Raw genomic sequence first — 121,896 nt, 5'->3', positions numbered from 1 at the left:
ATGATCAAAGAACGAGCTCATCTTTGCAACTCTGAATGCTAGACAGTTCCTGTTGTCTTCTCTTTCATCCAATACACAGAAATAAATATATCACTAACTGATAGAATGCTGCTGAGAATATAAATTGCAACAAACACAATGAAAATAACTGTTTATGCTGTGAAATTGCAAGTTGCCCATCTGCAATGTCTACCATATGCTTCATTTTACACTTGCAGGTGCAACAGCTTCCCAGATCCTCTCAGTTTTTTCCACTTATTTCTGTGAAGGATGTTTGTGAGTCATTTGGGAGATTTAGCTACTTTTAGGTGAAGAAAGAATCTGAAGGAATTAATATTTTAAGGAATGGGACCCACAAGCCTGAAAGCAGCTTATAGATATTTTGCCTTTTTTATTTTTCACAAAAACAACAGCAGCAGTAGCAAGAAAAACACAAGATTATATTCAAGCAAGACAAGAATATCAATAGTGATAATGCCTTCTCATGTATAAGCATGCCATTCCAGCCTCTGTGTAGACCAAAACCAGCATCTAAATCCCAGCATAGCAATGGTGTCTTACTGTTCCCATGTGCAACTTTTATGACTGCAGCCTTAAGTATTTTTTCATCAGAGCATTTATTCAAGTTTCTGTTTCCATGCACCTGGGGGAAAAGTGGCTGCTTAGGAATTAAATTTGTCAAAAATAGAGGAAAGAAAGAAGGGGAGAAAAAGAGCCTCGCTGAGTTTCTCTGCCATAAGTGCTAGTCCATCTTTTTAAGGTAGCTTTCATCTACTGATGTTGTCCTGTGCTCTGAAAGGGTTTGAAAGGTGAGGCACTCTCATCTGAACACCTCTGGCTTTCCAATTCAATGCTTACAAAGAATATCATAGTCAGAATCTTGTTACCTCCACAGCTGTGTCAGTACTATTGTTGGAGGCGGTGTAAACTGAAGCGACATGATACAAAATAAAAATATCTTTTTTTCTTTCCATGTTGTTTTTAGCCTGCTTCATTTCACTGATCTTAGTCTATTACATGATCCCAAAACAGGTGAGACAGCATAACAGAATTAGTGGTGAGTGAGGGTGGGAGAAGAAAAAGACAAATGATTGGCTGGGGCAGATAATCCTTAAACTATGTATATATAGGAAAAAAAAATACATGGGAGAGCACCTTTGGACAGGTGCATTAATATCATTACAGCAAGTTTGACAATCTCCTTCCTAAGTCAAAATAGTGTTGCTCTGTGTATCTGTAATATACAACATATGCAAATATGCGGAGTGCTCAGGAAGAGAAAGTCAATGTTTGTTAGCACAGTTTTTCTCCTTGCCTCCTCCTCGCTCTCATGGTGCTTTTGCCTCCTAGTGGCAGACTAGGAGCAGCAGCAGAAAAGACATATTTCTCCATCGATAATCTCTTTGTACGTACTTGTACTGAGAGAGCTACAGTCTACCTGGTTTCATGCTGCTCCTGGGGGATAACATTTCAAGTATGTGAACCTTGTCAGAGGGCAAGGCAAAGAGCTAGCAGTCCTGCTTAGCGATGCTGTGCCACTCCCCAGAGTCAGAAGTTCCGGGGAAAACTGCCACCCTGCCGCGGCAGCGATCCTGTTAACAGCATCACTTTGATAAGTACCTGATTTTCAGTGAAAACTTGATATTCCTGAACACTGGCAGGAGCTTCTGCCTGCAATTGCTACAGCATACTATGAGAACGAATGTTTCTTTTAGCGTCAGTCTACGTTATCTTTGTGTCTGCAGACAGGGCTAGACTTCCTGAAGAACATGCTGTTGCATTTCCATTGGGTTGCCATTTGAAGGTGGTTTTAGTATTTCTGACAGAAGTTTGATGTGATCATGAGTGAATTAGCAGCATTCTCTGGTGTCTACATGCACTGTCATGCTTACGGGAACAACTGGGCTTTCCAGACACTGTTGGTGGACAGCTGACATGCAGGATTCCCTGAAAGCTCCTCAAGTCAATGCTGTGGCTCTTTTAAATTGCCATAATTCAATCCCTATAATCTTATAACCGTCGACTATTATTACTATATTTTTGTCTGAACAAGGAGTGCAGAAATCTGTTTCCACTATTTATATTTTTCTATACTAGAGAAAGGTGGAATTGGCAAAATCAAGGAAGAAGTCAGACGACGCTGGCAGAGTCACCGTACCCCGACTATGCTTTGTGAAGGACATATTTCTGTCACAAAGGAAAACCCAGTGTACTCCAGAGTATCACAGTCAGGTGCATGTTAAGCTCCTGGTTTTCTGCTTGGATGTACACCCTGTAATAAATCACTGCTTCCAGAGCACAGTCCTTCCTGTGGGCATCTAAAGCTGATGCAAAGCACCTGCTGTACAAAACAATCTTACATGCAAAAAGCCAAAAGTCTTTCTTTTTCATGACTTGACCTTAGAAGTGCTCTGTTGGCTCAAATCTTAAGCAATTCTTTGAATACAAAGCTTGTATTCAGGTATTAACTGTCACGTTCCACCAACTTGCTCATCTTCACTGCCCTGCACTCCTCCCTCTATGCTCTGCCCCAGGCTGTCCCTCAGTGCCCCCTGCCATGCCACAGGCTCTTCCCTGCCCCCTTTGCTGCAAAGCTCACTCACTCAGGGGGCTCAGATTAAGCAGCTTTTGAATTATGCTTTTTTGCCCTGCAAGCTCTGCAGTCTTTGCCAGTGTCAGCGCTCTTGTGTTCTGTCTGCCTGGGTTCAGCAGCAGGAGTTCAAGGGGAATTGAAAGCAGCACAGCAGCAGAAAATGCTCCAGACAGACCAAATGGGAACACCAGGCCTTCGCTAAACCCTCCACAGGCACCAGAAAACCCTCTTGAAAGCACAGAGTTCACCATGGTGGTCAAGAGCCCTGATGCATACAGACACAGCCCCATGAAGCATGGGCTGGGAGGACTCACAGAGCTTGCCACAGCACCATTGCCCCTCACATCCCACAGCTCGTGCCTCATTGAGGGCCACAGCATCACCAGCGGTAGCTTGATTAGATGATTTAATGATGAGATAAATTGCAGGTGATGTGCATGTAGCTGTGATAGCGGAGTTTGCAGCAACTAGCTCCTGGCCTGAGGCAAGAGGGATGTGGAGAGGACCTGGTGGCTGCCTTGGTAAGGCAGGCAAGCAAGCAAGCGGTCTGGCTGGCTGGGAAGTTGCTAGAAGCTGTGTATGAGGGGAAATCAGTAGAGACTGGGGTGAGAGTGAGGATGGAGGAGCATGGCATGGCTAACAGGAGCTGGGCACGAGCAGTTTGTGTGAGGAAAAGAGCTCTGGCAGCTGAGGAAGGTGGGCAGCCTTTTGCCTGCCCTCATGATGTTGTGTTCCCTCAGCAGTGGCCATGCCTGTGCTCTGCCTTCTGCCACCATCAGCTCATGGGGCTCTGACTAGCTCTGTGTCTCCCTGCTGGGGCTCAGCCTGTTATGGAGGGACCCAGGGCTCGCTGGAGCCAGTGCAAGCCTGAGAGCATGGGGGTGGCCATCTTAGCAGCTGCTGTCAGCAGTGTCCTGGCACCCAGGGAGAGGGAGAAGAGAGGGAGCTTGCACTGGGGGAAGGGGAGACTGGGTGGGAAGAGAGGGAGGAAACAACTTTCTCAAGGAAGAAGTTGCTTCAGTTTCCTCCCCATATATCCTTGTGTAAATGGTTGGGCAGGGGATTATCCACTGGCTTGGCTTCCCCCTTGGCATCCCCCCAGCTGCTGATACCACGAGGAAGTGGAAAAGCAAGAGGAACAGACAGCTTTAGCAAAACACCCCTGACTTCCCTTTCTCCTCAACACATCCTTCCCTACCTCTGCCTGGGAGGTAAAAAAAATGTGCAAGAATATGCAAATAGCTCGCCAGGAGTTGCGCAAACCCTGTGGGAGGGAGAGAGGGATCTCTCTGGACACTCCATGCTTTCGCACTCAAACTTAACAACCTCCTTTCCTGCCCTCTTGTATGTTAAACCCCCACCAGCTCTTCAAGTCTCATCTGCTTTTAGTGCACAGAAGCAAAACAGAAACCCATGTTTCCTAAAAAGCATCCCAGCTCCAGGCAAGATCCTGCTCTCACTGTTTGCCCTTCTGCACTAGCTTATGGGGGCACAGAGGACTCACAGCTGATATCTGTGCCTCTTCAGGTATCACCTAGCTCAGTTATCATGAGCTTTCTCTGGGAAGTGGGTAGCAAAAGGCCTTTACCCTTCAAAATCTCCTCCTTAAACCTCTGAAGAAAAGGTTTCAGATGAGAGCAATTTAGGCTCTGTTAATATCATATGATTTCTTATCAACAGCTCTTCAGTCTTTTCTTTTTAAAAAGTGGAAGATCAGACCTACATTTGGTAGCTATTGCCCAAATCACACCAGAGGTGGTCAGGCTGCTTTTGCTTTAAAAACATGTTTGCTTAAAAAAAAGAAAAAAAATATTCAAAACCAGATTTTCACGGTCAATTTTGATAAGTCAAGCAATCCCTGGTCAAGTTAAGACAAAAATGAGTTTTAATGAAATGCAATTCACATCTTTCTGTACTTTATGTGCTTTCAAGAAAGTAGGGCCAAATTGGAAAACATCTAAAACAGAGAAAATGAAGGCTCAAGTTAAATTCTCAGTTGCCATGAATCTTTCACCATTTTGCCTCTGCACCCTTTCATGGTGCTTCTGTGATAATTAGTATTATTTAGTGTAACTGCAGCTAATAATTTTAGAGTCTCTTCTCATGGTCTCGAATTTTAACTTTTTAGTTACCATATATGCTGTATTACAAGTATTTTTATATTCTAAAACACGAAGGGGGAAAGGCCAAGTTAAAAAAAAAAAAGTGTTTTATAGTTTAACCTGATTTATATGGTAGAAATTTTATCTATGTTGCAATGAAACCTTCTTGGTTTATTTTGTCAAGTCAGTTTTCCAAGGCTGTCATACAGCTAAAGGGTGTATATTTTTGTCTGTGTATCATTAACACGTTTCAGGAAATAGATGATTACTTTCTTATACAAGTCCTGGTGACTCACTGCAGAGCTGGATAAGGAAGGAAAACTCTCTTCTTTCCAGGCTGGAGCTCCTTTCCTTCTGCTTTTGTCCCGCGAATAACACAAGAAGTGTCCAACAAGGAGCTACACTGTAGAGCTCACCAAATGCCATGTTCACCTGGGTGAGACACCATGTAACACTGATCTCTGATATCATTCTGTAATGTCTCTTTTTTTGTAACTTATGTGGTACTTTGCACTGGGGAATATTTACAAAAAATCTCTATTACATCCTTAATCTTTTAATGGCAAACTTCTCAACAGATGAGAAATGCACAAAACAGGAACTGATTTTAGCAAGGCTTCACAGTTTCAAGTACAGTTAATCCAGCATCAGATATTTTTGTCTATCTGTTATGAATTTTTTTTCGTTTCTTGTCCTTTGCATTGAGAAATTTCTTGAAAAATACTGTTGATTCCAGTAGATCCAGCTGATTTGCAAAGGCCAAAAAGGGAAAGGTACTAAGCACTTCGATAGATTTTGTCCTTCAGTAGCATTTAATGACCTCTCTATATATTCTCTGCTCTCAGAGTTCATAAGCAGTGCAAACCCATACACAGCAGTTGATGAAAAGTGATGTGTACTATTGGCAGTTTGTGAACTACTTCAAAATGAGACATAGCACTAAGCGTTGGACCAGGTGATCTTTCGAGGTCCCTTCCAACCTGGGCTGTTCTATGATTCTGTGATAGCAGTGACTCTCAGTTTGGCTTGCAGTTGGTTCTGTTGAAACGCCACCTCCTCCACACCTGAACTGCAGGATAAAGTGCCTCCATGCAAGTAATCATTGTGCTTATCACATGGCTGAGGAGAGCCTTCACACAGGCAGTTACTACCCATCAGCTGATCAGCTATAACTTGCTGAACTCTGCAGCTGGACCACCAGCTCCCTGTTTCCCAGTCTGTTCCATGAGTTCAGTCAGTGCAGAGACTCTGGGCAGTGGCTGAGAGAGCAGGATCAAGGACAAAGCAGAGTGAAACAGGACTCTGTGACAGGATGCAGTTAGGGTTCTTTTTTGTAGAGCTAAAGCTGTGTTGTAAGCAGGCAGGGAACAGACTGGGATCCCAGTTTGTGTGCAGTATCAGGCAGGAGGATGAGGATGTAGAATAAGGGCCCGGATTGTGGAAGGGAAGATATATGATAGAAGAGTGGGAAAAGGAAGACAAGAACACATTTCATGTCCAGTTACTGCCACTGTGCAGAGTTTAGGAATCCCCTGTGTAGGCCTGGCATGCATTCTTTCTTGCTGCAGACCCATTCTACTTAATTTATAAATAATTGTTCATCTGTTTGCCACACATCCTATGCACCGTTTCTGCAACTCCTCCTGTAAGTCAACAGTTTAACCACATCAGTGGAAAATTCACAAAAGAAAAAATGAGCCTATGCTGTGACGGTGTTCAGTCACCTCGACTAGTCCTACCTTCTGAGGAAGTAATATGTTCTCAGTGTTGATGTGGGGCATGGGAGACATAACTATTACACTTTTAAACTGTTTCCCCAAAAGGCTAGAAGCCTGTGTAATGACCTCTACTATTTTTCACTGCAGTCTGTAAAGGTGCCCCACCCACCTCCACTCAGGTTTGCCTCTATGGAAGTTGAAGACTGTTCTATATCATGCGTCACTGAAAAAATACCGATTAAAAATATTCAAGGAAAGGGAAAAAAACGAAAGAAACGGAAAGGGACTGGGTCATGGGAGGAGACATGCTTTTCAATCCAGATTATTTCACTGGTTGAGGTTACAGGACACAGCATTTGTACCAGCAATACAAAGAAACACAGGATTAGAGTAACTGCATGAGAGGGGTGCTTGGGTGAGGAGTCCCTAAACTACTGTTGCAGTGGAGGAGAAAGAAGGTAGGAACACACCCTTTGAACATAGCTTCAGGACAGCTTGGTTAAACAGGAACAAGCAAAATACAAACATAGCATAATTTCAGTTATACACATGGGCAGAGTCCTTGTTCCCATCTCCCAGCCAGTGCCGTACTGCAAGGTCTCCCATGTGAGCCTTTTGTTCTTAAGAAAAGCATAAAAGCTTTTCTTCCTGGACTATCTGACCAGTTGCAGAACTGGTCAAACCTCAGAATTGCTTTCAGGTAAGCAATCTCACACTCTCTAGTGTGAATTTTCTTGTGTGAGCAACACATTTTCAAGGATTGTCAGACATGCAATCAGGCATCTGGAAAAATATTCAATCCAGAATGTTAAAGTTTAATTAAAAATCAATGCAACCCTTTATATGATTTCTTAGTTTAGTACCATTCCTGACATCAGTAACAAAGACAATGATGTGGCCTAAATAACAACAACAAAGAGCATGCTCCCACAGCATAAACAGTTCAAAACACAACTTCAGAAATGTTCCCATGGGAGTTTTAATCAAAGACAATAAAGTTTAAAAATGAAAATCCAGTTTAATCCAAACATCTTTAAAAAGAATGTTTCAATAAAAATTTTCCTAAGCTCTTCTGCCTAGGATTTGCATAATGCCTAACATCCTTTCTATGGCCTGATCTTTTGGGCTTTTTTAAAAGTTTGTTTTGACTATCAATGAATTGTGATCCCTGATCCTTAACAGGTGATAGCAGGTTGGTCACAAAGCCTTCTGCCTTTAAAGTGACTGGTTAACCTGTGATATAAAGCCATAAACAAAAGAAATGGAAAGTTAGTTTAAATAAGAATGCATTCATCTGTGCCTCTGACAATCACAGCAGAAAACCAGGATCAGTTTTCCTCTGCTGAGAGTCCTTTTGGTAAAGTCAACTTAGGCAGAGAGTGTACACAAACGCCATATTCTGAAGGCTTGCTGGTACATTCAGAGTTTCTTCTTTGAAAAATAATACTTCTTCCGTCCTGTCCTACTCTCCTGTCTTTTTCCAAGACTCCCTTCTCTTCTGCTAACCTCACTTTTCCCCTTTTTATCCCATACTTGGAGTGTGCTACCTGGGAAACAAGAGATAAGTGGGCCATGTATCCTCTCTTCCATCATGCACCCGCCCTGCAGCCAGATGGATCTGACCTTTCAGCTACTGAGTGGAAGGGAACCCTAATTCATGCAGCACTTTCTCTGTACAATTACTGTGTGCATATTTTTTCTGTGGTGTCATTCTCAGGTGCTTGCAAAATAGTGACCTCTAATGGAGGAGCCACTCCCATTACAAATCATAGCCTCACAGCATAATTTAGGTAGAGAGGCACCTCTTGGAAGTCATCTTGTCCAACTGCCTGCTCAGAGCAGGGCCAATGTCCCCGTATTGCTCAGAGCATTCTTCAGTTGGGTTTTGACTACATGCAAGGATGGAGAATCTGCAGCCCCTATAGGCTGTTCCAGTATTTGATTTCCCTCACTGTTAAAAAAAAAAAAAAGAAAAGAAAAAAAAGAAACTAATTGGGATTTTCCTTTTTTGCATCTTGTTTCCAATGCTTCTTGTTTCCATTGCCTCTCATTCTGTCCCTGTGCATCTCTGAGATGAGTCTGACACCCTCCCATTAGATATTTGAAGACAGCAATAAAGTCTCTGCTTTGCCTTCTTATCTCCAGGCGGAACAGTCCCAGTTCTCTCAGCTTCTTGTCTGTCTTGTGTCCTAGTTCCCTGATCACCTACTGTGAGCACACTGAATTGGGTTGTTGCTGTTATGTGTGCTCAGTGCCTGCCTGCTGCCTTGCCTCAGAGGCAGAGAAGTTATGGCTGCTTTCTTAACTTTAATCATGCAAATTTAGTTGCTTACCAAGCCTACTACTTCCAGGCACTTGAATCTGCTGTTTACAGGGTATGAGAGAATGAGAAAGGGAAATTCAGCAGGGTCTCTTTCAGTTTTGCTGTTTCCTCACAGAGGCTACAGGTCATGACAGATAAGGAGGCAGCATGTACCAGCCTTTCTGCTCCGAGGGCTAAAGTGTACGGGGAAAATGATTTTTTCCATTTTGTTGTTGTGCAGGATCACACTGCCAAATTTGTTGCTGAGCACTGGCTAGATTGAAAGGTAAGGCCTGTCTGCTGGGCATCCATTAAAGGATAGGCCACTGGGTAGATCATCAATTGCACAGGATACTTTTATTGTGGAGGATACAACAGCTATTGACTGTGGTGGGGAGAAGAGCAGCAGAAAGGCATCAGTGGCCAGCTAAGGGAGGTCCATATGTTGACTGTTCATTCTTGTGGGCTAGTGTATAAATTTGAGCCCTAGCAACTGCTCTTAGAGGCTAATGAAAAGAGATTTGATGGAAAACTCATGTCATGTAAGGAAAACATTCCGATCAATGGAAAACTAGTGGTGGAATAATGAATGAATTAGACTGAGGTCCAAAAAAGGATAAGGTGGGACTAGTCGTAGAGACAGGACCATTGGGGGATAAACTGCAGGGCCTTTAAGAGATAAAAGGGATTGTCAAAAGGATTTGGAAAATAGTTAAAAAAATTACTAAGAGATGGAGCAGATCAATGGTTGTGGCTATATTGTTGTTTTGAGAGGCTTTGTACAGGAGAAGTAAGTGAGAGCCTGGGGACATGATTTCCGAACATTTTTCTTCCCCAAGGAGAATAAGAAAACCAATATCCCTATGACTCGTCTTCAGAATCAAAACACAGATGCCCTCAGAGGTTTAGAGAAGGGTCATGGTATTGTAGAGGTGGTGACACTTCTCCAAATCTTTGTTACACAAGTGACTAATGGGAAGAAAAGCTGTTAGAGATGTGTCAGCAGAAGTGAAGGGAACACCCAGCCATAGCTGTAAATCCAAGTTGCACAAGATCCTCTGATCCTCATTTCATTCTGTGAAAATGTAAGCCCCTCAAAATGGTTACAAAAATATTTTGCCAATATTTATGGATTGAATTTGGCAAATTCCTTATGTGCCCCATTTTTAAGCATGTGTAATAAATTGTTCTCATGAATTTTCCACACCTTTCAGTCATGACATTACAAGTTGGGGGGCATTGTTCTCAACTTCAGTGCAAGAACATGGGTGAGGCTTTCTTTTTGTACATTTCTGTAATTTTTCTATTCTTAATTTTTTACGTACTCCAACTTTTGCATTGAGGGGTGCTGCTGAAGGCAGCTGCTATTTTTGTTCATTTCAGAGTTTTCCTGTTAAGAGTCCTGAACCCTGTTGGAGTATTACTTTTATTCTTTTCTAGTTTGTTGGATTCTCTTAATTAGAATACAAAACAGTATGAATTTTCTCTTTGTAAGAAAAAATAGCTAAAAAAGATGAATTTTTATTGAAATGAACCCACAAATCCCGTGAGGTTCTTAATCCCAGACTGTTGATTCAAGTATAGATGACTTACTGATAAATATTAAAACTTTGCACTTACAACAAAAAATAAGAAGGTGCACCTTTAGATATCCTTGTTTTATCTGTCTTAAACTATCAGAAGACATTCACAATATACTTACATGAGACAGGTCTGGAATAAATGACTACAAAAAGGTCTCATATCAATATGAATATTCAAATGAGAGTCTGTTATCAAAAGAAAAAGGATATTAGGGCAAATGTTGCTAATTCCCACCTTTGAGTGTGACTGTAGAGAAAGGCAGTAGCTTTAATAAACGGTGACCAAATACAGTTTCAAGGAAAGGAATCAAGGTGTGGAAGCTTCTTCTTGAAAGCAAGGTGTTGTGGGGCTTTTTTTCCAATTTCTTCAAACATCTTTGGTGCTTTTAAAAAAGCCGATAGCTTGGCAGCACTGGAGAAAGGGAGCTGGGAACCCTGCATTAACTTGTGTAACTTAACTCTTTGTTAGAGTAGGAGAAGCTGACACACAAAATCCAACATTTTTGATGTTATAGTTCAGGTGGCAAAGAGAAAGATTGGCGTAATTTTGTATCTTAGAGTGAAATAAATAAACGTGGTATTTTCTGTATCAGCTTCACATTTACATTTGTTTATGAATGTGATTTATCTTTGTCTAATTTACATACCTAACACATTTTACTATCTTAGCCTTTTTTTTTCGCCCCTCAGGAATAAGAAAAACTCTAAGGGATGAAGTTCATATGAAGGTTCAGCAAACGTGGTGGTGGTCTGAATTTTAGCAGTCTCTGCAAGAATGTGTTTTGTCCAAGTTGCAAAGTACAGGGGTGGGGAAGGTTGGAGTTCATTCCACTCCTCTCAAATAGGCCAAGACATTGCCTGATTTCAGTGTGAATGGGCTGAGCACAGACATGGCTTGATGTAGCAAGTCCTGGCTTGCCAATAGTTTTCCTTAATAATGTCATGGGGCTCTCATTAACGCATTGCAATAATATCACGGGGCTCTCAGGTTGGCAGCAAGACACTGTAGGATAACTAGGATGCCAGAGTTTGGGATGTTCTGAGTGTAGTTTGGCCCTCTGTGCCAATCCAGAAGCATCACTGGGCATTATGTATGCACAGAGCATAGCTGTCATTGAGTACTGTAGACAATCCACTACTGTTCCACTGCTTGACTAGCTTTACCATTACAATATTTTCCCTGGTGTTGTATACAGTGAGCAGAAAAGCATTTTTGGATTTCATTGGCACAGACATTCATTTATAATGTTTTTGAAAGTAGCTTAAAGATCAGGAAAAAATTTTCTCTGTGTCAGTGTTTCTCTACTTCTTATGCTGCACTTGGGCTTGACAGACAGAAAATTGTGCCTGGCTCACAAAGACAATAGTATCCTAAACATTTTATTACTCTTAGCCCTGCAAGTTGTGTTTTGCACAAATCAATTTCAAAATCTGCTGTGTTCCCAGTTATGCAAGACACCTGGACCTGCTGGTCTTCTGTGGCTATCTGAAGTCCAGTGACCTCAGTGATCTTTGCAGGACGGTAGAGGTCCATTCATACAGGGTTCCTTGTGAGACTGGTCATTGTCCTTCTGACTGTGGTTAGACCTTCAGCCTGTCATATAATCAACTAACATGTGTTCCTGTGCAGAATCAGTAGGACTCCATTGAGACACAAAAGTTGGCTATAAAATATTGTACTGAAAGACAAGGAGGTTTTTTTTTTTTGTCTGGTGAAACTAATCTTAAAATGTATTGTGATGATCCCTCATATCCCTGTTTTTGTCCATGCCAGAGTAGAATTGGAGGCTTCCCTGTGCTTGGAGGAATGGAGTCCTTTCTTTTTAAAAATGGTCAGCTGCTCATTATTTTCATTTACTTGTACGTAGTTTTCAGAAAACACAGCCCAAGGTGTGTGAAACCCCCAGCTCTCCTGAGAGTTCCCTAAACACCAGACCAAAGGTGATTAATGGTTGGTGGTAGAACTTTTCATCTCTGTTTTGGTGGTGATTTGCTTTGCATGAAAGATGTGAGGACTCTTCAGTTCAGAGAAGGGTAAAGCATCTCTCTAGCCTCGTAATTACAGCACTCACTTAGAAGTGGGTAGACCTAGTTTCAATGCACTGCTCCAAACACTGCTTAGGTTTTTTTATGACGTGACCAGAGGTACCTCTTTCCAACATGTCTGCTTTGGTCACTGAACCATTGAACCATTGGTATGAAGGTGATGCAGCAGTCCTTTCCAAATGGGCCTGCTAAATCTGATGAGACAGAGAAGATTACCTCATTTGTGAACCTGATGGAATGAGGCAGAAGCCCTCTTAAATGGGGAATGTGGGGGGAAGCATCCCTGGAATGCTACAATTTTAAAATCTAATTAGGATCATTACAGAACACAGGCTGCACTAGACACTGCATTCTTGAACACACAAAGCTTTATGCTGCTCCTCATGGAGGTATCCAAACTCTTGGCTGTCTATCTTATAACAGATTTTTTTTCAGTCCAGGCCTTCCTTACAATACAAGGGGAAAGACAAAGCAAGATTCTTAGAAACCAGCATCTCAGCTGGGCCACCTAACTGAGGCAAGTGAGTTAGCACTGGGAAAGTTTATAAGAAAAAGCAAGTTCAACTGACTGAAGTCTGATATGCGCTTCCACACTGTGCTAGATGTAGAAACCTCTCCTCTTTAGAGGAATTTCTCCATTCCTCATGTTTCATGAAGATCTTGACCCAAGTCCTGGTCAATGTTATATCTCTGGTTTATGGAGATTTTGATCTCGTATAACTCCTTGGGTACCTCTGAAGAGTTTTGCATTGTGCAGTATGGACATTCCCTTAAGGCATGCAGAGTTAGGTGGCAGATGAATATCAACTTTGAAAATTCTTCCTAAATGGTGGACCTAGGTGCCTAAATGATGGGCATACATACTGAAGGAGGCACCTTTCAGCATTAGATTAACAGACTTGGTTGACAAGGGAAACATTCAAAATGCTAATAGTTAAATTGTACACAAAAATGTCACAGTAGACAATCTTAGCAAGCATATCAAGAAACAAACTTCTCTAGGTCTGAGATAACCTTTAATATATTTCCCACTCCTCTCTGTCACTTTATATGCCTGAATCCTGTCTAAGGATAAGTGCCTTATTCCACTTTTGGCTGTGCATACTTAGGCCCTCTCTTTCAAAAGAATAACCCAAGGAAGCACTTCCTTCATTAAAGAACAGATGGAGAGGGGTGTGAGGTCCTTCCTAACAGTTAGGAGTATGGGTTTCAGTGTCAGCTCCTAGAGTTGCTATATAATGTACAATATAACCATTTGTGAATAGGAAGAAGCTTTTTCTGACCATCCATTAAAGTAGACCACTTCACTAAATGGCCATATTTTTTGTGTGACAAAAATTTGGTCCCAAAGGATTAATGTATTTTGACTATCCTGGAAGAAGACAAACCCCTTTCCAAGATGAATGCTACAGAACTACAGCACTGAGGCCTGACTGAGTTATTTCAGGGCAAGTTATGGTACAATAGCTGTTCTCCAGGAATTGCCTGTGTGGAGACTTTTTGTCTATAGTCATGTAAGGTGAATGACAGAGTCTACCACAACTTAAATGCGAAGTTAGTAACACTGATGAGGCAATGTGAATTCCTTCCAAACTGAGATACCTGGAAAATGTGCCACACCTCACTTTCTAACTGCTGTTCTAGCTCCATCTGGATGTTATGACTAAATAGATCCCAGCAGTCCTCTCTGCTTTTCTGGATTTTCTTGAAGTTCTTTTCTTTTTTCCTCCCCCCCCCCCTTTTTTTTTTAAAAACAAATGGTAGTTCCAAGTAGATCAACCAAATGTCTTGATTGGCCGTATCTGCATCAGAACGTATATCTGAATTCTCATGTCTCAAAAGTTCTCTTGCTTCTTATAGTATATCTGAGAATTACCAGTATCACTGCAAGAAGACAGGCATGTTAAGGGCTATTTCTCTAGCTTAGAAATCAACACAGCTTGTCTTGGCTTGAAGTCAAAGGAAAATGCAACATTTTTCCTTTTTGTTCATCAGCTTCAATCTCAGATGAAGCTACACCTGCCAGCAGTTATTACTGTAGTTCTAGTATTTTTTCATCTGATATTATGTCTAAGTGTTTTGGTTTAAACTTGGCTCCGTTATGATGGTCAGAAATGAAATAGTGAATTCTATGTTTTGGTCCTCATTTGGATCTCAGGATTCTGCAGACCTAGCTCTGCTCCTTCCATCTCTTCCTGTATGCACTAAAAACAGAGCCAGCCTCAGCCAGATTATGCCCAATCCCATGTTCAAAAGGTTCATTGGCTTTTTTTTGCAGGAATAAGTTTGTCTTCCCAACCACTCTGACCTCTGTCTACTGTAAAACTGCCAGAAAACAAACTTTCCTACATTACTCCTCACTCCACCTTCTTCAGTTACTTGTTTTGCTCTCCTCTAAATTTTTTTCCTGTCTTCTCATATTGCTGTAATATTAATTTCCACTCGTGCAGCATCAAAGCAAAGAGCAAAGAATGTGATTTGCTTCCTTGGTGAGGCTTCTGGGTTGCCTGTGATGCAAAGATGAAAACACTTCTTTCCCCATAGTGCTATATAACACTGTCAAGGATATATAGTAAGTGTATGAATTAATGGTTTGCATTACTTTGAATTGTCATTCATATTTGGATTCAGAGAAAACAAGCTGGAGCTTTGAAAAGATTTAAACAAACAACTGAAACTGTTAATTGTTGCTTAATTTCAAACTGCATTTGGCAACAGCAGAAGTCCTGTGTTCAACATATTTGCATATTTACATACTGTTTCTAAACAAACCCTTTTGTGAAAGCAGTTAGATGTTTGAATCATGCCAGAAGAGTAACTGTGTGTTTGCCTTGCAAATGTTAATGTAGGTTTTTGCAAATACAAAGGCTCCACATATATTTGGGCTCCTGAATGACCAGTTCAAGTTAAAGAATCTCTGCAGCAACCAGAAATCAGCAGGCAACAGCACAGCGAGATGCTATTTTGGTAGAACCGTTGGCCTTATTCAGATCCCATTTATTGATACGTAAATCCAGAGTAAGTCAAGTGACTTGAATTATTGGTGTAAAAAAACGTAGTATTTTGCCCTTCAGTACTTGATTCTACACAGTGGGATTCATTACAACAGAAATAAATAGAATAAGAAATACCTGTTTTGTATTTCAAATATAAAAAATATTACTTATGTAAACACTTTGAGGCCATTGCTTCAGATTCAGGAAGAATTCGATCATTGTGTAAAACATAGACCAAAAACTCAACCAAAACATTTGTTGAAGCATTGTTAAATGTGAACTGTATTCTGCATTCAATCCTATTTCACATTGCTATTTTTCAAGTGCTGCTTGCAATGGGATAGTTAGACCTTTTTCCCCATGAAGGTACTGAATTCTATAGCTTGGGTTCCTCTCTGAGTTTCATGAGATACCTTTTTTTTTTTCTCTTGAAACAAGATTGACAGCTTAAAATAAAGAATACCTCTTTAGTAATACTACCTTCAGGGAAAGATTGCTTTATTTGGGCATATGTACCATGATAAAATTATACAAACTACTCCAGGAGTTCTAAACTATTTCCCAGAGCAAAGATGGCCTGAAAAGCTGTTCAGATTTCACACTTCTCAACATCTATCTCTAAAATCACTTCTCTTGAAATTATTGATTTGGTTCATTAATAAAATACTTATAAAAACAGATGCATATATAAAGTTTGGCATTTTAAAGGAACTGTCTTTTTAAGGAAACAAATTCTATAGATTAGTTTAAAAAAAACCCAACTATACTGAAGATTTACACATAAATGCATAAATATTGAGTGGGATTTTTTCCCTTTTTTTTTTAGTTACAAAGTACTTCTGAATCAAAATAAGATAGTGCAATTGCTTTATGAAAATCTAATTAAAAGGCTTGATCCATTCCCATTTCTTGCTTGGTGTAACATTGACACTTGACTGCGGAATTCCTCTAGGTGCACAAACTAATTTGTTGGCTTAGCCGTGAAAGAAGCTGTTTTCTCTTCCTTAATCTTGAATGCCAGAATCAGTAAGGCACATATAAACCAGTTCACATGATGAAGGAGCTGAAGAAAACAAAAAGTTTCTTCATTCCCTCAAAAGCAGGAAGTCAGCTGCAAGGAACTGAATTGAAAACTATTAGAACTACGTTTAAAGTTTTACAGTCACATCCACTGCAGTTTTAGTACTAAATCTTATGCATCCATGTAATAAAAAGTAAATGAATAGAGCTCTGTACTTACCATAGTTTCGGGCACTCTGTCTCCACAAGTTGCTAAAGAGTATGTACTGTACTAGCGAGAGTCAAAAATGTTCTTTGTCCTTCACTGTGCACTTCCTTTTTTGAAAGTGTATGTGGTCTATCCAGCCTTCACAGGAAAACATATCAGCAAAATCCTTGTTTTGCATATTATCAGAGACCTAACAGAATTTTTAACAGCATTTGTTTGGGATACACTGCACCACTGTGAAGGACGAATGACAGTGAATGAGCATTCATTCCTTTTATGACCTCCAAGATTACAATGAAAAACAGGTCTATGCTGATAAGAAAGTTATATAGTTAAGTTTTCACTAATCTTTGACTGAATTAAAATGGCAAATGCATTTTATTTTTGTCTTTCATACTCGGGGTTCCTGAATTTTCACGTATTCAAGCTTCACTACCAACCCCATGCACGTCTCCTTCTGGCTCAGATTTTCATGGATGTTTAAACTCTGAAGTAATTTTCTTCCTCTAATAAGCTGAACTATATTTCTGTCAATTAACCTTTGACTATTCAGCTCTTCATAGCTGATATTATCAGAAAAATAGGGTTGTCCTGGTCCGACAGGATATTAAAGTTCTGCATTGCTGCAGACTTCCTATGCACAAAAATTGAAGGAAGAAAGGGCATATGGCCATAAACCTCACTGAGCTGGATCTAGCAAAAAAAGCTAAAACAGAGAGCTTAATGAAAAGAGATGAAGGAAGAAGAGGAGTGAATGATATATTTTGTGTGATGTCCAACTACTAAATAAAAAATCAGTTGAGTTTTCAATAAGCAAGCTTCTCTGTATGAAGTAGTGAGGGACAAATAAAAGTGATAGTAAAGTAACAGAAAATACCATATCTGTGTCACAAGCAAGATTTAAACTGCGTTCTGTGATGACGTCAGGATTTCCCCATAATCTCAGTACTAGAGCACTGAAAGGATTGCTGCATTGCTGTAAGTCCCAAACCACTGGTTTTCCATTAAACTTTCAATGCAATATATGAATATTATCTATTATATAGATAATAGCAAATACCACTGCAGATACCTATAGCGGCAATTAGCAAACATATTACCTATTTTCTACAAAGCAGAAAATTACTAGGGCAGCTACAGGCTTATTTGCTTGAGCACAACATTATGTAACTCTAAGAACAGATTTGAAAAAACAATTTGAAAAAGAAAATATTAGGTATATGTGGCTACATTTAAGGTAGGTTTCATTAAAGATAGATTATGTCTGAATAACTTAATATCTGTTTTACAAACTTTAACTGGCATTTTAGGAAAAGGTAATACAATTAACTTGATCTATCTAGATTTAAGCCGAGTATTTCATATAATGTCTTTTGTTGAATTTTAAGTGATGAGAATTCGGAGAGGATGTGACCTGTCAGAAAGACTGCAAGGTAGATAAGGAGCTGGCTAAAGCAACATCAGTTTAGAAGTGGAAGGGGAGTTTCTGAGTTTAACTGGGATTACTAGCAGTGTTCTGCAGGCATAGATTATGGGACTGATCCTGCTCATTACTTGGGGCAGGAGTCTGGTTCAAGAGCTAGGCCTATACCAATGTTATCTGAAGATATACTAAACTGAGTGGTTCTACTAATACTGGGGAGAATCAGGTCATTACACAGGAAGAATGAGAAGACTTTGTGTATTGGAGTGATAGAAGTCAACCAAAGTGTAATAATAAAGTCATATACTTACGGCTAAGAACGAAAATTTTTGCTTTGAGCCAGGGAGACAATAAGTATGAGTCACTAACATGACATGCACATGTGAAAAGTGCATGTGATTTGAGTGGACAGTAGGCAAATGATTTTTAGGAGATACAGGAAAAGAATTTGTGCAGAGCACTGACGAGAGCTCATTTAGAGTATTGTGTGCAGTTCTACTCAACTATGTTGAGTGACCATGAATTTAAACTGACAGAGGTACAGGTGAAGTCTTCTAGTGTGAGTAGAAGGACTTCCTGGCTTCTGAAAGGACACTAAAAGAGCTTGCCTTGTCTAACTTAAGAAACTGGTGATGAAAGAGGCTATGACAAGGTCTGTAAGTATCAAGTAAGAATGATTATTTATACTAAAAAATATAGGATTGAAAGCAAATGGGTATAAATAGGTTCTGAGTACATTTAAAGGGGGAATTAGACAAAATTTTATATTCATTTATATTCATTCATATTCATTCATATTCAATAGTGATCTTCCAAAGAGGATTGAAGAATGAGGAGATCAGTAAGGCTTCCATATGCTACATAAGCAATTTATGAAAGAGACTTGATGACAGGACAGGGAGGATTCTGATGTTAGGAAAAAAATCTCTGTGTCAGATGGAGAATACTAACTGTACTGGAAAGATGCTTGGTCAGCATGTCTGGTCAGACTGAGGGTTAAATCCCAGACTATGATAGGTTTCCCTAGGCCTATCCTCTTTGTATTTTTTTTTAACCAGGAATGTTTGCATGTGCAGCTCCTGAGGAATTGCTCTGTCTGCTAGGGATTTCCTGATATCTGATAGCTCTGCTCTTGATGAAGATTCCTGCTGTTCCCGCAGTGAGGCAGTAACATCAAATCTTCCACCAAGAGCAGCTTTATTCCAGGTGCACAGTGCAGAAAAGTACATAAGTGTTAGGTTTGAGGCTTTCTGAAATGTCTGAGGAAGACTGCAGGGATGCTAGGTGCATGTGTGCTCTGTCCTTTGAGAAAATCCTGTGTTTGCACTTGGGCATATTAATTAGTGGAAGCCTATTAATTAGTGGAAGCCTTCTTCCACTTCTACGGTGTGAAAGGAACTGTTCATGGTGGCAGGAACCAGTGAAAGGCCTTTTTTGGTCTGCCTTTGTAGCACAGGGTGTGATTCACTTTCTTTGGTCACCAGTACACTTTCACTTTTTGAACGCTCTCCTACCATAGGGGCCTGGGAACCAGTTCTCTCTCCTCCTTTCTTTTGTGATGTTTGGTCTTTGGTACTCAGTCTTCAGGGTCACTTGTGGTGGGCAGGAGGCAGATAAAGAAGGTTCCAGGGGACTCTTCCAGACCTGGACTGCAAGTATGCAAGGGACTGATCTCATTGATCAGATGGCTTTTACCATTCCTGTGCTTCCAAAACACTCAGCCCTCATATACCTTTGTTCTTAACTTTTTAAAAGAAATCTGTTTTCTTGTATCTTGCTTCCATGTAGATCTTCTGGTGTCTAGTAGAATAGCTGAGTTAACATTAATACTTTTTCCTCAACAGGGACACTAATTTCTTCTTGTTTTCTCAATTTAGCTGCCTTTTTTTCATGAAACTTCTTTGAGAACTATCCTTCCTCCCCACCCCAAACAAATTTTCCACTAATTGTCTGCTAGGTTCAAAAGTCACTGAGGAAGACTGACAGGTAGGTACAATGACAGTACAATTGCCTCAGCCTTGTTTCCTTTGGAAGTTTTGCTAAAAATATGGATGGTAATATAACAATTCTTCTATCCCTTTGTAACGTGCCTCTGATTTCATATAAAAATCTTTAACATATTGACATAGACAAGATACAATGTCAAGCTCTTCAGCAAATGTTGGGAGGAGCAAGAGTAATAACTCTAGTAAAGCCGCATGTCTTCATAAACATACTGGTGATTCAGGGCATGAATTAGATGTAAGATGTGGGGCTGGAAATAAATCCACAAGGGCATATTGCTGAAGATATGACTGTCTCAGGTTCTTTACTAACAATATACCATCAATCAGCTGATGTTATATATATTATTCTGATACTCATGCTGGATTTGAATTCTTGAAAATCAGTTTGAAAATATACCACAAAGAATTATGAAAAAAACATTGACAAGGGGACACCATTATGCCATTGACTAACAAAGATAGATAATTCTTGCTCTAATGATGGCCACAGACAAATAAAAGGTGGACCACACCCACTGCATTAGCTCATCTCTGTTAAGATGTTTATTGGTGTATCACTTTGTTTTGATCAGCAATCATTTAAGCTGCAGGTGCTTTTAAATCATGGCATTCCATTGCTCTTGGGTAGCTAGCTGCCAGCAGAATCTGTGATTTGTAGAATTGGTTTGGAATCCATTATTGTTTTCTAAACAAGGAGAAAAAATAGTGAAGAAGTGATAGAAGATAGTAGCTACGACATATATATTGGTCAAAATTTAAGTGAAATAGTACTTTCATGACTCACCAAGAACATGATTTCACTGTGTCTCAAATATGACTGTAATGTAAAATAATTCTAATGAAAAATGAATCAAAACATAACCTGTGATTTTCAGAAGACTTAAGTATCTGACTTCTGCTGGAAGAGTGAGTACTCAACATGTCTGATATATAAGGAGCCAAAGTTAAGTTAATTTTTTAAAAAGAGCTTTTACTATGCCATACCAGAGGAAACATACCTGAATATGTATGTATCATGAATAATCATCATGGTATTTGCTGTCATGGCTGAATAGAAACGTGTCAATGATACAGTGCAGGAATAAATTTTAAGCTGCTTATGAGATTTTTTTTAACATAAGGCCAACTTCACTGGATCAAGCAAAGGCTAACTTGATACCTGGTTTTTAACAAGAGGGCAATAGCACCGACATAGGGAATGTCCAAGAGTAGACAAACACATAGAAATACTTCCCCAGAATACTTTCCCATCCTGCCAAAATTGATGTTTCAGAGTCTTCCTGAGCGAGCATGATTATCTACATGTTTGAGAACCTTCCATTAGTTTGTGTTGAGGTTTTTAAAATGCATATTTACTTTTGGTATGCCCACTGTGTGAAGGACCAGTCTTCAGTCTGTTTTGAATCTGCTGCTTGCTAGTTATATTTAACTTCCCTATTTCTTAACTTGTCTCCCTCATATTACTCTCGATTTTCCAGTTCTGTATCATATTCTTCTCTCAATTTTCTCTCTTCCACCTGTGGAATAACTTGTGGAATAACTTATGGAATAAGTAGCTTTGATAGCCTGGAGATGCGGTGTGGTAGGAAGCAGTTTGTAATTCCCTGATGTAGGGCCAGATGGCCCATGAGTGCTGTCATGTCTTGCTGGCCATGGTTTTTTCAGGGTGCTTCACAAGTAGAATATTAGATGTAGCCGAATGCTACGGAAGCTGAGAGAGAGCAGGCATAGAAGAAACCATCTGATACATATTTTTGGTGCAGGTAGAGGTCATGTTGCAAGACTTACCATCAGGGTGTTTCAGTGGGAAAACATTCAAAATCCTTTCCCTATCTTGCCACCTCTTTTCTTCTTGGGGCCTCCCAGAAGAGAAGGAACTTATGGTAACATGTTAAGCATAAAACCCAAACACTTCCTCCTGGGCCTGAAAACTCTTACTGTCACATCCAAGTGGCATGCAAGCTTCTTGTTCTCAGCAGGTGAAGAAAGTTGAGACCACTGTGCCGTTTTATGGACCAGAGCATCCCTCCTTGAAGTCCTGCTTTTTTTTTTGTTTTGCTTTGCAGTATTATATTAAAAATAAATAAACCTGACAAAACCATGTAGCTAGACATTTTCTTGAACTATTTTTTTCCAAGCTAAATGTTTCAAGACTGCTATAACAGTAGCTTTGTTGGATTTAAGCATTCTATTTATCAAGTAAGTGAATTCAGACTCCCAAACTGTCTTTATATTTTGTTTCTGGAAAACATGTCTCTTTCCCTCTCCCTAAGACATAAGTTTTTTGATGGAGAGTCTGGTGATGAAATCTGGATTTTAAGAGCTGGATTTTTAGTCTGTTCGTATCCAGCATTCCATTTTAGTCTTGAGTTCGGTGATATAACATTACTTGTCAAGTCACTCAAATTCAAATCTAACCATTCACGAATTCGAGCTACTAGGTGGCTGTTTTTAAAAGCTGTATCAAGTCACAGATTTAAATGAAACATGTAAGTGGACTTAGCCATCACTTCTTCAGCTGTGTCACTGAAATGCCCCAAATATTGGCTGACCATTTATTCTGAACAGTAATAACACATTAGTACTTAGAGAGGCTGCTTACCTGTTTTTGAGCAGCATAACTATTTGGCATCTCCACAGGGCCGTTTTTCAATGCTTTCTCCCTGGCATGGTCTGCCATCAGGTTCTGGTGTAGGATTATTACACTGGCGAGTTCGAGTGCTTTCTCCATTGATGCAGGTGGACCAGGCACTCCAACAGCTCCAGCCTCCATCAGTGATGACTGGTATTAAGACACCATACTAGGATTAGTCCAGAATCTCTCTGTCTTCTGTGCAGTGACAGAAAGATTAATTAGAGCTTTTTACTTGGCACTTTTGAGGGTGGACAAGGTAGACCATGATTCAATTCTTACGTTTTCAGTTAGGGTGACTCTGCAGATCATTGCAGCCTCCGGCATACAACCCACCACACAGATTTGGCTTTTCAAAATGTCCTGGTCAGTGGCACTGCTTAAGAGCCTAGGGGTTTCAACATTTTCGTCACCCTAGTAAGCTGCCTGAATATCAAATTCTAAGGCACCTATGCTTTAAAAACTTGGCCACAGAGAATGAATTTACTGCACAATAAATTTTTTACATCATCAGTTGCGGAACTGCATTCATCTCCCTCTTACCCTTTGTGGACCAGTCTAATATTAAGCTAGCATGATAATTATGAAATGTGATCATGTGTTAGCAAACACAGTGCTTTTGCAGGAAACTGAAGACAAAATAGCTTGTTACGTGGTGAGATTGCTTTTGCTTGAAATCAGTTTACCATTAATGCACTATGCTTCAATAATACACCTGTTTACTTAAATGAACGTGGAGTATCATTCCAAGACACACCAATGTATGTGGGACAATGAACTCTAATTTAGAATGCCCTCTTTATAGAAAGAACCCAGTAAGTTACACTAACTTCCACATCATATACCCATGAGATTTGACAGCAGTAGGTATAAGGGAGTACTAGGACATCCCTCTGTCCTTATAAAGGCTCATTTTGTCAGGATATTGTTCACTATAACAAATATGGTCATTTTAGTATGTCTGGAGTATTTACTAACCTTTAATTAATGTAGATTTGGGAATCTGACAAGCAATTCCCTTAAAGTAGCTTGAGCACATGCAGGTACAGGCCCCATCTACCAGCACAAGGGTGCCTCCATTTTTGCAGGGCTCACATTTGCACACACTGTATTCGGTAATGTAGTCTTCAATTGCTCTTTCCAAATTTTGTTTCTTTAAATATGCGTTTCTTATCTTAACTGGAACAAGTGTATGTATTGGAGAAGGCTGTAGAAGAAAAAAGCCCATGCATAACAGACTTTTCTGAAGTTCTGAATCCTTTTGATATACCCATCATTAGAGTAAGCATCTGAAGAAACTGTCAAGATTGTGGCAGTGTGCTCCGCCCACCCCGTATGGTTAAGCCATAACCACCAGTGGCGGTTGTGATGCCTGCATCCAGTTTACTCTGGACTTCGGGGGACGGATGGCAACATGGTAGCCAAGGGCTGTCTGGAATGGTGACCCAGACGTCTTGCTGGTATGCAAATATGACTGTAAGTCAATCATCTTTATAAATAGTGGACAGCCCAGGGCCTGTGGAGCTCTCCTGCATGGCAGCGGGCTGCACGCCAGGATCTCTCCTTCAGTAGGGATGCCTCTCAGGGTTACTTCTCGAGGCTGAGAGATTCCTTGCCACAACAGATTCTTGGTAAGTGATTAATAGCATGATAAACTTTGAAATCTTAGCTAAGTGATATAACGGATTGATTGCACATATGTAATCCTTTAGACGTAAACCATTCACCAAGTCTGGGACTAGGAGTGGATCCAGCCACACCTAGATGCCCCTCTGAGAATGAGTTTAGAAAGCAAGGGGGTCCTTTCTGAACCTCATGACTCAACGGGAGGGTCTCCCTGCCAGTTTTGTCTGACCCTGTCCTCTATGCAGTAAATAATGAAGTGTACCTTGCCATGGAATCTTGTTAAACCACTGTTGCATTTGCCATTGAGCTTTGTTAACTCACTGTTTTATATCAATAAAGTACATTTTTGCTTCTCTCTTATGAGTGAAGTGCATGACTCCATCCGCGACAAAGATGAAGAAAATACCTGATAGTTCATGATAAACTTGAAGTCTTGCCTCCATCTTAGAACAAAAGCTTTCGAACTGTGAGAGCCACAGCTTTGAAGAAGTTGTACTTACCCGTTGCTGTATCACTACTGGAGCATCAACCAAAGACTTAGCCCACTGTATGTAATCCTCTACATCAACCATTTTGGATCCTCGCAGTAACATTTCTTTTATTTTAACTGAAAAGTCAATCTTTCCTCCATCAACTAAGGAAATTACATCATCAATGACAGCATCATCCTTAAGTTCTGCTGCAGAAAGAAAGAAGAGAGGATGAAGAAGAAACTTTAATGCCCAAAGAAAGTTTAATGCCCATGCATCTTGAAAAACAGTTGTCCTTTTAGTGCAACCAGTCCATCTCTATAAAATAACCATAGAGAGAACTCTTCTCTCACTGGTTGTGGTGGAATTCAATCTTTCTTTGCTTATACCTCTTATGTGGGAGGAAATCTTCTATTTCGTAATTAAATTAGAAAACCCTATATCTGAAAGGAAAAGAAGGGCTAGGGCAAAATGAGAAACATGATGGAGATCATCATAGCCATTTGATAACAAGCCAAAGATAATATGAGTAATGCTACTGTGTCACCTGAGCTGAACCAGAAAAGGGCAGAAATTAGAATAGTAGGAGCTTTTGCTTCATAACTAAAACACAGGAACAGAGCACTGAAAATAATTGCCTCTTCTGTGCTCAGTAGTAAATCTCCTTGCCTTTCACAATTTTTAGGTCATGTGATAAAAGACTCATGTCCAGACACACAAAGGAGCAGAGAGGAACAATGACAGGCAGGGGTACACAAGTAGCCTAATCAGAGAAAGGGAGCCCCTGCCTTGACTCCTTCCAGGCCTGTCCCAGCAGAGCCATTAGCCCTGTGGGATGGGGCTGAGGATGAGTAAACAGCAAGGTGAGTCAATGGAAAGGGTCTCTGGATGCAAAGAAGGGCATTTTGGGATTGCACAAACTTAAATAGTTAGAGTATATTTAGGGGAGTGCCACTGAAGAGATAAGGGGGGATCAACGTGGCTTTGGGAGGAACAAGCATGGAAAAATACAGGGATAAAGGCAAAAAAGGGGACTGATTGCATATAGAAAGGTGACTGATCAGTGAACTTGTCTGCCGTGCACTGTCCTTGATCTTTGCAGTCTGTCCTGGCTTACCATTAAATTCCATTTCTGTTCTCCTGGATGAGGGGACTCTGTTGTGCGTGCATGCATGTGTATGGAGATCTGTGTGCCAGCAACTAGAGTTGGACAATGGCTGATAGGGACCAGGTGTTTGTGGTGCCAATAACTGGAGCGAGTGAGGATATGTGTGTCAGTGTGTGTTGACTAGCAAATATCATGCCAGACTAGCAGGTGAATAGGGTAAGTGGCTTGGGAGCCAAGTATCAAAGTGGCTGTTAGTCTGGCCTAGATATGTGCATGTCTCTAGAGTGAGACAACTGGAGGAACTGGCTACTGGAGTGACCAGGGGTTCTAGGCCAAATACTGGAGAGACCCTAAGGTCCTGGGGTTGACTGAGACCTGTTTGCATGTGAGTATGTGTGTGTGTAAGGAAACTGGAGATAAGAGGATCCAAGGGCCAATTGCTGGGTAGACTGAACACCTAAGGCCAGTTACTGGAGACATCCATAGTGTGTCTGGGGGTGTGTGTGTTGGTGTGCATCAGGTGGTCTGTACTAGCCATGGGAGTGGAGCTGTGGGCCTTGGGGTGTTGTATTTCCATGTGCCAGTAACAGAGGAGACTAAGGATCCAGTTGTTGGTTCAGTTGAATGTCTAAGGTCAGCCAGTGGAGGGATTTGTATTGACTATATATGTATATTGAGGAGGGGCTGAAATACCTGAGGGTTGCTGCCTGGGGAGAACACCTGCTCTAGATGACCGTGCTTGAGCAGGGGAGTTGGACAAGATGGCCTCCAGAGGACCCTTCCAACCTCAACCATTCTGTGATATTTCCCACTAACAGACTTTCATCCTGATCAGATGGAGAGGACAACAGGATGAAGCCATTGGTGCTGTTTCTGTTTGCCCGAGTGCTGTGCTTTTGTCTATATTGATTTGTGTGGCCAGCAGTGTGTGTATGTACGTATGTGTTATTGTATCGGGTTTGCATGGCAAGGTTTTGGTAGCGGGGGGGCCACAGGGGTGGCTTCTGTGAGAAGCTGCTAGAAGCTTCCCCTATGTCTGATAAAGTCAGTGCCAGCCGGCTCCAAGTCGGACCCACTGCTGGCCAAGGCTGAGCCCATCAGTGACAGTGGTAGCACCTCTGGGATAACATATTTAAGAAAGGGAAAAGAAGTTGCGGGAGCAGCAATTGCAGCTGGAGAGAGGAGTGAGAATATGTGAGAGAGAGAACTCTGCAGACACCAAGGTCAGTTAAAAAGGAGGGGGAGGGGGAGGAGGTGCTCCAGGCGCCGGAGCAGAGATTCCCCTGCAGCCCATGGAGGTCCACGGTGGAGCAGATATCCACCTGCAGCCCACAGAGGACCCCACACCAGAGCAGGTGGATGCCTGAAGGAGGCTGTGACCCTGTGGGAAGCCCGTGCTGGAGCAGGCTCCTGGCAGGACCTGTGGAGAAAGGAGCCCATGCTGGAGCAGGTTTTCTGGCAGGGCTTGTGACCCCGCGGGGGACCCACACTGGAGCAGTCTGTTCCTGAAGGACTGCACCCCGTGGAAGGAACCCACACTGGAGCAGTTCATGAAGAACTGTAGCCCGTGGGAAGGACTCACATTGGAGAAGCTCATGGAGGGCTGACCCCTGTGGAAGGGACCCCACACTGGAGCAGGGGAAGGGTGTGAGGAGTCCTCCCCCTGAGGAGGAAGGAGCGGCAGAAACAACGTGTGATGAACTGACCCAAACCCCCATTCCCCATCCCCCTGCACCGCTGGGGGGGAGGAAGTAGAAAATTCGGGAGTAAAGTTAAGCCCAGGAAGAAGGGAGGGGTGGGGGGGAAGATGTTTTTTAAGATTTGGTTTTATTTCTCATTATCTTACTCTGATTCGACTAGTAATAAATTGATTTTTTCCCCAAGTCGAGTCTCTTTTGCCCGTGAGGGTAATTGCTGAGTGATCTCCCTGTCCTTATCTCGACCCATGAGCCTTTTGTTATATTTTCTCTCCCCTGTCCAGCTGAGGAGGGGAGTGATAGAGCAGCTTTGGTGGGCACCTGGCATCCAGCCGGGGTCAACCCACCACAGTTATATAAGTGTGTTTGTGTGTGTGCCTACTGGGAACACATGCTCAGCCTGGGTTGACCTGGGAGCATGGAAGTATGGCAGCCTCACCTTTACTGGTCTACTGGATTTGTCCTTTCCCTAACAGCAGTAACTATATTTATTATAAAAGGGGAAGCAATTGGTATAATCTTTCCTTAAGCAAAAGATATAATGTAAAATAAGGATATACTTACAGTTGTCCTTCACATTAATCTTTTCACATTTACCACCATCAATATTAACATTGGCATGTAAGTCTTTATATGCAATATTGGCATCTAGGTGGTAGCCGAGGCATCTTTTCACATCTTCTACAGTGATACCTGGAAGTGGAAATAATTAGGTGATTAGAGGGATTGAATGACCATAAATAATATGGTATTATTATTCTTGGAGAATAAATTTCAGGGCTACTGGAAATGTTTATGGCTTTCTTCTTCCCATTTATCTTCTGCTTTTTCCTCTTCCATGAAATGAATGCGAGGATTATTGTATTTGAAGTGCCTGCTGAGAGGCAGGTGAGATCTACAGTAATTAGAAAAATACCAAAACCCTCCAAAAACTGATTTCTGTTTTCCTTGATCTAGCTGAAAGCAGATGCCCTCTAGGGACCACTCTTTCCATATGCTCTATTGGAATTTTGTCTTTCTCAGCTGCTTATAATTTGTTCTTTTTATGTGCTAAATTATTCAATCCTCCCAGTCTCTCTCTCCCAACCTCAAACATGTTTCTCCACTCCTTTTCCCCATAAAGTTAATTAAGGCCACTAATCCCTTACAAGTACTCTATTGCTGTAAGTTCTAATCCTCCTTTATCCGCTACTGCCTCCAACACCTCCTTTCTATTTATTAAACTCAAACATATTGTCTGGAACTTCACTTTTTTGTTCAGAAAGAATTTTGCTTAAGATTGGTACTTAAAAAAAAATCCAGCACCACAATGTCCAGGTGCTGAACAGAGTAATAGTGGGATATGTGAGTGACATCTTTGCCCCATGTCCCTTTGCATAGTCTGAACATCTGATAGTAATATTGTTGGTGGTGCTGCATGCAGCAGGTACTTATTTTCTAATCTCCCAAATCAGCATGAGAATTGCCTTTTCTAACTTCATTCCAGAGCGATCACTTTAATCCATCACAAAACCACATATATCTGAACTGCACATGAGGGAGGATTAAACTGGTACTTTCCTATCTTAACCAAGGCAAGGAAAATTCCAGTGTGAATGTTAAAGTCTATAAAACCAGTTTCAACACACTCAAGTGCACCATGTGATTTCTAGGAAGTTCTTCAATTTATTTATTTTTTGCCACCACCATACTCTTAAGAGTGATTGTACCACAAGAAGGTACTAACTAGCAAGTTGGATTTAAGGTTTAGGCAGATTTTCTAGGCATTGGGGATCTCTTGTGAATCATGTCACACCAATTAGTATTGCTAATGTTTTGAAGAGGTTTGTTTAAGATTTTTTTTTCCTCAGTTACAGACTTAAAATACAGACTTCAAATAATTCTGGAAGTTACAAAGACTGACTCTCATCTCTGTTGAACTCATGTAATTCTGTAATGTCACTGATGTGCCACAAGCAGCACACACTGAACTGTGCTGTTCTCAGTAGTGCTCCATATACACATATCTATCCTCATACATCTTTCTGCATGACTGGAGACTTGGTGATAATCTGCATACCATAGCAAGGCCAACAGAATGCATACCTATTCGAGACATAGCATAATTATCCAGCACATACACAAGTTCATATTTTCCTCCTACAGTTCCAGAGACCGCATAGTGTGTTCCATAATCTTCTAGGAATTTGAAATATTCCCCCTTATCATATTCAGCAGGCAGAAAGTTTAGATCATCAAGGAAACTATCTGTGAGACGGACATCACGACTCCTCATTTGGAATCTTCCCAGCTGAATCTTTCCTTTTACATGCAGAAAGGTTTGGTTCTGAATGCAGGGAGAAGAAAGCAGATGAGAGTGCCATTCTGGTATGCAACACAGCACGAAAATCTGTTGTATTTTACTTACAAAGAAACTGCAGCACTTCTAAACATGGCATTCAATCTAGCGTTTTGGAACAGGGACAAACTTGTTTAATTCAAATTAAAAGTTCTCCAATTTAAACTGAGGAAGCAGCGAGAGATTTAGATCATTTCAGTTCTTCCAGTTTTGCAGAACTCTTCCCTTACTAATTTCAGTAAGCCCTTTGTGATCTATTTGACAAGGTCTTCTCTTTAAGTACAGTATCTACCGAAAGTGCCTTTCTGACTTTCATAACAATGAAAAGTAATTCCATGTGGCTTGCTAGATAACAGAAGCTGCCCACTGAGGGCAGCTGGAGTTTTGTCTTTGTTTATAGTCAGAGCAGAACCAAGTTCCCTCTTTTTTTGGATCACTTCTCTGTTATTCTCAGACTGTCAGAAGGAAAGGCACAGCTCCAATTAAAAACAAAAAACCAAAATAACATCATAAAAAGAAAATTAATCAGGAAAAAATCCCTTTGAGGCATTTGACCCATACATACATTCCAACGCTAGGTTTAGTGAGCGATATTTTCATAAATTACACTGCAGATGGTTTTATATCATAATCTAAAGTGGGAGCTAGCTGCTGCCTGTAACACATGACATCTTGTGAAATAGTTGCACTTAAGACTCTAAGCAAACACATGCCTTCCAAACCCCGTTATTATGTGCAGTACTTATGTGATTCCCTTAACAGTAGTGCCTAATAGGAGGTACGTAAAAGGGATTTAGCAACTGACCATCACATTACCTGGCACCATTTAAAGGATCTTAAACTGCAGACTCAGATGCTGCTTAGGACTAGCAGAAATCTTCAGGCATCTAAATCTCTGTGAGGAAATTTTTGTAGGTGCAAATATTCCTGCCGTCCAGCATGCACAAAATCCCTTACTCTTTTGGTGTCCCCGGGCTGCTCCTGGCTTTAACTTGCAGGTGAGCCCTGGAGGATTCTCGACCAGGAACTGTCACTCCACATGAGTTTACGGTGATAGACCTCTGCTGGTGACAGATCATGACTCATTTTCTGAACTGATCGCTGAGCAAGAATTTGAGGCCAGAACTCCAATCACAAGCCACTAGACTATGAGCAGCCTGTAATATACCCTAAGTTACAGAACTTGATCTTTTGCTTCTGTGGCAATGAATGCTTTGAGATTTAAACAGTCCGTTTCCATCCCAAGAAAACTCATACCAATACAAAGTCAGTGCTGTATGTCAGCTTCTCTTTATGGTACAGACCTTTCTCTTCAGCATTATTTTAATTAATCAGTTATAAAAGTTGTCTTAGTTTTCCCTTATATCCATTTGATCTCCAGAGCTCTGAAGGGGTCGTAGACAACAAGGCTGACAAGAAACTTGAAAGATTGAATTAGTTGAGGCAGATCTATTCTTCCTTGCATGTGGTGCATTCCAGCACTATGGAGTTGATATACCTTGTACATGATGGGATGTTGCGATCACAGATTTTGGTGTATGTGGTGGGAAAGGGTATATGACCTGGTCAGTTAATTCCACGAGCACCCAGCTGCTGGATTAGGCCACAGTGTCTAGCACGTCTAGTATCACTTTTTATGCTCTCTCTCTCTTTGATCTCACTAGATGCTAAGGCTACTTCTTTACTAGTAAATAAAATGGGATAGGGCCTTTCCTCTGTCTCAAAAGGCAGGTAGATATATCTATCTAATCCCAAAATAGGCTTGCTTTCTCCAGACTGCCTACTGGGAACATTCCCTTCAAACATGCTGCAGGGGACCACAGGATGGGCATTGCTTATGAGAGCATGAGCTTTGGTCTGGTACAGACCAAAATCATGGCAGTGTGCTAGTAAAACTACAGATTATCGTGTGACAGTGCTAATGCCTGTGCCTCTTAGCCCAGGCTAGTTTATTAGTACACACATACCTGAATGGCTGAGATCTGACCTTTCAGTTATTATTCTACATGTCTATTTTGTGTTTACCTAGTGTAGGCCTACTCAGTGGCAACTTTTATCCCAGGACTTGACCTAATTTGCCCACACTGCACTAGATCAGAGCTGCTCTCTAATCAAGAGGAGATCAGAGATCTTTGGTCCTTTCTAACATCAAGCCCCTGTTGAAGGTGAGGGTGGTTGCTAGTCAAGGGTAAACGGTGGGAAAATGAGGCTACGTTTGGTTACCCTTTGGCCACGTCTGAAATCTTAACCCTAGTATTGCCAGTATTTCATTTTTGTGAATAAATGACAGAAAAGCAGCAGACAAGTAGAATACTTGGAAAGATTAATATTGCATTATTCTAACACTGTTTAGATTTTACTGTTTGTTAAAATAGTTACATTAAACCCTTTAGCTTGATTAAACTTACCCTTTCTGTGGAGCTTTTCAGGATAGAACTTAAACTTGAATTCTTGCTATAGTGATACTTGTAATTTCCTTCTGAACCATTTTTGTTACTTCCTTCAGTAGGTGTGTATTTCAGAGACAGGTCAATATTAAAGTGTTTTTGTTTTTCTATGTAAACCTCTCGTAACATTTTTACACGATCATGGTAGAACACAGATGTGAAGGTTTTGTCTGCTTTTGTCTTAGAAAAGATAATGAAAAGGTTGTATGAGAAAACAAAACAGGCAGTAATAGAAAAATGTACTTAGCACTTTAAAGTTGTATGTTTTACGTAGCTTAGCAATACATTTTCTTACAGCTCTTTTTTCTTTTAAAAGAAAACAAATGGAAATACCACCCACTCCCCAAACCACCTCATCTGGATCAGCTCAGTGGTTCAAAACTAAAGAGAAAACTGCAGTGACAATATTTCAGCAAGTGTTAAATCTCAGCATGTAACACTGTCAAAGTAATTTATGTGTCAATGGTTCCTTTACATGTAAGGAGTAGTACTCTCCAGCTCCTAGAATGCAGACAAGATTTGCTAATAGGTCCTGACATCTGAAATGAATAAAAATTATGATTTTGCTTTCTGTTCTTATAGCAGACAAGAGCTAATTCAGAATACCTATTTCAGTGTTGTTTATTTTTGTATACCTTAGCAGAACATAGAGTTTTAGTAACTGAAAATGCTTATGCATCAAAATCAAATATGAGCAATGATCTCTGGGTCAGATTTACTCATTTTGGGCAGGATCTGGTTTAAATTGTCATTGTTCTACGAAGTTCCTACTTACAGTGATAGGCCAAGCATTTGGTAAGCAAAATACTGCTTTGATTTCCGAAATGCATCTGACTTGATGTTTCTAAGATCATCAACATTTTTGGTGTTCAAACCTCACTGGAAGTCATTGTCTGAATCTCAAAAGCCTATTAGATTTTTTTTCAGTGGGACAGAGAAAGTCATCACTGATTAGAAAACCCAAGCAGGACCAGAGTATCATAATATTATTCCTGCCTTTTTGTCAGTGTCTTTTGTGTGTCCTTGAACAAGTAGCTTGATTGCTGCTCTACCCAGTGAAAGTTAGGTATCATATTCCTTTCTGTACATCTCCTGTTCATCTCATCCGCTCATACTGTAAATATTCCAGAAAGATAATTTCATTTACGAGGCACAGGTTCAGCAATGAATATATGGAAATTTATCTGGTGCAACTGAGCTTAACTGCTAAAGCAAATGATAACATAACCTGTTTCCTTCTGGACTTTATCAAAAGCTTGATGCTAAAAAGCTGCTGCTGCCTGACTCAAGAGATATGCCGAGTCTTCCAAGAAGATGTCAGGATTCATCATTCAGTTAAACACATCCTAATTTGCCCAAAAGGACTTAGACTTACATCATAAGTGAGAACACCCACGTTCCATGGCTTGCGGTAGTATGTCCGCGTGTTTCCATCACGCACTCTTTCACAAAGACCATTGAAAAAGTCATTGTCAAATGGGCTGGCCATTGGCTGCATCCCTAAAACATTGATTCTACAAGGGAAATACAGGAGAGGTTACACTTCAGAAAAGGAGGTGTCAGTACCTATAGCCTGTAGACGATGGTATTATGACTGGAAAAATCAGATTCTGTAAGAGGTGGACACTATAGCTGTGGAACTGAATCTTGCTTCATCCACAGCAGCTTGCCTCATCTCTTGTGGTCCTCTCATCTGTGTAATGGAGATAATGATACATCTTTTGTAAAGCACTTTAAGGGCCATGTATGAGAAATAGACAAATAAAAGATAGATATTAAACATCAAACACAGTGAGAACCTTAGGAATAAAAGGAGGTAAAAAACATTTCTTCTTGACCAATGTATTTGTGAGGAAGCATTCCTTATAGGTTTGAAAGGGACATCTCAACAGCTACTTTTAACCTGTTTTTTTCATAACTTATATTAGTTTGTTTGCTGGTAGGAACTTTGGTATCAAGTGTGTACAAAGTCCATCAAATCTGTAGAAGGAATATACAGCTACTCCTAGCATTGTCTTTTCTCCCAGGGTGTGACCTGGTGGAGTAATAGAATTTGCTGGAGCGGAGGAGAGGAAATCTGAACCACTACAAATCCAGAGAAGCGGGCCTATCGGCTGTATAGCTCTATGCATCTACGAACCAATGCACAAGAGATACTTCCAAAAATAACTGCTCCTTGGAGGATTCTATATTGTTTTTTTGCCTTTCTATGTCTGTTTCATAGATTTGAATCTTTTCAGTATTTCCAGTATTTATGTGTGATACATGTCCATCTAACTATCTGAGTGTAGAAAGTGGTTATCAATTCATGAAAGTCACCAGCATCACTACTGCACATCTATACAACGTTTTCTCATGGAAGATATTAGTAATGGATTATAATAGGAATCACAAAGAAGCTACTTCTAAAAATGCCTACGTACCTGGCTTACTTCCCCATGCTACAGGGGCAGCATTTTTGCTCTTGTGCAGTAATACTATTACCAAAATTAAATGAAAAGGATGCATGCTTTTCATTTAAACACAAGGTGGTGCTGTAGTATACTTTTATTTTCATTTGTTTCAGTTTGGATAGCTACCTTCTAACTCGATTTGTAGATAAACAATGTCACACTTTCTTTTTGTTTGAAAAGAAAGAAATCCAGTAGAGTATGAGAATAAAAAGACTAATTTTCAACTTAGATTAATGAGGAAAACTCCTGTAAACAATGAAGATCTAGGAAGTGGAGAATGCAATACTGGAAAAAAGCTGCAGGCAGAGTGTTGTTGCAGTAAGTCATCCCATTGTATAAATAATCAAGATACATTTTCTCCTTTTTAGACATGCATGTTAATAAAGTAATTGGGAATGACTGATTCGTTACGAAATATCACTTGAAACATCTATATATCTATAAGCTTTACATTTAAATAGTAGGTATCGTAGGTATATTCATATAACTTCTATTACATGTGTATAACAATGATTGATTTTCACTGTCTGTATAAATATTTTATCCTCCTCAAGTATAGAAAATAAAACAGTAGTTAGGTGTTCTTCCAAAAGCTACGTAGCATTTCTGAATACAAATACGAAAACGATTCAGATTCCACTTTTGGGAATGTCACTGTGCCCCAGGGTTTTCAGCTGGCTTTGGAGACAGTCCTAGACTCTTCACGAGGCCCAATACTACTTTTTCTTTCATTACATACCCTTGCCCTGCGGTCCTGCCAACTTCAGACACATCAATATCATGGTTACGGCACGGTGATCGTGGGTCGGATTCACAGTTATCTTCATCAGAAAAGTCTCCACAGTCATTATCTACATTACACACAAGTCGTCGCTTTATACATCGACCTAATCAAAGAATAAAACGTTGAATGAATGCTTTTTTTCCCTCCAAGATGGACTTTAAATGACACCCCCAGCTACACTTTATTGAGATCTTCCTGTTTGTATATTTCTATTATTGTCATGAGGAATTCAAGTCCCACACCCTGCCTCCTTCAAATGAAAAAAAACCCCATACTACTATATTTACTTATGAGTTTACTAAGACAGCTAAGAAAAGTAAGTGACAGGAGAACTGCTGTCATTTGCAGAAAGTTGTTACTTCCTGTGATTGTTTCTATATTAATCTTTGATTATTAGTGTTGGGTTTTTTTTAACATTTGTATTAAGAGAATAGAGGAAAATATTGATTCAAGATAAACAAAGAATTATTTCTAAGTTGTTTAAACTGTTGCTATTTGGACTATATTATTTGGACACTATAGTGTCCAAAACTATAGTGATTTGTGTTCTAAAGCAACAGTGAAATAGTAACTCTCCTGAGGTTGCATATCACAGGTTCTACAAAGACTGATTTTTTTCTACAGGATTTAAAGATTTGGGGTAAATTTAGCCCTAGCATAATAAAACAACACTTGTTGATATCAACTGCCTCATCTGTAAGTGCCACACAATAGCTGTGAACTAGTAGTTAAACACATACTTTCTAATTTTTCTTTCTCTATGTGCACTTCACAGTATTTGAGATAAAGACAATACTGACAATGGCTTGGGACTCAAAATGCACTTACCATCTTTCCTTTTCTGTTTTAACTAGTTTTATTACCATTAAATTTTCCTATTTTATTTTGATTTATGATGAATCTTGAACATTACATTTATTCATATGCCATGCATGTATCACTTTACAAATTTACATCTTACTTTGGATCTAGAGGCATTCTGGTCTCCAGCTAGCATCTATCATACCACTTCAGTCAGTAAACCTCCCTATCCATTTTGTTAAAATTCCTTCAGTCCTAGTTTTTCCCAGTGATTTTTTTGTAAAACATAGTGATTCTGTAGCAGGTGGAGCAGTTATGCTAGAAGAAAGGACACTTATAGTATGGTCAGCTTTTAACCATGGAGTAGAAATTACAGGAGAAGAATTTAAACTAGATGTAAATTATAATGGGAGATGAGAGGAACATACCCCCTTCTCAAGCATTGTTCATGCTGTGGTTGTGGCTTTGTGGCTTTGCAACCCACCTGTCTACACACTGGGGACTCTCTTTAAACCCTAGCAATAAGGCACTGTTTCTGGAAATCATCCCCAACTAGAAAAGCACTGAAGCATATCTCTCTTTTTGTGTATGTATTTTGTCTTCGATGGAAACTGATTTGACTTCTTCACAGAACTAAGTAAACATTGTTTCCTGAGTTATTGCGTAACTCACTATGGCACGAAAACAAAACCTACCAGAATTGCATTGAAAGTCAGTACCACAGTCTGGTTCTGGTTCTTCAGGACAGACTTGGCTGGTTTTACAGCTTTGTGTGTCTCCTAAGGTCTCCAGGCATGGTGTTCCACCAAACTGTCCAAATCTTTCAATACGTCTAGAGCGAAACTTGAAGGATAAATAACACTATTAACATTGCTTAGAGAGAAAGAGAACTACCAGAACTGAAGGATTTCCAGCTGAACTTAGAACTTTTCAAAATGAAGCATCATTGGTGAAATTTTTGGTTGAAAATCCATATGCACAGCTCATGGTGTAAAAAAAGTGTACAGGAACATTGAATTAATAATAATGTCTTAGCAAGTACATAGAGATGCTTATTTTTCACTATTTAGTGTATTTCACTGTTTTCGTTATTTTTAATCCAGGGGGAAATACATCATATATATTTTGTATGCTTTCAAGTCTTTCATTTTTTTTGAAGTCTCGTAAGAAGAACTCCCCTAAGAAAATAAAAATCTGCTTTTGAAAAAACTTGCTTTTTATTTAAAAAGGGAAACTGTATTGAAATGTAATGTTCTTAATAGAAACATCTACATGGCCAAAATAGATTATTTCTATCCATAAAACATTTTGAATGAGAATGCTTGACCAATTTTGTACATCTGGATGTAGTCCTTCTCTTACTCTTATGGCTTCAGATCTGAAATTATTATGGGTGTCATCAAATTGTAAACATACAATATTAAGAGTTGCAATCTGATATTTTCCCATAACCAAAAGGCAGACAGATAATGTCCCTTTGGTTGTGGTTTTGGAACAAAGACTTCCAACTATAGCTTACCCTTTGATACGTGCATGGGTCGCAGGGCCCCCAGGTGCTCCAGCTGCTCAGCTTACAATCTATTGGAGATGGAGCATTCAGTTCTCTTGTGCCCCTGTGGAAAGCTTTTTCTGAAGAGCTGTCAAACAAAACATTCCAGTACAGTCCTGGGCAGTACACTAAAATCACACGCAAGTTTGTATTTAAGCCATAGACCAATATTTTGGAAGCACCTTCAAGCTGTTTTCTACTTCAATTCCATAGCAGTACTTGGTACTTAGATGTATAAACAGCTGCCTAATCTTAAATTCTTTGGTGGTTTAAAATTACATTAAAAAAAAACTTTGTAGACTTAATAAGCCAGCTCTTTCTCCCTTTTTTAGATCTTCATGTGTACTCATGCTCTTCTGGTGGGTCATGTTATTGAAGAGAATCAAACAATAATACACAGAGAACATCTGCAGTTCCCCTATTCAAGCAGTGGCTGTGTTCCCCATACTTAAAAGCTGAAGACAAAGGCATAGCAGCACATCTGAAATAGACGTAGCACTTCAGTATGTCTTTGTGATTTTTTAGCTTATTAACTTTAATGGGGTTGCCCTTAAGCCTAGATAAAAGTTTAAATGCTTTCCTGAGTTGAAAGAAGGCTCATAAATAAAGGGATTATTTGCTAATAGTCTAATATATAGTTGGAAAAAACAGGCAAGTGTTTAGCTATCTAAGTATTCTTCACCTTGCCAAGTTGAATACTTTGCCAGTTACATCTGTGTTTTCTAGAGTGACTCTTCATTTTGGTGCCCAGTTTTAAATACGATGAAACTCCTGGCTCTCAGAAAGTGATAGGCCATCACTTTACAGAAACCAAGTTTCTTTAAAGCACCCACAGTTAGACATTAAAAACTGGTGCACTGTAGGATGAGTTGTTAATTTTAAAACCCAATGCCAATAGTTTACTGGTGACCTTATCTTCGCAGGTAACAATTCTGGAAAACACAGGAATGGAGGAGCATTGAAGTCTAACTTGCCTGGTTTGCTCTCTGTAATTTATTCCACTTTGGCCTTACATGCTGCGTATTCATCCACTGCAGAACAATTTTCTCTCTACACCTCTCCAGGTTAATGCTATAGCCTCTGCTTTACAATGGGACCTTCTTTGCTGAGCCCAGCTGGTTGGCAGATCTGCAGCTCCTGTAGTGTAATGTATGGGCTTTCATTGCAGGCAGGGCCTTGCCCTCCACTCTTTGACCCCCTTCCCTTGTACAAATATGTCAGGAGTCCAAACAAATGTAACCTGATTCCACAAGATTGAGAAATCTGCAGTTTGGGCAAGGAAGATATACCAGTTGGTTCAGCTTTCTGGCGCCATTTATTTTATGTTCAGGTTACATCCGTGGTAGGTTGTTATTGAGACGCTAAATCGACCTGTGTCTCTTTCCAGCTATTGAATCTTAAACAGCTCAGGGATCACAGCGTTGTTGTGCAACCTTTTATACACTCAGCTGACCCTGACTGGCTCTGATGCCTCAGACTTTCCGCTGTCACACACCAGCAGTAAACACGCACCACAGCTGCTGCTGGAAGTATCGGTATCATGCACTCCCACTGTCTTGCCTGCTGCTCCTAAACAACTCTCTTCCCAGAATTCTCCTGACCTCAAGCTAGGGCCTGCGCTAAATGGATCCTTGGCTGAGGATTTTGCTTTTAACAGGTGGGATTCTGAAAAAAAGGAAACAGCAAAAAGCACAAATATGCCCAATATCTATGGGCAGCAGAAATGAGATAAAGAATTAAGAATTCTCTCCATACAACAGGAACCTCCCAAACTCTTAGCTGGTAGGGAAGTGTGAAGCTTTGCTGTGTGCCTGGCACCAGGAATTGGGGTACCTGATAGAGGATGCATATCCAACCTTTTGAAGAGTCCATTTTACACAGAGTTCCCTTTCACTAATTCTCTGGCGGACTCTGAGCACCTAAATTAATAACCAACTGGTTGGCAGCTGAAAGTGCTGGGAACTTGGGAGATGGCACTGAATACCTGCCTTGTTCTTACACTTCTCCCTAAGCATCCTTTAACGATCACTATCATCAGGAACAGGGTAATGGATCAGCTCTCTCTTTGCTCTGACCCAGAAAGACTGTGATTAGATTCATCATGGTACTTTTAATCTAAGCCTTTTCTTCTACTTTCATATGCCCACTTAGGGGCCAGCTTTCTTTCTCCAGTGCTGTTAAGGTTTAGAGACTCCAAAACATTCTGCAAGGTGTGTGTATTTCAAAAATTGACTAAGCATGCATGCTTACATACATCACAATGATACTTCAGCCTGGGAACTGATACAGAGTTTTGAAATTATAATTCCACTTGAAGTTGTGCTGCAGTCACACTTCCTCTGTGTTATATCAAGGTTTATAACTCAAAAATAAGAAAGAAAAAGAAAGTATACAGCATCTCTTAGAAACTTCTACAGAAAAGGCTAAGTCCTAGAAGGTAGCTATATGGAAGATGGAGGCACCGTGCAGAAGTTGCTTCAGGGGAAATATCATCTGAATATAAAAAAACCCCTTTACTATGAGAACAATTAAACATTTGAATAGGTTACCCAGGGAAATGGTAGAATGTCCCTCACTGGGAATATTCAAGACTGTTTGACAGGACCCCTGGATAACCTAATCTAAGGCCCTGCTTTGAATAGAACATTGTACAAGATCGCCAGAGGTCCCTAGACCTAGACTTTTCATTGTATTCAAGTGATAATAGCAGCAGCCACCCTCAGGCCTAGACACCTGTGCAAGAGGCAATACTTGATTCTTCAGATAGTATTCACATCATCACAAAATGCTTAACAGACTGCAATTTAAGTCTTAAATCAGATGGATCCCGATTTGTTCTTAACGTACATATATCTACTATGAGACTCACATTCTTTCACCACTTAGCACTCACCATTCTCATAAATGACATAGACTAGGCAGCTCTATTTCTGGTAGTGTAGCTCTTCAGTTTTCACATGATATTTTTGTAGGGACTAAGCCTTTAGTTCTCCTTCTAGTGATACTTACAGTGAAAAAACAAAGGCTATGTTTCTAAAGAATTAGAAATAGGCAGTCTAGGAGACTTTAAAAAGGAATAGTAGTACTGTCAGCATAAAATTGTGCTTCTTCAGAAAGAAACAGATTGAGATTTGATTATATTTTCACACTTAGCATGCAACAGAAAACAGTTGCCTGCAAGGACATGGCTTCAACTGCTATCAGCCACCTTTATTGTGCCACATACATCCAAAATAAATGAATAAACCATTTCTATTTGACTCCTTGAAATACAGCAAGAAGTAGTTTCCTTTTTCATTGGATATCTGAGCAAGCTACCATTAGAAATGTCTGCATTGGAGGTTTATGCTCTGTGTTTCAGAAACAAAACCGTATAGACATCTGCAGAAAACCAGGGACACTTACCTTCTGCTTTCCCCCCAAAGTGAGGCAGCCACCTCTAAATTGCATAGTATGGATACAAACTGCAGGACATGCATGCTTCTCATTTTGTAGCTGAATAGACAAGAATTGCCATGACTGAATTTATAATTTCTTTATTTGTTCCTTTTGTTATTTATTACCAAAAGAACAAACAAAAAGCAGTGCTTACTGAAGAATGCCACTTACTGGCCAAAACTGCCTTACGGTAAGTGCTCTAAAGTCCACTTTTCAGAAAATTCCACTTTTTCCTGCATGGAGACTGGGAAATAGCGTAAATAGTTTCAAGATTAAAAACAAGCCATTTTTGTTTACTAGTACCTTTTAAATATGAGAAAGGCATTTTCTATTTAATTAGAGAACAGTTAACTGCCTAGTAAAAAGCTGTCATAGCAGCGACTCATGTAAGGAATAAGCAGTTCCTAAAGCAGAGCTATTTACAAGAGCAAGTTCAGCATCTAACATCTTTGGAATCCTTATTTGAAGTATTGGAGGAATAAAGTCCCAAGATTCCTTTTTTTCTCCCAGCCAATATAAAAAGAACACCACACAATTTTTTGTTGTTTTGAAGGAGCCTAAAACGCTTCTAGCTTTCACTCTGTCACCAAAACCCACACCACAAGCTAGCTCTTTAGAAGGGCATTCCTATTCAGTAGTTTGCTGTAATCCAGATTTAAGGCATCATGTGTTGGACACAGTCACAAGACAGAAGTACTCATAAGTAACCTGCTGTTTAGTAGTTAAGAATTAAATATCTGGATGCAAGCTTAAAATAATCATCTAGTATAAGGATATTCCAAATTACCATGGGTAAGTAAAAAAATTTGATTTTTTCTGTCCCCCCCCTTTTTGTGGCAGGGAGAGAGGAGAGTGTGGAATAGGGCAGGTAATTTTTTTCCCTATTAAATCCTTAATTTGGGGTAATTTCATTTAAAGGAACTTAAACCTGATGCAGCCTCAGTCCAGCTTGATAAGTCCAGTTGTTTAGGTCCTGCTAACCAGCTCTTAATGATCATCCTGACAGCTATTTCAAAAGTCCAGCATAGTAGGACTGTTAATTTTAGCTTGACCAGCAAATGGTCATTTAGATGCTTAACTCAAATGCTGGTAAACATATTCCTTCACTCAAGCACCAAGACAGTCAATTGGGTTTTTTTGTTCTAATGCTGTCTTTAAGTACTATATTACATGTTGCCATGCAGCCAAAAAAAGTAAAAAACCCCAAACAAACAGTGATTCTCTGTGAAGCACCCTAAGACCTATATTGCAAGGTGGATACCAACTCCCTTTCAATGAGTTGTTTTCAATCCCTTGACCATACGAATCAAACGGTATTAAAAGTAAGCAAGCAAGCACCCATTCTATTTATCCAGTGATAAATAAGCCTGACAGTTACAGGTCTGTCTCCATTACTAAAGGCTAGTCTAAACCAGTAACTTTCTAATGGATTTATTCTTTTTAGCCATCTGCATTAAAGGAGTTGTAAAATTTGTTCTGAACATGAGCTAAATGTCCTAATTTAGTTTTCCCAGCATCAGTTTAGACCTCCTACAAAGTTGGAAAGTTGAATTAATGAAACTTCTGAATGCAATGCAATTTAAGTACCCAGCTTCCATGGTCCTGTAGAAGGGAGCAGGAAAGCATCTTTAGTGGCAGCAAACTCAGGCTGAGCAGCTAATGGGTCAAGCTTCTAGCGACAGTTTACTAAGTCAGCTGGGGATTTTATTTTTTACTGTGGGACAGCATTTGTTGAACAGGCCTGATGCAAGAAGCTACAGAAAGACTTAAGACCTTGCTATCAGACAGCTATAGTAAGAACCTGTGAGAAACAATTCTTAGCAGGCTCTGAACTCTTAGTGTCAACTAGATCACAAGATTGAGTTATGGAAGACAGAATCAACAGCCACACTGATGTTCATTTGCTATGAAGAATTGCTTCTCTTTAATGTCATTAAGTAACATCACTTGAGATACTACAGTTTTATATAACAGTGTAACATCCGTGAGTTTCTACATTTCCAGTTTGAGACAAATACTTAAATTCTTGGCTTTTTTTGCATTATAGAAAGTGCAGGAAAGGTTTATATACAATACTAATTTCATGACTGGCTGAATTGGGTACTAAGGCTGTATTCAAGTTGACTTTCTTAGCTCTCCAGTTCAGCAACTGCTTAGGCATTTGATTTAACAACACGATTTCAAGTTTATACTTAGTATTAACAGAAAAAACCTCTGCCACATCAGCCATCACCATTGGCCAAGAATTTAGCTGTTACAGTCAGTTATAACCAACTGATTTAAAGATCTGTTAGTAAAGAGGTTCTTCAGAAAAGGCACAGTTTTCAAGAGATTGAGGACTACCTCACATTAATGGCACAGAGGTGGTGCATCTGTTCACAAGGAATCTAGGCATGGAGTGAAGCCATGATTGTCTTTTTGCTTTCTAACATACTGGAAACATTGCACACTACACCATGTGACAACTCAAACTGAGCAACATCAGGGACATTCACTGAGATATACGCAAGAAGCCCATCTGCTTGTTCCATTTGTCTGCCAAATCACCTTAATAGAAAAGTAATCCTAGTAGATTTCCCTCCCTGAAAAAAGCCATATTAGCACCAAGACAACAGTTAGTGTCCATGACTACCTCAGTGTTCTGCCAGAAGAGTTTCAGCTTATCTGACCCTACAGTGTAGACCTCTAGTGCTTGGGACTCTAGCAGTTCTGTTACACACCCCACAGTTAGTCTTTATTATACATTTGTGGCAGAATGATACTTTTACCATTAGTTATAGACAAGTGTTGGATTTTCCCCCCACCCCGCTACCATACAGTTTACATCTTTGTGGCTCAGAGACCAAGTCATATGTCCAGTCACCAATTAGAACTGAGTAGTGTCCACTTTACAACTGGCTGCTGTTGTTATAACAGGCAACTGACCTAGTTGTTTAAGGGGTGGAGTTTTAGCTACTAATTCAGCTCCCTTATATGAAGGCAACACTTCTTCCCCAGGTACATTCAGTTCCTATATTTTAGGACAGTAAGTGCTACAGAAAGAGGAATTGTGGTGACCATGTTTACAAGACACATGACTTAGTGTTTCTAAGCTCTTCTGTGGAAGATTGCAAAGAACTAAAGTAAAGTAACATCCACCAATTTGAATTTGGGTCTCCAGCATGAGTCCAACTCTCCATTTGCTTTGCCCTGAATTATCATCTTCACAGCATGTTCTTTGAGGGTTCATGTTTCAATCCACCTGGACATGTTTTAGATTACAGACATCATGGAACGGCAGCAAGAGTGGCAGACAGCAAAGTGAAACATGTAGAAAAATCATGTTGAGAAGAGGTCCAGTTATTCCATTTGTCCTTTTCTGGTTATGCCTAGTATGATGAAAAGGACTTAGGGTTAGGATGGCTATAAGTTATAGTTTTGTTGCTTAAACTAGCTTAGAGCCACTGAGAGCAAAACTAAAGCAATAAATAGCAACACTTGTCTTCTGTTAGAAGCCAGACAGTATTTCAGGGAAAGACTTAGAGGTGTGGCAGAGGAATAGAATTGCTAGTTTGACAGTTCATGTTCTCTAGTCAATGGTATGAAAGTTTGAGTTACATTAGTTTCTAGCAACAAAAGCTCTCTTAACAGCCCTTACTCTGTTTTTACTCCAATTCACCCAGAGTACAAACCCACAATTATTTAGGGGATTAAACTTCAGAAAGCTGTATGGAGCACTGTGTGCTAACACTCTCCTAAAGAGATATCCAAAGGAATTTAGTCATCCCCTGAGTTTTGCAGCACATATTTACTCATTAACTTTCCTCAAGGAAAGGAAATCTAGATCCATTGTGGCCTTGAGACTTAAGTCCATGGAAGAATAAAATCTTTATTTCTAAGAAAGTGAAGCTGGCTAGGCTTAGCCAGAACGCAGCTATGTACAAGTCTGAGTAGAGGTACTGTAGCAGAAGTGTTCTTCTAGGGACTGTTTGCCATGCTTCAGAGGAGCTAAGCTAGTGTAGTTTTTAGCCAGCTCTTTACCAAAGGTTTTCTGAATCAATTTCAGAGAATGAAGTAGGTAGTCTTATTAGTGGAAGACTTACCTGATCTATGCAAATGGGTTGCCAAAAGGATCACCAAAAGGACCAGAAGGTGGTTTCTGAGATTCCTTCTAAGGAAAGAGAGATCATAGACTGTTAGTGGATTTCCAGGTTTCATCAGGTTTACTCTGCATGGCTGTATCAGCTAGTTCCTGTTCCAAACACCTCCTGGAAAGAATACTTCAGAGTCCCTGCTAAATACACATTAACTGTACTGCTTTAACAAGAGAAGAGGGCTCTGAAGCAGTGTTAGCAGTTATCCTAGTCTGAGGCAAGGTATCTTTCAGAAGAGCCATGTGTGCTTACTGAACACTCTTTGGAGCTAAGCCAGTGTAGTCACGATGAGATCTGTTTTAGCCAAATGCTGGATGTCTTAAGTCAGCATTCTGGAATTGATCCAGAGTTTCCACCAAGGGCTTCAAGTGCTGTGTCCCAAATGGAGTGATGTGGTTAAGTCACTTCCTCCCCTGGGGGTACTGAACATGGGAGCCTCTCATTTGTTCAGCAAGAGAGCTGGACAGTCCACACTGCTTGTCTGCTCCAGAGAAACATAAGTATATTCGAAGTGGAAGACTTCTGCAGCTACGTTATTTTAGTGTCTTTTGTAGAAGCTCCCAATACCAAAGAACTTCCTGCTAGGGCTTGCAGCTTGGGGAACTCATTACGGACCCAAGCCAAATGGAATCATACTGTTAGCCTTCTTGCAACAAATGCCCTCTGTTAGATTAAATATTAGCCTCAGACATGCAAGAAATTTTGTTCCATGGCCTCTAAAGCCAGAGCTCAAACACAGCCACCCCTGTTGTTAAGGAGAAAGAAAGGTTGGGGTTGGTTTTTTTTGTTTGTTTGTTTTTTTTTTTACTACTTACAGTTGAGGCACTGAAGAGGTCTGTTTTAGCTTGACTCTCAAACAGGCTATCAGCTGGCAGCACACTTTGTCGGGGAACAGGCTTTGGTGGTTCTAAGGAAGAGAGACATACAGCTATAATCACGTAACAGCTTTAACAAGTACTCAGCTCTGCCTGTATAGCAACACCAAAGCTCATCTAATTAGATACACAAAAACCACATGGAAGTTACTTTGAGTGACCTCACAATTTTATCTCCGGCTTGTCCCTCACTACACCAATGCTAGATGGGACTTCTAACACTGTACAGACCTAGTTTACCTCATTCTAGTCAAGTAGTTTAGGCACTAGGTGTCAGTGTTTGGCCACTGACATTGATCAATTCTGTAACATTATTAGGGGAGACAGCCCTTCAACCCTCTGAACCATTAAATCAAATTTTTAGTGCTATTAGAAAAGACTAGTGATCAGCCATCCCAATCCCTGCACAGCTGTCCAAGCAGAAGGAAAAAAAAAAAAAAGATTTTACCAGTCATTTTGGCAGACAGCTTGTTAGCTTCCATGTCATCATAATCTGTGTTATCTTGAGGAATGCCTACTTTACTACTAAAATAATTGCTGAAAGCTCCAGAAGCACCTGAAAGGCTTTGCTGCTCTCCTCTCCTTGCTGGTACTGCAGGTGGCTTTGTCAGCTGGAAGTCTTTGAACATTTCCTTGACATCCTTCATCTCTTTATCACCAAGGGGATCCAGAGCAATAAAAGCATCACTCTCTTTCTTGGATAGCTCCTTCTGAGGTGCAGTTCTAGGTGGTGGCTGAGGTGGGCTAGTTGTTGTTGACGACATAGAGGGCAGTACAGATGGCGTCTGAGCAGGTAGTGTTGAAGATGGGAACACACTACTCTGGAAGGGATTTACAGCACTGGATGGCTGCGGCCATGAATTAGATGGAACTTGTGCTGGCTGTGCCCAGAGACCAGAGGACTGAGGGGCTGCTGGACCAAAAGATGAAGGCTGGTTCCAGCTTGGCACTGCTTGAGTGCCAAAAGCAAGTGGTTGAGTAAATCCTGTAGGCTGAGCAGGCACCATCGACCCAGGAAAGACTGATGCAGCCTGAGTGAAGGCAGGTGTCTGTGCACTCCATGGTGATGAAGTTACTGGCAAGCCACCTGGGGGGAGATTGTTGTTACACAGCACTTCAGTGATCTGAAGACCTCAAGCAGGAGTGTATCAATTCCACTGAGGGTACCAGCAAAACATTTTTCATGTACTGTTTGCAAAAATCTGTGATTTACACTTAAAAATCAAGTCATTGGGGGGGAGGGGAGAAGGGGGTTAGCATTTTTTTTTTTTTTTTTTTACTTTGCTCCATTTCAATCCTGGAAGAACAGAATTGAGGTTGATATAACAGGAGGAACATACTTAGTCCTAGCACAGAAGTGACAGATGCATTTGCCATACAGTTACTTCTGTGTAAGTGATTATTAGGACTCTGCAGCAGTGTTACCCTAGCCTCCCAAGCTGTGCTTTGCTCACTTGAACCTTGTGTACCTGAAGCAGCAATCTGCTGCCAAAATTTAAGCAAAAAACCCTGTTCCAGTTAAGGATGCAGAGTTTAGGCCTCTATTCACAGAACTTAATAGTTTAGGGCAGACAGCATGTGGATTAAAGGGCATGGCACTACACATGAAGTAAAGGAAAACTAGAACCCCTGTTTTGGTATTAGCAGATATCTTAGACTGGAGCAAGACCTTCACTTTGTGAACTAACCTAGACCAGCCAATGGAGGTGCTGTGGTAGGACTTGTTTTGAAGATGTCCAGTGGACTCATTGGCACAGGTCCTGTTTGTGCCACTGAGGTCAAGCTAAGGCTCTCTGTAGTCGGCACAAAGAAGTCTGAGCTAAATAAGTCATTCGATGCAGTCTAGAAAGAAAAAAGCTTTGTGAGACGGCATGGCAGAACACATGCTAGCATGATCAAGACTCCCTAGTCCAGAGCTACAGCCTTTTATTTCAGCTACAGCAGAGCAGAGAGCTTTGATGTATCCTTTAGAGACCAAGAGTTTCAAGCTTCACCATTTTGTTCATGCCTACTGAGATGTATAGCATTAAGTATGTATAATATATAGTAGTCACAAGTCAACAGCAAAAGAATAAGACTTAAAGTGACCAAATTATTTGCTATCATCATGAGCTTCCCTCTGCCCCCCCACCCCTCTAAACATTCCTGCTCAGTCTGCAGTGACTCCTGCAGTTATGGCAAGGTCAGCAACAGAGTTTTGCATCATTTGAGTGCAAGACAAATGCAGCTGACCCACAGCCACCCTGGGTCTAGTCAGGCAAGTCATTGAGATTGCCCTCAGTACACAGGTACTGAGAAACTACATAGGTTTCTGTAAGCTATTACTAGTACCTCGTTGTTATGAAACCACAGGTTGATAGGCATACAGCTATCATAACAGGTTCTGACATTATATCAAGTGTCAATATACATAGCAGCATACTTACCAGACCTTTACAGAAGTATGGCAGCATTAAGGAAGAGAGTATATAATTTAGTGACCATAGCTACTATGAAGCATTCATGAATGTTAGAATGTACCATGGCTGCAGAGAGGTTAGAGTAAGCATGGCAGGTAGAAGAGAAGTAGATGTATTGTGAAGCTATTTAGCCAGTTACACAGTATGAAGAGAAAAGCTTCCTTCACCCAGCTTCTCTAAGTAAGAGCATGCATATCACCGTTAATTACTTGAACATTGTTCACCTTGACAGACCTCCTTCCTCTTCCTGGCTTGGTACTTTGTGGTGGTGGGCTAATTGTTATAGACTCATGTGACATAAGCTGGATATTGCTTTCAGAATCCAGCTTTACTCCATTCTGCAGAGATACTCCTTTGGAAGGACCTTCCACAAACAGGTTTGATGGGGCTTTAAGAAAGCCATTCTGTTCTCTGTCTGGTACCCCATTTGGAGTTCTTGCTGCAGGCGACTTACTCTCAAGTGGCCACTGGTTTGTTAGTGCTTCTTGTTTGCCAGTTCTATTAGAAATCTGGTCAAACTGTTTACCAAAGTAGTCAATATCACCATTTGAAGCACCATTACCCACCGATGTCAAGGTACTCAGACTTTCCTTCTTCTGATCAGCAGATTTTAGAGAATCAAATGAAGGCGGTGCAGATTGGTCTGGCTGTGCAAAAGGATCATCACTGAAAGGGTCTGGATTAGGTGTGGGAAAGAAGCTGAGATTGGTAGAGAAAGAACTCTCAGGCAAGAGGGGTGGCTTTGGCTTTGGTTGTGGAAGAGAGGTGGTGATGCCATTCAAGAAGAGATCCTCTTTTGTAAAAGTCTGTTTGGTCTCAATTTCAGAATTTAGATCCACTAACAGAATCTCTTTAGCTTCCTATTTGTTCAGAAAGAAAAATAAAAGTTAGTTTTATGTAGGACTTGCTGCACAGTACACAAGCTCAAGGAAACAGCTGCAAAAGGAGAGATCCTAGTATCCAATACATTATGCTAATAAGCATTCAATGTCACAGTGAAGTTGCACTAAAGCTTCATCTTCTAAGTCATTAAGGCAAGCACTGCTGGCTGTGGTCAAATCACAACTACTGAGTTCTAGTCCTTTGTTTTGACCAGTTGTGAAATCACACTGCCTTAGCGTGACTTCAAGTTGCAGTCCCAGCTTCAGAGTAAGACTGGAGAGCTATTTGGCGGTAGAAGATGTTAACATGCCATCTATCCACCAAGCAGGTAGTAGAAGGGTAAGACTTGGTCACTAGCTGGATTGACAGCACCAATTGTATCATGGCTGATGGCGGCTTACAGTGCCAGAATAAACCAGTAGGATTTTTGGGGTCACTGAGCTATGACAAGGTTTATGCACACTTTTGTGGAGTTAGGCCACGTCTTGAACTAGGGCTACTCATCTAGAATGGCCACAAGTCCACTCTGAGGGACTGACTTAAGGACTCAGTTGTCCATAAAATGAGCTTCAGCTTTAACGGTTTTTAGCAGAGTTTCTATAATAGCTGTCATAGCAGCAGAGGCATGTACTGCTAGTACATATTTTTAAGACATCTGATTAGAGAGGTGGGCCTGTGCAAACCTCCTGAAGTTCAACAAGGCCAAGTACAAGGTCCTGCACCTGAGTCAAGGCCATCCCAAACATGGATACAGGCTGGGCAATGAGTGGATTGAGAGCAGCCCTGTGGATAAGCACTTGGGGGTATTGGTGGATGCAAAACTGAATGTGAGCCGGCAATGTGTGCTCACAACCCAGAAAAGCCAATCGCATCCTGGGCTGCATCAAAAGAAGTGGGGCCAGCAGGTCGAGGGAGGTTATTCTCCTCTTCTACTCCACTCTGGTGAGACCCTACCTGGAGTACTGTGTCCAGCTCTGGGGCCCCCAGCATATATAAAAAAAAAAAAAAAAAAAAAAGGACATAGACCTGCTTGAGCAGGTCCAGGAGGGCCATGAAGATGATCAGGGGGCTGGAGCACCTCCCCTATGAGGACAGAGAGTTGGGGGTTGTTTAGCTTAAGAGAAGGCTCCAGGGAGACCTTATAGCAGCCTTCCAGTACTTAAAGGGGGCCTACAGGAAAGATGGGAGGAGACTCATTATCAAGGAATGTAGTGATAGGACAAGAGGTAATAGTTTTAAACTGAAAGATGGTAGATTTAGTTTAGATATTAGGAAGAAACTCTTTCCTGTGAGGGTGGTGAGACACTGGAACAGGTTGCCCAGAGAAGTTGTGGATGCCCCATCCCTGGAAGCATTCAAGGCCAGGCTGGATGAGGCTTTGAGGCAACCTGATCTAGTGGAAAGTATCCCTGCCCATGGCAGGGGGGTTGGAACTACATGATCTTTTAGGTTTCCAACCCAAACCCATTCTACGATTCTGTGACTAACAGTACAGGATTATCTCTGTCACACAGTCTCAAGTGAACTCTGCTGGATAAGAATGACATTAGCTACTCTAGTAAGTAAGCAGATACTATTATAGCCCTAAGACACTAGTACACTGATGATAGCTAGACAGATGTTTCAGTGAAACCAGGACTAACAAAGTGAAAACCGATCTTATTACTATGCAAAGCAATAGCCAAGACAGCTAAGCTAGATTCTACTTACTGTGGGACTGCTCATATCAGGAGGTGTTGACATATCCCCGAACAAGTCCATCTGGTCAACTCCCTTGAAGGCAGAAATATTGAAAGAATTGGTATCTGTTAGAGTTCTTGGAAGAGCAAGAATCAAGCATTATGCAGGTCTACTGTAAACACATCTATAAATATTGCATTTCCCACACAATGTGGGGACAATCAGTTATGAACTCCTTAATGGCATCAGCATAAAGTTCTAGAATTTAACCTACCAGTTTCATTTTGTCAGCTTGATCAGCAGGTAGTGCTTCGCTTCCATTCTGTAATAGATGGATAACAGTGTCAGCAATAATTGGAATATCAAAGCTTGACTTAAACAAGGGACTTGCAGGCTTCAGAGCAAGTGATGGAAAGAGAAGTATGAGGGAGATCACTACTCTCTATTAGTTCTGTAGGCCCCTTTTACTCCCATTTCAGTGTAATTGGGCATCTGACATTGCCTCCATAATGCTGACAGTGTAAAGAATGTCAAAGCTCATTATGTTGCAGCAGCATACCTAATCAAGTGAGGCTGAGTTGGAGTGACTTACCTCAGTCTGTCTTGTTTTTTCGCTCTAAAGAAGAAGAGAAGGCTTTTAGTACCTAGACATCATGTAGAATATCCAAAGCCTCTGTCTCGGGAGAGCTTACGAGATCTAGGAGGTAATTAAACTGCTGGTACAACTACCTACCCATAGCTTCAAGTGATCCTGGATTTAGACAGACCTCAGTGTCAAGTCTTACAAGAGCCCAAAAGCCAAGCCAAAGCTGAAGCAAGCTTTATTTCTGTGCAGACTAACACAGTTTCTATTATTTTACTCACCTTTTTCTTGTAATCTTCTTCCTTCTTCTTCATATTATATATTAGTTGGAAGAGGTCCTTAAGATCAACAACTAGAGGCTCAACCTGAAAAAGAATGTAGCTTTTAGGCCATGTACTACTTCTCCCTCGACTTCTACCGAAGCAAGCTGTGCAGCAAGCCAAACTTTCCTTAGTGGTGCAACAGTAAGGTTGAGAGAACAGGAAAAGCAAGAATTTAAAAGGACTGTTTAGTCTCCATAAAGAGAGCTTATGCAGAATCCAAGGGTGATGGGGCACAACCAGCTTAGAACTGTGTTAACTCCACAGGGAAAGTGGCTGTATTTGTGCTAAGCCTGCTATATTTTTGCTAAAAAGCTTGTAGCGCAAGATTCTGTAAGTGCATGGCAAGTCCTAGTCATATTTCCTCAAAAGTGCAAAGTTTATCCAAGCTCTCTGGTAGTCTCATGAGAGGAAAAACATTTTGCATCCATCTGTTTTCTACCGACTCTAACACTGAACCTGGAGAAAGCTTCTATAGCTAATACTATATTTATTTTAAACAGGATGCAAAGAGTAAATCAGCAAGGCAAGCATAAGGTAAGATTATCATCACCTCAAATGCACAAAGCAGACACCAGCTTTAAGTGGTATCTGCATCAGGATGAAAATTTAGCGTGAATTAGAGGCACTGCATTCCCTGCACACCCATTAACAGGAATGTTTTGAGTGGTTGCTGAGATGGTGGCAGGTTCAGCTATATTGATTTGGAACTTTAGCTTGAGGCGTATAGCAGCTGTATCAGTGTCTAGAGTAGGACAAGTCCCCCCTGTTCAGCCACTACCTTTGGCTCAAGCGGAGAATCTGTTGAACAGATCTCACTGTATACATCTGAGCATCATCCTCTCCTAATCAAGGGTTTTAGACCTGCAACTGCAGGAAAAGCCATTTCAAGAGTGATCAACTTTGACAAACAGTACAGCTGCAGCAGTCTAGAGCTGCAGAAGTCCTTACTTCTCAGCTAGACAAGTTTGTGTTAAAAACAACTAGCAGCAAGTCAAGAGCTGTCTACAGCTTGTCTAAGCTTATAGGCTGGCAAGCAGCACCCCATGGTGAAAAGCTCTGAGAGAACAGACACCACCCCAGAGCACACAGAAGGCTTTTGTACTTAATCTACAATTCCAGTGAAGCCAATACAACACACAGCTCTGATAAACTAATAAAACAGGCTTAGGAGAGGGTGTTACAGCTGTTACTAAAGTAGTAACATTTTCCAACAAGGAGCGCCTCAGTCCCACCTGTAGTGGGTCTGAAGCTGCCAACAGCTTCTCCAGGAGGGCAGGTAGGGATGCGTATGAAGAAATTACTAGCTTTGAAGTCTTGGCTCATCAAGTTGTTATAGTGTCTATTATAAAGACATTATAATGACAAGCTAACAAATGATAAATATCTAACTTAAGTTCAGGTCATTTAGGAGGCTGCATAATACTCAGCAGTAATTCCAAGTAGCTTGTTTCCAATACTGCTTATGTACAGATTCTCTTCAGAGAGACAAAGCCTGCGTACAGGATTTCTGTGTGTGGGAAACCTATCACAGAAGGATCAGAATCCCTCCCAGAAGTAACTTTAGGAGGACTAGACCTACCATTCACTGGCCTTAGAAACACTATTGCAATTGAGTAAGTCTGTTTTCACTGCTGTATAAGACAAAGCATCATGAGACATAGACTAGTAGAGTTCTAATGTCATTCCTGTTAATTCTGAGTGAAGCTCTGGCTATTTGACTCAAGAATTAGCATTCTTACTGACAGTGAAGACACCACTGTACAGGAAAGCCCATGATAATGGCTCTGTTAATCTCACTAATGACTGCCATGGTGCATGGACATGTTAAGCAAGGTTAATCAGAGTAAGCAAGGCTACTTGAGTGTTTTTATTCTGGACTACAGAGAAGCTGAACAAGATAAAAGCCATTGGTGATACAGTCAATTCCTACTGCCCTCCTCTAGAAGAGTCTATCCATCTGTGCTGGTATTCCCCTATACCTCATAGGGCTACCAGCAAAACACAACACCCTTATCACATGTTAAGCGTTTACACAATAGCATTACTCATAGCAAGGGAAAAAGGTGTCTGATCCATACCTGTTGTGCTGTTTTTATGGCAAAAAATTGGTGCTGGCCTTCTCCTCCACATATATAACCAAAGGCACGATTGTCTGTTACATCCCGAGCAATAAAGGAGATTTTGTTTACTGGATGCTCATGCTCTATGACCTAGAATTGGGAAAAAAAAATAACTATTGGTTTAAATTGCTGGAGACATAATATCTGCTATTCTCTGTAGTTAGAATGAGTGAGACTGTTAGAAGGCTTCAGTTCAAGACTCAGATTTATCAGCCTTTGACTAACCACAATAGGATGTATCTATCTTTCTGGCAGGAGGCTTCAGCATTACAACCCATTTCACAAGCCAATTTTTATATGTGGAAGGGGGGCATGATGCCATTAAGGAATCTAGTTCAGATTGGTCTAAACTTCCAAGCGCCTCTCTTGCTTTAAGACTCACATTAAGAGAATAAGTCATATCTTACCCCAGTTTTCTCATCTATTATCTTGATACCAGAGAGGGAGATGTTCACCCAGATCTTCTGTTTGTGTTGACCCTGGGAACGGGCTGCCACTGCCATTCCCTAAAGAGGATGAATATCAAAGTATTGATGAGACTTCTGTTAGATGGAGCTTTAACTTGTTTCCTTACATTCCTCATGAGCCCATGGCTGTGACAGTACTAGTGCTAATCTAGTTATTCCTATACAACTGTACCATTAGAGCAGCATCTCTCTTGCAACATATGCCTGACTAGGTTTGAAGTGGTACCTCAGAACTAGATTGTGTTTTCTCTGTAAATGTTTTGGAGCTTTAAAACTTGTCTTAGTTCACAAAACTGCTGCAGGAGCAGCATCTTTACCAGCTTTCCTGGCCTGATTGAAGCTATGTGAGTGTTCTGCACTGCAGAATTGATCATCTTTGTTGCTGCAGGGTCTCATTTATTCTTTGGCTTATCTGTATCTCTTGGTGCCACTATTGCTACAGGATGCCAGCTTGTGCTTTGAGGTCAGCGTTAAATTGCACAGAGTTCCCCCCTCCTCATCCAAAACCCACGCTCGCTATTTGTGATCAAGTTCATACTATTAGCATCCATACTGGATGCCTACAAGAGGCTCAAAGGAGCATTCCCAAGCTATTAGAGAAACATTGTCCTTTGAGCAAGGGGTTACAGCTTTAGAAGTAACATCCATCTAGGATGATGCTGTTATTACTCTGTTACTATTGACCTGTATTTGAAGTTGTGCCAAAGTGACCATTTGATCTGCTTTCTGCAGGCTACCCAGAAGTCGCTCCTTAAATGCCAACTCAAGCCCTTACCTTCAGCTTCATCATTGAATCCTGACTCATTTTGTCTCCTCTTGCCTCTGGGACATCATCAATGCCAATCAGTTTAGCTTTGTATCTTACACCATCACCTTTGAATCTAGCCAAGAGAGATTCATCTGTCTTTTCTGGCCCTGGAGACAGAGAAAAGGGTTGGTTGGGGTTTTTTTTGCGTTGGGTTTTTTTTTTGAGAGAGAGCAAGAAATGCCTATGTTGTGGTTTTGAGATTTAAAAAAAACAAAAAAACATGTAAGTACATACTAAAACTGTCTCGAGTGTAGCTGACTAACAACCCTTAGTCCTTCCAGTACTGTGTGCACTGCAAGATAGTTACTCCTTTAAGGTCACAGTGCTCTTGCAGAATCTGGCCTCAGTTCGAAGAGTAGAGCCCAGTGCTTAATATTTGGGGACTTCAGAATGATTGTTTGCCACATAAAAGACAAAAATATTTGTAGGCAACAGCCAAATAGATATAAGTGCTAAGCAAAAACCCCAATCAGAAGTGGTACTTCCCATGGCCATACAGGATGTTCAATGAGCCTTTCAGATGTTAGCCCCTAGTTCTGGTGTAGTGAGATCTCTTCTTGGTGTGCAAGAATCTCCTAGTTCCTGTGCTAGAACTTTTTATCAGCACCATCATTTCTACAACAAGTCCTGGTATCCCCATCCCTGTAATCACTTGGGATTTTAGCTAATTTACTATTTCTGCTGTTCCCACTGCTTCTCAGAACTGCTTGTTTTTCTTCTCTGCATGCTCAACATACTCCAAGTATGTACCTAGATATGTATTTCTGTATGAGGTAATTATAGTTACATGACCTAATCTATCAAAAAAATCTATTATCTGATCTACAATAATTCTCATGAGTTTTCTAGCTTCTCTGGACTAGAATCTGTATCTGTGCCCAGCACATCACTCCCTCTCTGGAGGGACGGGAGGAAGTGAGTTCAGGTTCAGACTGACAGCTACCTGGATGGTACTCTGTCTGGTCACCTCCTCAGGAGGCTTTTGCTTCTCTGGGCTTTTGGTGACTTGTCAGGCTCAGCAAATGAGTCATTTAACAAGTGGAACTGAGAGTTTTAGAACTTAAAGCTAGAAAAAAACCTTTCAAGCTAAAAGCCTACCTTCTGGTTAGATTTATTTTACTAGTTTATTTACTCACTCTTCCAGTCAGCCTGAAATCTCGTAGTTATTTTAACTATGCCGTGAGAGTGATCTTAGTTTTAGGCAAGTGCAAAAGATTGAGGACACTGACTCTAAGAGGTGTTCAAGAGGTAAGCATTTCTTACCTTTCTTTTTTTCCTTCTTTGAAGGTTGTGCTTTTGGTGGAGCCTGTTGCTCAGGCTGGCTGTTGATAGTAGTAGTTTCAGCTTCAGTAGACATGATGAGATGGTGGTCAGCTATGCTTGCTGCAGTTTTAAAAAAATCCAAATAACAATCAGTAGGCAGACATAATATTTTACGTTGAAGAAGAAATATTATTATTAGACCTCTTATTCCAGTTTTGTTCTGCTGAACACTGAAGCCCACTAATGCCTGAAAGTTTTAGTAGTGATCATATAGGTAGTCTGACTGTCTATTCATCTCGAGCTACAGAAAGCATGAAGTTATGGCCACTAGGTGATGAACCCTCACCTCAGTAATACCTAATAAGTATATCACACTGACCTACATCCACAGGCTGTACTTCCATCACCCTGTTTTAATCTCTCAGTCTTTAGCTTTTTACCCTTTAAAGCTATTTATAGAACCTCAGATATTTTGCTCTATTCTCCTTCAGCACTGCCAGCTGCATCTCTCTAGTAGGATAGGAGAGAATGCAAGAAACATTTGCTAGGATCTGTTCCAAACACCCATGAAGATGACACCAGAACACCCAAAAGAAGCCACTAGATCTTATTCGTGTTTCTATAACTAGCAGAAGTCTGAGGTTATACCACCCAACAGGTAAAAGCAAGTAAATTCCTTAGGATGCAGACAGACTGTTCCAGGAAAAAACCCACAACAAAACAGAACCCAAACCCAAAAACCCACACCCTTGTCTTAACAGTAATCAAATAACCTTAGGTTTTTCAAAAAACACCCCTGCAAGTTAACAGAAACTATGGACCAGTATGACTTAACTCTATGCCATGAGACCCTTTTGCCTCTGAGATACAAGATACATTAAAAAATCTGCAGTCACCATGTTTTGTTCCTACACAGCTGAAGCATTGATTCACACTTACCAAGCAGAGGGACTCATATTGTCTTTATAGAGTTCTGAAGATCATCTGTACCCAGCCAGAAAGAACTGGACATTCACGTCCACTGCAGAAAATGTTCTATGAATCTTCTGTCTGGGGTATTGCAGTGGCTTCAGTTAGTCCCTTGAATTTTAGGGTGATAAATGAAGCCGAGACTGTTTAGATGATTAAGTAGCTGGGCTACCTTCTACTAATAATTTCCCCTATATCCAGGCAAGCAGCCACAGACCAAGCCACCCCTTTTATCCAGCACACCATTTGAGACATACTATGTACCGAGATACAAGTGCTGAAGCATTGCATATGCTCTAGCATTAGAAGCTTGTAATTCTCAATAGCCTATTCCTCATTTGCCTTAGTTACAGCTAGTGCTTTATCCATTACTTGGAAGTTACTTTCAGGGTTTTGCTCTCACTCCTGCCTTCCCCTCTTCCCTCAATTCACTACTAAGTCAATAGCTACAGACTGACTCATCCAGCTTGCCACTAACAGAGTAATGGATGTCAATGCTTAACTGATTCTCAACCTAGGAAGAACACAAATTCCTAGGTCTTCAAGAGAGAATTTCACCCTGAAGGCCTCCATTTCTATTTAGCCAGGAGGGAGGCCTTTAGGAAACTAGTTGTTAATATAAGCAAAGTTAAATCTAGCTGCTTACCAGATGGTTTGTGAATTCCATTTAGCATTGCTCAAGTAAATCAGAGATAAAAGTGCTCACACAGGAAAGATCTCTGGCAGCTATACCTGTTCTCCTCTGTAAGCAACGTACCTGGGCACATCTAGGGAACATCTGATGCAAAGGAACAAAGGTGTCGCTGTGAAAATTTCAAGTGGTTCTGAGTAGAAATAGATGTTAGAGGAAGTGTTGATATAGCAAACCATGGTTATTTAGGAAATGTTATCACTGGAAGAGTGGCTTCTATGCCCATTCTGACAAAGGAGCAAGGAGGAAACTATTATAGTGAACAGGGATTTTGCAGGATACTTGCACCAGTGCTAAAAAGGAGCATGCCCATTGAAAACCACACATTAAGCAGGTAAAAATGAAGCCAAGTGAATTCTACTCTAAAACTAGACTAGCTTGCCTGATGGTATAGTTTTGGGTGGAGATAGTCTTCAGACTTCAGCAGAATGAGCTTCTTCCTAGATTTATCAAGTCCTTCAGAAAGAGAGGAAGGAAAGACTGAGTTAAGGTTGAATCATTAGTTAACCATCCACCCCCATCTGGAAGGTTACTGTTTAGATAACAGAATGAAAAGCCCTGGAGAAGAACAGAGCTAAGACATGCTCTCTAGGAGCTGAGCCATAGCTTTAGGACATTCTGCCCAGCTCCATGCTGGAAAGAAGAAATAACAACCTTGAGGCACTGAGTTCTGCCTGTCAGTGATCCTGCTTCCCCAATTTAATTGGTAGAACTACATCCAGCTCTGGTGTTTTACAACCACATTAAGTATCTCTCTGAAGTAAAGTTAAGAGGCAATAACAAGTAAATAACCTAGAGAGGAGCAAATATGCACAAGCAAGACCTTATTTTGGCAACTGTAAAGTGGTAGAAATCCAGATGGGCAGTTGCTATCTTTAAACTCTAATCATCCCTCCATTACTGCCATCTGCCTCCATCCTATGGAAGCCAGACCACTTATTTGCATAGAGCCAGACAGCACAAAACCCCAAGGTGGAGGAAGATGGGCAGGGATACATACAAGTCTGGCTGAACCCTTGCAAATACCCCATCTTACTGTGGAGAAGCTCATTCTCAGTGTTAGCAATGCAATTTGAGAAGGTTAGTGAGGGCTTTCTGGCCAGTTTACAGGACATACTCTCCTATCTCAGGTCTGGCACAGCTCATCTCACCTGGTGAGATTTCACAGTACATGACAGTTATTTATCATACCTTTGGAGAACTCAGTGTCTTTGAGAATCATATCTCTGGAGCAAGAGAATTAGCAAAACTAAGAATGCAAGGATAGACAAAGGCTGCCTTAATACACATTCATATTTTAAATAACTACTTCTTCACATCTTAGTTAAGCCACAAGACTAGCACAAAATTGCCTCAGGCTTTCTCTTAAAATTTCAGTGGGGTGGGGAGCAACATTATGTAGCTTGAGCTAGCAGTAATCTAGTCTGCTTGCAGTATAAGAGTCTCAGCCACAACTAAATTTGGATTCTATGCTTTAGACCCAAGTTAAAGCTGTGCAAGGTCTTTGTCACACTTAAGTTTGGCTTATCTTAACGGAAAGTGCTGGTGTGCTCTACATGCAAGTAGCTAAAATGAAGTTAAAATCTTCTGTTTGTAGTTCTTGCTTGGAGGCTTCCTTTCACAGTACTCAGTCCCTTAGTATTTCCTTACTCAGACTGCAGAAGTAAGGCAACAAGAGACTAAGTGTCTTCTATTACACTTGAATTCTGAGTTCACCTGAAAAGAACCAGCCATCTGTATGACAGGGTTAGAGATGCATGTGCTTTTACGCAAGGACAGTCATGCCTTCAGTTATACTGGCATAGTGGAGAACAAGATCATTCCCACAGCAACTATGTCAGCAGACTGTTAAGTGATGCCTTTTCAATCTTCTCCATGTAGATAAGTCTGTTGCTGTCACCACAGCTTAATTACTTGCTATGCAATTGTGTGGCCCATTTTAACTACTATGCTAAATGCACTATTTCAAAAGTCAGACTGCAGATTTGTGGATGTTGCTACCCTGGGAGAAGTGCCCCAAACTCTTGCCTGTATCAGTAGATACACACCACATTTTGCTCACCCACTTTTCAAATTACTCCAGAAAGGGCTTGTTAAAAGACCACTAATAGTATCTTCCTCCTTTCCTATAGGGACTATCCTGTGAAGAGCGACTACTGATCATTCCTTAGGGAAAGGCCGTTTCAGGCCCTCAACACATAGGCCTTGAAGTATGAGCTGTTACCTACTGTCTCAAGTCAGGCAACTCTCCATTCAAGCATTGTACTTAATTTCCACACATCTACCCCCAAAGTCAGTCTTAAAACTTTGAGCATATCGTGCTCTCGGTATCTTCTCTGAACTCCCTACGAGGAGAACTGTTGGTAGTGACAAGTCATCCTTGAAATACCTGTTTCTTAGCAAGATTTGAAGCACATGTCAAACAATTTTGTTGAGCAACATTTAGTTTCCCTTAAGAGATGCTTTCACAATTATCCCTTATTTGAGCAAGGGGTGGCAACATTGTAGCTACCCTTAATGATTATATTTTTGTCCTGTGCACAGGGGATGGAGAATCTTCATTATGGCTGTAGTCTGTCATGGGATTTAAAGACTGGACAATAATCCCCACCCAACTGACAGGCTTTTTCCCCTCAGACAAAGATAATTGCCTCGATGTTGATGAAAGCTTGTCTGAGAAGAGGTTAGGAACACTGAAAAAGTCAGAGGCAAGGCAGATAAACTAAACATCTGCTCAGCAGTCTAATACTTCGTCCTTTTCACAGCCTGTGCTCCTTCTTTGTCCCTTGACACTGCAAGTACATGCTTCAGCTTAAAGAGTTATTGCATGTAAATATTAACCTCAAATTAGAATCTGAGAGGCCAGGAGAGGACAAGAGAAGCTTTTACTGCCAAGGGCAATATAGCCTGTTAGGATGAAGTAGTAACCGGAAGCACAGCAATAGTTCAAGTGCTGAACATGCTTCCAAGGCACATTGTTCCCTCCCCAACACCTTCTTGAAGAGTTAGTCAAGTTCATCTGGTTAGAAGGTTGTATCAGGACCTGCACAATGTATCCTTAGAAATATCTCTAGCCATCAAGTTCTTGACAGAAGAGCTGTTTTCAGAAGGCTGGTAAACAAGCTATCCACTTGAGTGAATTCAAGACTTCAGTTTTGCAGGCTGAGGAAATAGAAGAAAGGCTAAACAACAATACATACAATGACTAGCAAGAGTCAAAGTTGTAAAGCCAGATACATTTACTAATAATGGACTACCCTGACTAGCAGCATTCTACCCACATGAGAAGTATAATAGTGGATTTGCATGGGCCCCTGTATAACTGACTTACATTTGCATCTAACAAACCCCTATGTGCATAACTATCACATTTTCTGCCTAGTTCCTGCTGCAATGGTAGTGCCACAAGCAGCCATGAGAAGCACTAGACATGCATTCATAAATCAGAAACATGAATGTGCTATTCAGACTTTTGCCTTCATCCTGAGAGGTCAAATAAAATATCATCTTAATGTTTTGTTTCATTTCTAGAACACCCATTGCTCTAGCATCTGACAGTGTCTACGAGTTCAAGTTGAATAAACCTTCTGTAACATGACACAATTACTATGATTTAGATGGAAAATTCCATCTGCTTGTTCTGATGAAAGCACTACCACTAGTTTGTTTCCTCTATTAAAACAATCAAATTAGTCTGTTAGGAACTAGCATAGCCTGTGACTAATATACATGAAAGATACTAGCCTTACCTAGAGGTAGGTTATACCTGATATGTATTGTTCACACTTACACATAACAAGTACCTGCTTGAAGACAAGTGGTGGAGGAGAGTTCATAGACAGCTTGCAAACTGTTCTGCTCCAGTTTATGCCATGTCTGGAATGCAAGAGCAGCATCACTTGCCAGAAAGATGACTGAATACAGGCTCTTATACTGCTAAGTCTAACCCAAGCCCCTGTGGTTAGTCTTGTAACAGAGACAACTGAAAAGAATGTTGACCTACCTTGCCTGGCAAGTGAAGCTATCTGTCATTCTCACAATCAGTAAGGTCTAGATTAGCAGTGCCCCCACCACTTAGTTTCTCCTGTGATTCCTTGATAGCAGGGAAACCAAGACCAGTGTTTTCAGCCTAAGTTCAAAAAGCCTGTTTAGCTGGCATGTTTAGGCCTTAGTTAGAAACATGATTTGTGATCAAGAGATTGTTTGCTTGGTATCATGGCCTCAGTTAAGCCAGGCACTTGGCCTGTTGGCCAGAACATTTCTAGATTAACAGGATTTTACTTTAGGGAACTTTTCATGCAACTTGCTCTAAGCCCTGTTTGATGTTCTGTTCTCTCACCTAAGAGACGGATCAATACTTTGCTGATGTATTAAGGCAGCCTTATGCCAAGGGCTTCCTCTGCTAACAGGAATACCCTTTTCAAATAAGCTACAACTGTACTTACATATTGCAGGATAAAGGCAGCTGGACTATGTGCTGTATCATACACAATCAGTAATGAGAAACAGGGAAGGGTGACATTCACCTAGTTAGTGTGATAGAAGTGTGGTAATGGACGTATCAGGGAATACCTCCTTCATGCTGCTCCCATTCCCCAGTACCAACTGCAAAGTAGATAAAGATCTTAGTACTTTAATTAGTCATGTCAGCTACAGATGTTGGCATGTACCATTGCTGGTGCAGGATCATGCCTGTGAAACTACCCAGACATCTTACCATTTCAGTCAGTTTGCCAGCTGCTATTTCATCAGTTGAACAGAACAGTCTGTTCTCATCATATCAGTGCATCAGTGTCCTCTGAGCAGTTTGAATTCCTATGTTCTTGCTAAAAACCAAAATAAGTTCCTGAAAGTGTTTTCTGCACACTTGAATCACTGCAGTCACAGCCAAGTGGACATCACTAAGTTAGCAGCTGGAACTGAACAGGTCACTCAGTTCAAGTGGTGCAATTGGACTGGTACTTTTTGCCATTGTACTATGCTTTTGAGCACATAATTTCTGATGACATAATTAGTTACTTCTCAACCCAGCTCCCACGGTAGCGCTATTTTGGATTTTTCTTCCACTTGTCATGGGAATACAGCTGTTGCAGGAATATTAGAACAGAGGGCTCAGGAGAAGTCATGACCAGTTTAAACAAGCTGTACCTGACTAACAACTTGGAATGATATAAATTAGCAAGTATTGCCCTCTGCTTACTTTAAAGGAAGAAAGTGAAATGCTTTTCATGAGCTAGTGCTATCCGGTTCCCTGAAGACTTAATCTCAAGCTGAAGGGAACTAGCACTGTCATAGTCTGTTTGATAGAGTTATTCTTCAGCCAGGAACTTCAGTGTCCAAAGGTAGTGTCCAGACACCTAGCTAGTCCATCTCAAATTATGAGTTGTTCCAGGAATAACACAGCATCTTGCAACAAGTCTTGGTAGCAGCCTTTCCAATCTCTGGTCAGCATTTAGCATTCCAACCTATTAGTTCATTTCTTAGATTAAGAAACCCCTTCACTCTTAGTACCAGCAATACCAGCACCTGAACTCCAGATTCTTCTTTTAGAGAGAAATCTATAGATATCCCAGTGTGCTCCTTCTTGGTAGAGAGCTATTCAGTTGGTAACACAGGGTTATTATTAGATTATATACTTACATTATCCACACGAAGTTTCTTCCTATCAGTCTTTCAGAAAGACAGCATGCTTTGCAGCATACTAAGGGGCCGCTCCTCTATACCACTCTCTCCAGTTTCCAGTGCTGAAGCCTCATAAATCAGTGGCTCCTGAGACAGAGTTCAGTTGTCTGTTCTAGCTATTGCTCAGGAAAGCATCACCTGGCTACTCACAGGATGAGGAATCTCAGGCCATGTGCCTGCAGTGCATACCACAGCATCTTCTGTCAATACTACTTGTTGAGACTCACTGGATATACCAAACAACCTGGAAGCAAAGCAGTTGTTAATCAAGGCAGCTAGCGTTTACTCAGATGCAAACTAGTTTGAACTAGACAACAGCTCAAACACTTCATTTCCAACTGTACTCCTAAATCCCTCCTGCCTAGAAGGACTGTTTCTGATCTTCTTGCTAGTTAGTATAGTAAAGGACTCTTGCCAATAACCATGCTTTTCACCCCCTTCCTCAGAGCAGGAACTTGACACATATTGAAGCTGTTATCATAGGTTATTTCAGCTGCATGCTGTTAACTGTCCAGTGCTGGCAGAGTTATCCTTCTTTGCAGTTTGGGTGTGTGCAAGCTGTACTGAGAGAGATTGCATATGTTCTGTATAGCCTATGCTGAACTGTAAGTGTTCTCTACCTGTTCACAAATGTATCTGTATGAGCAACCGGATTTTGCTGTATTATTCTTACATTTACCCAATCTAAAACCATGTAGTCATGGCCACAGTGTCAAGTACTGCAGTTTGCTTACCCAGCCTGATGACCCCATGAGCAGCCAAAAATCTGTCCTTAAAAAATTCATTTCAGCAGTATTTGAAGAACCTTCCACCTAGCCCCCAGCTACTGTGCCTCTCATTACATAAACTCCTGTAGCAGTCATTGTCACAGGAGTCACTCCATACTGTCTCTTGTAACAGATGCAAGTTACATTCATGACGTGTTATTAGAAGACTGATGAAAGTTCTGTTTGTACCTTATGAGGGCAGGCTCTTCTACAGCAGTTTCAGTTCTCAGTTAGGTATTATTAAGTATACTGCTCAATACAAGGGTTACTCTTGCCTTCAAGATTAGTCATTACCAAGGGCCCCAGCTCTCCCTTGTATATGCAGCAAGAAAGGCAATGAGTAATTAAACAAGACAAATCTAAAAAGGTGGTACAGAAAGATCTATACCAGAGGTAAAAAAGGATTAGCCAAGATTTTCAGAGCTCCACTGCAGCTTCTTCAGTAGCTGTCCTACTAAACAGCTAGTCAAGTTTCACAGATGACTATTCTGCAGTAAGTTTCCCTATTGGTAGTTGTAGTTACACATATTTGTGATATACATTAGAGGAAGCTTACATTATTGCTCCTAAATCCAGACTCTAAAGTAATCCTGACCAGGCTCTCTAATTTTCCATCTCTATGATGGTCTTGATATCATATTATGAGGATGCCCCCATCCATCAGAAGTATGGAAGGACAAGTGTCAGCCTTCCATCCTGTTCTAGATTTTACCCTCCATCAGCCAGGCTAGCAGCTGTTGGCAGATAGATCTGCCATTTAAGCTACTAGAAGACTAGTTCTCACTCATATAGTGACCTTTGTGCCCTCCCTTAAAGCACAAATTACCCCGTTCTGAGAGAGCACCCCAGATGTCTGTAAGGTAGAAACATAGGTTGCAATATTAACATTACATCCTTAGTGTTCCCAACTTGTCTTGTCCCTTCCTAGGAAGAAAGGCTCATCCATAGGCATTTTAGCCATAAGGCAAGTGTATGAGAGTTCTCATAGGAGGAGACTTGCTGTTGTGTGACACATCAGCATTAAGAGTTGAGTACACTTTGCTGGAGGAACTAGTTCCTAGTTGATATTGTCATGAAGCCTCCTGACTGTCAAGGTAAAGGTCTATTATCCTGTCTCTTAGACCTACTTGTTCTGTTCAAGAGATAATCCTCATCAAGTATTTCACCTCTCATCTTATTGCTTAAGGATGCAACATGAACTGACAAAGCAGCAGGAGATTCAGCTCCAAGGCCAATAGTCTGTCCTTAACTGGCCCTGTAATGTCTGAGCTTTGAGATTTAAGGTGACATGCACCAGCTATGAAGCTTTATTAGAAGCTTTTAAAAAAAATTGAAAAATCCCACAGATAGTTGGGAGTAAAGGTGTGCAGGGCATTCCAGCTGAGACACTTCATCCTCAAGCACTCCACAGCATATGCAAGGCACACCCTTTCAGAAGAGAGGAAACTGGAATGGTCTATGCCCCCATCAACCAGGGCTGACAAGGGTTAGATGGGAGAAGATGCTTTGTTCAGCACTCAGCTGCCCAGCTTGTATAAACAAGCTAATCCTGTTGAAACTGGTACCTCTTGTTTATTGACTAGGCCTGCCACTATGCTTCATCCAGCTTCTTTATAACCCTGAGACCCTTGAACCCAGATACAGCCTCAAAATCAGGTTTCTAAAGTCAGTTTGTTTTGTCAGTTATGGTACTTACACACCTTATTCTATTTGATCCTTCTAACACAACCCCAAGTTGTATTTCTGTGGAGTCCATGCTGAGGTAGGAGTAGTGGCTTATGCTTGGTTGTGTTTCACAGCAAAAGCTCATTAAGACCTCTTAGCATTCTCCCTCCCCAGGAGGCAGGGTCTTGATTCTACTAATAATACCTTAGTCCACATGTAAGATACAGGTTTTTCTCCAAAATCCTTGCAGATTACAAGTTACCTTCATGCTATCTCTTCATCATTTCTTTTGACAGAAACTAGCCAGCAAGCAGGATTTGCACCATCAGTACTGTTTCGAGAACAAGCTGGCTTTCTCTGGAAGTGGAATTTATTGCTTCATTGTCCAAGCAAATTCATGCTTCTGTAGTGCTCTCATATTGCTAGCCTTGCTGAATAAAGTCCACAAACATTCCCAAGAACTGGGTTAACCCAGCATATCACACAAATGTCCTAGCAGTGTAAAGTTCACCAGGGAGAAGAGCATCAATAGGAGAGAAAAATCTGTAGGTTTGGCAACAATCTTCAATGACTACAGCATATTATGCACTTTCATTTACTTCATATCTCAAGCTACAGTTTTTATCCTAAACATCTTGTCCAGACACTAGCCCTCGATTCCCCCTTCCTTTACACTAAGTGCATTTACTTACTTTCCCACAGAGACAAAAATCTAAGAGCTCTTTTTGCCACCCTTTGCATGTATTGTATTCACCTGTTTAGAGTGCTTCTCTCCATATCTGCTTGTGACATAAAGGCCTTAAGCAAGAAGTATATCCATAGCAGCTACTGGCCTCCAGTGTCTGATAATATGGTTATGCAGGCACTTTGACAAGCAATACTCTTCTCAATGAGAAAGTGGGTTGTGTACTGCAGATGTAAAGAGATACTTAGAAACATAGCAGAAGGCACATGTTAGAATGGATAACTATCTCTACCTTTGCAAAAGGAAACTGATGCCAGATTTTTGGCATTTGGCCCATCCTTCCAACTGACAGTGCTGAGCACAGCCTCTGGTGCTCAGCCAATAGCTTTGTTTGAAGTAAGAGCACAAGAGATGAGAAGTGTCATAAGTCACAGGACTATCAGAGTAGTGCTCATCATTCTCCCAGTCTCCTGTCTACAGTGACAAGCACACAAGACCCTGTTAGATTCCCCTCAGCAGAACCATCTCTTAATTTAAGACTTGGAGCACCTGGCATTCACTCCACTTTACCCTGAGCCTTCCAATACTCCAAGTCATGAGGTTTGCTAGTTAAGCTTCTGTTCTGATGGTTCACCTGACATTCATTTAGCACTCACATCCTCCTTACCATTTCTGGCACTTGGTTCTCCTCCTCCAAATGCAAACTCTAGTGAGTTACTATTAATAGACATTTTTGCTTTAGACATGGACACATCCTCAGACCATTCAGAGAATTTCGGAAAACTGATTATCCATCAAGAACCATTGTGTTGGATACAACTGCAGTGATTCTTTGAACAGACATGGTGGATGACTCCCTCAAACAATCCCCTTCTCAGCTGAAAAGATTTTCTTTGGCTTCTGATTCACCTCTCCAATTAGCCACCTACTGCCTCACCCACCTCCTGGAAGGCCCTAATGGAAGCTGATCTGAAGACCTGCCAGCACTGTAACTGCCTAACAGATCACTATCAGACACAGGGACATATTTTCAATTTACCAGTGGCTGGTAAGTCTTCACAGCCAGCTAGAATACATAGCTCCATAATTAGTTTTCTCTAATTGAATCCACATCTCTATTTTGCCTATCTACACAGGTGTTCCCATCCCTAAGCATACTTAAGCCAATTCCTTAGCATACAATGGGCTAATCTAAGCCTATATGCTCTCAGATTTGGTCCATTTTGGGCAGCCTTGTTTATGGAAGTTACAGAAGACTTCTGAAGCAAAAATGTAGCATTTTAAGGCAAACTACCTTCATTAAGAGAAGATTAAAACAATTCCTCCCCCCCCAAAAAAAAAAAATCAAGTTAATCCTACCTTACCAGTGGATTTGCATGCTTCCCTAGTAAGGGCTCAAGTAACCAGCCTCAGCTTATCTGAGGGGTAGAAGCTCTGCTACAGAGAAGTCCAGCTGTATTAGCAACACCTGCCTTCATCTTACTCTTCAGAGCACAGGCACAACCCCAACGTAAGTGTCATCATATGATGATCATTAGACTTTAAGTCTCATCTGCTGAGAAGTCAGTTTCTCTGACGAGGTAGAAGACTCATTCCAGTTAATCTTGGACATCTTTAACTATACTTATTTACCACAGACAGAAGTAGCATCCTGAGATTCACCAGCAGACAGAGGGGTGCCCAGCAAGGATGCTCCATCCAAAAACAAAATAAAACCCCACCCCTGCTTCACAGCATCCTAACCCTTTGCTCCTCTGCTACTAGACAGATTCTTTCATATCAGTTATCTATGTGAAATTTAGCGTTTATATACTTCCCCCCCCCCTTAATTCCCTCTTTCCACACATAAAAACGAAAATGCACATTCATTTTGCTTTGCGCTCAAGCTTCCTCAGCGCGCCTGCCCTGCCAGAGCCCGGAGCAGGACGCAGGCGGCTTCCACCCCGTCTCAGCCGGGACACGCTCCCCGCAGCCCGGCTCGGGCAGCGCCGAGCTCCCTCCACCGCCCCCGCGGCGCGGCCGAGACCCCTCTGCGGGGCCGGGGCCGCCCCAAGCGCTGCCGGCGCCTGGCCAGCACCGCGACCTCGCCGGCTTTCGGCGGCCAAGCGCAGCCCCACCCGCGCCTTTTGCCCACGGCTACGGGGAGATGCGAGCAGCCGAGTCAGTCGGAGCGCCGGCCCGGCCCGGCCGCGGCTGCAACACCCTCCGCCCGGCGCCCCGTCTTTGTTAGCCCCCACCACCCGCCGCAGCCTCACCGCAGGCACCGACTGTCACGTCCTCGGGGGGAAAAAAAAAAGCCCCCCCTTCCCCCGCTGACAGCCTCTTCCCCCCCGTAGGCTTTGCAGGAGCCGAGCGCCGCTCGCAAAGCTACTTACAGGCTAGATCCGTGCCGCTCCGTGCATGATCCGACGACTGCAGCGGGTAGCCTGGCTGGGACCGGGGGCCCGGTTAAATATTCAGTTGTACTCTCGCCTTCAGATTAGTTAGCCACTCACAGCGAGAGATATGGTTTTAATCAGATGCTGGCAGCTGAGGAGTACCCAGGAATGTGCTATGATGTTTTTGCTGCTTGGTCTTGGCTACTCCCCCTCAACGTGTCTGCGCTCACAAGCTTAACCCCTTGCGAGCCGCCGCTTCGGCCCCTGCTGCGGGTGGGGGGGAGCTGGGGCCCGGGACAGCCCCCTCCCAGGAGGTGGTCGGAGCCCCACGGAGGACACGCCGGGAGGGGAGTGGGGTGGGAGACCGGGGGACCCTGCGGGGACACGGAAACGTGTGGCGCCCACTGTTTGCAGGGCACAGGTATTTATGCTCATTAGGCAGCAATGGGCCCAAAAAACTCTTCTAGAAAATGGGTCACCTCATGTGTCTGTATAAACGTGGGTGCGGTGATGGTGTTAAAAAATACAAGTCCAAACCAACAGCTTTTTTTTTTTCCCCCGCAAAACACCAAAACCAAAATACCACCCTCTCCCCCCAAATTTGTGGCTAGCTGAACCAAAATATTGGGTCAGTGCAATTCAGTTTTGGGTCACATCCAGACCTGACCTTTGTACTTCCCACTCATCTTTATTCAAACATCTATCATGTTTTGTTTCCTAGTGCAGTACAGCTGTTTTCCAACTTGTATGAAAGAGCCTCTGATAAAAAAAAATCACATGTTTGTCCTTGTAGCAGAACTTTTTTTTTTTTCTCAAGGCTGTAAACTTAGCCTAACATCTATTTTCTCAAAACAGTGCAAAATATTTCTGTTCAAAACTGTGATATTGCCCTCTACAGCAATACCCAATTTAAAAAGAGAAACAAAGAGCAACACTTTTCTTGCGGTTTTAATACATTTGATAGCTATTTCTAAGTGCTTTGGAAGAGGGAAATATTTAATACAAAATGATTGTATGACCGGGGAGTTCAGGGTTCAAAACTGGTGGATGCATTTGGTCATCATCCAAATCCAAAGCTACCAAATGATACAATACTTTCCTTGATATGGTGTGGTACTCTTTTTAATGAATAGCAAAGGTGGTAGGACCCCTGTGCCTGAGGTGACTAAAAGCTGATAGTTGTCTCTCACTTGCCTGTATCTGTCTTTCATTTCAGAAGTGCTAATTTTAACCAAAAGGGACAAGAAGGACATATTTTTATACACTAGCCTAGTGTTCATGGAAGGAAGTACATGCCACATAAGTAAGGAGGCATTTGCTACAATTAACAGGTTGCTGGCTACGCATATGTCGGCATTTGCAGGATTAGATCTGAATTCCTTGGGACACTGTTGTATTCATGTTTAACAATGTTGGTTTTGTACAGCTTGCACTGCACTGTACATTGTTTTGAACACCTTGTGCTAGACGCCTACCAGCAGGACTGGAGCTTCTTGGTCCTGGGGCAGTATGTAGTTTAAAGAATAATACTTTGCTCAGCGGGCTTTGTGGGAGTTACACAGACTGCCTAACATGAAGGATGACATTGTGCTTAGTTTAAACATGGTGCAGTAACAAAGCAACTTCTATAAAGCAGCCCAGCCTGGTGCTGGCATAAGCAGGATTACCATTTGTGCTTTGCCCAACACAAAACCCAGGCACCTTTCCCTGAAATACCTTGACTAGTTGCACTAATGGTTACAAATATGATTTATACTATTTGTTGTTGAATTTGGAAGAGATGAAAATACTTTTCATTTGCCGACAGAGAGCAGTTTAAGAGCCCTTTTGAGGTGGAATGAAATTACATCTACTACAGAAATGGCAAGAGGTCCTTCACTATCTACCAGCACTTGGGACATTACTAATAATCTCATGGAAAAACTTTTTTACTGATAAATGGTTAATAACTAGCTGGAAAAAATTACAGTTTTCTTAGAGAATAAAAAATGTCTCAAGCCTTGAAGGACTGCACTATCTATTTTGTGATGCAACTTAGAACAGCTCCCTTGATGTCCCATATTGTTGAGCTAAATGCTAAAATTCAGAACTGTTACATTAAACATATGTAATAGGATTGCCTTCTGAACATAGGAGGAATCCAGGCAGAAAGCCCCACAGGAATTCAGTTATTTCGTCTATACTGCGCTGCAGGACTTAAAGTGCATGCTTTACATTTTATGAAAAGTAAAAGGATTTTTATTTCTCTACAGTAAAAACAGAATCAAATGGACAATCGCTGTTATGACTTTAAGCCTGACTATTAAAAGATTAGAGTAGAGACAGAGTGCTATGTTTTCCAGGTTGATGACTTTTTTTCTCATATTTGTTGTGTCTGATCTTACTATTGCTGGCATAGGTTCAGTCCCTACCCAAGTTTTTTTTGTCTGAAGTTAACCACTTATTGTACAGAACAGTATCAGCCTCAGCACTTCCCAAACACAAGCTATTTTTCAGCAGGTCTAAAATTATCTTGAAGTTGCAGCTGGAAGCCTTCACCTCAGTGAGTTTTTCTATCGCTTTTCCGGACGTTAACTCTGCCCAAACCACAGTCTGTCATTAGGATCACTGGGATTCCAGTCTGGGTGGAAACTGGGGTAGCAGCATGAAATAAAAACACCAAAGTGCAGAGACCTTCGGAAGACATCAACTTTCATGAATGCCTTGAAAGTGGTATCAATAACAGTTTGTGAAAAATCTGCTTGCAGCAAAGCAGTGTGGTAGCTAATCTTGCGATGGCTTGCTCAGGAATGCATGGTTTATTATTAAAGTAATCTTTTAAGATTTTATTGGAATGTGCTTCCACAGTGGTGTCGCTGCCTTTGTGGGCTTTGCTATGTGTGTGTCATCTTGTCCATAATTAAACTTTTCACTGACAGACCTGGGACTTTTTTTTCCTTAAACCTCCCACTTTGAATGCTGGAATTTCATTTGAACTTTAAATACTGCCTTGGAATTTGCCATAAGGTAAACTATCTGCTCTTGTACACTTCCCTGCGCTGCTACAGATGTTGCAGACACACAGTAAGTGACTGAATGTAAGAGGACTTGCAAACTTGTGTCTTAGTGTTAAAAAAAGGCTGACAGGAATGAAGTGGTTGTTCAGATGCGTAGGTTGTCCCTGTTCTCACTTTGGAATATATGGGAATAAAAATTAATGGAAAACTGGCCTAGAAAGTACATTTTCAGTGAAGCTTCACTGCTGTCAACTGGAGAAGGCGAAGTATGTCAAAGGAAACATGAAGGAAGAATTTGTACTTCAGCCTTTGGACTTCTCAGCCAATTTTCTCACGTGACTTGGACTTGCTGACCACTTCTTTTTATAAATTCAGTTAAAGATAAAGTCCACAGAATATCTGAATCAAAAAGCATCCTTGCTATTTTAAAATCTTAAATTATAATCTATACTTCATTTTAGTATAGCTTTAGGCATATCTCTGGGAAATGCAGTCCGCATGTTAACAGCCTTGGTACACAAATGCTGGATCATCAACAGACTTCAAACTTGTCTCAGAAATAGTTTCTCCTGGAATCAAGAATGGACTTGAATAATTATTTAATCGAAGGCTTGTTTATTGAGGCCCAAGTTTGGGCGTCTCGGGCTTAGACTGCCACAGGGATTTAAATGGGTAATATGTTCAGCCATTTAGAAGTGATGGAGAAGTCTAAGAGCTATTGCCCCTCAGCCAAGGTACAACAGCTCTCTCGGTCTGTGCCTTAACCAGCTGCAATGCAAGGTAAACTGAATTATTTTAGATTGCCTTCAGTGGTATTTGCTAACAAAGCTAACCTCTCTCTCAGCTGATGACTGCTATTATATGGCTGAGAAAGGATGACTTCCCATAGTACCTTACCCTCTGCCATGCTTCAGGCAGGGATACTTGAGGAGGAGATGGTGAATTTTAGGACTGGAAGCTCATGCCTTGCCATTATAGCGCTGCGGCTCTCCAGCCCTGAGGTTCTACCCATCTGACGTGGTCACCAGCACAACGCAGGCTTCCAAAATGAGACACATTGTGGAGTCGTTCAGCAATTTTTCATCTCTCCTCTCGTCTGCAGCCATAATTTGCCTCAGACCTGTCTGATCTCAATGGCCAGCAGATTTTAGTTGAAGGAGAAGTGACATTTCCATCACTGAAACTCAGTGCTTGGTCACTGGTATGGTCAACCAGGACCATGAATTCACCTGAGTAAAAAATATGCTGGTAGGCAATATTATCTTATTTGAAAGAGTACACTGCCCCCACCCATGTTAAATAAATAAACACAGTATTTTGTTTCACAGCCATCAAGAAGAAGAAAGGCCAATACCGAAGCCACGTTCTCTGATGTGAGGCTACTCTGTAAATAGTGGGAGGCAACCACTTTCTGTCTTGAAGGAAAAGAGGCCAGTATCTGTGGCCTGGATGACAGTGCATGTGCACATACATTCCTGCATACAGGAAGGGATTTTGGCCACAGTGTGCTTCTTCCCTGGAGAGGTGCTATGTCCAGAAGAAAGGGAGAATTTCAGATGCATCCCACTTGGCAATGTTTCACGTTGGCTGGCTGTAGGTCCTTCTGTTTGTGCGTGTTATATATTCTGGCTCTGTTTTTTGAGTCCACAGCTGGTGCGTGACTTTTGGGCTTCATAATATTTAGCATCCAAACATGTGAGCCTCTTCTGGGGTCTAGCCCGTCATTCCTAACCTGTATAGATTGTTAACTGGATTTTGACAGTTGACCTGTTTAGCTGTGTTTGCAAATTCTGCTAAAAATGCCTTGATTTTTAGAAGTTTAAATAGTTTTATAAACCTAGTCTTACTCCTTTCAGTTAATCGAAACCTGTCTTTTGCGTGCTGCACAATTCCCTGTCTATATGTGTCAACATGAAAGCTTGTCCTTAACCCTTGTGATAAGTAAAGTGAAGTTGCATAAATTACACATTGTACACAATTTAGATCTAAGCAAATCCACAAGAATGAGAACCCACAGAATCTTATTTGATGTAACATAATCAGGTGTAGACATCCTTGCCAATACGGGTTCTATTGCATTTTCAAAGATTGTGTCTGTAGTTGTAAAGTGGAGAGATTGAGCAGAAGGGAATCTGAGATAATATGACTTTATCTGAAATTCTAAATATTAAGCCTCACCTTTGAATTTGGCCAAGTAAATGAGTACGTAACTACGGAGCCCAAACAAGTATAAACTAGTGCCCGAAAGGTGTCAGCTACATCTACATGAGATTATGATGTTAGCTTTGTGTTTAGCTCAGAAATAGTCAAAGCCAGGAAACAACACTGTTGGGATCAGTCATCCAGAAGAAGAAACATGCACAGTTCTTTCTTCTGTTGTCTGTAAAGAAGCTACTTTGGTTACAGCCTTTCTATGTTCATGTACTTTCAGAAATCTTCAAATGATGTTTACTGTGTAGGTTAAGTCATCCTGATTCAGTTAGTGCATCCTAGAGTAGTATACTGCTCTGAAAGGCCAGCCCTGACATATTTATGTAACAATACTCAAAAGGTGGTACAAATACTTTCAAAAAACATTTTTGGCTGAAAATATGCAATGCAGTCCAGTGGAGAGTTTTGATTTAAACAGTTTTGTTTATCTGCTCATCTTCTTTCTCTTAGCCCATGTACCTTGTTCCTCTAAGTTAGAAACACATAACATAACGGAATACGTTTTGAGTATTTTCTGTGGAGCTCCAATTCCATCCAAACATAGAACATAACATTTGTATTTTGTGTTCACAGAGCCCTTCATAAGTAAATTGCTTTTACTGCCTGAACTTAGAGTAGGGTTCAGAGGTGTAGTTTATGCTACAGAGTAACTTCATATTCAAAGTGGGCTTAGAGCTCGGGTCTCCTATGCAAATACTGAAATTAATCTGGTTGAGCAAAGGCTTTCACATGTTTGCTACCAATGCCCTGGGTAAATTGTGTTCTTCCATACTCTTAATCCCATTAACACCCTCAAGATGATAAGTTGTAGAAAATTAATAATTCATTTATGGTATTTAGATGTTGGTCATGTGATATGTGCTCTAGGGAGAAGAATCAATCCTCTGTGCCCTTTACCTTTCATTATGCTTTTATTCTCACTTTGGTTATTTCTCAGCATTTCTTAGAACTATTCCTGCTCTTTTCACGTAAGACAGCATGTACTACCTTTGCTTGTTGTCTGGTTCTCTTTTCCCTAATTCTTTGGAACTACCTCTCCAGGCAGGATTGTCTGGTTGTCCTTCATCCAGATTTTCTAGAATAGCTTCTCCTTGTAGGAATTCCTTGCTGCCTTGGTAGCCTTGCTGCCTTATTGGCAACTCCTATTTTTGTATCTTCCTTTTCTATGGTGTAAATAGCACATCATGAGGAATGCAGTGAAATTGTTGCCTCTTCCTTTTTGTTCTTCTTTGTCAGTCTCTGGCATCAGCTCATCAAATGCAAGCTTTGTAGAAGCCTTCATGAGCAGACGCGTCTCCACATCAATGACGGGTGCACATTCGGAGACTATCTGCACTGACCCATCTCTTCCCATCTATGTGTCATTTCATTTATTCTAAAATTTACAAAATTTGTCTAATAATATTTTGTTCAAGTTGACCCATCCTTACTGCCATCTAAAAATTTTTATATTTCACCCAGAGTTAATATCTTTGGTTTTAGTTTGCAGAAAGGGACATAGAGGATCATCATGCAAACTCCTATTACATGTTCCTGACCTGTACCAGAAAACAGAGGCTCAGCTTTGTGATGCTTTACCTACGAGGGAAAACCAGTGATCTTTGCGGTTCTTTTAGTTGACACTAATTTTATGGGAGCCCATCTGGGCCCTGAAGATCCAGGCTTGACAATACTGGTTAAAGAAGACAAGAAACAGAATAGTTCAATATGATCACTGTCAAATATGCAAGCTCCACAGCCTCATTTCACTAGGTCACCTCATTCTCCCCATTTTGTAGGTTGAAAGTCTGAAACAAACAGATCTTTTATGGCTTGTCTTCGGGATACTGAGCTCTAATAGCGTAAGATGATTCCTTAGGCTGTTCCATTTCATCTGAAATGTTTTCATCTTAGACACCTGAGGTCTTGGAGCTTTGACCCTCACTTTGTGGCTTTGACCATGTCAGTTTGCCTTTGCTTTACTCAGACTGGTAGGAAAATTGGGGCAAATCCATTTTCTGAGTTCAAATTAAATTAAGTTTGTAGGGTACATGTAAGATCAGCATCAGGATATGACTCTTACTTCTTGGACGTTGCTCATTCCTCTAAACTTCCTGTTTGCTAAAGGTTTTTTCATAAAAAGCTTCCTCTTGCTGCTTTTCAGAGTTTGATATTTTTACAAGTCGAATTAGACTTTGTGCTTGTCTTGGTCATAACTGATGTAAAACACTGTTAAAAGACATTTGCAGTGTCATAAAATGATTATGATTTGACAAATCTGAGAACATTCAAAACTGGTCACCTCTCCCCAGCTGTAGCATTCCAAGCAGCCTGGAAGATAAGAACACACTGTTGTTATTATTAGGAGACAAATGGTTTGTAAAATGGATTCAGGATGTTCCTAATAAATGGAAGTTACTAGACTACTGCTTTATGAAATAAATTTGGATTTTTGATAAACAGTGTAAAATATTAGAGAAACATGGAACAGATTCATCTGCATAAATCTGACTATAAAAATGTATGAGGTTTAACACAATTCTGCTTGGGAAACTGATTACCGCATATACTGTAGCTCATGCTGAGGAAGTGACACTATAGACCATAAACTACTATATCAATGATCTCTCTACAGTGCATGGCACTAAATACTCAGAAGACAGCTTTATTTTCTATAACTTGGCCTAGAGGTAAATAGAAAGATCATGGTAGACTTATTTTCTGTACTAATAGCCACAGAATTCCTCACAAAAAAGTTTGCTGGCAAGAAGCCTCACTTTCCTTAACCCCCTTTCCATACTTGCTTCAATCAGAGCTGACAGAAGTGATATTTTTTAAGAGGGGGCGTCTATCCAAGTTCTGTCACATCCCATCATGCAGCAGTATATAAAACTGATTTGCTATTATAAGAGGCCCTCTTTTTCTTTAGGTTGCCTTTGTTTAAAATATAAATTACTGAAGTAGCCCAGGAGCATTCCCTGTGTTATGAGTGTTTGGTAAAAATGTGGCTTCCTTTTATTTTAGTTTTCTGTTAGGAATGTTCCTTTAAGGGTTACTATAGCAATGCAAGCTGCTATTGAGACTGTAAACATTAATGATGACTTGGAAGTTGACACCCTCCAAAAACATTTCAGTCATTCTAAGTAAGACTTCCAGCAGCACTGCCATAATACGCAACTCCTACTGAGAACAGCAGGATTCAGAGTTTTTTAAGAAAGTAGTTTATATACTAGACAGCAAAACTGCAATGAAGGGAAAATAATATACTCTAATTTTGCAACAAACCAAAATTCACATTTCAGCATATTCTGATGCCATATTTGTTACATTTTGGGAGGTCTGTCAGGCCACTTTTAAAGCAACATTTGGCTGCCAAGTCCAAATTGGCTCTACATCTCTCTGAAATCAAACTTTTGTTGCTATTGTTGTTGTTGCCTTTCTTTTGCAAATGCAATAAAAATATGTGCTAGGTTACATGTGACCATGGATATCATTTATCATGTAGGAAGCACAGAAACAAACCAACCACCAACCCAACCAGATGCTCATAGGATATTTTGAGAGGGCAAACCCCAAATCTGGGAGCTTTAAAATAGAAAAGGAAAATCACAGGTCTCAAACACATTTTCTGATTGGTTTTCACAGATACAGTTTGTAACGTAGGCTGAAGAATGCTGTCTTCAGTTGCTACTTACAGGGAAGGACTCTTCAGTATAATATCAATACCTGTATCTGTAGTTAATGTTTGCTAATGCACAGCTCCTTTGGGAAGCAAGAGTAGTAGTTAACAAAGCTGAAACAAAAGGCAGATAGTTTTAGGGAGTCATGGCTATTTAATTTTCTCTTCCTAATGAAATGTAATATATGGGCTTATTTTACAGCTTATTTTAGATATCTAGCACAAGTGGAAATCTATTTAACTAACAATTATCAAGTGAAAAAGGCACAACCCAAGACAAATTCACAAAATATTGATCTCACAGGAGCGCTGCTTCTGCAGAGGCCAAAGATGTTGGTGGTGAGCTGGATCTTTCCTACCCTCTTCCTGTGGCACACTAGAGTCTTTGTGGGTTTTGGTCTTTCGCACCATAGGTCGTAGGCTTGTTATAGGGTGTTGGGAAGTATTTTGTGGCTTGTGGGGACCCTTCTCGACTAAAGAACTCTTTTACATTGTTGTCTGTGACTGTAGGAGACTGAACTTATGGTCCTCTGCAGCACTGTGATTCCAGAAACTTTGTTTTCATTTGCAACAGAGTTGATCTCAAGGGTAGATTGTGTTCCCCTGCTGAGGTTGCTATGTGTGGACTCTTGTAAATGCACCAGCCATTAATTTTCTGCCTTTTCTGCACTGCCCTTTCACAAGACTCCACGTAGAAGCTGTGCCACTTCAGCCTTTGAGAATCCCCAAATCTGGAAGGTACAAACTGCTTAGCCTTGGTTATGGGCTAAAAAGTTGGACAATTTCAGATTTTAAATAACTCTACTTTTTAACCCCTTTTAGGGACAAACCCATAATATTTAAAAATTCAAATTCCAAAAGCAAACAAATATAAAAATTTTGTAAACAACAAATAAATGTTTGTCTTCCCCTGATTTCTTACATTGAGCTGTCATCTGACATCAGGCCATCTAAGCCAACTACAAATACCCATAGTCCTTGTTCCCAAGATCTCACAAAGCCAATAGCCTTGTGAATCAGAGCATGGGAGGTGACGAAGGGCACAAAGAGTTTGCTGCAACAGTGTCCCACGCAGAACATACCTTGTTTTAGTGACAGGACAGACATTTTTAAGCATGTCCATCTTCTACAAGGATGGAATTTCTCCATAATTGAGAGAAACCTGATAATGAGAATTTGAAAACTCACAGGGAGGTAACTTGGAGTCTACTGATAAAGCTCCTATAAGGAACATTGTTTAAGTATGCGAGCTGACACAGGGGTGATAATGCACATTAATGTTCCTAATGGTTGTTAGAAGGACCACTGTAGGAATGGCTCTGTTTCCTGGCTGATACGAGCTATGTCTTCAGCTGATCCTATTAGTCCTCATTTTGAACCTACATAGCCTGTGCTGGAGGGAGATCTTCCCCATATGTGTATGGGCAATGGCAACATTTTGTTGCGTACCACTCCAAAGGAGGCAGCAATTGTATACCATAATGCCCTGTCTTCATCTCTCCCATGTTTTTGCCTTCTCTTTCCAACCTTCTCTAAGTATGTCCTTAAATGTTTCACAATACATTCAAGCAATCTGGATACAGGACAGCACTAGCTCTTAGAAGTTATCCAGCTACTTGCCACTTAAATATTTAGAGGCTATACTGACCACACAGTCTGTTTAGAGCTTAGCAAATACCTTCCACGTTAGCTTCCATGCTCCTCTCGTAAGTGTCACAGGCTTCGTGTATTATCCTTAACAAAAAGTGCCAGCATAAAAAGGTGTTTTGAAACACAAATTTTTTAATATTGCTATGTTTTTAATTTTTTGTGTTGGTTGAGAGCTCTTCTCCTGTTGTTGCCTGGAAAATGAATGCAGCTTTTACAGGAAAAAAGTAGCCAGAGAATAGTAAACTAGTAATATAAACTATGGGGAACACGTGCATCTACTTCCTTCTAGGAACGGAGTACTCTCTGAGAGACACCTGCCAAAAGCTGGCAGGTCTCTCCAGTGCAGTTGTGCATTGGTGTGTTGTTAGACAGTTTTCTGTACATTTTCAGCATATTGAGGATATAGCTTGGGATTCAGTGGGGACATTGCATGGAAATAGCCTCTGTACCTGTTCACATTTCTACCTATTTACCACTGACAGACACTGTGCTGGTGATGTTGCAATTCCAAACTTCTGTGACATCAAAGAAATGCAAAACTATTGCAGCCTGGCAGGACCCCAGGGTCCAGTCCCGTGCCCCTGTTGGTATCACCCTGCATGGCTCAGGCCAGCTGCAGAGTGCGGGGACCAACAATGAAAGAAAAGCAAGCCCTCAGCAATAGCCGCCAGAAACCTGCCAGGGCACTGAGTGCACCACCCAGAGCTGTAAATTTTTTCTCCCATCCTAGGACGCTCTGTTCAAGGTCAGCTTTGATAGGCACAGCTGCATAACCTTGGATTGAGCTGCTATGAAAACAGTTGATAGTCAGAAGACTCGTCTGGGGCAGCTCTCAGCTTCGGAGCCATGTTCAGGATCAGGCCCTTGCTCTCGGTCCTCGCCTGAGCTACAGTGCAGGTGTTCTGGGGCAGCCCTTGTGCTCTCCTGATCCTCACCTTGCCTCGCCAGTCTGATTTTTTGGCTTGACCTCAGACCTGCCTCAACCCTACAGATGTGTCCAGCAGTCAGTGAGCTGTGGCTGACCCTGGCTGCTGCCGCTGGACCTGCTCTCTTCATCTTGTTTGGGTGCTGTGGGAATAGGCCCCTGTCATGAGGCCACGCTTCTGCCTGCCTTGCCATCCCCTCAGCAGCCTGCTTGCCCTTCCTCGCAGAGCATCCTCACTATTGTATCTTCCTGATAAAACTGTAGGGATGTGTAAAAGTGTTATGTGCATATGTGGATCATGATTTTTTTTGGCATTAGTTTCACTAACAATTCAAAATACAGCTCCCATCACAACTGCCTAGCTACCTACTTACCGTTTTATTTTGGTAGGGACTAGAGAGTTGAGCAAAGATTGGGACCTCTTGTTGTAGGTAGGATAAAATATTTCAAAAAGCCCTGTCATTTGCTGCCATCCATCATCAGCAAAGTACCTCAGTATCCTGACAACGGGTCCTTAACAGTACAGCTAAGTGTGAGCAAATCCAAGAGTAAGACTCCCAACATCTCAGTATGCAAAACTGAGTAACACACAACCAGGCAGAATACGTGGTACAAATTATGGACAACAAAAATGGTATATGAATGTTGTTCAGATAGGAAAGAAAAGTTTCAGTCAGTATAAGGCCAACAGCAGAGGGAAAATTAGAAGAATTAGGAGGCACAGAGAAGGCTAAAATCCACAATATTTACGATGAGATTTGAAAAGCCATGGAAATGTGATGAGAGAGGACAATACAAGACACGGGTTGTCAGAGTTGCTGTTAAGTGGTACAATAACCTAGTTGTACCCCTGCAAACTAGAGAGTTATGAACTGCATCCATGTCATCACATAGCTATATGAGCTTAAAACGGACCTGCAATTGAATTCACCTGACATTCAAATTCAGCAAAAGTTGCAGCTTGCATGCATATTTCCATCTGGAAAGTTTGTGGTGGCCATGGATGCTGGGGCAAGCTGAAAACTGAACCTGAGCTACACTGCAGGTGTGCTGGGCCAGCACACTGACTCAGCTGGTGAAAAGTCCTTCTTGAAAGCTGCCATTGCTGCTGTTGGCTGTGGAGTCCATATGTCAAATACTGTGACTGGTCTCAGTCTAATTCCTAGTAGATACTCCCCAAATTTCTATCAATCAGAATTAGTACTAGTGAGCTGTAGTTCCAGAAGAAATGACACTGCAGGAGGACCATGATGACAGCATAGCTCTGCCTGGCGAGGGGTGATGTACACTTGCAGGTTGTGTTAAAGGAGCTGAATGTATCATCTGCTCTGTAGATAATGCACTTTTTGCTGTTTGCTCTTATCATCTTGGCACTTATAGAAGCACGAAGTCCAAGCAAAAAATTGTATTTCAAAGAGTATTGGAAGACTTCATTTTATTTGTTGCCTTCTTGCATGAGGTGACAAAACCACACCAGTTCCCTTCCAGCTTTCTGAAAAGAACATCCAAGTTCAGTGCAGTAAAAGTATCCTGGAACCCAATTACCAACCTCTGAAAACAGGAGTTTGTAACTGAAATGAGGAACTGGGAACAGAAGTTGACAGGGGCTCCTCTGTTTTATATATACAGCACAAAGTCCAGAAGTATAAAGAGTAAGAGAGGGAAGTGTGTCATCTATCTAGATTGCAATTTTACACAGTGGAACTGCCTCAGGAGCAACCCATCTCTTGCACCCCTGCCTACTTCTACTTGGGTGTCAGGGTGGAAAAGCAAGGTCCTTCACTACATGGGGTAGGTGATTTCGCAGCTGCTGTAGCCCATGTCAGAAGTAAAGGGGACAGAGGAACAGGGAGTAAAGTGGCCTTCCTTTTACTACCTCTACTTATTTCTTTCCAGTCTACTGACTTGAGAGAAGCATTTCCACTCCTCCACTGCTGTCCAAGTCTCTAATGATTAATTCCACCAAGGATACCAGACAAACTCTGGGGCCCCATGGCTTGTCTGCATGGAGAAGTGAAAGTTAAGTAAGACTCTGTACGTTGATTTTCTGCTAAATCAGTACATAGTCGTGATGAGTGATATACTTGAATTCTTTTCAAAACCAACAACAAAAAAGTATTGCAATACCACAAAGTATTGTGAAACCATTAAACTAGCTATAATTGGGGTGAGGGGAGGCTGTGGGTAGGGGCAAGGAGGTTTTTTTCCATTATTTCACTTATTCCACATTATTTCCATGTTCTCAAATCATCCGATTTTGTTGTAGGACCAGAATTTGCTCTGTGGGACTCCACTATCTGTTTCTCTGGTTTCTGGACCCCCTTGCCCCAACCGCCTCAGCACACCTCCCTCCTTGTTCTACCCCTTCTTCTGGGAACCATGAACGGTATGTGTGTGGCAGAATTCCTCTGTTGGGGAGCTGGAGGACCACTACCAGATAAGGTAATGGAGGTGCGTTACCTCCTGCTAGACCTTTCCCTACCACATTGCTAGAGTGGAGGAGCCACATTCACGGTCCCCCTTGAATGTCTCCCTGCCCCAGTGAGGACAGACCTCAGAATTTGGTCCAAGCTAGTTAGATCCTGCTCTTACACGTGCAGCTTTATGAATGTGACTAGCCCTGGGAAGCGCAGAGTGACTCACGCACCACTTCCAGGACTAAGATTAAAGTTGGTTCATGGAGAAGTAAAAATTGAGTAAGATAACTATGACACAGGGATATTTGTTCATTAACAGTTCAGCGTTACAGCTGTGGCAATATGGGGAACTGAGTGTTCCGAATTTCTGAATCATCCAGCTTGTGAATATTTTTCTTTTCTTTCAAGGAGAATTGACTTAGACAATATTGATTGTAGACTGGCTGTTTCCAGTGTATTGCAACTCCTGTTTCTGCTGCTTTTCTGTTTGTCAAAAGATGCAGTCCTAACAGGAAAAAGGGCCCAAAGAATATAACTATATGTTTGGAAACTCATATTACTTGAAGTGATGTGACTAAGTGCGAGTATACATGTATTCATGTGTATGTAGAGAACTATAGTGCACCTACACAGGTAACAAAGACAAATCAGTATAGATATACAAGGAAGATATATTTGATAGTCAGTAGAATTTAAATAACAATCAGTGATCTCAAATGGAAACTTGTATTTGCATAATAGGAAAGCAATTCTTCTAATGTATGTAATTAGTGACTGAAATTCAATAGCTAATGAGATGAAGTAAATTAATTTTTTTTTGTAATAAACCAAGATGAATTATAATCAGTGTGTTTCATTTAATTGCATCAGTAGCTGTAGTTATGAATTTTAATTTGTTATTTTATACTAATTTGTTAACTGTGTTATTCATAATATGTGTCATCTATCAGGGTGATCTTTTATTTGTATGGCAATGAAGATCTAATCTGCATTCAGTTAATCATACATACAGAAAAGTAATTGACGTACTGCGAGGAAATCCTGCTATAATCTGATGTAATTGGAAAACAATGCAGAAGTTGCATAAACAGACCTCATAAAAACGAATCAGTATATGCTATGGCACCAAAGGAAAAAACTCTACAGATTAAAAGTAAATGGGGTTTGGACAGATGTGGTTATCCATTTGTGTCTAACTATGGCAGTTGACAGGGCAAAAAAAATCTCCACTTCTCTGCCAGCATGCTGGTGACCCTCAATGTTTAAGCACAAGTTATACTTACAGAGTCCTGTGTCTACAGCTTTTGTTGTTCAGAGACAGGGTTTAACTGTTTAAGTGTCTCCCTACAAAATCTTTGCAATTAAAGATCAAAGAAAAATTGGCACATCTATTGGTAAAGGAAGGGTTAAAGCCATCTGCAGCCTGGGAAGAAGAGGGGGACCTATTGCATTCTGTGGCAGGTCTGACTCAGCTGGAGGGTGTGCCTAAATGAGCTGTATTCCCTAGAGTAAGGGTGGACTGGTTTATCCATCATGAGCACAGTAAAGCAGCATTAGCACAATACCTACTTACCTGTGGCTAGTTCTGGGCTCTGCGTGCCTGTGAGAGCTTCTGGAGCTTTCTGCACAGCTTGTGGAGCTTTGCAATAGACGTTGCTATGATAGGAAGGCTGCAAATCTTTGCATTTTTTTGGAAAGTTGGAGATCTTTTGGAGATTTCCTCATTTCTCTCTGTATAGGATGATAAATCCAGCTGCTTAGACTAGGTACTGCAGCAAATCCACCTGCTTTTGCAGGTGGGGCTCTGTGGATACAATATAAAGGGCCTCTGTCTTGAGTAGCAGGGCTGTAGGGATATTACTGTCTCATGGGCTTCAGTTTGCAAAATTTAGGCTTCATCTCCCTGTGCCAGGGAACTCTGTGGCTGGTCTGAAGTTGTAAGTGTCAGTGCCCATGCAGCATCCCTCTGTGGGCAACGACAGGTAGGAAAATGTCTCATTTAACAGCAGCATGGTGGGCACCTGCAGCTGCACCCCATCCTACATGTCTCTGTTGATGTCAGGGCTATGTTGAAAAAGCCAGTAATTAGTATTTTTAAGACTGTCATTATTTCCACTGTATAAGGAGGCAGGTATCACATGGCACAGATGGCATTCTCCTTGCAGGCATCTCTGAAGTACTATTAAAGATTTATCTGCAAGTGCTGTGCAGCCAGGATGGTGCCAGTCATCAGCTGAGTGGCATTCAAAAGTAGGTGAGAGAAAGTCTTTGTGAGATAAGTGTAGAAATAAATCCTGATGAATGCAACTGGGTGGATCAGATAATACTTGGGATTATTCCAAAGCTTTCAGTTATGTGTCTCTACAGCTAGATAAAATGTGTCATCTAGGGTGTAGTGTACAAATGGAACAGATAATTCTGTGCTTGCCATGAATCTGGGTTAATTAGACTACTACATGCAATTACTTAGCTTACTAAAAGACAATATGATAAGACTCAATTTTGCAGCTCAGTATTTACTGATGCTAAAAACCTTTTTGCCTGAGGAGGTGTTGGCAAGCGCAGCTGAAGGAGTAGTGTGGAGTCCAGTTTGCTCCCTGCAGGCAGGAAAAGTCAGATTCAGCACTTCTATATTTGGGTGTAGCTCTCCTTGACTTCAACTACAACACCCACCACTTGTCCAGGGCAGAAATTTTGTCCTCCGTCAAAACGCTATTTGTTAAGTTGTAATGATGTAATTGTTTGGGTATTGGTTTTCTATATTGCATCAAATTAATCTGTCTGTGCATATGAGAAACTGCTCATTGTGAATTTGTGTGGATCATGAGAGATACCGTACTCTGTCATCCTGGAAATTGTTGGTGGGTTTGTTTCCCTTTAATCCTTAAACTCTTCATTGTAAATGAAGTTAATTCACATTGAAACCACAGAACAGAGCTTCTATTTGCCTGCTAGAAAACTGTAGGTATATTTATTATTCAGTAAGGCTTTAAAAGCAAACACAGATACTTATAGACCAACTCAAGTATGTACATTGGGTCAAGGAAGTTGAATATAAACATGCTGGAGTCAGAGGGCAAAAGTGATGAACTTCCACAGGTAGCTGAGGAGCATTTACACTCAGGGACAAACTCCATTCCCAGGCATGTAGGCTACTCAATATTTAAAAGTGTACATCTCTTGTCATAAAAATATGGGAATTTCTTAGTAATCCAGCATTCTTTGGTGTAGAAAAGAGATGGCTGGGGAGATAAGCTAGTGGTCTATAAAATCACGAAAGGCATGGGAAGGGTGGAAAGGGCCCACTCTTTCTTTCAGTAAAAGAACCACAGAATTTCAAGTGAGGTTGGTAGAAAGGCTCAGACAAGAGAATGTGGTTCTTTACACCACAGAGCTCCTTGCCAAAAGATGGTATGGTAGGTAGGAGCTTGCCTGGGCTCAAGTGATGGCTGGACAACTTCAGAGTGGAAAAATCCAGTAAAAGTTACTAAGTATGTGGAAACCACATCCAGCTCAGGAAGATCCTGAGATGAAAAATATGGGAAGCTAGGAGAGTAGTAATGGGAAATACTATACACTTGCCTTTTTTTTTATACTCTTCCTCAGCCATCCACTTCTGGCTACTGTTGGAGATAGGCTAGCTAGCCCTTTGGGCTCATTCAGAACTGCAATTCTTCTGATAATGACAATGATGGGGTAAGTGGTTTGTGGAGTGGCCAATATAGTGGTAAAAAGAATCCTGGGAGTCTGATAAGTCATTTAGAGCACTGTACAATAGAAATAAAAATATAATGAATAATAATTTTTCCTCTACTTGTGAAATGTAGATAAATATAAAACAGTCTGTTATTTCTAAAACTATTGGAAGGAAAGAAGAAGGGTTTTTCTTTTTTTTTTTTTTTTTGAGGTGGCAGCTGGAGAGTACATCTTTGCATGATTTATGAAGATGGTCTGAAACTTTAGAGTATTTGTTTTGTTTTGAAAGCTATTTGATTTTTGCATATGAAAAATGCAGTGCTGTCTCTAGACGTGGCTAATAGCAGACTGCAGAACTGGTGCAGCTTTGGTGTCTCCTAAGTCAAACAAGTGAAACAGGAAGGAATTTTAGTGAGACTGTTCAAAACCCCTTTCCAAAAAGAGAGAGTTGGCAGAAAATTTAGGAGAACCAACTGAAGACACGATTTCTCTTTTCAAGTACTTAAAAAAAAAAAAAGCAAGAAATAAGGAGAGCAAAATAAGAAACACAGACGTTCCCGGGCCATCACTGTGAACAGTAAAATAGTACAAATTCTGCAAGCCAGGCTTCTTAAATTTATGTCAAATTATCCCAATTTGTTGTTTGAAAACTGAATTGACAGGATATGAAAAGTCTGGACTTGAGTAAAGTCAGAGTCATCTGTTGATTTCGGATGCACTTGTGTGTTTCCTAGATAACATCAAGTGTTAAATTGCTGTAGTTCGAAAAGAAAGACTAAAAGGCAGCCAGGGCTTAATCAAGAAAAATATTCAAAGCCATGTCACAGTGCAAAAACGATAGTCAGAGTTGAAGGTGAACAGAATGAGGTCCCAGCAACTCAGCTCTGGGAGGAAGCCTTTGCACTGCTGCAGATGATGCAGCTAAAAGGAGGATATGCAACAACAGAGCAAACCAACAAAAAGCCTTCTGGGTTGCAAGGGAGAAATCAGCTGTTGTGAGATTATCACAGGGAAATTGAGGTGCAGCTCTAACCATTTGTGCACATGACAAGGATACTTTCAGCATGTAGGCAGATATGTAACACAAAGAAAAGACACAGGCTGCAGCAGAGTTGTTTGTCTTTCTTGCTAAAGAGGAAGAGAGTAGCAAACAAAAGCCTAGTGAGCAATGAAGTAGATAAAGGGAGAAGCAAATATATTTTGCAAAGTAGAAATACATTGGAAACCATGTAAGCCTTGGCTTACATTTTGCTGCTTCTTCTGTCACAGTTTCCCATCATTCTTCTCTTACTCCTCTACTTTTATTGTTTACACAGCTTTTCTGTCTCATGTGCTATGTCTCTTCAGGCTGTGCAAGCGCTTTGCACTACTCATTTCCTTTCTTGTATATTTAAAGGAGTAATTTTTATTTTTATAGTAGTAGTTGTAGTAAAGGAAGTAAAAATATTTCATGGAGAAACACAAAGCTGTGTAGCAAAAGTCACCTCTTTGTCTATGGGAGATGGAAGCTGGATTGTATGTGCTTCTCTTTTACAAATGCCTGTGCTGATTAATTTGTTACTGGGATATTGCAATAAAAAGTAACAGGGAAATGACAGCACTGTAGGATAACCTGAAATGGAAGAATTACTACTTGCTGGGCATGACCAGTATTAGAGCAGTAACCAAACAAGGTATATTGCACAGATTCTGTGGGACACAATGATAAATTCTTCCTGTGAAAGATTTATTTAACTGAGTCTCTACTGTTGACCTTTTGTGTCATCCCAATCACTGCATCAGAGGAATCTTCTCAAAGTGCATGGACTAGCTCAACAAACAACACAGTAGTTTTGAGAAGACTCCAGCTCTTTCCCTTCCTTTGCTGAAGATGTCTTTGCATAAGAGATATCAGTTTGCTCTTTTCCTCCTTACTGTGTATCATCTGCAGCGGCTCTGTCAGACAGAAACATTTGGCAAAGTGGATTGAATTTAGGCAGGATTAAAATGACCTTTAATTGCATTCTCAGTCCTCTGTGTATCTCCCACTCTTGTCCAAACAGTGACGTTACAGTGCTGAAAAATTGTCTTTTCTATAATAAGTGCAAATAAATACTAACATGCTGCCACTTGTTGAGTCCTCTGGAGAGCAGATCTCCCTAAAAAGGGAAAGGAATGGGTCCGAAGTGAGAAATGTGTCATTGCCTTAACACAGATGTTTATTGCGCGTGTGCAGAAATGGAGGGGCCAGGAATGGAAGGGAAAGAAATTGCTGAACTAATCCAAGAATAGCTTGTCCAATATCAGAGGAAGATGATAACATGAGACAGATTTCTCACATTTCCTTATTTGCTATTGTGCAAAAATAACCAAGTGTGATAATCGCCTTTGTACTGACCTCACAGAGAAATTCCTTCAAAAAAATTTCCATTCACTCTCCATTCCACATAATGCTTGGAAAACAGATATTGTTTGGATCCAGCATCTCTGGGCTGTGTTCAGAATGCCTTAGTCTTTTACTTAATTAATGCTGTTGTTTTCCAAGGAAGTGAGGTCCGTGCGGGTAATTAGGCCATGGAATAGTTATGTGAAAGGTAAAAGCATTCTATTGAAAGTCAAATTTAGCTCCACAATATAAATATTACAAAGTAAATTAGTTTAGCTGAGGGCAACATTTCTTTAATATACCCATGGGACAAATTCTTTGCTGAGTCATAGTGTAACATACCACACATTTAAAATCAAAGCAAATTACAAACTGGAATGAAAATCTCTGTGGATACTAAATCTCAGATTTGACTTGGACTGTGGTATTATATGACAAGGAGTCTACACAAGATTAATTCTACCTTTGTAAAGTAGGCATGACCTGATGCAGATATAGATTAGTATTTAATGGACTGTCCAGTAGTCAGCACTTTCAACAGTACTTCTCTTATGGTTTGTAAGGATTTTAATCCATTTTCTGTAAATTCCTTTAATTCTTCATGATTTTATTTTTGGTTTGGAACATTAAATGGCTGTGTGTATTGTCTGTATTTGGAATAAAACAGAAACAAACTAAAAATGGTTTGGGGACCACAGTAGAGGGGTTTATATCCAACACTACGATGCATAAAAATTGGCATAAAGACTCTTTCTTTCTGCCTTCAGTGCCATGGGATTTAAAGGAAATATCTTTAATGGGCAGCTGCAAACAATTACTAAACTTTTTAATGGAACTCTACAATGTCACGAATCTGCTCTGCTTCTTCAAAAGTGCTAATTTTTATTCTTTGGAAATAATCCCTTCCCTTCGTATATAATCCCTTATACTTCGTATAAGTAAATCCTGTGTACCCAATGTAGCTCAAAGACTGAAGACCACTGTTTCTTTCTGCAAGGCTGGGGTTTTCAGAAGCCACTTTTACATTCAGATTTTGTCTGAGAGGCAAAGAAAGAAGGAAAGCAAGAAACTGTTCCCCCATATGTTTTCATTTCTGCTCTCCAAAACACATTTCCTATTTTTCCCCATTTGCTTCAGTGTTCAGAATTTCAAAGCAGTGGAAACTGGCTGCTGGAGTGGGAAAGAGGGAGAGTTGTGTACTTTCAGTAGGAAAATTTCTATTCATACAAACATCATGGTCCTTTCCACCTGAAAGGAACTGATTGAGAAACACTGTCTCTAAGAGGTCTTCTGATCACTGTGCTGGGGAATCCATGGTTAGGACTGAGTTCACAGAATGATTTGCTGAAAACGTTTAACCCCTTACAAAAGTTTGTACAAAGCCCAGGATTTGGGAAATGGATCAGGGAACAACAAATCAAAACAAAAGAGAAAGGTCAGCATAAAGTATCAAGAGATAAAAATGTTTTGGGGGAACATGAACAGTGGTAGTCTGATTCCTCACAGAGCCATTAATGACTTCGTGAAAGAGAAGAGAGGAACTCACTGCATTCCAGACATGTCTGTAAATATTACACTAGTCTATTTATTACTCAGTGGCCTAAAGTCACATTATATAGACTATTGAAGGTCAGCAATTATGAAGACTCCTAGTCACTTGTTAACTATTTGCTTTTCTTTCATTGCTACAGTAAAAGAGTAACTTAGACTACTGATTAAGCCATGTTAGGCACAAGGGTCTGATAGACGAGAAATGACCGCGCCACTAGGGACAGCAGATTGCAAAATGCAGACAGAGGAGGGAATGGGAAATCGAAGAAATAAGGCAGCCTCTTGGTGATTCCTCTTTCTCCTCCCAAATCTCCCCCTACAGCTAAGCTAGAAAACTTCCCAGCTTCTTCTAGGTGCAGATGTCATGTAGGCTTTTTCTTTCCTAGCTGTCCCATAGACATTTTTCAAAACTTCTAGGTTTTATTTCACTGCAGAAACAAAAACCTTCAAACATATATCAAAACCTCATCTTTTTCATGAAGCTTAGATCTTTACGTTATGGCTAGTCACACAACACAAAATGCTGGCCAGTATATCACATGAATACTGAAGTATGGGACTAAAAGCCACCAAACATGCGATCACATAAAGCACCTGCAATCCTTCGATAGTGAGGATTTTGTGCTTCACCTGTGGGTTCACCATTAAATGGTGATCAACAATGAAGGCCTCTGTATCCTCTTACAAAAATTAGTGTAATGATAAGCAAAAATACCTGAGGACGGTAAGATAAGAAGGGCTGGGTTTCAGGGTTTCATCTCATGCTCTTTTGTGACAAAACAGGTCATATACATGACATATATGACTATTTTCATAGAAAATCAGCTTCCTACATCTGCCTTATGTCACAGTCCCTTTGTTTTCAGCTGGTGGAAAATAATGACCATCCACTAGAGTTGCCTGAGATACCAAAAAGCTCCTCTCTAGTTAAGATCAAGGAAGATACAGGTATCTCTCCAGCAGTTTGTGCCATCATGTCATTAGTTAATTTGTCTGTTTGCATGGGTAAATGACCAGCTTGTGGTAACTATCGTCCTGAGTTCCTATTGTTCTGAAAATCTGTGCCCCTGCTTTTAGTTCCAGTATCCAATTAGAGTTCAAGAGTGTGCTCATAGAAGAGAATATAACTTAATTACAAAAGCTAAAAAGCTCACTTAAGATAATTGTTTATTTATGGACACCATTGTCTCTGATTGGTTGCGGCACAGCAGTTTCCTGTCAGTCAGAATATATGGCATAAATCTATCTGTCCGGATATGTTTGTGGTCTCTTTGATACACAATCACTTTCAGAAATCTCTGGGATGGATCAGGCATGTCCATACTGCAGCAATGTAAAACTGTGTCTTAAAGGCACCATGTGCCCCGTAGAACTTGGTGTTACACCATTACTCACTGGGCTAGTCTGTATTTGGAGAAATCTTTTTATTATTTCTAATAGAACTGCTTATGCATACAAGACTGACTTTATGGCTTTAGGGGTGTGGAAATAGTAAGTTCTTATTCTACAGAGCCAACTTTGATAAAATAAAATTATAAAGAGCTATATCACATGTATCATATAACAAATAACATACTGTATAAAAAAGGAAAGCATCTCCAGTTTTAGAAATGAAATTGTCATCTTTGTCTCAATATTTATTTTCCATAAATGCCTCAGCTTTGCCCAGTCCCATTCATACAGCAGCAGGAGTCTATTCTCTCATAATAAATAATGGTGAATCCCATGGACATTGTCTCTTAATTTTCATTCACTATGCTCACAGAATGTGGGTATTATTTATAACAAGTTGTGTGAGAAAACTCTTTAACAAAGAACAAAGAAAAGCCAAAGCCTTTTTTTTTCACTTTGACTATGCTCAGGCATAAGAAGTGTTTTAAATTATGAATACTTTTCAAAAATATGTATACTTTCCTTTTTATTAAATATAAAAAAGAGAAAACAGATTCTGGCCAAACTTATTTACAGAAGAGCAGATTTACACCTTTAAAATTGAAATTTATGTTATGAAAATGAACAGTTGCTTATTTTCAGTTTACAGACTGCACGATGCAAAAAGGTCTTACATGAAGTCTACATGCAGGTATTGCATAAAATAATTTTTAAAATAATTTCTACATCAGTTTATTACAATATTTCAACTCCTTTGTGTGGAGATATAACACTGGGCTGCTAAACTGAAGAGGAATTAATCAGTCTAAAATAATTTACTCCTATGTGTTTGTCCTGTAGTTCTCATTTCACTAAATTGAAGCTGTTTGAAACATTCAATTTCTGCGTGTAGCCTATCCCTCTGTCTAGAGATGATTCAGACTTAGAAAGTAAAAGACCAAATAAATTGGTGTCATATTTCCATTGACAGGTATGGTGGGTAGACAAAAGTCAAATCTGGGGTTGCAATTCATGTTTTGCAAAAGATCCATTGTCTGAATTAGGGCACATCCACCCACAGTACGGGACAGTGCAGAGGTTCCTGAGAAATAGCCGTCCTCAACCAGGGACAGAATAGCAGTCCCAGGGTGACATTCAGACAAGGTGAATTGGTCTGAAGGCCCTGGTGCTTCTGGGCTCCTTCAGGGTTCCTGATGAATTTGTCTCCCCAGTGCTCTTCTGTGTAAATCTGCTTCTTCCCCTGGAAGTGGCCTCAATATCTCTAACAAACACAGTTGAAACGTGTGAAGTGATTTTTCAGTAAGTGACTTGGGGCTAAAATCCTCTAGGAGAACTGAATGCCACTTTTCTTCAGGGCATAGTTAACTTGTGCTGGGTTGTAGCAAAGAGGCTTCCTTCACTTGGAATTGCCTTGGGATTCCCATCCCCCAAATTAGATGCCTACAGTCTTTCTTCAGAAAAGGAACACAGCTTTTTTTTTTTTTTTTTTTTTTTTTTTAATTGTGAAAACACCTCCACAAGAGAAGGTAACATCAGCCATTCGCCCTGTAACTAGGCAGGACTTTCACCCAGGTGCTAGACATCCAGGTACTAGCTCCTCTGATTGACAGGCATCAGAGTCACCTCTCTTGTTGCAGGAATGTGTCCCTTGTGTAGAGGACAAGGGACTGTTTAGTGGAGAGAAAGGGAGAGATCAGGTTTAATCTCTTCCACTTGCCATGGAAAAATGAAATTCCAAGGAGCAGTGGGGACACTTGAGTCTCTGTGTTGGCAAAAAGGGTATCTATCTGCTGTGGAAAATATGGGTTTGATATTTTGATTTCCCAGTTTCAGAGAAGGGATCTGGGGCCAGGCTCCTGCCTGAGTGCTCTAACCACAGAACCTTTGGCTGAAAGCGAATCTCTGTCCCATCTCTTTCTGGCCGTGTTTTATGCAGACTCTGATTTTCTGCTGTGTTCCGATCATGCCTAGGTTAGGGCTGGTGCATGAAAGAAATCTGTGCCTAAAGGGAAGATAGGCACTGAATGACTCAGACTGGTTGAGATAAATGTTTCTAGGCATGCGGAAAAGCAGAACTTTAATTGCCTGGAGTGCATCAGCGTGAAAAACTAGATCAAATACAGATTTTAGGTCGTTCTTCATTTGGCAGCAACTAAGTATGGATTTTGAGGAAATCAGTTTTGGCACTGAAGGTTCTCTCTGCAGAGAAGATAGTGCAAAGCAGATTTCTTGCACACTAGCTAATGGCTTTATGACTTCCCAGATAGATACAGCTGGAACATGGTAAGCTGCCTCAAACTTATTATACAGGGCAGCCATGGTCTCTCTGGGGTTTCCCAAATAGGTCGCTGTTCATGGGCCCAGCAGAACGTACACAGTGAGTCCCACCTTTTGTGAAGACACTTGCAAAGCCACAGAAAAGGGAAGAGGAAGTGGGGCTTTTTAGAGTTGTTGGCAAGTATGATTGATTCCTGCCAAACTTCTCTTATTGCTGCCCTTGTCTTGGGAGATCTGGCTCATGACAGTGGTCTGGTGAGTGCAGAGAAGGTCTGGTACCTCCTGGAAGACAGGCTTGTATGCAGGGCAATTGCTCATGTGTGAGAGGTAACTCGGATGTCAGATATGCTGCTTGTTTGCAGCCTAGCTGATCTGCACAAGCTGTGTGAGTGTGTTCAGGTCTTACGCATCAGACAGCCAAGGCAAATATAAATAAACTGCAGATTCTGCCAGTCAATCTGCCAGCTGCAGAGATAATTAAGGCAGTTGAAGTTCACTTTGGAACACAGGTGCTACAAAGCTACAAATGTTTGCAGTCGTCATGAACTAACAATCTTGTCTTTGGCAAGGCTTGAGTTCACTTCAGTGCACAGTTCCACGCCATTTCCCATTCAAGTTATTCCATGGAGAAATACACTACTGAGATATTTTAAGACTGGCTGCTAGACTTTAACTACTAAAAAAACCCAAGAATTAGAACATAGTGTGATGTAGCTCATTCCTTCCAATTAGGATTGTCATTAGAAGAACATAATTTATGACTTTGGGATCAATTCTATGGTTTTGGACTGAGCAAATTCCCCCTGAAAGTAAAAGCATGAATTCTGAACTCAACTCGGAATATTTCAGCTCTATTGTCTGTTAGGATAAATAAACATTAATTTAAGGTTACATGGATGCATGTGCCAAACTGCTTGAATCTCTATGTACAACACAAACTACTTCGACTTTTGTGAATTAAAAAAACCTAATCTCTTTCACTATTGCTTGCAACTTTAAATGTGCCCTTGTCAGACACAGTTATTCCTGATTCAGCAAAAATAAATTATTTGTAACAAGTGATCAGACTAGCAAACAACCCATTTACATCAGACAGTTTGTATTTGCAGAAAATGCCTTAAAAGAACCCTTCCAAAAGCAAATGTATTCTGCAGAAAGGAAACAGCAGAAGCATCCTGAATTTCTCTGCAATTCAGCAGTACTCATTGCCAACACCAACATCATATACTTTCAGAGCTATGTTTTTCTTATTCTTACTCTGTGCCTTTTGAGGTTACATCAGGCAAACCAGCTTGGTATCAAAGTCCTCCATACACGTTGGTGATATGAATTTGGATGTTTTTTCTTCCTTGTTTGTCCTTGGAAAAGCGATTGCAAAACCTTTATCAAGTTATCAGTCTTACATGTAAAGAAAGGGACATAATACACCCTCTTTTTCGTCTTTTCAGGAACTGAGGAGAACATCATAACATTCAGGTAGTAGAATAACAGTGTAAGAAATCATTTACACACAGAAGTGACTAATGGCTGAGAAGTGACAATAAAATGTTTCTGCCATGTGTGTGCTGCTTGTTTTGGTTAGAACATATTTTGAAATATGCTTTAAAGATCCCTCAAGGATGAAGTTGTTTTTGATGTTGCAAGAATCCTCCGTGGCTGCCCTTTGCACAAGAACCTGATGTATATTGGTGATGGGAAATCCTTGCTTCTGAGAAAGTCTTGAAAGGACATTTAAAGTGTTTGTGTTGGGTTTTTTTGTGAAATTAGAGTTTAGGTCATATGACCTGTGGAACATCTCTGGCAGAAAAGGCAGGCTTCAGAAAAGAGATGAGCTTGCCTCATTTGCAATGGCATTTTTCCGTTGTTTTGCTGGTTTAATTCTGTTGAAATCATCCATATGACGTTCAAGTAACAAAATAGCTAATCAGATTGGGTAATCGTAAGAGATCTAAATTTATATTGTATGCAAGTAAAATTATCACTAGTGATGAGATGGAAAAGGCCAGATGGGAAACTCTTTAAAACTAGAATTCAGCAGTGTTTTATGTGAGTTTGGTGGGATTATTCTCAAGGCAGATTCAGGGGTTCAAAATTTAATGCAAATTTTCTTGTTTTTAATCTCTTCAGAAGCTAGCTATTGATTTCTAAAGCTATGACCATTACAACGAATGCCTATTCAAACGATTTAGCTGTTTATTTTATTTGGCTTACAAATTAACTTATTTCATTTTGGCTGCCATCTGAGAAATTAACAATCATTTTCCTTGCATTGGTTCTTCAGTCATGTTACACTGTAATAGATCTACTGCCACATTTTCTTTTTCTATTTAACAGTAACTACTACAGGATTAAGGTTTTGAAAAGATTCTTTCAAAATTATACCTGTGATATCAGGCTATTGTTTTGAGGAAAAAGAGAAAATACATTAAGCCTAACTCCAGTCTTCTTTTCAAATTGCTATGACTCCATTTACTTCAATAGACTTGTTCTGGATTAACACCACTCTAACCTGGAGGGTGTTAGAGGCCTTGGCTAACTTGAAGTTTTGTTGATCATGAAGATTCATTGTCCCCTGAGGCAAATACTAACCTTGCCTTCATCCTGCACCAATATTTACTTTGTAAATCAATAAACCTTGATGTTTAATCACTCCTGTTAAAGTCAATGACTGTTTAGTATCTCATACTACATACCATTACTGCCAAGAGTAAATTTAAAATCTCCTTTTTATTGAAATGCTGTGATGAGATGCCTTTCTGTGATGTTAACAAACATTTGGAGAGCTTATTTACAATTGCTCTCCAAGTGCGTGCTACAGCTTTACAAGTAGGCTTCATTAGTAATATTATTATTACTCTGCCAGCTTTATTTTTCTAGAATTGGTGGAACATGATGTAAAGGTACATATGGAGGACTCTCGCTGTGGTATAGGGATGGCCAGGTTTGACAGCTCCAGGTGGCTGCCTGAGGGGCATTTGCTAAGGCTAACCTCAACTTAGCATCTGTAGCCTCCATAACCTTTCTCTAGAGTCTGTGGAGGCAGATGCTCCTTTAAATGGAGAGCTGGACCCTCACTGAGCAACTCAGATGTAACCATGTTAGCTTTGCTCTTGCTTGTTGGTATGAAGGGCACTATAGTAGCTCAGCGTATCAGGCTATCCTTAGCCTTTGCAAACGCTCCGTCCTTGCAGACACCCCAGTCCGTGATAGATATCAATTCTGGCACCGCTACCAACTAAACTAGGGCCCAAGCCTGCAAAACATTCACGTACTTGCATCCCTTGTGTAAGCAGCACTAGTCAGCCATCAGCCAGGTTGCCCTTTACTATGTGCAATAAAAAAAAAAGGTTTAAAAAAAAAAAGCTAAAAAGGCAGCTCCTATCCAGGGCAGTCACAATTTAGGTTAATGGAAGGGCATAACAGATATATGCAACAGGAAATGGGCATTTATAGGAACGTAAATATGAAAGAAAACTGGTTGGCGGGTTGCACAGAAATGTAAACACACACTAGCCATTAGAGTCCATTCTGCTTTAACTCTTTATCTCCTTTGGGGTAAGTTTATCATTCTCTTAGGAAAAGACCAAAAAAGCTAACTAAATGCTGTATCATTTCACATTTTATATAGGCAACCACCATTTAGTATTGTATGGATGGGAACAAAAAGCTGTCAACATAAAATATACTTTAACACAATGTATTGTACCCATAGATATAATGAATATTTGTTCAACCACAGATAAGACTGGAATTGGTTTATTTCCTGACAGTACAAATGGAAACTTTTGGGGCCACTCTTGCAGTGTGAATCAGCTCCGTTTCATTCAGCCACTGATTTCAGTCAAATTTGCTGCAAGTTCTGTCCTTCTGAAAATGGTATTTTTATTCGGGCTGAATAGAAGAAGTCATGGTCCCCTTGGAATCAGGCACAAAGTCTTCGTCTTTCAAATCCCAAATGATATTTGAAAGGACACAAGTATAATTATTTCCTTTTTACAGATGGGAAAATAGAAGGAGATCAATTAGATTACCCAAAGTCTCACAGCACATCACTGAGAGCATTTCCTGCCTTCCAGATATAGACCCAAAGCCTGGCATAGCCACAGAACATTACTGTAATCGTCTTGCCATTTGACACACCAGCCTTGTTTTTCTCAGGTCTTCAACCAGTTTCTCTCCTATTTTTAAATCATCGCTACTCAGATGTGATTGATTTGTGTCATAAAGGTGATCCAAGGTGCCTGTTTCACCATCAAGTCAGTGAGAAGCATGGCAAAATATGAAACAAATACCATGCGTTTGGGTAATCTGAAAAACAATCTTGATCTTCTTTTCACTTTCATCTCTTTTTTATTATCTCTTCCTTAATTATATTTTAAAAATTCTCTCTTTTTTCTATCTTTGTCTGTCTGTCTGTCTCCTGCTTTCTCTCTCTTCCCGTCTTTCTCTCTGGAGGCTAGCATGAGTACAGCTGTTAAAAATAATACAAGATTTGTTTTTCTAAATATTTGAACAGGGATTCTTTCCAGTAGACAGGAGGAAGAACACTGCCTACAGGGCATGTTGTGCCAGCTCTCCTAAGACATTCCTTGTTATTTTTCAGCAGCCAGCATAATGATGTGGTTGAATAACATTAAATGAAATAAGATAAATATCACTGTCCTGCACGCCTTTGGCTGAGTCACAGGATCCTTTTCATGACAGCAAAAGCATTTTGTAAAATTCTTTTTACTCTTTTAAAACAATGTGTGAAGCAGGTGATTATTTATTCTTCTTGTAGTTACTTCTTATGGTAGCAGTTTATTAATTCTTAAGGATTCTGTATGAAAAGTTCCAGGACTATTTTGCAGAATCTGCAAACAGATACAAAAGCAGCGAAATAACAAGGTGCAAGCTGCCATTTTGAAAGGGAACAACCACAGACATCAATGCAGTTTTTTTTAATGTTAGAGCAATATGCTAATGGTATCTTCCTTACTGAAATACCTGTTTAAGTCTTGCAGTGGCTGTACGTCTCTACTGTTAAGTTATACTGCTACAGGTGAACAAAAGAAAATCCTGGGAACTTTTGAAGCCTGGGTCTTCTAACACCAATGCATAATTAAATGATGGTGTTTCCTATGGACATATAGGACTTACTCCTGATTTTAGAGCATCTAGCCAGCATTCCAGCTTTAACCTCTTGGTTACCTTTATTGCTTCAGTACCATGCTAAACTGGGACCTCACACTGCTGTGAGAGACATCTCTTGGGGTAATGCCTGTGTCCCGTCCTTGCCAGGAAGGAAGAGGAGCAGAGCACTTGCTGTCCCCCTGTGTCTTGCAGGGTGCTGGGAGAGTACAGTGTACTGAAAGGGTGGCCAGGTGCTGCCAGGCTGAACAGCTCTCCCTCACCCCAACTCCATCACAGCAGGGAGCTCTGCTAGCTCCCGGGCTGCTTTCACTCTTCGCTTTGCAGGCACAAAATGGAAATGCCTTACCCTTTCTGCTCTCAGTGTGCCACGATTCAGGATTTATTCTGGCTCTTCAGTAATGGCGAAGTCTCCTTCTTTGCTTTATGAGATCTATGGATTTTTTAGACATTTCAGACCTGTTGTAATAACATTCCTCTTGCTGAAACCAGTGGAAACCTTTCTGTCAACTTAACTGAGAGGAGGCTTGAGCCAGTGGCTTCCTTCCTGCACTTCTGTTTCGTTCTCTTGGCCAGTTACTTTTCCTCCTGCTGACAAATGTTCCAGGTCACTGTAGTAACCACAAAACCTTTTTCAGCACTGGGTAGTACCAGTATCCGCTGTCATTTTAAATGACAATATCATAATATTCAATAGTGCCAAAAGTGAAACTTGATTGCCTCTTCTTTCCTCTCATTTTCTGCTGATTGGATGACTAAAGTGCCAAGACCTGGAAGTGTTGCAACATCGTGGTGTTGCCGCCTTGCTGCCTGCCTAAATCTGGCCCATTTGCCAGTAGTGAAGAAGGCTAAAGGCGATTTTGATGACTCAGAGTCGGGGTGGATTGGACAGTGGAAGTGGTGAGGAGTGAGAATGATGGCTGTGGCTCAAGCACCATCCCTGGGATGGAGCTGAATTTTTATTTTGTTGTAATTAGCACCAGGGGGGGGAAATGGACAGCATTGCCCATCTTAGCACCATTACAAGTTCTTTCCAGCTCCTCCAGAACCCTGTGGAATTTCAGTATTGATTTCTGTAGCGCGTTCACGTGCATCAATGAGCGTCTCCAAAACTAACAAAAGAGGACTCAGGGCAGGGCAGTGGAGGAGGAAAAGACAAGCAAGAGAACCAGCTGAATATTCCTGCCAAGTTTTGCTAAAGCTGTGTGGCTGGCTTTGTTATTCAGGTCCCATGGCATTTGCTGGTGGGCTGTAAGAGACTACAGGGGTTTAGTTATTAGCACCAGGGAATATGGTTGCTGGGTGACTAGTTGCGAAATGTGAAATACTAAAAATATATGAATTAGTATGTTTTTCTTGCCATGGGACTCTTGGACAGATAAGGCATGTATTGTGGGCTGGAATCCGAACAGGCTGTGGTGTCCTCAGTAAGAGAAAGACAAAGAAGGAGAAAAGAATGGGAAAGCGGTGGCCCTATCATTTAGTGCTCAGTGTTCAGGTTCAGCAAAAATAGCCATGCTGTAAGAGAGGGAGGTGATGAATATCAGAAAATATATCTGACCTCTGCCTGTTTCCGCTGCCACCATTCAAGATGAAGGGTTGGCAGGCCCACAGTGGTGGTGGCTGGAAGAAATAAGTGCCAGGCCACTGACAGGAGTCTGGCAGCAGGAGAGTGTACAGGGGCTGGAAGGAGCCATGGGACAGAGGGACCTGGCAGGACAATGGGCTGCACTGGGGAAAGGAGCTGCAAGGGAGCTTGAGCTCTGAAAGCAGCATCACACTCCTGTGCTCTCTCACTGGGTTCCCTGCATAAGCAGGCAGCAGCCTGCTCCTTTCTCCTCTGTCTCAGACTCCTGTTTGCAAAGCTTTTCTTGGCTGGATATGCTCCTGTGTGGTTAGTCTCTCAGGCCACCTGGGCTCTGAGGATGGGTTTCTGGTGCTTAGGCTTTTCTTGGGCCCTGTCTCAAGGTAATTATATCTTGACCCTTGTGCCTTGACATACTTCTTGCCTTGGGCTGCAAAGTCCTGATGGACATGTATTTAACAGCTGAAACACAACATGTTCAGATTTGTTTAGGTAGATCTGAGCAGATCTTTTCAGATAGGTGTAGTACTTTTCCTATTGCTGGGAAAATGTTTTCCTCCATGTCCTAGTTTCCTTTTATTATCTTAGTACACTTTATCATTTAAAAGCACTAGTGTGCAGACAGAAGGTTGTCATGGGCAGGGGAAGGGACTTCAGGTTTTGAAAGCCTCTGCAAAAAGATTGTTCCCTTCTAGACCCTTTTTCTCACCTGAACTCCCCACATACCTCCTGTCCTTCCATGTCCCCTCTCCCTTGCCACCTGGATGTGTCTTGCTGCGGCAGCAAGATTAAACACTGTCACCACTGGTGTAAGACAAATCATGAGGAGTTCAGGCTCACCCAGATTTGGGTACTGTGAGTGACTGTCACCCTTAAGAGGGCTGAGGAAGTGTGATGCTGCACTTGAAACTGGTTTGAGACCAGTCACTGCATCCTATGGAAATCAAAGCCTCCAGGGTGGAATGTGTGTGACTGCATGTGGGTGAACCTTTCTAACCTGCCTCCTTTGCAGGTGCGATTCCAGCCTGGTGCCCAGAGGGACATGGCTCTCCTTGCTGTTGCCCTGTGAAGTTCTGGGTCTCCAGGCAGATGTACAAACAGCCATCAGCCTCCCCTTTGGGGTCCGCCAGCTTGTCCTGCTATCTGGGCCCCTTCAGCCACAGGTTCCCCTGCTCTGAGGCCCTCCAGCAAGCCTTGTTAGTGTGCTCCTCACCTCCTCCTGGTTCCCTGCTCTTCAAAATCATCTCCCACTCTGAATCATCACATGGCAATGTAACATACTAGTAGCTGAACGAGGTGTATGTAACTCCATGTGCTTTGGTTTCCAAGATCACAGCAGTGCTAAATAGGCTCAAGAAATAAGCAAATATAATCCCTGATAGGTCCTTGCCGCTCTGCAGTGTTAAACATAGAGTTTTCCTTTGCAGCCTGATAATTTAATCTTTCTCTTACCCTTTTCCCTATTAGTGCTGATCAAGCAAAACCACTCAGACTGTCAGTGAGAGGAAGCCACCATTATTTACATTAAGTTTTGACCAAGTGAACGCCCTGATAAACTAGGTCACAGAGGACACAGATCCTGCTTGGTTTTTCTTGCGGGTTCTCTGCATTTTGTAAAGGACATTTACAAATGCAACATTCTTTCTACATGTAAATGACTTTTTAAACACACAGACAAGTTCAAATGAATGTCTGCAATTCTTGTAAGAGGAAATATTTAATACCAGACAGAGTAGATGGTGGAGATTTAAGTGCTACTTCTTAGTAACCCGTTGGCTATTAATAACTGCTATGGCTTATTCCAAATAACTACAAGTGGCAACAGCAAAGGTGATGTGGGCTTCCTAGAATGGCAACAGCATTTGCTGAAGGAATAATGGGCATTGTTGTGAAAAAATTAAGCCTTGTAGGTTTTACAGTTAAATGCCTTGTCAAGCTCTTCTCTCTACACAGATAATTGCTCCATACATGTCCTGTGCTAATACTCAAATGTATCTTAATTACATTTTTGCATCATATGTACATTTAGTTTTAAAAAAAAAAATATTTCAACTTTCACTCCTTCAAGGATTATTACTAAATTTGCAGCACAGACCCACGTTTTCACCTCTGTTGAGCAAAACTGAGAGCATGGACCATAAAAGAGCCAGTGCCAACCACATAACCATGGAGCTGCTTGAAGCCCCAAACCCAGTAGCAACCTAGAGCAGAGCTGAACTACCTGTAGGTCTCAGCTGGCCATTTACTAACGGACCTCTGATGGACAGGAAGTACAGACTAAAGTATTTAGCATATGTACCCTCTCTCCCACCTCTTAGGAGGGGCTATTGGAGAGGGCTAACTTGATGACCAGACTGAAAAAATCAGAGCTGGACTTAGGGAAAATATGTTCCATGTTGAAGGTTTTGCCACAAGATGTAGGACCCCATGGTGGGTGGTGACACACTGCTCCATAGATTATGCGATGTGACATTCACACTGGAGCAGTGATGGGGAACTCTCTTCTTTTTTCCTGCCTTGTCTTGGTACTGGGGAAGACTTTGGCTTTGGCCATGGCTTTAGATGAGGCCACAGGGAAAATCCCAAACCCCACCAAGAGCTGGGACAGCATGATATCCTGGGGGTTTTCATCCTGAGGTAGTCCCTGAATCCCAGAGCTGTCACAGGCCATAATCTGTGACTCTTTGTGATTTCCCGGTGGTTGGGGAGATCTCTGGTTGCTGACTTTCTTACAAGCCAAAATACAATGAAAAAAACCTAACCCACTCCTTCAAAGAATGGCATGCAGAACTTTTAAATAAACAAGTATTTTAAAGTGAAAGGCCAGCTAAAACCACATTCAGAAATCTGAAATACAGAGCTTTGTCTATGCAGTCTGTGTGCATGAAAGAAATGTTCTAAGTCTTTTCTGTAATTACATGAGAATAACTTTATTTTTATCTTCTCTCCACTGAAAACTGCCTGTTAAAGGATGATCTGAAAAATGCTTATTGCTATACATGGGTGAGTAGACAGCTGAGCTAAAAAACCATGTGATTAAGCTTCTCTCCTCTATGCCTATTACTAGAACATCATAAATCCAAACAATTTGGGACTGCATCACCATTTGGATAAGTGAAAGGTTTCTTGTGGCAATGCATGCTAGTGGAATGTAGATTGTTCAAATGTAATATTGAGGTTTTCTTTTTCTTCTGAAAACGAGTGTTCTGACAAAATACAGAACAGATAAAACAACAATTTCAAAGTTATTCCTTAAACTTTTCTAAGCAAAGTAGTTTTGAAGTGGTGATTGCAGCAGGAGCAGCAGAACCAACTGCAAATCAGTGTTATGCTCACTTACTGGGATCAATGAGGTCAGAGCAATCAGGTACCATTGTTTAGTCCCTGAATTTCATTCCTGAATACTCTCTGCATTTATTTTTCTTGATTTTGCAAAACTTGTTCTACATTGCAGCCCTTGGGGATCAGTGGTACAGAAGAGGTATTCTTTCTAAACCCTAGATTTCTGCAGCAAGAGGAGTTGTAATTGTGTCTTCTCAGGACTTTTTAGAAAGCACGACATGACAGTAAAACTTGAGGGTGTTGTATATATGTAGAACCTCTATATGTTGGCTTAGTAATTCCCAGACAGTTCTCAAAGGAAATACTAATAAATTTCTCAGGAGAACAAACATCTCATACACATAGAAAGCAGGCTGTGATTTCAGAAGATGGTCTTTGGCAATTCTACTAGTTTAATTATACCAGTTAATGCATCACCCCTTCAGATGTTCCAACACAACAGTTTGTGCAGCTGTTGATGAATCAGAGTGAGGAGATCATCAGCTTCAGAAAACACAGTTTTTGGGAGTGTTTCTAAAAATGGAATCTGTTTATAAGCTGGTTCACAGTGCCTTAAGGCATTGCTGCACAAACAGCTATGCCAGCACAACTGAGGAGAGTGGCACAGGGTGGGAATAAGTAATGGGTGGGAAGGATAAGAGTATCTTAAATGGGCATTGCTGCCAAAGACTTTGTCTTTTAACAGATAAAACTTTGACTTTGTCCTTTGTAGCCACATAGTAAATTGTATAAGGCACTGCAAGGTAGTATGCAGAATGTAAAGAAGACCTAACAAACAAAAGCTATTGGACAGTAAATTTACTGGTTTTCCTTATTCTGTCTCCTCCAGTTTGTTGCTGTTGTGTGTATTCAAATACATGGTTTCAACATCACATTTATACCTTTGTACTTTGGCACAAATACTTATATCCCCCACTGATCTTTGTCCAGCGCTGGTGTCTTATTCTGACAGCATGTCCCAGACATGTTGTATTTGTCATTGTAGACTGCTAAGAGCTTGCAAAGGTCTCATTTTTTTCCAGTCCTCCAGCATCTTGGCAACAGGCACAGCCAGCAGCATTCCAGCCTCTGGGGTAACAGGTCAGCATAGCTGCTGGTGACAACAGGAATCTGTAGCCTACATTCAAAGTGGAGCAGGTATTAGGATCAGCCCATAAAATATCCTCAGATTTTGTGTAAACCATTCGGTCTACAAGGTATTAATTCCTCCCTAAAACACATCTTGTTGGACCAAGCATTACTTCAGTGAAAACTGTCTCCAATAAGTAAGCCTAGAGCTGTGACACTAATACAGTGGTGCGACAGTGGTACAGATTTGGAAATCCAGTTTACTATTGCATGTACATGTATTCCTGCATTAAACAGCTGCTTTTACACACACATGTGCACTCACACAAACGTATGCACACACTTCATTCTTTTTGTATTTGCAGTCTAATTGGCTTGGGTGAAAGAAATTATGCCATATATGGCTTATGGTAACTACAGAAGTGATTTCCACATCAGCTACTGAACATGTCTAATAACTGCCACTCCCAAACGCAGATCCTGCTGAACCCTCCTGGGTCATTAACCCTGCCTTGCCTTTCATCATATGTGCAGAGACACAGAATATCCTAACACCTGCATATCCTCCTCACTGCTTTGCTCTCTTCTCTCTTTGGCCTAATGTTAGATATTGAATTTTATGTGGGTATTATACACAGAATGAGTATGCTAGGTCAGGAAGTTGCCCCTTCCAAATAAACAAATGCATTGTAATTCCTTTACTTCTTTCTGTCACGAGAAAAAGTAAGCATCATTTGGTTTCAGCATGGGGGATCAGAGGCTGCAGTACTAAAATGATCATTTGTTTCTCAGTCTGCTCAAGTCTCTTGTCTTCAGCATGTAAAGAAATTAGCAGAACCACACCTGCTTTCCAGAATGTTTTGACCTGAGAGTAGTATATGAAGAGAGAAATAACAAATTGCCAGTAGAAAAAGGAGATGGAAAAATCAAAGTTGAGGTTGAAGTCTTTAAAAAAATATTAGAACATTTCCTTAACCAAAAGAAATGTGTGAGCATTTTTTTTCCGATCCTGGATGCACTCATAATATACAGTTAAATTACAGGCATATGTGTCTGCTGCATTCTCTTAAATATTTCCACTATGGTCTGAATGAAGTGTCAAGCTCTATAATGAATTGGTTTGTTCTTTAGATAGTGTTGGACACGCTCGTGTTCGCCTGAGCTCAATGTGTGTGGGAAGCTCAACTTTTCAGGTGGTGTTTAACTTCTTGCAAGATGGGGGCCCCACTTTCTGCTTTAGATGAAGTGTGTGAGCTACTTTTAAAATATATTTTTAGTTTTATGCAAAACATTCTTTCTGTGAGTCTGGTTACATGTCAGCCTAATTCCCACACACCTCAAACACAAATTACCAGGGCAGCAAATACACGTTCAAATTCCAAATATGCTTTAGTGCAGCACAATGGTTAAGAATTTCTTCTTTTTTTTTTTTAAAGCTAGTTAGTGCAGTATTAGGTAGGTCACTCTGGCCACATTCCCAGAATTTAACAGTGGGGGCCTTGTGGAATGCTAAACGATGTGTATAACAGCATTCAGGCTCTCCGTGAGCCAATCCGTCAAAACATTTGCTGCTTTGAAAATGTGTTCTTCAAAAAAATGGACATATGGAACTTATTAGACTGTTTGGTGGAGTTCAGGCAGCAGAGCCCAAGAGAAGCATAAAAACATTTGAGGACACAATTCTACCTTAAGGTAATAGGATCTCTAAACTGTTCTTTTGCAATCAAATACATACAAAATACAAGCGAGAAACATCCTGAATGGAGACGTTTGACATTCCAAACAGTCACAAGACCTTAAGTAAAGAACTTGTAATAGTAGTAAAAAAGTGGTGGTTTGATTGCAGCAATGGCTGGTATGTTTGGTTCTGTTTCCTAGGCAGAGTGTATTGATTCTTGGCTCTTTAGCAGTTCAAGTTGTATCGAGGAGTTCTGACTCATGGTTTCACTGCTGTGGATTTCTGTGTCCCTGGTGCATTGGCAGTGAGGATCAATCGGTCTCCTTGGAGATGAAAAAAGACAGTGTTGCAGATGAGAGAAACAAATGAGCTGCCATTTTCCAGCACCTGCTTGTACCTTCTTCCAAGTGACTCCTCATCCCTGTCGCACAGCGAGCACAGAATGACCTCAGAGTGAGCATACCTTCCCCTCGCAGTGTTGAACGATAAGGCAAACTGCAAAAATGACTCAGATTAAATTTTGGCTTTGGCAGCCGCGGCAAGAGGTAGCACTGGGTTTTGCTGCTCCAGGGGTAGCCCTAGAGCAGACTATTACACGGAGTCCTTCTTTGGGGACAGAATTAGGGGAGGGTGGAGGAATCTGTGCAACCCCTATACTCTCTCCCTTCCTTTCATCTGCTCTGTCACTCCTCTGAGCATGAAACTGGCCTGTGCAGGGTCTTTACGCCACAGTGCTAGCTTTGATCACTACTGCAAAGAATTAAAAGGACACCCTGTTCTTGTGTAGGCTCTTTCATACAATCGGGTGTTACAGGCCAACATAGTATTTATGGACTTCTGACCAGCTTTTTCTGTCCTGTAAAAAGACTGAAATCTAAGGTTTGGGACTTGATTTTGTTGATGTATCTGTACTCAAGGGTAGTTCTCTTCCTGCATGGCTGTAGTGCAAGGAGACAAAATGTGATGCTGAGGTATTAAAAATGGATTGTTACCTTTTAAAGTAAGGTTGGTGCCATTTGCTGCTATAGTGTAGAGTGGTCTTTGTTATCCTAGTGCTTGAACCAAGAACTCAGTTGCATAGCAGGCTTTCACAGCAGTGGCACTGTTATACAGAATCTTACAATTACTGTTCTTAGCAGGCAAGCAAGTTTGTAACCATTGCAGGAGTGATGGACAATAACCCCATCACATAGAAATACTGTACTATCAAGTGATGCTGAAGTTATTTGCCATTGATACTGTTGAGATATCTGCAATATCAGTCATACATCTCATCTTGCACTTCTTGTCTTGACTTGATCCAGTTCTGACTCACACCGCCTGTCCCTGCTGTGCCCCTGTTTGCAGTCCCCTGCATTGCTTCCTCCAGGGCAGGATGCTGCTGCGTGCACGGCCTTTCTTCTTGGGGAGCGTGGGGGGGGAAGGGGCTGGAGATGGGCTGCTCTTTCACTTGCTATGCTCCAGCAGGCAATATGCCTTTTATTCCCTTGCAGCCAGGCCAAGCTGCTGCCCGTGTGCTGCCCCCAAGGATCTGTGGGCAAGAATCCTGGCATTGTCAATGCTGCTTTTTTTCAACCTCTACAATTGAGTAAAGCATCCCAGAAAATAGGTCTTAGCCCTGAGACATTCTAATGGCTGGGGAACAGAGAGCAAGAAGGGAGAGTGAAACATCTCTGCCTTCAATCACAGCCCCCTGGAAACCTCACTGACCCTTGTCCAACAAGCTTAATATGATACTTGGCAATATCATGAGACTTTATTTGTTATCATTACTACCAGGAATTCAAATGGCAGTGCCCCTATCTTCTCTGAAGAAATGCTGTATTGTTTTATTATGCAAAGGTCCTTGAAATAAGCTGCAGCATCCAGCAGAAACTTTCCTTTTTACTTTATTCCCTGTATTTGGAAGAGACTCCTGGGACAGAAAAGCTTCCTGGGAACTGGACACTGCTGTATGAGTGGAAACTTTTGAAAAAGGAAATTGCCTGTAATGGTTTGTGGTTGCCTCCATTACCAGGCTGCAGTGAATGAGTAAATCAAGTTAAACTGCAGATATATTCCTAGACCCATTTGTCACTGATTTTTCCCACCTGAGGGGAACCTGTCTGCCACATTCAAGAGCTGAATTTTCACATGGGAGAGGCATGACACTGGAGCCACAGTTCTGGAGCCAGGGCAATATTTTTGCCCGTAATGCAGGCAAGAAAGAAAATAGCCTCAGAACTGCCTGGGTAGAAATTTCAGAAGTGCTGTGCTTTGGCCTTTTGCCACTCCTTTTGAAGTCAGAGACTTCTTCCATTGTGTTAGATTTTAACAGAGTCAGAAGAATGTCGAACTCCTTTAAAAAAATCCCACCCACTATTTTCAGTGCATGGTTTTATCGAGCCAGAAGATTTTGGTGCTGGAAAGCATCATGGAGTTTTGTGATGCCCAGAGGTGGACTCCCTGATTCCTTCATGTTATCTCTATCCCTTCAGGGTGTCCTTGAGTCTCTTCCTCACACTGTAAGAGTAGTGCTGCAGCTGACCCCCTGGTATTGCCTGCTTCTCATCCCACCATGGCAAAATTTGAGGAGGGACATGTGAAAGGCAGGAGCAACATTATCTCCAGCAGCTACACTGGCTGTAGGTTTACTAGGATGGGTGGGTAGCAGTGCGTCCTGTAGGATGGTCCCTTCCTTTGTGCTGTCTTCCTTCTCTTTTCTGATGTGTACTACTGTAGTTCTGAGCTGCTCACAGTCCTGTGCATGAGCTTGTCCAGGAAAGTTAGTCATGCAGTACTGGCTTCTGTCCTCATGGCTGTGTTTCTAACGACCAAGTTGCTCTGTTTGCTGTTCCTCACTATGTGGCAAAGTACAGCATCTGGCCTTAGCTCATTGCCTTATGGATGGGTTTTCTTTTGTTGCAGTAAATATGGGTTTGTGTTCAAGGGATTCAGCTATCACACCTCCAGTTAAAGTTCCTTAACAAGCCTTTAAACTGAATTGGGTTTTTTTCAGTCTCACTGGTTTACTACTCAAAGTTCAGTCCTGGAGTAACTAAACAAATGAAATGTTTGATATTGAGATCTGTCTGTATTCTGCTCTCTGTTGTGGCTGATATCTGTTGAGACATTAAGCTTTGTTCTGCTCAAGTTATTTTATTTATATCATTTTAATTTATTTTACTGTGGTATTCTACAGCTACTTCCTAAGGGATTTGTGCCTGGAAAAATTAGAAGAATGAGCCATGTAAGTCCATGAGAGAGGTTATAAAATAAACATTATACCATGTGTGGGGTAACATTTTTTACTGCAAGTGGCTGCTCTCACTTTCTGGCATTTATACACATGGCCATCTGTTTGAAGGCTGTTTGAAGTGGCTGTATTCCAGCATTTATGTAACTTGCCTGTAGAAAGGAAATGACATCATTTAGTTTCCTGAAGAATATTACCAATGCCAGAACTGAGGAAATAAAATCTACAATAAATAGAACATGTATTTTTAAACCTTTTTCCCTTTTACGGTAGGCCACCTCTCCATACTAGTCTGACCATCCCTTCAAAGCAATGGCAAGCCCAGGAAACCCCATTCATTTCACTTGCATTTTCACACACACTGCTAGCAGTGGACTGCAAGCCACTGTACCCTACATGTTTGTTGAAATGAGTTCCGGTGAGACAGGACTGAACTAGTACAATGGCAAAGCCTGTAACGTGCCTCCATTGAAAGACATAGGCATAAACAACAGCAACTTCATAATTAGACTGGGTGAAGCTTCAGTACTTTCGAGTGACCATGAAAGAGCAGCAGCTATTTGTCATGCCTGGAAAAAAACCATGCCGCTCCATTAATATGAGCTAAGCAGTTTAATACAAATCCATATTAGGGTTTAAATTGAAAAGAAAGTTTGTGTTATTAGAGTCTGCATAAAGACTGTGTATGTTCTGAGACATTTGTTTTAAATCTTCACCAAGCTATAAAGGTTCTCAGCTGGCGATTTCAACTGAGCCATGTTGAGTTACATCACATGGGGGCTTCCTCCCACTCTGTCCTGCCAGGAACTTTTCAAACTTTTTTCTTGGCTGATAATTCCTGTTTTACTGCCTGCTTTGTCTAAAGAAGTAAGTTGTCAAGTGAATTAAGGACTACTGGATCACCTAGCTAGCAGACCAAATAAAGTAGGAAGGTAATTTACTTCTTATAGAGAGTTTTGGTTGGAGTTTGCATTTGATTTTCTTTGTGTGAAAGGTAATGCAAAATAGACAAGCCATACTCCCCAAATACCAACTTCGACTGGCAGAAGTTTGGTCATACTGCTGCAGGTATCATTTCAAGTCACTTTTACAGTTTCAAGGTACTTCATGTTTAATGCTAACATGAACTAATGACAAACAAATTGCAATTTCCAGAAGTTATTTCCTACACTTGACTGTTGTTTATAAAAGTGCTTATTAGATACTACTCAGTCTGTCCTACAAACTACAGTGTAGCTGGACTTTAATCCATGACTAGTTTATTAAACAGATTTGGGCTGCCTATTTTTCACATTCCTATACTTTTGAAAGTTTTTCATAACAAAGTCATTATTCCTGTCAAAAGGAAATGGAAATGAGGAGAAAGGTCGGCTAATGATGACCCTTAATAATTTATGGAATTCATATAATCTGCTAGTTTATGTTTATGACTGGCCTTGGATATTCTCCAGAATATGTTGAAATCTGAGAAGAATCACCCCCATCCATTTGAAAACAGTACAAAACAGTACAAAAAATATTGCTAACCTTTGTGCCTCCGTAAAGAAATTAAATCTACTTAATATCAAGGTAGGAATACCTGCTGACTGGGAGATATTGGCTAACAAACTATGGTCTTATATGATAATAATAATAGGAAAGTCTAATGTAGTCAGAGAAGTGAGGAACAAAGGAGTTTATTTCCGTCTGATTAATTGTACAGACTTTCCAGGCTGAATCAATAAAAGCTGATGCTTATATGCCAAAATTAATGATGACTTTTTTTGGTATGGATCAACACAGCAGGAGTTGGGACCTTTGTCTAGGTGAGTACTTATAAATAAAGTTAATCATGTCAGTGACTTCCTGAATGTAGATATTTGCCTAAATTAAAGCCTAACTGAACATTACTAAACCATGGAATTGATATGAGACAATACTGAAACTCATTGATGATTTAGACAGCACTTAAACCAGTGTATAAAAAAGGAACAGTTTTAAATCCATTAGTTAGAACTAATATGAAAAATACAGTGATTATTACAGTGGATTTGCTCTTACAGATTCTTAGCATGGGAGTACTGCAGTAAAATTAGTATTCCTTGCAGATACTAGTTGTATTCCTATAAACTGGCAGTAAGCCTCTTGAATCACCGTCGCCTAAATCCTCTGATTTTGAAGGGTGATCATATTATCGTCTTAAAGCAATGTCTGAAAGTATGAACTTCGGTTTGACCAAATCCCCAGAAATGAATGGCTGGCTAAATATAAATCTCTGCATTTCATCCCAGTTATAAATACCTGTGGGGTAGCCTAGTGAGTCTGAAAAATTGAGACATGAACAATGAAATAAGAAACAAAAGTCTTTCAAAGACACTTGTTCAAAGGATTATAATCGGTATCAGACAGGTACACTTTAATTCTTATTTTCAGATTCTTCAAAAGCTCCCTGTATGTTCAGTATAGAGGTCAGATATGGGATTCGTTCTTAGGGGGAGGGATATGAAGAATTCAGATCCTGTCTTTAGTCCTTACAGGTGCACTGGGTGCTCTTATATCAGTCACATAATATTGCAGTTGCTGTGCAACACAGAGCACTAGTTTTACCCCTGCTTACATGGAGTCTGGATCAAGCTGTGACAGCCAGCTAAAAAATAGCAAGGAAATGTGACAGCAAAGGGTGACCATTTCACTTTTTTTTTTTTTTTTTTTTTTTCAAATCAAGAACTTTTGTATCTGGTCAAAACAGAATATGGATTTTCAAGAAAAAAATGTGCTGTTTTCTCATCTACAGGAAAGAAAAAAAGATGTGAGCACAGAGCAGATGGAGCTTTGTTAAAACCTATATAAATGGTTCTGATACCTGCTTATGTTATGTGTTGCTGTGACATGCTGACAGACATATCTGTTACAGTGTAGGACACTTCCAACTTCAAAGTTAGCCTTATATGACCCCCTTCTTCCTTAATGTATTTTTTACAATCAAAGAGTCAACAAAGAAATGCACCTAGAAAAACAAAGAAGTGTTGTTATTGTAACTGTGGAAGCACTGAAGTAACATCAAGGCAGGATCCAGCCAGCCCCCATTTGTGCACATCTGTAGAGCACTCTTGTAACTATTATTCCTGTGCTCCACATCGGTGGCAACAGAAGCTTGCAGTCTATTAGGCCCACTGAATGGGATTATCCCCTCTCTGCTATCACTGTAGGTAAGGACGATCTCCATCAAGCCCAGGTATTTATACTCCTGTGTTAAAAGTAGTGAGAATTAGAGAGAAAATATACCGCCTTGCTTTTCTACCTAATGTACACACATTTTTAGCCAATCAATTTTTCTTAAAAATCCATGTCCTTCTCTGAAGTAAAAAATTTGTGCTTAGCCAAATGATATCTCCTATGAGTTTTGCAGTCATTAATTTTATTTGTTTCTCTGATTTTCAGTTGCTCTGTGTACCTGTTATTGTTGTGGAACAACATGGGCAATTCCAACTTAAAAAGGTGGAACCCACTGGGTCTCAGCAGGTCCGTATTGGGTACCTAAATATCAATACATCTGCTTCTGTAGGTTTTAGCTATTTTTTTCATTTTTACTCAGTAACAGCAACACAAAATACCCTGCAGACTTCCCTGGAGTGTAAAGCATATAAGCCATGAAGAGGTCAATTAGCATTTCTTGTCCTTAGGAAATTATAGTAATTAACAAATTTATTGGAAATGGTGATGTTCTCTTCAGAAAGGAAATTTATGAGTTTTATAATTATGGAAAAATGTAAACATTTTTTGGTTTTTTATTTTTTTCCTAAAGAAACCAGGAACAATTGGTGTCTCTCAGATCTCCCAGTGCTTTGGAGTCCTGGCTGAGTAAGCCAGAGCTGAAGGGTCATGCAATGGGAAGCAGAAGTTTCTAACATGATGAGGGCTCAAATTTAATTTCAGAATCTTATAGTTTTCTAGGTTACCAGCTAAGGTGTGGAAAGTCTCAAAACCCTAGGATCCTTATTCAAACTATTTCATAGGGGTTCTGCAGCTAAGGGTGGACCTTGAGAGCTCTCAGTAGAACTGTGGCTCCAGCTCCCTAATGGAGAATGTGGAAACCTTGGCATCCCTAACTTTAACGTGATCTTGGTGATAAGTTTCTCTCAGAGCACAGAGCCTCCAGAGCCAGCAGGTGAGCTGGCAGGAAACAATGCATGGTTCCAAAAAACCCCTTCTAATATTTTTGGCAGGAGTAGTGGTTCATGAAAAACTATGCCATTTTTGAAAAAAGAGCCATTAGTATGTCTCCAAGACTTCCATTTGTATTCCTAAATGACTGCTTTGAATTGCAAAAACACACAATATCGAGGATTTTCTGATGGAGTCACCTCTGCTCTCATTATTATGGCAGTGGTCACAAGCTGAGCAGGGATATAAATGGGGCTTTATTCACGGTAAATCCTCAGCATGGATATATTTGAGACATGAAAATCTATCCCACAGGAAGAAGCCTTAGTCCTAATAGTATCAGAGGGGTACTGGTAGAAATCTCTATCTAAAAAAGTGGAATAAAACATGATTGCAGGGTAGAAAATATGAAATGAAAATGTGAATGCACAACATGGTGTGTGACTCCATCTCCAAGCAGTCTCAGCTGCATTTCTGCAGTGGTTATATAAGGTAAAGTTTTCTGTAATGATATTTGTGGTACAGAGAATTTAGTATTTTGAAATTTGATTTCATTTAAGCATGGGATGAAACCCTAAAATGCTGAAACCGTCAGTGAAGGAGAAAGGGCCCCAGACTTCTGTGCCAGTCCCACCTGGCTATCTCAGTGGTGAGGGCACTGGAAGCCTCAGTCGCTTGCCCTAGTGACATGCAAAACAGGCCGGCTGGGGAAAGCAGTATTATGGAAGGACATTTGTGTTTGAAGGTCTCAGTCTCCTAAATGCACAGATACATTCCCTGCTCATCTTGTTTGGTCACGGTGGGATGGGGCTGCTGTTGCAAGGCCACGGTCCTGCCAGCCTCACCATCCCCTCAGCTACCAGCTTGCCCTCCCTCGCTGAGCAGCCTGTCCATGCTGCTTCCAGAGAGGCAGGGAACTTTCTTGGGAATTTGGCAGCTCTGAGGCCCTGACAAGCACCTCACTTGGTGTTTGCAGAACAGGCGGGTGAGCTGGGAGGAGTTGGGACATGCTCCAGTGTCTGCCCCATGGGAAGGAATCCCTTAGATTCCTGTTTGGGTTCCCTTGGAACAGGAACCAAACTGTTTTTGTGGCATGTTTTGTAGAATCACAGAATCATTTAGGTTGGAAAAGACCCTTAAGATCATCAAATCCAACCATTAACCTAACACTACCAAGTCTACCTCTAAACCATGTCCCTAAGCGTGACATTCTACGTCTCTTTTAAATACCTCCAAGGATGGTGACTCCACCACTTCCTTGGTAGCCTGTTCCAGTGCTTGACAACCCTTTTGGTGAAGAAATTTTTCCTGATATCCCATCTAAACCTCCCCTGGTGCAACTTGAGGCCATTTCCTCTCATCCTATCACTTGTTACTCGGGAAAAGACACTGACACCGACCTTGCTACAACCTCCTTTCAGGTAGTTACAGAGAGCGATAAGGTCTCCCCTCAGCCTCCTTTTCTCCAGGCTAAACAACCCCAGCTCCCTCAGCTGCTCCTCATAAGACTTGTTCTCTAGACCCTTCACCAGCTTCGTTGCCCTTCTTTGGACACACTCCAGCACCTCAATGTCTTTCCTGTAGCGAGGGGCCCAAAACTGAACACAGCATTCGAGGTGCAGTCTCACCAGGGCCAAGTACAGGCGAACGATCACTTTCCTAGTCCTGCTGGCCACACGATTTCTGATACAAGCCAGGATGCTATTGGCCTTCTTGGCCACCTGAGCACACTGCTGGCTCATATTCAGCCAGCTGTTGACCAACACTCCCAGGGCCTTTTCCACCAGGCAGCTTTCCAGCCACTCTTCCCCAAGCCCATAGCATTGCATGGGGTTGCTGTGACCCAAGTGCAGGACCCGGCACTTAGCCTTGTTGAACCTCATACAGTTGGCCTCAGCCCATCGATCCAGCCTGTCCAGATCCCTCTGTAGAGCCTTCCTGCCCTCAAGCAGATCAACACTCCCGCCCAACTTGCTGTCGTCTGCAAACTTACTGAGGGTGCCCTTGATCCCCTCATCCAGATCATTGATAAAGAAATTAAACAGAACTGGCCCCAATACTGAGCCCTGGGGAACACCACTTGTGACTGGCCACCAACTGGATTTAACTCTGTTCACCACAACTCTTTGGGCCCGGCCATCCAGCCAGTTTTTTACCCAGCAAAGAGTACACCCGTCCAAGCCATAAGCAGCCAGTTTCTCCAGGGGAATGCTGTGGGAAATGGTGTCAAAGGCTTTACTAAAGTCCAGGTAAACAACATCCACAGCCTTTCCCTCATCCACTAAGTGGACCATCTTGTCATAGAAGGAGATCAGGTTAGTCAAGCAGGACCTGCCTTTCATAAACCCATGCTGACCAGGCCTGATCGCCTCGTTGTCCTGTACATGCCATTTTGATATCAGGAAAACAATTGCATTCTAACAAAGAGAAAAAAATCATTAAGATTTTTCATATCTTCCCTGTATTTGTTTTCCTTCTTTAATGACTATTTAGATGAAAACAGCAAGAACAAGTGGTAAATATAAATAAGGAGAACAGCAACAAATGCAAAATTCTAGTGAATTTCTGGGTTCATTAGGGTTGTCCAGGAACAACATCCAGAAAGTATTTTTAAATACTTTTGGAGAACTTTAAGCAATTTACTTGAAGTAGGGTTTCTCTGAAAACAGTTTAGGCAGTGAGTGACACATGCTTACTCTACAGAACAGTTCCTGACTTTACTGAATATCTGCTCACTTTGGCAACACATTTTCCACTGTCAGCCTTTCAAAACCAGCAGCACTGGCTTCCCCCTTATGCCTGATCTGACATTCTCAGATCATGGACTGAAATTAAACATGCGTGTGTATTGCTTTATGAATTAAGTATATTTGAATCTGGCAAGGCACGATCAGCTAGGCGTGGAACTGCACCTTGCCATATTTCTTAGAGGTGTGAAGAAGTGTTTCACAGAGCTTTCTTCTGTGTTCTCCAAAACACAGAACTTGGTAGACAAACACATGGGATTGGGAAAGCATTCATGTGATGCCAAAACTTACTGTAAATTCTTATTCAACAGCTTGGACACTACTTACAGAGTTGAAATATCCTTTACACTAACACCACAGTTCTATAAGTAACTTTCTATTAAGCTAGTGTTGACTTAACCCATTCTTGCCTCTTCTGCAGCCTATGCTCAAGCCCACTTTGGACTGTCATTGTGATAAATCAGACTGAAGACTGCATACAGCTGGAAAAAATTCACCCCAAACATTAGGGGGAACACTGAGAGGGGGGGTGTTTTCAGCAGGATCTACTGAAAACACTTTCACAGATGTTGGTAAGCGATAAAGTGACAGGGACTGCCATGGCCCAAGACTTCTGACAAATTAAACTCCATACAGATTGGCAGTGAAAATTGGCCTCTAACATGTATAAACTACTCCCCTGTCAAAGCCCATTTTTCTAAGGCAAAAGTAGCAGCCTTAGTTGGGATAGAATCCCGTTTACACACTTCAAATAACATTTATATGCCCCTAGAGAAAGATTGATTTTCACCTCTGGAAGTGTCAGGGTGTTTGGCTGAGCAGTGCGGCTCTGTGTTCCTGCTGCCCCCAGCTCCAGCAGCACTGGGACTGAACATGCCAGGGCCCCTCAGCTTCGCAGTGCGGCCCAGAAGGGTATTTGTTCTTCTGTAGGCTTCAAAAACAGGAATTGACATTTCAAGTAATTGCAGATTTACTATAAGCCCGTGGCTGGTCCCTCTGCATTGTCCTCACTTTCCTGTTTGAGCTTGGAGGAAGTGGCCAGAGGATGGGGGAAGGGAGACCTCACTGCGATGCTTCTCCGACCGCAGCCTACATTACTTAGGGGAAGAGTGATGAAAACATATCCAAACCCTTGCCAAAGGCTCGCAAGAAATACTTGACATCTCACCTATAACAACAAGCAGGAGTTAAAGGTTAAATCACACACAACCCAAGCATTTGGGAAAAGGATATATTTATGTCATCAACTTCTGTCCGGTTGTAAAGGAACAGTGTACAACAGTGGAATGGGCTCTGAGCTATCAGGAAAATACACTGTGGCTTAATGCAACCATCTGTGAACATGAAAAGCAACAAAATTGGTTCTATATATTTATATTTTCATATCCAAATGCCCTTTTCAACTATTGCCATTCAGACGGTTAAATGGGGAGAGCTCAGGGTGGACACCACTGGCTACTTTCTTCGCCTGTGTGCATGTAGACATGAATTATTACGCAAATACTGTGGTTTCCCATGTAGTATCACTTCTTATGGGGAACTGTCACTAAGGAATTAGACAATCAGCATTGCCCATTGCTTTCATGTAATTTGTGGAGCTAAAGAATCCAAACTAGCAATGTGGTTTCTAAGATAACGTATCGGTATTCTGCAAACTGAATGAAGGAAATACTATCTTTGTTCCTAAGTGCAAAAACACTGCAGAGGCTACTTCAGCCTATAAAATGCTAATACTTCGGTGGTTGTGCTTCAGGAAAAGCAATTCTGGTGGCCGTTGCTTCTTCGGTCTGCTGAAAAAGCAGCTGAATTTGGGAGAATCTGCTCCATGAACTCAAATAAGGTTCTTTCTCATTTAATTTCTAGTCATACTCAGTGGGAATTTACTGGAAAAAGACTGATCCTCAAGAGAGAAAATCAGTCTTATCCCGAGGCAATGAATGTAATTTGTATATTGTTACAGTTTTCTCTTGGTATATATTACCCAGCCATTAGCTAGCTGGGATCTATCTCACCTAGCTTCAGCAGTTTAGAACAGGTACTCAGAACTAGTTGCTTCCTCTACCAACACTGCAGAGGCACAGGAACTGTTAGAAGAAAATTCACTTTACATGCCTTTTTAGATGGATAGATCGCTGATTATAAAGGGAAGCTATATAAATGGTTTATATTAAATTTCTAATTTTTAGATGACTAATGTTAAGTAAGTAGAATCTTGCTGTAAGTACTGAATTTCCTATGTTTTGCACAAATAAAATTAAAAATAACTTTGGGACAAGAATTAAAGGCCAGTATTAATCCTCTGTGAATGTGTCCCATTCATCAAGAAAAAATGCACCAGTGCATAATCATTCATAGTACTCAGTATTATATGCCAACAAGTTGTAGCATGAATATAAACATTGTGCTGGCAGGGAAAGATTGACTTTTGGAAATTTTCCTCTCAGAATAGGCAAAGCTGCCAATAGCACCTGCAGAAAACAAAATAAAGTAGAACAATATATCAAATTAGTGTTTCAGCATAGGCTTTCCTATTCATGTTCTCTCAGGCTAGAGGTTATCAATGTTTATTTAGTTGTGTGTATTAGACAATATGCTTTGAGATACAGACATTGTGCCAATAGTCCTCATTTATAGAATGAAACAGTCTGGAAGTTATCCTAGGATGCTTGATTATTTTATTTTTAGGTAAATCCTTCCTCATTGGCAGTGCCTTGTTCCTCGGTTCACTGTCAAAAATATTTTGCCTTAATGATTTTCTCTTTCCTGCACTTAGGCAATTGCGATTTGATTCTCAAAGGTCAGAGGCAAAGACAGAGGTACCACTGAGCTTAAAGCCCAGATCCGGATGCTGAAAAGAAGGAATGAAGATGGTTGATCTCAGGTCTATACACCATTCTTTCCCTACGTTAATATCTTTTCCCCCTAATGCCCGTTGGGCCAGATCCTCAGTTATGCGTTTGAGTGCACGAGTGTCTATGTCACCATGGCATCAATTGTCACCATGTGCTGGTGACAATGGAGCCTTCCAACAGAGCTGGGGAATCTGCGTTTCTCAGGCTGGCATTTCCATTTTCCTCTCTCATTCCTCTTCTGAATTTCTCCCTTGCCACTTCAGTCTCTTATTCTGCTGTCCCTTCAATGGGAGAGACTGGGGTAGGCCCTCCATTTCATACTGCACTGTTTAAAATTTAGGATGCTCGCCTGACAAGAAATCAAAACCTTCCTCCAGGCTGATCAGAGGAGATGTGAACCTGTTATTCTACACCCTGGGTGCTCCTTTAACCACTGGACTTACACGATGTGGAAGAGGGAGAGGAAGACATGACCAGCTGGCAGGAGGTTCTCAAAGAAAATATTTTAGCAATTATGCAAAAATCAAAACTGAAACCAGCAAACCAATGTATCTGTTATCAGAACAGACCCATTAGTTATGTAGGCAAGATCTCCACCTTTTTCACTACATTCCTGTGGCTAAAATCACAAACTGACCCGTCACCATCCTTCATTCCAGGTGTTACCATTGCAGTTGTGGTTTTTTCCTTTCATCTCTTTATTAATCCTTTATGCCCACTCAAAGGAAATGGAAGCAGGGTGAGGAAGCATGGCAAAGGACACTGCTCTCAGCAGACTTGAGTCTGTGGAGACAGGCACTTAGTGGATGAGAAATGTTGGCTGGACTCAAACTATTCCTGCATGGACCATCTCACTTCACTGGTTTCTCTGAGTTTCCTTCTTTGCTCCGAGAGCCCTTGATAAATATTCTACAGAGCCAAGATAGGAACTGAAATCAAATACATCAGTTTTGCCTCTAGATTAGGAGGAAATGGTATCAGGTTAAGAGACTAAGCATGAATTGAACTTCAGCTTTCAGAGATAGCAATGGTTTGAAATAATTCATGCTGTAGGACTAGAAAAGAGGCTATGCAGTGAAGAGAGGTCTCCCCAGGCCTCCCCTTTTTCTTTGCAGAGTTCTAAAAACAGTGATCATGGGTCCATGATCCATGAAAAGATGTGCCAGTGATCTCAATAGAAATGTGCTTCTGCCCACCAGCTACAGATC

General features: G+C 41.0%; 2 protein-coding genes across 9 annotated transcripts; both read right to left on the bottom strand.

The window, feature by feature from the left end:
- Window positions 1-22,618: 22,618 nt before the first annotated feature.
- On the bottom strand, window positions 22,619-41,390 carry C9 (complement C9). Its single transcript, XM_050913508.1, has 11 exons — window positions 41,308-41,390; window positions 37,873-37,990; window positions 37,049-37,196; window positions 35,508-35,655; window positions 33,691-33,829; window positions 32,277-32,495; window positions 29,616-29,856; window positions 28,095-28,223; window positions 24,756-24,934; window positions 23,608-23,836; window positions 22,619-22,779 (listed from the first exon to the last, which is right to left on the bottom strand). Exons 1-11 carry the CDS (start codon window positions 41,388-41,390, stop codon window positions 22,619-22,621), a joined length of 1,794 nt encoding a protein of 597 aa, XP_050769465.1.
- Window positions 41,391-43,196: 1,806 nt separating this feature from the next.
- DAB2 (DAB adaptor protein 2) lies at window positions 43,197-69,904 on the bottom strand. Of its 8 annotated transcripts, none has more exons than XM_050913088.1 (15): window positions 69,768-69,904; window positions 56,934-57,053; window positions 55,638-55,777; window positions 54,803-54,901; window positions 54,354-54,485; window positions 52,234-52,317; window positions 51,962-51,985; window positions 51,644-51,691; window positions 51,400-51,462; window positions 49,032-49,667; window positions 48,037-48,190; window positions 46,797-47,435; window positions 46,289-46,380; window positions 45,423-45,490; window positions 43,197-44,708 (listed from the first exon to the last, which is right to left on the bottom strand). In XM_050913088.1, exons 2-14 carry the CDS (start codon window positions 57,025-57,027, stop codon window positions 45,428-45,430), a joined length of 2,268 nt encoding a protein of 755 aa, XP_050769045.1. In that variant the 5' UTR covers window positions 57,028-57,053; window positions 69,768-69,904; the 3' UTR covers window positions 43,197-44,708; window positions 45,423-45,427. The 8 variants fall into 8 exon arrangements, with proteins under 8 accessions (XP_050769045.1, XP_050769047.1, XP_050769046.1 ...); XM_050913090.1 differs by lacking the exon at window positions 69,768-69,904 and adding an exon at window positions 64,234-64,491; XM_050913089.1 differs by lacking the exon at window positions 69,768-69,904 and adding an exon at window positions 58,976-59,034.
- Window positions 69,905-121,896: the final 51,992 nt, after the last annotated feature.

This window comes from Gymnogyps californianus, chromosome Z, assembly GCF_018139145.2.
Source record: "Gymnogyps californianus isolate 813 chromosome Z, ASM1813914v2, whole genome shotgun sequence".
NCBI lineage: Eukaryota > Metazoa > Chordata > Aves > Accipitriformes > Cathartidae > Gymnogyps > Gymnogyps californianus.
Note: the sequence above shows the minus strand (reverse complement) of the source record. Positions and strands in the feature narration are given on the sequence as shown.

Bases quoted from the DNA above. Each gene is read 5' to 3' on its own strand.
- C9 (XM_050913508.1), bottom strand. From the start codon at position 41,390: ATGAGAAGCATGCATGTCCTGCAGTTTGTATCCATACTATGCAATTTA. The intron at 33,830-35,507 runs GTATGTAATGAA...TTTCCCTTGTAG, and splicing joins GGCAGGACCGCAGGGCAAGG to AATCAATGTTTTAGGGATGC. The intron at 22,780-23,607 runs GTTAGTAAATAC...TCTTAATACCAG, and splicing joins CAAATCTACATTAATTAAAG to TCATCACTGATGGAGGCTGG.
- DAB2 (XM_050913088.1), bottom strand. From the start codon at position 57,027: ATGTCTACTGAAGCTGAAACTACTACTATCAACAGCCAGCCTGAGCAA. The intron at 51,463-51,643 runs GTAGGTTAAATT...TCTGCCTTCAAG, and splicing joins AAGCTGACAAAATGAAACTG to GGAGTTGACCAGATGGACTT. The intron at 47,436-48,036 runs GTTAGTTCACAA...ATCTCCCCCCAG, and splicing joins ACCTCCATTGGCTGGTCTAG to GTGGCTTGCCAGTAACTTCA.